Source organism: Fundulus heteroclitus, chromosome 8 (assembly GCF_011125445.2).
Source record: "Fundulus heteroclitus isolate FHET01 chromosome 8, MU-UCD_Fhet_4.1, whole genome shotgun sequence".
NCBI lineage: Eukaryota > Metazoa > Chordata > Actinopteri > Cyprinodontiformes > Fundulidae > Fundulus > Fundulus heteroclitus.
Genome location: NC_046368.1, coordinates 21,067,847 through 21,212,025, shown reverse-complemented (window position 1 = coordinate 21,212,025; position 144,179 = coordinate 21,067,847). Strand labels below are relative to the sequence as shown.

At 39.7% G+C, this 144,179-nt stretch overlaps 3 protein-coding genes across 7 annotated transcripts in view; 1 reads left to right on the top strand and 2 right to left on the bottom strand.

Moving 5' to 3' along the window:
* The window catches only part of thbs4b (thrombospondin 4b), a 21,830-nt gene extending 14,990 nt beyond the window's left edge, over positions 1–6,840 (bottom strand). Inside the window, exons 1-7 of the mRNA XM_012867997.3 lie at positions 6,581–6,840; positions 2,786–2,986; positions 819–1,069; positions 609–711; positions 374–456; positions 233–284; positions 1–151 (exon numbers count right to left, since the gene is read on the bottom strand). The exon at positions 1–151 is cut by the window's left edge and continues 1 nt beyond it. Coding sequence (XP_012723451.1) covers positions 1–151; positions 233–284; positions 374–456; positions 609–711; positions 819–1,069; positions 2,786–2,986; positions 6,581–6,659 — 920 coding nt within the window. The 5' untranslated portion in view covers positions 6,660–6,840. The remainder of the gene's footprint in view (positions 152–232; positions 285–373; positions 457–608; positions 712–818; positions 1,070–2,785; positions 2,987–6,580) is intronic.
* A 22,952-nt stretch (positions 6,841–29,792) lies between these two features.
* On the bottom strand, positions 29,793–41,639 carry zgc:73226 (uncharacterized protein LOC402792 homolog). Its single transcript, XM_012867940.3, has 6 exons — positions 41,429–41,639; positions 34,156–34,306; positions 33,878–33,959; positions 33,214–33,287; positions 32,496–32,642; positions 29,793–30,563 (listed from the first exon to the last, which is right to left on the bottom strand). The coding sequence occupies exons 1-6, from the start codon at positions 41,469–41,471 to the stop codon at positions 30,515–30,517; spliced, it is 546 nt and encodes a 181-aa protein (XP_012723394.1). The 5' UTR covers positions 41,472–41,639; the 3' UTR covers positions 29,793–30,514.
* Positions 41,640–56,163: 14,524 nt separating this feature from the next.
* LOC105930032 (mucin-5AC) lies at positions 56,164–131,304 on the top strand. Of its 5 annotated transcripts, XM_036140340.1 has the most exons (6): positions 56,165–56,677; positions 73,755–77,557; positions 80,647–80,721; positions 128,378–128,434; positions 130,330–130,547; positions 130,584–131,304. In XM_036140340.1, exons 2-5 carry the CDS (start codon positions 74,589–74,591, stop codon positions 130,514–130,516), a joined length of 3,288 nt encoding a protein of 1,095 aa, XP_035996233.1. In that variant the 5' UTR covers positions 56,165–56,677; positions 73,755–74,588; the 3' UTR covers positions 130,517–130,547; positions 130,584–131,304. The 5 variants fall into 5 exon arrangements, with proteins under 5 accessions (XP_021174888.2, XP_035996233.1, XP_012723464.2 ...); XM_021319213.2 differs by having other exon boundaries at positions 56,164–56,677; positions 80,650–80,721; positions 130,330–131,304; XM_012868010.3 differs by having other exon boundaries at positions 56,166–56,677; positions 130,330–131,304.
* The last annotated feature ends 12,875 nt before the right edge of the window (positions 131,305–144,179 follow it).

Sequence of the window (144,179 nt, the reverse complement as noted above, 5' to 3'; positions counted from 1 at the left end):
TCATCAACGTCATCACAGTTAAAGCCGTCTCCAGTGTATCCATCTGGACAGGGCGCACACTCAACACCGTTTGCTGTCTCCATACACATATCATCACGGAAACAGACACCTGGAGCACATCTCGGTTTCACCACCTCTGTTCCACCCAGACCTTGAAATAACATTCAAAACACACTGTTGATGCACAATATATCCGTTGTTGGCGAAGGAAAGTGGCTGGACATGTTCTTACCACAAGCCTGACACTCTGAAATGGTGTTTCGGAGGAAAGATGTTTCTTTGACCTGAAAGAGATCGTCAGATTGGAAGGTCAGTGCTGAGAAGGGAGGGATGGAGAGGACTCAGAGGAACTGCTTGAAGTAAATCACTGAACCTGCTGAATGAGCACGTCCTTCAGCTCATTTATCACCTTTGTTAACTCCAGCATTTGATTGGACAACTGCTTTGTGTTGACCCCTACGAGAAAGAGACACATTTTGCTTAACTGTAACAACAGTGGGGGAGATTCCCCTCCGCTGAATCCCGGATGCTATTTAATAACTAGGAATTTTGTCAAGGGAAGTATTTTGCTCTCTATATGGGCAATTACTCCACAAATAGCTTCTTACCTAACGTTTGAACTGAGTCCCTTTGCTGAAAATGACAATCTTGTAATGATGCAACATTTTCAAACGAGTCCCCGACCACCAGTTTCAGCTCGTCTAAGCTCTCCTGTCAGAGCCGAACAAAAGGGATATGCTCTGTGCTGCTGTCTTTAAACATGTTAGAGACAGAAACGCGGCGCTCATTGTGTCGAGTTATTGTTAGCGACGGGTCACCTGCTCCCTGGCGTGCATCGTCTTCAGCTCCACCATGCCGTACCCGGCCGGCAAACCCTGGAAGGCGGCAGGAAGATCCCGGACGGTCTCTACCAGCCTGCAGTCCAGATGTAGCTCCACCCCGCCTGGCCCCTGCTGCTGCAGCCCCTTCAGGTGGAACAACAGCCGGTGCTGCTGGCCGTCCGCCAGCACCAGGTTGTTGAAGCTAACGGAGCTCATTCTCTTGTCAGTCCGCAAGTAACGCAACACAGCTTTGAGAAGTTGCGACCACGTAAAAGGGGGGAAAAAGAAGCAAGAGAATATATGAGAATATATACTAAAACAGTAAGAGGCCAACATGTTGCTCGATATTTACTATTTTCATCCTCTTTTTTATGCAACAAATTACCAAGCCCAGGTGGCTATAGACGCCTGGGCTAAAATTAAGACATATTAAAGCTTGTTGACTTAAAAACAGTTTTTAGACATTAATGTAGACATAATTTAGGTGAGATTGACAAGCATTAAAAAGCAAGCCAAGTTAAAAGCTGAAAGAAAGAGGCTTGTATTTAGAACCTCTTGATTACTGACACAATGTGATAGCATGATACCACATGAGTGCTACGCTATCTGCGTTTAAGGAACAACTCATCTAAAGAGGTGCTACCACGGTAAATAAGACTAATCCTTCTGTGCCCATATTTGTAAAGGACAAAAACACAGCAAGACAGCGTCAACTTTCGGAGGAATGTTTCAAGTGAAGAAGTAAGTAGCTCATAACTTGATAATGCTATTAGCAAGAGAACATTTTGATCTGCTGGGGGTGCACTCCAACACTGCGCTGCTCTGACGATGGTATTTTAGAGCGGGTAGGGGCAAAACCCTGAGTGGCAGCTGTTCACATGCAGGTCCATGCACGTGTGTGCATGTACACTGAAATATTACCTTTAGTTCTTCACGTCATTATTTTTGAGTTCTTTCTATCTAAAATATTCATATTTTACCTATTGCTCCTTTCAAAAGGACTTTAATGCTTTTTCCATGCATATTTTCTATTATGCCAATATCAAAATAAAAAAAAGTGATATTCATCCATACATATTAAAATAAAGCTGTTTTTAAGTTGCATGTGCTTTGCTTTGTTTACAGGCTTTTTGAGGTCCTTAATATTGTTTTCTGGTTCACGTGGGATATAGAGTATAAATATCCAATATAACTGTTTCACCCTGCCCATTTCTGAAACGACCTCATCCCAAACCCCAGGGGCTCCGTGAGAACAAGCAGATATAATAAGCAGTTTTACTTCATTTAAACATAGATGAAATATCTATGGCAAAATCAGGTTTCTGGATAGATAACGTTGACTCGTGTCTAAATGAGGTTTGCTCTTCAATTTGAACCAAAACTTCCGTGACCTTTTGATTTCACACACTCACATTTTTTAAGCATATTGCTGAAATGACCTGAACTTGATTTTCTTACTGGCCTTTAATTCCAAATGTTAAATATTTCTACAACTTTTGTTACTGTTTTTTTTTTTTTTGTTTTGTTTTGTTAAATGAATTGTTTTCATATTTTTGTTAAATTATGTTGATCAATGGCTGCTTGTGCTGGAGTGGTAAATAAAGAAAGTTTGTGAAGTTTGTGAAGGGGCTCTCCAGAGCCCCTTCACAAACTAAACTAAACACACATAACGGCAAAAACTGTTTGCTTTGCTGAAAAGTTACAACAGAAAAGAGAAAGAAAAATACAGCATGTTGGCCGTTGATGGTGTTTGTCTTGCAATTAGGCCCTATTTATTTGGCTCAGTTTTCAATCAAACAGTGCTCAACTGAGAGTCAGGGTTTACAGTTCTTTCCCACAACATATATCTAAAAAAAAAAAGATTGGGAACTGCTGATGCAGCAGGATTTTATCAATGTAAATTATTCATATGGAGAAATATCGATTGAGGCGGCAACACCAGCTCCTGTTCCATGTCTTCTTACCTCGGTTGAGCTTCCCCATCACTGTAAACTCAAAATACTTGCTGTTGTCCCTCGGGTTGAACAAGGCAAACACAGTGGTCCCAGTCTTGGGCTGCAGCTTGAAGGTGGTTAAGATAAAAGCCTCATTCACCCCTTGTTCAGCCAAACCTCCTTGCAGCAGGTCTGGCAAGCAGTCCGGCGAGGTGAGTAGATCATAGATTGCTGAAAGGGAAAGAGGTGCAAAGCGAGTGAGAGTGGGATATGAATATTTGTGACCTGCAGCCACAATCGGCCGTACTCACTCTCTGAGTTCACAAGAATATTATGAAATTGATCCAGTGTATGTTACTCTTCGAGGTTTCTGTGCAAACTTGGTAGGATCAGAGGAACCATAAAGAGAGAACATGAAGTGGATCAAAGCTACAGAATCAAATATATATATATTTATTCCATTATTTTATGCCAGGTCTTCACAAAATTGACTGGAGTCTAGAAGGCATCTGGGATTTATGCACAGACAGAGAAATAGCAGAACTCGGGAAAACAACTTCTGAGGAAGCACAAAATGGTAGAAAAGTGGGCGCACTCAAGTTCAGGTTTAGAGTTTCCCTTTAATAAAGTAACTTGGGAGCTGTGCAGACCACAGAAGGATGTGCACTGCATCTTTAGTCCACCATCTGCACACATTGCGAATACACAAGTACCATAAAGATGTCAGCAAAGGCATTCACTGTGTGGGGGGGCAAAATTACTCCCAAATGGTTTAAGAGTCTGGCCATTTTTTTTTCTTTTTGCCAAGACTCCCTCTGATGAAAAAGCTCTACTCTTTTTCTTTCACGCATATATTTGTATTCCAAGGTGCGGATATGGAAGCCGGCAGACGGCACCAGGTTATTGAATGTGTGTTTTTTGAAACACACATTGTATTAAATTATCAAAATCTAGTGAAACTGTTGTGTTTATGGTAGAATGAGATTAGGCTAACATAACAAAATAACAAAGAAATATCAACGTATGCTGTAAGCCTTTGGAGTAACTCTATACTATAAACATCTTCACGCATGATACAGAGATTTCTGTTATTCATAAGTCTTCCAGACAGAAGGCTTTGAAGGGTCAGTGTTGTCTTTCACACGATACCCCAGGAAAGTACCTCGTTTCACCCTCCCTGATTAACCTCAAATTTCAAGCTCCATAAAACAACGTCAGTTCAAAGCAACAAAGCAATCCAGAGTCTTGTCCTTCCCTTAGAGACGACACATAAATCAGACACGGTTAGTTTACCATTGGAAAAGCAAATAGAAATACTTTACTGCTTACTTAATTCTTCACATTTGTGCTTTTGTGTTAAATAGCTGTTTACTGTTTTGATTTACTATTTGCTTTTAAAATGATATCAGAGAAACAAATCATCAGCATCGCAATACACATTACATAAACTGTGGGACATCTCATTAGGCACTTACTAGCCTGGCTAATAAAATGGGCTCAAATTTCTTGTGATATAACATGTCTTGGCTCTCTTTTGCACCTTTTGCTTGAAAGCAAAAAGTCAGAGACAGTTACTTAGGATATTTGTGGGTAATGCAATCTCACATCATGCAGCCAACATATTTTAATGCATTAGCAACCCTTTATATTAATATTTTAGCATGGATGGTCTACATCTGCATCCTTCTGGCTGAGGTTACCTTACAAACGAGAACTGAAATGGCTGCTCTCATTACTCGCTCCAAAGGTTTTGAATAGAATATGCATGAAAATTGACAAAATACTAGAACTCTTTTAACTTAGGGCAATAGAGAATAATTAGTTTGTTTCTTTTTTCTCTTATTAATACACACCGTATTCTAGTTGAAATGTGTATTTAATTATTTAATACACATTTTCTTTTTCCATTGAATGCTGTAACCCCAGTAAAACAGACATTTTAAACAAGAAATGATTGAGCTCAGCACTGCTGTTCTAAAGGATAAATACATGCATAGTGAATATTACCTAAGCATGTACCATAGCAAATCTATAGTGCTAACTTTTCAGACTAAAACCTACAGATTTAACTCATTCAGGTAGGTGCTTATATCATGTTAGCAAGAAATCACAAATATCAAAGCAAATACAACATTGACAATAGCTTAACAAACAACAACCAAAGTGGATTTAAAAAAAAAGAAAATCAAAAGAAATTTCAGTTTTATCTCCAGAAATTCTGTTTGCATGTGTTACAAATGTAAATGAAATCTAATTTCAGTTTCTCAAACTAGCTACCTGTTGTACTGTGGACAGGGCCAGTTACAGGGCTAACTTCCTGTGGCAGCTAGCTGTGCTACAGTTCTAACGCTAGCTTGTAAGTGAACAGGAAGTGGAGTTTTTTTTCTAATCTATAGTGATTATACTTTGTACTATAACAGTTGTACAACTTTGTCCATATATTTTTTCAGGGCTCATCAGTCATCATATATTAAGCATGTTGTGTTCTTTGCTGCTGGTTGTGCACAGTTACTGGTTAGTTGACATGCTTTAGATACCCAGACAGAGGGAATTTGTGTTAAGGCTGTTTAATCCTGTTGCCAGCAGGTAAACCCTACTTCCCAATCAAAAAGGTGCACTACAAACCAGCTCAAATCTTTCAAACAACAGTCAGGGGGCATTTTACCTCTCAGTCCTAATTTCTGATTCAGATTCATTATTGTGACTCGCAATTAAAGTATAAACATCAAAGTACTAGCATGACGAAAATTACAGACCAATCCATTGATAACACATAGTAATCTCTGGTAGAGATTCTTTGTGCCTCAAGGGTAAGACTAAATTTCAAAACTCACTAATCTCAGCAATCAGCAGAGCCATCGCCCCAATCATTCTTGTTAAAATCAAACTTGAGTAATAGTTTCAAATTGGTCCCACTCAGTGAGTGAATTCCAGTCAAGCAAACCGCAATTTGCAAGGGAAATGATAGTTGATTAATTTGGACCGGTTGTATACATAAGATCAGGCACCGTGGGATTGCAGGAATTAATGAGTGCTTGAAAGGTGTGCCATCAATCACATGGTGTGATTACTATACAGCTAAAAAACGCAAACATTTCACCATAAGCAGGTCCATAGCCCATTTGTGTTTGACGTTGGTGAAATATGTGTGTTTGATCGTTTGTGTGTGTGCCATAGACGGAGAGTCTGGAGAGTGTGAAGTGCAAAAAAATGATCATCTCTGATTATTCCCATGTGTTCGACCAAGCTGGGAATTCATTTAAATAAACCCAAGCCACAAAGCTGAAACTCCCGAAAGCCGAACTAATCAAACAGTTCCGGCTCGCAGGATCTCAATAGGATGGCTTTAAAACTTTCATCTGCCTCCATTCGTTTTCCACTTCCTGTCAGAAACACAAAGAATTATTCGACTACCTCATCTCCTCAACAGCTGACAGGAATATTTAGCATTTTTCTCACACCTCTGTGAGTGTCACTCAGAACGTCTAATCCTTTATGTTCTCCGGGTGTGCAAATGATATTCGCTTTCACAGTGTCTGCTTCACCATAATGCCATTAAATCTAACAAACGCGGGGTGAAACAGTGAGTGGTGGAGCCATTAAATCTTCTCTGACACGTAAGGGAAAAGGGAGGATTGCATAATAACTGTGAATTTGAAAACTTCCAAATAAATAAAAGATCGTTTTATTTGTTTCTGTCCACTGAAATTCAGATTTATAGCTTTGAAAGCATGCTCTCCAAAGCGATCATTAACCCGAGCTATTTGAGCTGTCATTGACTATACCAATGCAGCACATATAACAAAACCAAATGGTAACACTCACCCAAAGACTGGGCCTCTGCATGGAAGCACAGGTTTAATAGCAGCTGTAGGACCAGAATGACAGATGTCCATAAAGTCATTTCGGTCTGAGATCTGGAGTTTCTTTGTAGATGCTTCTCTGGCACTGGTTCCCTTTTTAAATCAAAAGTAAGCCAAGCTTGACATGTCCGGTCTCTTTCAAACTGTTGACTGTTTTTGTGTGTGTGTGTCTGATTTGTGAATAAGAAAGAGGGGGATCATAGGAGTGTTGCTAAGGGAGGAGCATAGGGGCCCAAACCTGCTTTTAAACCTTCCTAAGACTGCCCCATGCAGAGAAGGAGTGACCAGGGTAAAGTCTTTACATTGGCTCCTAGAGCAGCTGCTGATTCCTGCAGGCTATTTCACAATTCCCCAGATCACTAGCAGCTCCTAATTCACAGGACCACAGGTTACCATGCAGTATTTTTAGGATTCTGGGGTCATGCTTCAGGGGATTTTATGAAAATGTGATTTTTACATTCAGACAGTGTGAAGAACTTGGAAATGATTTCACTTCCCTTCAAGGGGTTTAGATGTTACACCGTCTCCAAATACCCTAAATCTTGTCTCCCGTTGTTGGGCTGTTGCAGGAAATGAGGGCTGCAGAGCTCCTGCCTTAACAAGCCGTGTTAACCAGCTTCAGACAGGTGGCTGGCTCACACGGCAGCCAGGTCGTCAGCATGTCTGGCTCCACATTTGGGAAGGATGATGACACTAAAGTCTTACTATTATGGATTTTGCATCATTTGCATGTCACCTTTAAGTCATACTACCCATAAGCCAGTGGGTTGGTTGCTTCTTTTAAACGTCACACGGAATGCGTCTTTTTTAGAAAATGTTTGAAATCTTCATTCTTTAAAATCTTCTGGGTCACCACATGGTTTCACAAACAAACACAAACACAAGTGTCCATAGCAACAAACAGCAGCAGATGACTCATAGTTTCCATACATCTAGAGGTTGTTCTGCAACTGACTTGACTTTGTTGTACACTGATACGGGCTCCAAAGTTAGATTGATCGGATTCTTTAAAGGAGGGCCCCCACAGACCCCCGTGCATGGTCGGCATCTGCAGCCAAGATCCCAACAAACCACATCAGTTCTGTGGAGAAGCAGGGCTGAGTCACATCACGGTGCGGTGGATGAGGTCAGACAGTGAACAGTGCAGCTGGCGATGAGATAAAACCAGACCTCAAATGTGTCTGACAACATCCCTTGACTATTTTTATTCCTGATACTGATATGACCAAATCCTGAGACTCTTACACACAGTCTGGACTTTTCCTCTTGTATTGTACAGTTGTAATTTACGTTCTGTAATGTCAGCCATTACCAAACCAAGCATATATTTTTAGGGCAATGAGTTTTTTTGGTTCTTTCCAGAGAAGTCTGAAAATTAAATGGTAAATTGGTTGGATTTATATAACACTTTTCTAGTCATACTAATTACTCAAAATGCTTTACACCAGAGATTCACTCATCCAGTCACACTCACCAACTGCATGTAAATGCATTTACTGATAAGCAGGTAATTTGCTGTTAAGTACCTTGTCCAGGGAAATACTTGATACGTGACAGGGGGAAGCAGGATTTAAACCCACAGCCTTCCATTTTCAAGTTGACTACCCACTGCCAGCCCACTTAACAACTCTGTGGTGAAGATCAAGAAGACACACTGTTCAAAAAAATATATTTATGTGCCTAACCCTGGAACATTTTTGAAACACCTGGTATTCAGATTTTATGTTAAATTATTGCAAAAGGATGGAAATATAGAAACAAAAAAACAACTCATTCACTATTACACAGCTTTTATTGCTTCACCATGTTAAAAATAAATTAATAATTTTCTTCTATGCATCTAACTTTTTATGGAGAGTGTGTAAGATATATTGCTCAACATATTTACAAGGTACATCAGGTTTTCGAAGCAAGAACCCACTTTTTAAAGAAATTAGTTCTCAGAGATAAGTTTGTGTTAACAGGAAGCAAGAGCTGGTATTTGTTTTTTTAAACCAATGGGATAGATTTGTCTCTAAATGAATGGCTTTTAAGCAGACTAACTTCCCATTTTAGTTTTCTTTCAAACAAAACATTGTTTTTTTCCAAACAATTCAGTATGCCGAGATGAGTGAATCTCAACTGCCTGGTCAACAAAAAGGTTGACCAAGTTTTGAGTTACTACATTTTAAAGAAGGGAGTGCCCAACCAAACTCAAAGTGATTGAGCAATCCCTACCATTTAGTGGAAGTATGTAAGGCTAAAAAAAATCTGCCAGATGTCACTGTGACTATACTTGGTAGGTTCATCTTTCCCTCCTCCAACCAGGAATTAAAAAACAAGAAAATCAAGCATTGCGTCATGACTGTTTTTGGATATATCTTGAAAGGTATGGATACTTTTTAGACATAATATGATAATAAAGGCCTTACTAAACAGAATTATTACCAAAGATGCAACGCAAAAACTCAAAAGACATATTTGAATGTTTTTTGAAAATATGCTGACCAAACAGTTGATTTGTCAAATAATGGCAAAGGTAGACAATTCAGGCTAATGTAATAAAATGCATAATTTTTCATATAAGCACCTCACTCAAACCATCTAGTTTATTAGGTGCTACTACTTAATGAATATTGTAATGATCCATATTCGGCTTTGTTGCTAAGAAACTTACTGTGTCTTTAAGTTAGGTTGTTTTGGGGTTATACCGGAAGAAATCTGTTGCTTCTGGAGGGAGGAGTGGTTGTTCGGGGGGCTAGAGAGGGTACTCTGAAAGCTTTCCTGTTCTAATCAGCATTGGCAGCAAAACCTAGGTCTGGTGCTTGGGTGTCATAACAGAATGTTACATTGGTGTCAGAGGCTTAAACGACAAACTATTTCTGGACCTATTGCTAGCGACACGACTCCCGATCATGCTGACATACAAATGGTAAATGGCTTGTACAGCGCTTTAACTAGTCTGACAACCCCAAAGCGCTTTCCACTACAGTCATTCATTCAACCATTCACACACCCATTCACACCCTGCCGGTGGTGAGCTATGTTAGCAGCCACAGCTCCCTTGGGGCATAATGACAGAAGCGAGGCTGCCATACATCGGCACCACCGGGCCCTCTGACCACTGGCAGCAGGTAATTCGGGTGAAGTGTCTTGCCCATGGACACAACGACTGAGGCAGTCCAAGCAGGGGATGAAACCAGCAACCTCCGGCCAACTTCCCTAACCTTTGCACCACTCTCACCTGAGACAAAAGTTAAGAAGGAGGAGCAGGAGATGGATGTGTGACCGTGGCTGGCCGCATATGGTGTGAGGGAAGCGGAGCTCTGGTTGTATACAGAGGCTGGCTTCTCCCCAGGTTTGTCTCGGCTGGAGGACCGTTCACGCCATGTTCGCCAGGTCGGCGGGGCAGAGCTGACGTCATGCGATGCGCCGTCACATGATGTAAACAAAGATGGCGCCGCCCATGGACAGCTAGCTAATACAAACATAAAAACACCCATGTTCAGCGGCAAGACGCCATGGGAAGTGTTTATTGCCCAGTTTGAATTGGTAGTTGTTGTAGCTGGCTTGTCTGAGGAACACAACGCACTACAATTGTGCCTGTGTGAGGATGCAGCAGCTTGTCTGCTTTTGCTGAGTGAAAATGAGAGTGGAGACTATACTGTTCCAGTTGAAGCGCTTCAGAGACTGTTTGGGCCATACAACCAGCCTGTGTTACTGAGATCCAAGTTTCACAACAGACGAAGATGAAGAACTGTTGCGTATTCTGGCCCATTGTTACTGCCAGTGGCCTTCGTTTGTTTTCTCTTCTCTCATGTTATTTAAATTCAGGTGCAGTTGCTGCTTCCTCCCAGCTGGCTCCGCTATAGGATTTTGATGCAGACCTTCTCCTGGGTCATTTCTTGTATTTCCTCCTGCATCACTTCCAGTAAAGGTTCTCCTCCCGATTGGATATTCACCTTGATTGCTCCACCAATCTTGGAAGAGACCTCCTTATTTAAAATGGCACTTCCTTACAGACGAGGCAGCTGTGTTTTATGGAGCAGCTTGCCTCGTATTCATGGTGTGTCTCCTTTTTTGTTATGGCCTTTGAGCCAGGTCATGACACCCATGACATTGAGTACCTCTGCAGGTGGGTTTATGACAACAGGCCCTTGCAATGCAGACAGAGCTTGCCCATGATCAGTTCCTGCAGGCCCTCGGTCCCAAAGAGCTCTGTGTACAGTCGCAGCTTGCTTGCCCAACCACACTCAGTGCAGCTCTGGAATTGCCGTTGGAGGGATGCTGACAGGATCTACTGGAGGGAATGAGGATACACTAGTGGTAAGAGCAACATCTGCACCTGCTGAGCAGCTGACAAGGCTGCTCTTCAGTCACCTCCTCCTCTTGCTGGTCCACGCTGCTGGCCTAAAAGCTTCTGGGGACAAGCTGGACACCTCCTCAGACAGTGTCCCAAGTTTACAGCGGCAAAGGAAAATGTCCAAGACCCATGTACTCTAGGCAAGAGTACATGGGCCTCTGACACCACCATCGTCACACCACCCTCATTTTCACCAGGCATGGTCATTGCTGTAGGCTGGACCCAAGTTGGTGACTTTTGCCATGTTCCAGTCATGGTGTACCGGGTGGCCTGCACAGCACTCCTTGACACAGGGTCCAATGCAACACTGGTCCTACCCGACATCATTCCAGCGGGAACTGTTGTGCAAAGAACTGATAAGCAGCTTAACACAGTGACTGGTGACCTGGCCCCCATTAAAGGGAGGGGGATGTTTCAGTATAAGGTTGGGGACCTTACTATGCCTTTTCTTGCCTACGTAGCTGATGTTCAGGATGCCTTCGTCCTTGGGCTGGACTTCTTACAAGCCGTTGGTGGTGTGCTGGACCTCTGAATAGGCTGTCTATAACTCCTAGAAGGGTGAAGTGTGCAGCTTAAACACCCACCTCTAGAACCATTCCAATGCGGATGCTCTATCCCGCCGTCCATGTGCTGCAAATGGCTGCCGTTATTGTGAGAGGCGAGAGGAGAAGGAGAGGGAACTCACAGCAACAGATAATGCCACATGGCTCCCCCGCAGTGCATTCCAAGCAGTGGACGCGACAGGATGGAGGGCCCAGCAGGAACAAGGCCTGCTACCACTACTACAACGGCTTGAGAACGAACAGCGACCTAACTGGGATGCAACCTAACTGGGTGCTGTCATTGTCAGAGTGCACTCAGGGATTATTCGCTCTATGATAGATATGAAGTGCTCAAGAAACACCATGGAAACATATTTAACAGGGATGAGAAGAAAAATGAAGAGAGACAGGGATAATGAGACAAATGACAGTCCCCCGAAACATAAGATGAGGAAATATAACAAAGCGTATGTACCGCTTGAATTCACTGTGCCTACGGTGGAAAACGAAAATATGCCGAATATAGCCAACAATCATCCCGCTATGTGAATACTACTTCAGTAAACCAGCGAGCATCATATAAGGTGGCGAACCAAATTTCTCTGTGCAAACAAAAACTACATTAGCAGAGAAGTTCATGCTGACTACATCATAAGACATGGTTGCTGTCTTGCTGGATGACACAAGTGGCACAAAAATAAAAACTATCCCTTGGTCCAATGAAACAGTCGGCCAACATTTAAATGACCTTGCTAACGGTTTTCAGGAATAGCTTGTTGAGAAACTCAACTCTTACGATTCGATAAAGCGACTGACGGCAACATTTATTGCTTATGTATGTTGTGATATGACAAACTCACTGGACACACTGAATATGGTGCAGACATGGTTACCCCGATTATTCCGCAAGAAGGAAGTTTGGCTGGACACGACACCGGTCCCCAGATCAAGCTCTTGAATATCACGAGCCAAACAGGAAATGTCAGGCAATACACAGCAGAAAGTTCTGGTAAATTTCAGAATAAAATCAACCCACCAACTTACGCTAACTTGACTAGTGTAAACAAATCGGCAACACAGAGATACGACAAAAAAGATGAAATAGGTTATTGATGCGCATGGATGACAGGTTTTGTCCTAAAAATGGAAAACCATAGCTGTTTTTGAATAATTTATTAAGGATAGCAATCCAAAGGACCATGCAAACTTCTGTTCTCGCGAGCGCCGTCTCCGCAGCTGTGAGTGCAGCGGGCTGCTGTTTCCTTAGGAGCAGTGTGAGTGGGGGGTTTGCAGAGAAGCCACACTGGATCAGGACCGTAAAATGCACCATGTTCAGTGGTAGCTCAGGGTGAGTCTTCTAGTGCTCATTATGCTGTGTTTCAGTGTCACAAGGTTTTGTCTGTCTTACCTGATGAGTTTATATAACAGCAGCCCAACAGCACATCAGAAGGCTCTGATCCAACACCTCATTTAATCATCTGTTTTTATCAAGATATCACCCCAGCCTAAACATGGGACTAACCCCTAACTTAAAATGGTGCCATTACACAGCCTGAATTTTTTATATTTGTGTTTTTCTACACCTAAGGCAATGGATTCTGGAAATGACCCACATCTTGTACCATATTTAGTCTGTAAACTCTTGAGCCAAATTGACATTTCATGGTGGATGAAATGCTTGAATTTCTTTGAATTGTCTAACACAGCATAGAGGGCATGAATATAAATGAACCTTCAAATGTTTTCGGCTCAAACTCAAAATTTATTCTAAGAGAAGTCTCATTTTATTGAAACGGGACAGTCTTGTACGATTTGCTGCTTATGTCCCATGTCTTTTTGGGTATTTGTAGGAGCTGAATTTAATGTTACCTGCTCAGTAGGATTTGATGTACCATTCCCCAGAAAATAACAGGAAATCGATTAAACCATTGCTGTAGTTTTTAAAATTCCTTTCACCTTACTGAATCACCTAACCATAATGCTCTGCAAAATCACTCAGAAGCTTTTCAGTCGTGGACACAGTAATATAAACCTTCACGTCTTAGAAAACCATGGCTATTAGGGTGAAGGATTAATGGTACAATACATTTTCTCGGAATAACTCCAGTGCAGAGAAAGAACATAAAATCTCTAAAACAACAGTATGGTTTCAGCATCTTAAGACGTTATGGGGTATTATGCAAGGCTACTCGATAAAAGCCCCCGCAAACCCCACTGTCTGACTTCTCCATGTCTAAACTATGAGTTCAGCTTCAGATGATTTCAGAAGTCACAGCTGCTCTTTCAGTCATTCACAGCAGCTGCTTGAGATTACTTATTCGTTTCACCTCGTTGAGTGTTTCCCTCACTCCTAGACACCTCTGAGTGTAGAAAGACACAGCTGTAAATCACCTCCATTGATACTGGACATTAAGTCAATCACGCAACTCATTAAACATATCTCTGTTTTTCTCAGGAACACCCCTGTGTAACTTTTTGCCCCTGTTCTATTGTTTTCTTTTACATTTTCTTTCATTTTTCTTTTCCAGAGAATCCACTCCACAGCTACTAATTGGATATCACCCGAGGAACTCATCAAAAAGTGGGTCTTATATATCCGTCAGACTTTTCCTCATCTGCCTCCAATAGACTTCATACAAAGATTCTGACATGTGATGTGATGAACTGCTTCTAAATTTGATGCAGATGTCCATGTTTTCTGTGGGCCTTGGTTTTGTTAGTTCTGGTGGTGTGATTGTGTGGACTTTTTTGAAGACCATAATAACCTGTTGCACGGAAAATAAAAGTTGTAAATATTAACTTGCTTGAAAATTGAGAACAATTGGAGATTACATTCATGTGGCTTGATGGAACAATAACAACTACAGATATTTTTAAAGGTACACACACCTTAAATCTAATACGAGACCATCATAAATCATTTCACAACTTGTCCCATCTGGTGTACTTCTTATAGAATTTAAAGGAAAACAAACAAATCTGTCTGGAGGGAAATAAAAAAGATAACCTAGTTAGATAAGTGTGCACACTTATGTAAACTAACACTAAACTAAACTAACACACTGTAGCAAATGTTTTTTATTTAATCTCAGCATTCAGCCTTCTTCAGTGCACATTTATCTTTAATTGTTGTAAATATGTTAAGCTTGAAATAACGCCCAGCTTTCCTTTTTTCTGTTATTTGCTCATTTACACACTTTACCTTGGCACTCAGAGAGGTTATAAATAATAAAATAATCTCACTATCCAAAACAAAAACTAAACAGTAAGTCAGATGGAGCTGCAGCAATTTCCAACAAGTATCGCCGTGTTTTACAAGTGACATTGTTTTTTTATGGCTATCTAAACTTTGTGCCACAATTCAAAATCTATCTTTGGTACAAAACAGCAACACTGAGCGTCACCAAAATATATAACCATACCCACAGTGGAAGATGTTGGTGGCACCATTTGCAAAAACTTTTCCTTGGATAAAACCTTTTTCAAATCCAAGTTTCAAGACATGGAATTGAAGTTGGATTTATTTTCCTTTCCTGGATGGATCAAATAGTAAATGGACTGAACTAAACAGTTGTTTAGTGAATAAATGTTCTATTGTTGTGAACTAGCTTGACATTTACAATGTAAAAAAGTTGCCATATTTGCTGTGTTGGTTACACAGTTGAAACCAGAAGGTGACATTTACTCATTACCCTTTTTTCTCATGGCCACACATTAAATTAGACATAACTTTTGCGGTTTTAGGTTGGCCTGGAGTATAGCACTTTTCCAGTCACACTGACTGGAAGCACTTCACACTATATCCACATTCACCCAGTCGTACTCACTAACGCACACACATACACACACACACAGATACACAGATCAGCAGTTATGTGCTTACGTGACAGAGGGGAAGCAGGAATTGAACCCACAATGTACTAATTGCAAGATGACTACTCAACCCATTGAGCCACAGTCACCCCACAGCTGCAAATATTAGTCAGTTTTTTTGGATTCTTTTTTTGTATGGGCAAGACCAGAAAGAAAATTACAAAAAAATGTATGCAATAGCCTAAGGAGTGCTCTGGACAAGAGACATCCACACAATTTGACCGACTTTTAGAACTTTTAAAAAGGTGAATTGAGCAAATGATTCCTTGGAAATGTGAATAATCCCCAACCAAAGAAGAGTTACTGGTGAAAGAAAAATTAAACTTCCTTAGACAACGTATTACAAAATTATGTGCTCAGTCATGCAACTAGTTTTTTTTTTTTTTAGCTTTGTCATACTTCCCCCTAACAGATATATTTGTTTATTTCAGTTAAATTGTACAGCATATTTTTGACACTGGAGGTTCAACAAATTTGGAAAACCTAGAAGATTTAGCTTAAGAGCAATTGTGATAGCTACTAAGAGCAAGTCAGTAAGAAAAGAAAATGACAGAAATGTTTATCTTAGTGAGGAGGTGTGGTTGACCCCCTTGCTAGGTGTGATGTTGTCTTGTAAGAGCTGTGATTGGCTCATGGTACAAGAAGGAAAACCAAACAAATGTGCACCTAGTAATCAAAGGAGATAATTTAACCTATTAGACTTGATTATGAAAGCTGTGACATGATGATGAAACTTACCAAAATTAAATAATTATCTCACACCATCAAATTTGTTTGAATACCATATTCACATCCTCAACCTAATTTTGACTTATTTTGATGTATACTTGTCATACTGGTCATTTCACTACTTCATTTGTTTGATATTGTTGTGCACTCACCTGTCAGCATCTTATCATGATTGCCCGCTTGTATGAAGTAGTTGTATTTGGCAAAACAACTGACATAAGATGGATAAAAAAGGTGAAAATAACTGAGAGGAACAGCGCCTCTGTCCAGCTCTGGAAGGAGAACAGAGGAGTATTGAAAGGTAAATTGAACCCTGGATCACTAGGCAAATAGGCCAGCTCAAGTCTCCGCTAGGTGCGGAGCCCATCCCCCCACGTCCTGCCCTCCTCCACTTCGTTGGCGGGCGCCTTGGCCCCCTGGCGCATTGGTTGGCTTCGGGTTTGGGGCGGGTTCCCGGGCGTGCGCCGGCCCACTCCCGGCGGCCTCTTCGCGGGGCCTGGCCCCCCGGGGGGCGCCCGGGGCCCCCGTCGCGGGGGCGGGGCGCCCCTGGGGCCTCTGGCCCTCAGGGCCCATGGCCGGGACCACTTCAGCGGGGCTGGCTGCCGGCGGAGCCCACGGGCTCGTCTCCGCGGCTGTTGAGGGCGTCGGCATTGCGGTGGCTGGGGGATTTCCTCGGGGTTGTCTCTGCTCCTTCCTTGGGGGGGGGGTTGCAGATATCCTGTGTCGGCCCCTCCTGGGCGACCTGCTTTAGGGACCCCTTTGGGAGTCCGGGGTTACGGGTCCCCTGACGCCTGCCTCTGTGCTCGGGGAAGGTGGGTCTTCGGTTCTCCACAATCACTATCAAGCTATTTCTGGATAATCTTCACCTAAACTAGTGCACTTTCACATCTCCCACAGGTGCTGGGTCCCAGGTATTAAGTGTTCACTTATATACAGTAATCTTATAATTTATTTATTTATTTATTTATGTTCTTTCACTTTCTTTTTTTCAAATATCACATTACACATGTCAGCTTACATAATAATATATATGATTTAGCAATGGCATCTAGGTGTTATTCGAGTGTATCTGTTGCTTTATGTCTGTTGGTTGTGCTGTTCTTTTTGTGTCTCTTTCCAGGTGATGGAGCAGACAAAGAAGGTTTTATCATTCTCTCCCTTTTATCTCCTCTTTCTTTCACCTCTACTCTTTTTTTTCTTTTCTTTCACTTTTTGTTCTTCCTTTACTCTCCCATTGTCATGTCCATATAATTTGAAATTCTCCTTGCAGGAATCATAATAAAGCTATTTACAAGCATAAATCAAGTGGAGCACTATGGCGAAAGCCGTTTGCTCCACTTGTAAAAGCAAAATCTGTCGAGCTCTATCTGGCATTGAGACATCAATTCCTTTTGCCATATTGCTAGACAGGACACTGGGAAAAAAAATAAAAAAAAATAAAAATAAAAAAAAAAATAGGCCAGCTTTGAAGCACACTGCTGCAGATCAATGCACCTTTTTCTTTGCGCGTCTTGGTGAAAAATCTTGAGCAGCAGCCTGGAAAGTGAAAACTGCCCCATGCAGCAATCAACAGACATAGAGGAGATGGCATCACACAAACAAACTTCATATCACCATTTAGGCTACATCATGTACAATACTTTCTCACCTCTTATACATCTTCCCTCGAGTGTTTATTATTGTACTTTATATTGTCTAGAGAGTGTATTTATGTAGCCTTTACATTTTTCTGTGACTTTATTTGATTATTATTGTTTATTGTTATGAGCAGTTCTGTGAATAATATAAAAAGTCATTTGTACTATAGTCTTTGTACATTTCTTTGATTTTTATTCATGATTATTCCATATTTTTCCTATTATGAATTTTTACTTAATAAAATCACGTCACTAGAGCCGTGCATTTAACCCATCTGTCCGCTGAAATTAATTAATTTCCCTCTATGGGGATGATAAAGTTGATCTTATCTACATATTAATAATTGTATAATTGGTAAAATAGTTCATGTGGTCATTCCCTCCTCTGTTCAGGAGGTGGATCAGCCAATCAGCTCTCTCTGTTTCCACCATCTTCCCCACTTAAGACTCTCTTACGCTCACTATTTTTTTTTTTTTTCAATTTAGGAGCTTTCTTAAGTCCTGAGATGCTTTGTGAATAAATTGTACCTTACCAAGATAAAATTCTAAAAAGATTTTTCATGAAATGACGTCACTAAGAGCTACTTTTAGTCTTAGGAATCTTTGTGAAAAGGGGCCATGAAATTTTAGCAGCAGTGTGGTTGTTTTTTAGAACCCCTCTATGTGGAAATAACTGAGAAAATATAAGAGGGAACTTCAGGTTCCTTTTGTTACTCCTACAACATAGGTCAGTCATAGTTAAAGTGAGTGTGGATGTCAAATTTCAGGGAAGAAACAGCAAGCGGTCGTCACAGTCTCTTCTCAGCCTATTTAAGCAGTGGAAGCAGAAGCCAAATTTCATCTCACTCAGTTCAATTTTCCCTATTTTTGTATTTTTTATATATAAAAGTTGCTTCAAAGCAAAACATTAAGTGGAACAATTTTTAGGAAGTGAGGAAAAAGAACACACCTACGCCGTCCTGAGCCACTTGTTTACACAAGCTCAGACAGCAGTGCATTATGCCTCACTGAGTCTTATTCCATGTGTTGTTATTAGTCCCCCAGTCTCCTGGCACACCGAGGCCGACCTTGTCTGAGCTACAAAGGTCCGCAGTGCAGTGGGAAACTGGAACGAGGGAAGGGGAACACACTGGGTCATTTGTTCAGACACAGTGCCGTTCACGTTCATGCCCAAGCACCTTCACCCTGCATGACTGACTGCTGGGAGGAGAAGAGAGCTGTATACCCAAAGCCGCATGTGGAAGCAATTATTGTCCCTTCCTAGTGTATAATTACGTGCAGTAGATACAAGATGAAAAGCACATGTTTAAAAAAAAAAGCCCCTAAAATATTTTTTTACACTAAGAAACTTTTTTTCTATTCATTCAATTCGACTGACGTGCTAGGTCAAAATTTATGATGCTAATGTGTTTTCAAAGGAGTCTGAAAAATGCTGGATGTTTAGGTAATTTTGTATGTCTTTAATATCAATTGTTTAGTGAATCAATGTTCTGTTGTTGTAAACTAGAAAGACATTTACAATGGAAACAAATTGCCATATTTGCTTACCTATGTTTGCTGGGTTGATTACACAGAAACCAGAAGTTGACATTCACTCATTACCCTTTTTTTTTTCTCAAGGACAGACATTAAATTAGACAAAACTTTTGCTGTTTTAGGTTGGCCTGGATTATAATCCCAGAATAATCAGACATTTATTTTATTACTCTTTCAAAATCAGCGGTTTAAACACACCAGGGTTGCTATGGATTTAGATAATTTGAGAAAGGGCATATAGTGATGCAATGACTTTTTGAGGCACACTAATTCTTCTTGCAACATCAGGGTTAAAATCCACGAAATCAGGCACAATATCTGAAAGAGGATTGTGGTGGCTGGTAAGAAAGTGTCAATATTCACAGTGAAACAAGTCTTGTCCAGACACATGCCAAAAGCCCATATAGAGGAGTAAAAAGTTCTATGAGTAACAAAAAAGCCAGGTTACAGTTTGTAAATTTGCAAACTAGCATGGACCACACATCCGAGAAAAACCTGGAGTTTTTCAGGAATGTGTTGCTATCAGGCAACTCGTAATTGTTCTGTCATGTCAACTAGTACTGGCGATGTTACATGCAGTTTGGAGACGTGGAGAAACAAATGCAATTCTAAGTACGTTATAGGAATATCCAGGAAGACGGCAACATCAGAAACAAATGATCAGCCGTGTAAATATTCGGCATCTCAGAACTTATTCAGCAAATGTGTTTCCATCGTCTGTTTTGTTCATTAATCCTTTGTTATAAAAGACAAAATAACCTCAAGTGAGCGTAAACACTTTTTTTGCTAAATTGAGGAAGTTATTATGACCTTTGCAGTTTCCATCAGCCTTTTTTAATGCAATACTTCAAAAGGCGCATACAAACATTGATGGAAACATACGGGTCCATTTGGAAGAAAGAGGGGGAAGCTTGCAAGTTTGAAAACAACTTCTCCACTGTGAAGTAAAACTGCATTAAAAATTGCGTTTTCTAACACAAAATGAATGTATCACGTCTTTCTTCCTCAGCCAAACCGGCGCGTTGCAGTTTTTTCGGGTGCGCCCCCTGCTGTCGGGAAGTCTAAACAACAACAACAACTCTTAATGCATCACGTGAATTTTGGCAGAATTTTACTGCAGAGGGTGTGGAATTGTTTCGTAGTCGAGCAGAGGCTGTTTTGTGCGAGCAAAGACTGTTTTGTGCGAGCAGAGACTGTTTTGTACTCGGGGAAATCTTATAAATTATATTTTGAGTGCAACATTTGGGGACAATTTGCAAAACAAGTTTTTTTTGGGTGAAACATATTTTTTTTGTGTGTACAAAACAAGTTATATTTGTGTGCAACACATTTTTTTGTGTACAACGTTTTGGCATGAAACTAACTCCATAGAATGGGGCAAATTTCCAGCAAACTATTGTAAGAAGCTTGTGGATGGATACACAACCTGTTTGAAGGCAATACTATACAAATACACTGCTGAAATGAATATTATGCTGGATATTCATCCTGATATCAAATGGATTATGTGTTAGGAAGAAATTTATCAACCCACAGAGGGGTTTATCCAAAGTCACAGAGAAAGTAACGCATAAAAACAGATTGAGCAGGCTAGTCCAATTTGCTGAAATGTCATTGCAGCAACTCAGACTAGTACTTAGTTAGTATGGCCCCCACGTGCTTGTACGCATGCTTATCAATGTCGGGGAATGCTCCTTTTGAGATGACGGGTGGTGTCCTGAGTCAAGTCTTCCCATATCATGAACAGGGCTTCACTGAGCTCCTGCACAGTCTGAGGTGCAGCCTGATGGTGTCGGATGGACCTAAACATGATTTCCCAGAGTTGTTCTATTGAATTTAGGTCAGGGGAGCAATTCAAGTGTTCTCTGGCAAATGCCAGAGGTCCAAGAGGCCAAACTGTGAGCACAGAACCTACTAGAGGATGTCAGAGCCTAAGGCAACCCTCATGAAGTCTGTTTTTACTGGTTTGGTATGAGAGTTCCACACCAGTGGCCCACTGAAGGTCACTTTAAAGAAAGCTGGCAGTACTCATCATCTTCTTCCCTGCACAAAGGAGCAAATACCGGCCCTGCTAATGAGTTAAGGACCTCCGGTGGCCCTGTCCAGCTCTTCTAGAGTAACTGCCTGTCTCCTTGGGTCTCCTCCATGCTCTTGGGACTGTGCTGGGAGACACAGGAAAGCTTCTAGCAATCGCATGTTTTGATAGGTTGGTGGAGTTGGACCGCCTGTGCAACCTCAGTGAGGTCCAGGTATTGCTTCATGCTACCTGTAGTGACACTGATCCTAGTTATATGCAAAAGTACTTGAAAGCAGTTAAAAATGTCTGTGGCCTCCATCAGCAAAACCATTCCTGTTTCAGGGAAATCTTGTTGTTGCCCTTTTGTTGTATCTATCGTTAATTTCATTAATACCAAAATGGCCAACACTGATAAACGACCTCCTCTACTGCTGAACTGACCAGATCAATGTTCCACAAGTTCATATCATACTCTGATTAAAAAGTGCAGGGTACAATTGAATTGTATGCTCCTATTGTATTACTTACTACATGCTGGTACTAAAGTATTTATTCAAGCAAATGGAAATAATTTTGATTATTCCAACTAACCTTAAACAGGAAATATTTAGTCTGATTTGATGTCAGACATCAGAAAAAAAAGGCAATGTGTGTTTCTATACAGTGCATCTGGTTTGAACTCTATGTTTTCTGTTATATGTCTAATTTTTGAGTGGGAAGGTGTTGGCCTATTATTCAGAATTATATCCACCATGCTACATAAAAAGTCTTTTAGAAAAGGGAAATAGCTCACCGGCACATGTGGTAAAGTAGAGTTTTTCGAGACAGCGAATCAAAAAAGTGACGATGTTTTAATGTTAAGGCGCAGACGGAGGGCCAGCTCAACTATATTCTTTTGTTACATCCAAATTCTTTGAAACTGAACTCGTGATTTCCCGTCTAGCAGTATGAAAGTGGGAAGATAATGTGTTTCCCAGAGAGACAGATGTGGAGTCCAGGAAATGAACAGATTTCTTTCAAGTCCTGTTGGAGCTTTGGCTACTTTCAAGAACAGGATTAGAATTTTCTTTCATAACTGCAAATGCTCAAACTTGTTTTATTACCTCTTTTCACATGCATCCCAAAGCCTATTCTCACACACGGTTGGAACATCACAGATGACGTTAAAGGCAGCTCTCTGTAGTAATTGTCCCCTCTTTCAGGTAGGATATTAGAGGGGTCGACAGATTTTTTATACACACACTCCCTGCGGGGAAGATGTCACAAAAGATCACAGCAACAGGGGATAAAACTTCAAGAACATGATGATTTACACTGGTCTGATTCACCTGTGGCTGCCTGTTTGTCTTTAGCTGAAGATAAATGGTTCAAGAGTAATGAAAGTGGGAAGGACTTTTATATGTCAACACACACACACACACACATTTATATGTATATATATATATATATATATATATATATATATATATATATATATATATATATATATATATATATATATGTATATATATATATATATATATATATATATATATATATATATATATATATATATATATATATAAAATAGCCAGTATATACAATTAATTTGTCTGTTAGTAATATTAGCAACCAATGGCTGGATTTAAAAAAAAAATAAGTTTAGGAAAAGGTTTATATACACAGTTTGATATTCAATTTCTGTATTAATGTATAAGGACAGAGATTCATAAATTGTGGTTACTGAGCTCTGCATCACGCCTAAAAAAGAAACACATTTTACCACACCAAGTGCTTGAGAGACAATTAATATGCTTTTCTTGGTTAATGTGTCTCCATGTGTTAATCACTATACATTGGATGTTTAGGAAAATCTGCACACATGAGGTGTATAAATACAGAGGCAGCACTGTTGGCAAGCACTGCAACACATTGTTGCCTTTGCAATGTATTTCTGTTTCCAAGGACCCAGACTATAATCTACTTTTGACCACCCTTGAAGTCTGGATCTAAACAGCATTACTAATAAAACTTTAGTAAACAGGAGTGACAAACATTCAGCTTTTGAACATTTCATTGACTTGGCCTCACTCTTTTACGTTGTGTGGTTCCAGTTCTTCAGGTTTGGCTTTCTAACAAATAAGAGACATTAATATGTATTTATTGCATGACTTGCATGCATTAAATAAATATTGAAAACATCCTGATAACAATTTTCTTCATCCTCAACACCACACCTCACCCAATCCCCACACCACTTACAGTTTTTATTGGTTGCTTTGACCTGTTTGAAGAAACTGGCAACCTCTCAGTTTTCAGCATCACCATCTCTGCAGAGCAAAAGACTCCTCTTGCAAATGAGTTAACCCATTTTCATTGGTTTGACTCATTTTCCCCACCCTTTTGCAAAACAGCTAACACAGATGTCATTCATGCAGTCCAAACTCCATTGCTTTAGCTGTGGTAGTAAAACAGAAACCATATGTTCCAAGCTCTTAGAAACTTCTTGATCAGAATGAAATCACTGAAGCACCTGATTGACACTTCTTTACACAATTTTTCAATTTGCAGTCAGTTTGCAGGCTTTACGTGAAAGGTGCCATGTTGTGTGTTGTTCTTTGCAAGCATGAATGGTCAACGTAAGGCAGATGAGAGTCAGAGTAAGAGGTAGATGGGTCAGGGGAAGAAGATTATGAGGAAGAGGAATCCATGTGCGATGTGGCAGTGTAGCTGGAAGGGCTGAAGTTACAGATGAAATTTCGGCAACTATGATTGATCATGTGGTAAAACCTTTTCTCAATAGAAACACGGTTGCATCCACTGTAAGAGTTTTTCGACGGGACAGCAGGTATTGCTGCTATACAGTATACACATCTCTATCTATTCCTATAGAGGAATTCTTCAGTGCATGGAGCTGGAAGGTATATGATCACTGCCCCTATGAGCAGATGCTCTTGCTCAATGCAATGACTGCTGCTGCACAAGATGTAGATGTAGAGGCATGTCAAGGATGGATCAGGCATGCAAGAAGATTTTTCCCTAGGTGGAAGGGAAAATATTGAATGTGACGTAGATGAGGCCATGTGGCCTATTCATCAGGACAGAATGGACTAGAAGGAACAAACAGCCCTAGTATTTTCTGTTGGAATCTTTCATTTTTTGGAATATTTCATTTGTTTATCTGGAAAAAAAGAATGAAGAATCAATAAAATTTGCATCACAACATATTTGCTTCTGGATCAATTTTTTGCAAAAAGGCAAATTTCTGGAAGTAAATTGAAATTTATCCTGTAAGTGACTGCGATTGATCACTGCACTTTATCCTGTACTGTAATTCACTGCAAGGTATCCTGTAGAGTTACTGCAATATTTCTGAGCTGTGTGAAAACGAAATTTCGTTCTGTATGCACTCTGTGTATACAAAATGACAATAAAGAAAGTCTAAGTCTAAGTCTAAGTCTAAAAAATTTGATTACAAATGACACTGCCATGTAAGCTGCGTACAGTCTTTGGCTACAACAAACCAGCAATGCTGCACTGATTAACATTGAGTGTGGTATTTTGTGTTTTGTTGCCCCATGTGTAACGAATGATTGGAAGGGCTCAAACATGTGTGTGCAAGTTGTGTTGTTTGAGGGCAAAATGTGCTTTTGGATCATATGTTAAATGTTTTGGCAGAGTTGGAGCCTTTTGCAAACAAAATGTGTCATTTCGACCATTGGTGCCACTGTTTAGGCCTCTGCGTTAACTGTTTTGAAAAATGTGGGTTTTGAGTTGACTGCTGCGTCAAAGCAACCAATAAAAACTGTAAAGGAGCTCTGATTACGTTTTCTTGAACATAGAAAGTTCTCCTGGTCCAGTGCCTCTGGGTTTTTTGTGTCTGCTCTATTTTCTCCAATCAGCAGTCTGTCGTCACGGATGGCTACTCAGCCTGAGCTTTTTCTGCTGGAGGTTACTTCATTGAATTTGAATTGGACTGCAGTGCATTACAACTAAAACCAAATTAGAATGTATGTAATGTAAATCTGTCTTTGTGGTTTGGTGATCCCATTTTTTTTCTCCGTATTTGCATTAGATCTGTGTGTTGTATGAAATGCCTTGAGATGACAGAACTGAATCAGCTGAACTGAATACCTCAGTCATTAGCACTTAGTAAGATTAGCCCTATGCCAATGCCAACACTGAGTGCCAATCCAATGCTACATTTAGGGTAATAAAGTAAGTACCATGTAGATGGTTAAAAGCTCAGCAGCTTTTAAGGTTTGTAAAATAGTGCAATACATTTGACCAGTGTTATATGGTCAACATTGATATTGTGATTGCATCCTAGTAAGCTTAAAGCAGCACAGAGTAATTTTTAGCCACTAGGGGCGCCATACCTGTTACTTCCAGGTTTAGTGCCCCTGAAGGCCACTGGCAATACTGCCCTGTAGCAAAATTAAACAGTCTCCCTCTGTGTTTTGGAATCTGATAGCAGAACACTTTGGACCAGCAGATGGAGAAGTCATCAAGTATATTCGCCCCTCTAGATAAAATCCAACATCAAAGAACCAACAATATGTCTGATTGGGTAAGCGTTATATCTGTTTTGTTTTGTTACGTTTTGTTTTCTACTTTAAGGCAGTCTGAGATCAGACTGCCTTAAAGTAGAAAGAGTCCCTTCAGCGACTGATCTGACCCGCTCAAGTTACATAGGCATATTTTTTAGAAGGTCAGCCTGCTCTGAGCGTTTATACGCGCCAAATCTCCCAAATAGACTCTGGTCTTATTTCTTTCTACTGAGGCCTTCCTCTTCTGATAAACATGAATGCTGTCCGCTTCATGCGACTCTCAGCCATGTCGAAAGTATACGGTGAGAGCAAGGGAGCTACAATGAATGGATAACCGCTAAGCTAACTGCTAATCTAGTGGCTAATCTAACCAGATACATAAACACTAGAAGTGTGCATGCATGAAACTATGAAGGAATAGTGACAGTGGCGTTACGTGAGCACGTCAGAATGATTGGCATATGGGAAAACCAATATATAAGGCAATTCCCCCGGAACATGAGGGACAGAGTAGAATAAAAGCAGAAACAAAACTCTGTCAAATCCATGCCCTTCGGACCAAACGGCATGGATTGGTTAGAGTTTTTACAGGCGTGCAGCTCCCACAGAAAACAATTTTTTATCCTCCTTTTTGTGAATACATAATGTATTGACTACTTTCAGGATGGAAGGACCATTTTACCTAGTACAATAAAAAGTGTTTCTGAACAGGATTACATAATATAGCATTAAGCACTGAATAACCTTCCACTCACTATTTTCTTTTCTCAACAGCAACAGGTGTTCTGTCCCAACATTATTTTCTACTTTTCAAATACAGGGTTAAGAAAACTACTATAACGTTCTGATGAGTTACTTGCAACATTCACAGCATTTTTAATTTGACGCTAATGTCCGGACACATACAGCTACAGCATTCCTCAACATCATAAAATGTAATGACTAGCATTTCAATTGCTCTCCGAGTTACTCTAACCATATGGACAGGGGTCTGTACACAATGAGCAGAGGAGGTCCCGCAATACAACACAGGTCTCTCTCTCTCACCGTGAACATTATTTTAAAGGGTGAAAACACTGACTGTAAAGGAAAACCAAGATTTTTTTTAATCCACAAAGATACCCCCCTAGAAAACATACATTTTGCTATCTATGCATATATAAATAAAATGTTTGTGAAAAATTGGCCTAATTGCTAATGGGCTAAAACCTCTGGGATAGCTAAAACTAAACCACTGCTACACCAGAGACTGGGATGGGTTTTCTGAGGGTCTCCCAATACTGATAATCTAAAAAGGCCTTCTTCAGGAATTTGATTTGCTGTACTTGGAATTGCCTGCTAATGTTAATGAAAAATACACCTACCACACATTTTTTAGGTGCACCAGGATGGACCCACCTTTGTCAATTGTCTTACATTTCTGTACCTTTGATTCTAAATGGTAACAGAAACATTGCTCAGAGATCATGGTTAAATTATCTCAAACTGGTTGGTTCAGCATAAGTTCACTGTACAGCAATGGCCTCCTCTGTCACCAGCCACATCCAGTTCTTGTTACTGCCAGACTTGAAGTTTTTTTTAAAAAAATCACATAAATAGAAAATGTCTGACCACAATAAGTAGGTTAAAATACCTCAAAAAGTAACACATAATGCCGATTCTAAAGCCAATCAAGAATATATGAGAAACAGTTTTGACATCTATTGGTCCGGTAAGGTTACAGAGCCATTTATAATGCTTTGGAGCTTTTCCAACCACACTGACAGCTCTTATTGACAAATTGAGACAGTGGTGAATGTTCTCAGGAATGGCCGGTCTATGAAAAATGACTCTGAGAAAGCCTCAATGACTCCTTCAAGAGGTCACAAAATAATCAAGAACAACATCTAAAGCACCTGTGGCCTCACTAGTCCTGGTTAACCTTAAGGTTAATATTCATAAAATAAAAAGAGAGAAACTTGGCAAAAGTACCTTTAATGGGAAACGTACTAAAGCCAAAACCACCACAAAGAACATTCAAAGGGCCGTTTCACATTTGCCAAAAAGACATCTTCATGATCTCCGAGACTTTTTAGGAAATATGCTGTTGACTGTTTTGACAGTGGAATGTATTAAAAAGTGTGCATCCTGTTACATCTGCGGTAAAACTAACAGAGCATTTCAGAAAAACAACAACAAAAATCATCTGTACAGACAGATCCGTACAGATTTTTTTTCCTAACCTACTGGGCGTCTAGAGGGTTCCTCTACAGACCACCTGTAAGTACATTATTTATTGATTATTTATTGATCGGTGTGTTTTCTGGGACAAATCTATATGGGCATGAACCTGGCCAGAAATTGCATACTATTCATATTGCAGTTCAGAGTTTTTTTTTTTTATTTATTTATTCCCCCAAAGGGGATGTGTTTTACTTTGCCTACGTGTCTCTCTTCTTGTCTGTCTTATGGATTTCCCATCAGGAAAGGGATCTACCTTGGTCGGAGCTACGCAGACACAGTCGCAGAGAACCACAAGCCAGTCTGCCCAGTCCCATTCACTTCAACCAGATCTAACCGCTACAGCACGATTTTCTGTCTGACCTGACAGTTTGGTGTGTCTCTGCCTTGATGGTCTCATGATCTTATGTTCGCATGCATTTGGGTTATGTAGAAGGACAATGATCCAAAGAAAATCAGCAAGTTAGTGGTACTTTGGAGTGACCTATCCAATTGAGATCCCATATCATGAGCTTAAAACAGGCTGTTCATGCCCAAAGAGCTTCCATTGTGGCCGAGTCAGAACCATTTTGCAAATGAGAATGCACCATAGTGATGTAAAAAAAAAAAAACCTTATTGCCCCTGGTTTTAAAAGCTTGAAGGCAAGGTGGCACAACCAGAACCAAGTTGGTTAGGAAAGCTTTCCACCTTTAATGCATGAATTCATCATTTAAAAACAGCTTTTTTCATTCACTCATCTTATATTTGCCTTATATTGAATTTAGTTTGGTGATAGGCAACACGGAAATGTGACCAAAAAAGGAATACAAAAATAACGTGTAAGGGGGCAAACTTCTTTTTACAGCACCGACTTGCCACAGAATCTTGTTGCATTGCTTTGGAAAGTTCCATGTGGTCGTTTGAATGGAAACCAGGTGCTCTGTGCTTGTTTTTGTTTGGTCTTATTGCTGCGTCGTCAGCTTAGCGTGTCAACAAGCAGCTTAACAAGCTCAACGGGAGGCCTCACATCAAACGCTTCGCTAATGGCTGATAAACTCATTGGGTTTGGTCAAGCCGGACACAAAATGCACACATTTACAACCGAGATGGCACCCAGCAAAAAAAAAAAACCTTGGTGTGCTTCTCAGCTTAAATGTTTTCATTAGGTTGTTCTAAAGCATCAGGTTTCCTGTTTATGGGAAGATAATAAATATCAAATCTGCAATGGGTTAGAGCAGCAGCTTGTTTTTAAAAAAGATGAGGTTATGTGTGTGGTTAAGAACGACAAACGCAGATGGGAATGAGGCATGCTGGTATGATGTCATAGCATTTTTACTCTACTTTTGTTAGACAAGACTAAGAGTCCACAGGGTGGTGGAGCGGTCAACAGCACACGGGGAACATACACACTGAAGGATTTATCAGAATATAAACCCGGATCATTTGCCGTGATTTACCTCCCATGGAAACGGATAGAAAGCTGCAACAGATGCTGCGGTTCATTTACAGGTTGTTAACAGCACAGTTGCTTGTAAAATCCTTCATTCCTGTCGTCCAGGACTGCATGCAAATAATCTCCAGACAACCGAACTCAGAAACTAAAAATACGCGTTGTACCGCCGCCAGGGCTTACTTCAGCAAATCTTTGTGCTTCGCCGGCTAAAAAAATGCGTCGCCTTCCATGAGTTCGTTAAACGAGGCGAACATGTGTGCACCAAACGCCGCCATGCCGAGGGATGGAGAAAGACAGAAAGGAGACCAGAGTTGCATTAAGGTTTGAAGGAGTGACGTTTAATGGGATCGTAACTGTCTTTGTCAGAGGTCAAAAAATATTTAATTGCTTTCTGGAACAAAAAGCACAATCAGAACCATTTCTACATTCACCCAGCCAGCTAAAAGTCTCTACATTAGATTCAACAGTAGGGCAGCCAAAAAAAAAAAAAAAAAAAAAAAAAAAAAAAAAACCAAGAACCCCTTTTAAGCAGCTCAGGCATACAGCGGGCCATTACTTTTGACAAATGACAGACATCTTGCTTTATCAAAGATTGGGAGAATAGCTAGCACGTATTATCTACCTCATTTCATCAGAACACTCTGTTCCCATCGAACCATTTTCATCTCCCCTTATCAAAAGGATGCATTGTTCCCCTGCTCTTTCCTCTTGTATCTCGGCGATCCCTTTCTTCTGATTATGCCTTACTTGGTTGAGATCAGTGTTACTCTGCTGGAGAGTAATAGTGACCACAGTCTGACTCATTGGCCAGCATCCTTCCGCTCCTTGGGCCCTACCACATGTACATATAAACAAATAAATGCTGATAGAAAAAAGAGAGTGCTGCTGGGTAGACGGAGGTACATAGAGGCAGGTCTTATGTTTGCCCCCACGACGAAGGAACGAGGCAAATTAGTGCGGGAGAAAGGGCGGACTGTGACCTTATTGATCAGACTGTAAGTGAACAGACCGAACAGGAACACGAGCCTACAGCCAACGTCACAGTGTGCTAGCCGAGGAAGTGGCCAGTCGTTTTCCAATGTAGATGCTGAAAAGAGAGAGAGAGAAAAAAACAGCTTGTAATGATTCATCTAAACTAAATGTTTCCTCAAAGTTTGGTGGTGTTTACCACAAGAGGGAACCTTGAGGTAATATACTGGAAATAGGGAAAAAGGAAATGTTCCACCAAATTTAGCAAAGAGTGCTCTTGCACCAAGTGCCATGCTGAGATGCTTTTTACATTTACATGTTTTATTATAGCTTCTTGTTAGCCCTGTCACCCTAAAACCATGGAGTCTCAAAGTTCGAATGCACCTCTTACTTTTTCTCCACCCACAAATATTTGTGAAAAACAGAAACCACATTCAAATTTGCTAAAAAAAGCAACACATAGAAAATAAAGGAATGGATAAACTTTTTTAGGTACAGTCAAAATTGTAACAAGACCAATTACCCTTCGTTGCATAGAAAATATGATTAAATCAAATGAAAGAAAAATATCCAAAGCTGTTGCCTTGTAAGTTAACGATCTGCATTTTCTAAAATACCATCATGTCTACAATATTCAGCTCTGGGAATTAAATATCCCTCTTCTAACATTTAAAACAATGGTAAGAAAATAAATAATTTAGTTTTAATTAAACTTTTCCAAGTGGTTGTCCCTTTTTACACATAAGATATGTTAAATTACTGGGTTACCACTCTAGCATCAAGCAAATATTTCAGATTTTTTGATTTGTGTTTCATTGGAGCTGCTATCAGTTGTCATTATCTTACTGTCTAATGCCTGGTTCACAGGGCGAGATTTTAAAATCGTCAGCCGATTTTCAAAACCGGCGAGACCCTACACGTGATGATAAAAAACTGCAAATGGAACAGGTCAGACTGGTCTTAACATCTCATGGACCAGACTAGATCACTCTTAACACACATGGCAGGAATATCTCATAAGCTTATCTTAAAAGCCACGCCGATAATCAGACTGACGGAAGAGGCAGATTGGAGCAAAAACACGGCTAACTATCCTGTCATGTAAATCTGGTATAGCCAGAGTTTGTCAACACTTGTTATGCCCTCACTCAGTTCACTCAGGAGTTCGAGAGAAGGGAAACACTTAAAACATCCAGGACGGTGGGCCCTAAGCATCAGGATTGAGAAATAGAGTCAAGATAAATACTAGTTAGATTTTTGCCAGTTCCAAAGCTGATTTCTGTCATCCTAACACAAAATCAACCTAATGTATGTCATGACAAAATTATTTTATAAGCCTTTATTTTACACAACTGCTTTAGGCAGTTTTTCACGTAGGCTGTAGTTATTTACATTGCGTACTAAGTTAGCATTACGTACAGGCCCTTTCCCATTTTAAATAAGTGCAATAAGGAGATGTGTTATATTTTGAGGTTAATACCCAAAAGTAATACTGACCCACAGCATCGTAAAAACACGCTGAACCAGAGTAACTATTTGATAGAACACTATGAAGGATTAAAGCCAATATAACCACATTTACACGAACCACCGCAAAATATTCAGTTTTGATTGGAGGCGTCTGAAGATGACATATATGAGCTTTGAATCTGTAACCACTCTGACCAGGTGTTAGCCCGACTCTCCATTGACTCCCTGTTTCTCTGAACTGAGGTTGTTAAGATTGATTTCTGCAACTACTTTTATTAGGCAATGCTAATTTCTGGTCATCTCTGAGGTCGGACCTGCTGATAAAGATTTTTTCCAATTCTGATTTCCTTGTGTAACCACTCATTCAAATGTGTTCATTTCGTTTTTATTCAACAACTAAATAAAAAAAAAAAAAAAAAAAAAAAAACATCCAACAGAGGTACATTTTTGAAATCAGACGGAAAATGAAGGACTACAAGATCCTTGAGGCATTTATTCATTTGTCCGTCTTACGCGGAAGTCTTTTGCACACCTCAAAACATAAAATGACAGAAGGTGGGTTCTTGTTAATATGTCTCACCCGACTCCAAGTGTGAGCAGATGCGAAGCCAGCAAGGAGGGAACAAGAATGAGGAGAACATCGGAGGAGAAAATTCCTCTTTTCATCACCTCTGTCTTCCTAACGCTGAGGGAGCTTGGCTGTTTTGGGTGCTGAAACACAAACTCTCTGCAGAAAGAAAAGCGAGGAGTCAGAGATAAAAGATGCACAAGGATGAAAGACCCGAAAAAGGAAAAACAGAGATAATGAGAGCACGAGAGGACTGCGTAGAGGAACGATACAGGCGATCTGAGAGCAGTCAGAACTGCTAACTGTCAAATAAGCTTATTATAGTGGAGGAGATTTAGTGTCAAGTGTGGCAGAATAAATAAAAATGAAGTGGGTTCAAGTTCCTCAAAGGCACAATTCATAAATAAAGACAAAAACATGTTTCGCTGTTGAAGTTAACCTAAACAAACACACAAAACAAAGTGAATTTCAAATAGCTTGTTGGGATTTGTAAGTGAAACAGACCTGCATATTCACCTAAAGACAAAACATCTAGTAATATTTATGCTTCCCTGTATCTTCATTTAATTATGTAAGAATCGTTTTTCAGAGCGAGGGAGGCCATGGTCAGTGTTTGTATAATGTTCGTGAATACGCTTTAGTGAAAACCTTTGAAGCCAAAGCATTCGCCCGTTGCCCGAGGTTGCTGCTGTTAATTTAGCAATCAGAATCATTTAGGAACAGGTCTTACTTTGGTGGCATATTTTCAGGTCTGCTGGACCAATCCCACACCCAGTCTGTGTCTGCCCGCCGCTCAGCTTCCTCCTGCACGACCCAAAGGGAGTCAAATCACAGTCAGACATGATATCAGCGATATAAAAGCAAGTATAATGCCTGACCAGGCATCCATTATCAGAAGTGAATGGGCGACGCGGAGCCGTGAACCACGAAGACATTAAATCAATTATGAATACTCTAATGTTTCTTTTTTCACCTTTAAAATTGTACACAAGAAGTGGCTGAGAGAACTATTAAATATCTCTCGTTGTGACGCGTTGCCAAGGTAGCTTGTCTTGCCGTTACCAGCTAATTTAGAACAAGGCTATTTGACCGACATTTTTTGTAGGTGTCCTATAACACCTTTTTCACAGACGCCCTGCAGCCAATCAGAATCAAGTATTCAACCATACCATGGATGTTGTTAATACATAAACCAGGGTGAACAAAAATACCAACTATAGAACGTCTCAAACAGCATTCCACGCAAAAAAAAGACATGCTGTTAAATAGCAAATGACACAAACATATTTAAAGCAATATTTGTGTACTGTTAGTCTTGGGACTCTTGAACACAGGTTGCTCTTTTTGTTTGTCAAACAGCTCTGTCACGGGGCAACGGTTTGATAAATGAGTACCTGTATGGGGACGCAGTCACTGTCTTGCTCGCTGCCGGGTCTTGGGGAACCAGTGGACCGTGGCGTTATCACCTGTGGAGGACTGCAAACAACAAACAGACTGTTACATTGAGCCAATGAAAGGAGTGTGAAATGTCAGTGTTGCAGAAAATTATAAAGACGCTAAACCCTTGGAAATAACAGTTCCTCTCAACGAAGAGTATTGCCGAAGTTAAACCTTCTGTTTAGTAGCTTCTCAAAACAAACAACCGAAAAACAAAGTCCATCAGCATCATCACCTGTCTCTACTCCTCTCACACTCCAGCTGTGCCTCAAGGAGGATTCTCTCTAGCTCCCCCTGCAGGGAGGAGGAGATGTTGTCCTGAGGTCCTGTCAGACTTTCCCTTCGGCTCACAGCTGCAATCAGCTCCTCCAGCTCAACCCAGGAACCTGAAGAGGGAACAGCAAACATCAGCAAACATGAAGGGGCTATATTTATTCTGCTGAAGTATAAATCTCTAATTAATACCAAAAAGGATTCTGTTTGCTAAGTTTTATTTTAATACAACTTTTTTCTCTATGGGGGGAAATATCTATACACTATATTTTCAATTCAAGAGCAGGAATCCTTATTTCCTGTCTCAAATGTTGTACTGTTCACTTTCAACATTCTGTTGTCCTCATGGTTTAGGGCAGGGGTCACCAACATGGTGCCCATGGGCACCAGGTAGCCCCTAGGACCATATGTGGTGCCCTCAAGCCTGTTCAGAAAATAGCACAATCCTCCAGTGAGCTGCATAATAATAAAAACAAATATTGAACTTTATTGATCTCACAATGGAGAAATTCACTTCTGCATCTTAACCCATCCCCTTGTGGAGCAGTGGGCTGCCACTGTGCAGCTCCCAGGGAGCAATCAGGGGTTAAGGGTCTTGCTCAGGGGCCCAGAGTGCCGGCACTGGGGATCGAACCAGGTACTTGCATCCTTCTCTGAGTGCAACCACTTGGCCACGAACCCATGTAAAACGTTATTTTATTCAGTTTCTCTTCCTTTTTAATCATGGTTGTATTTCCATAGAATTAAAAACATGTTTGTATTACATAAAGTTACGGTGAGCTCTAATTCTTCTATTTCCAAGGTCAGTAGAGGTAGCCCTTAGTATGACGCAGTACCAATGGAGTAGCTCTCAGTTTCAAAAAGGTTGGTGATCCCTGGTTTAGGGGAACTTACAGTGCCCTCTACTGGCAGGTGCAAGAAAATCTTCCACCCAGCAGAGGCTTCTGCTTCTTAAAGTAAAACTATCCATATATGTAAGCTTTTAAACAAATGTACTCGACATGTTGGAAAAAAAAGTTCAGTCAAATCGTATATGTGCAACTTGTAGCCTTCAACAGTATAAAGCATGGCTATGTGTCCAGTCAGTTTGCGACCATCTGGGGTTAAACCTGTTCTAAAACGAGCAAACAGCGAAGGAGGCAGTGATCTCCTTCTATTGGCCGCCACTGTTACTAGGCAGAGTTACCACTTTGGTCCCAGAGAGAGCAAACAGAAGAATCTGGGTGCAGAGAGAACAGATCTGAGTGGGCAGGTTTCATGTGCACAGGGAAGAAGTTTGGGCAGGAGGTGAAGGACGCAAACAGGAGGAGATGACATTTGTGCATTCAACTGGAACGCAGACATAACACAGAGAGAAGAGTTCAGAGGCCAAGCTTTATAACATTTGTGACTGAAAATAAATACCCCTGCTATCAGTAAAAACATACATTCAAAAGTAATGAGAAAAACGTCTGAGTTAATTGCCCCCCTTCACCAATTTGTAGCCCGATTCTATATTAATGTAGTTTCTTCACATCCTACTTTTATTTCATACCCGCAGCAAAGCATTTTGTTACCATACACCATATCATACACTGTATATCAGTTTATTTCGTATTTGTGAGGAAATACTAGGATAAATATCCATAAAAATGCTCAAATCGCTTGTATAATGTAATTCAGTTTAATACTATTTTAGGGTTTCATATTATACATTATTTCCATTGATCATGATTCTAATTGCAGATTGGGCAAATTATTTCTTATAAGGCATTAGAAATTATGAACCCTGGTCAAATCAAATTATCTTTAGGTGACCTTGTACGAATAGATAGATAGTATTTATTAGAGTCACATGATCAGATTTCCTTACAGTAAGGCATAAACAGGAGGAGTGAATCAGAATCAGATATACTTTAATAATCTCAGAGGGAAATTACTGAATGCTGCTTATTAAGACGATGCAATCAACTGGGTTCCCTTAGATAGGAAATGTTTTGACCAATCTGTATAATTTGACCCAATCTGTATAATCTGATTGAATTTGACTTTGGAAGGAGCCTTGAGATGACATGTTTCATGAACTGGCGCTATATAAATAAAATTTAATTGAAAACTACATGTATCATTTGTTTTCAGAGTCGGTACAAAACATCCACACGGTTGGTAGGAAACCCGCGAACAGTTGGTAAGAAATGTCCCTTTGCAGGCGTCTCCTTTTTCTATCCAAAAAAATGTGAACACTATGCATCCAAAACTGCAAAAGTTCAAAATGGAACCCATTTCAGACAAAAAAAAAGGCTTCTCCATGTGAACTTGTATTGATTCCATCTTCATAAATGTCTTGTTGTTTTGAAACATTCAGGTTCCTTTTACTCGGATGCTTTCTTGCCTGTGTAACATGCCTTTTTAATGAATTACTTATGCCGGTCCTGTTGCACAAGATCAACCCTTTCGTTAAATTAATTAATCGATTAAAACCAAATTAGATTCAAAGCTGTAATATTCATGTCAAGCATATTAATGGAGAGAAAGGTCATGTGGATGAAGTGGTTTCCTTTCAAATGCCTCAGCGTTGAGTGGATGCTGAATAAACATGTGCGTGATGTGCACTGACGTGTGGTGACTCACAGATGTCTCGAATGCCCTGGTGTGACCTTATAAGACCCACAAGACCGTGCTGAATGGGCTCCTGCTGGGCGAGACGGATGCATTCAACACATTTGTGCAAAAAAAAAAAAAAAAAAAAAAAACGAGCTAAAGGGAGAAACATAGAAATCTTGCGTCTTTCTGTCAATGAGCTCTGAAGATGGCCACAGCAGAATGTATGAATGAATGGACACAGAGGTTTACTGAGTGCCGGGGCAGGAAGGATTTGGACACGCACACTGGTGTGTGTGGCGCGCACACGCCCACAGCTAAACAGTGGGGCACGGCTAACTCAGGCTGACAGCATGCTGGCTTACATAAGATCTTATTTCTGTTTCAGATTAGCTATTCACCCTTTCTTGCCCTCCCTATTGTTTCTCTCCTGCAACTGTGTTTCTCTCTCTCACACACACAGACAACATTTTCAAAATAGCTCACCTAAACCTCCTACAGAAGTATACATCTTCTTTACTCGGCTCACTCTAATCTTCACTTTACCCAAGTTTACAAGTCTGTGTGACTACAGAAACGACAGCGGAGGGGGCAAAAAGCACAAGTGGATGCTGTGCTGTAGGAAGGGGTAGGAGGGCAGAGGGAACTGTGCCATTGCCCTAGTTGTTTTGCTACAGAGAGGTTGGTATGACATAACTGTGCCGCTGCCTGACTTATCTGTAGCCATTCTGGATCCGTTTCTATGCAGTCCCATACAGAGTCATCGGTGCAGCTGCCAAATCAGCTTTATGTAATGTGAAGAAGAGCTGGATGCTGAAAGATTCATTGACTTGCAAACAGATTCGCGATTGGTTTCCTGCATAGTACAAGCTTGTTTAGAAAATATGGACATATACACAGTGTGAGATGAAACCTTAAAGGTGTTTCAGAAGAGAAAGACAGTTTCTCGATACTCATGGTTTGTTCATAAAAAAATAACTTTGTGTGTGCCATAAAAGGTAAAGGACAAAAAGTCTAGTTTCTTCATTTTCTTAAATTAAATTATTGAAACACTATTAACTCAAAATAAGGTAAGATCAATTCTATCACATTTGCCACATTTTATTCATTAACGCACGCTAAAGCCTAAGTGCTACTTTCTTTTCCCTAAGAAATCACCAAGCCGATACCAGTAAATCTTAGTGGAGCGATGGAGCATAAAGCTCCAGTCAAGATTATGTCATCTCAACCCCATCTGCTTTAATGATTTAATAATTCCTCATCAGATAATTTGAATTTGTAGAAGCAGGCTGGGACTTTGGATTGATCTGTTTTAATATTCTAAATATTATAATTGAGTAATTAAAATTGCAGTGCAGGGTCAATCCTACAGTCAGAGGGTATTTTAAATATTCAGATATGCACCAATCAGAGCTTTGTGGCCAGTTTCAGATCTCTGGTTTTAGTAGAGCTTTGATCTGCTGACACCAATCTAAGCCAATTCTGATTCCCCCGTAAGAACTGTAATGTCTAAACATATAAGTTCATATGTTTTTCAAGCCTTCTTGCCCTGGGAGGTTAATAATTATTGATATCACGGCCAGACATGGATGAAATTGGAGAGAGAAGTCATTGTAAAACAGTATTTTACTTGTGTTTTAAAACAAATGCAAGGATTTTGCTAAATTGTAATAATAATATTACATAAATAATTCTTCAAAATGGCTTCAGCATCTTATATTAGTGATTAGTTTGGTTATCATTACAAAAACACCTGTCGTTTTGGGTTTTTCAAACAGAATGCAGATGCTTACCTTAACACTGAGGCTGCCAGTATTTCTGCCAATTCAATGGCAGGCAGAGGTTGAAAACTTAAAAGTTTAAAACGGAAACACTTTGATTGCACACGCTCGGCCTTGTTATCTGCTAAACGCATTGCTCTCTCTCTCTCTCACAACCAGCAAAAATCCAAAACACGTCTGGACATGTCGCTGAAAACAAAACTTTTGTGTCTCCTCTCTGTTAATTTGAACATCTTGCTGATCCTGAAAATATTTACTTTTGAGTTGGAATAGCATCCACAGCAAAGAATTTAGTTTTTACCCTAACCATTGCCATATTTTTTGGTTCTCTGACTGGTTAAACAAGAAACTAGAATTTGTAAAAGGCATCATAAAGCCAACCTGGCAAGCCAGATTCATACTGTGTAGCACTCCCTGTTCTGCACATTATGACTCTGGATATGCTCCCATATAATCCGTTAAGATAAGGGAGAGACATTTAGCAAAACTTTCCGAGCTGATTGGGCAAAAAGACACCTAGTGCCCACCTACCAAAGGATTGTTTTAGCCTATCCAGGTATCAAATGAATATGTCGTAAGCAGCAGGCGCCACGAGAAACCACAATAAGTGACACCGGTCAAGGCACGCTTATTTGGATAGTGATGGTCTAGACAATTGTGGATTATGACAAAACATGTGATATCATCCTCCTGCGCTGCCATGCTCGGCTGTGGGCTCGGGGGCTCTTGTTTTTGTCACAGCTGGTATGTCTTAAACCATAATACTGCCACGTGATTGGCCCGACACGGTTTGGTTCTGGCCCAAACGGTTAAGACGGGAGCAGGACCAGATGGATTCCCGTGTGTTTGTGAACGCACAAATACCACGAGTATTCAGCTTTGCAGGCCAGATTATCATATAGTACTAACAATTATTCAGTAAAAATGTATATCTATCGATAGTCATGTGGTATGATAGAAAAAAAAGGGTAAATGAAAAGTACAATAGAAGAACAGTTTTCCTTCATTTTTCTATCTAGCCTATCATGTAGGTTAATATTACCGTCATTAATTCCCCCCAACCAATCACAAACGCAGAGCCAGGAACAGCCAGTCACAAAGCTCTGCCCCTTCAAAGAGTTCAGAGAGCACAGGATCTTTTTTTTTTTTTTTTTAATAACAGTTTTGGTAAAACGTTGGTTGACTAAAGGTTTGAGTTTGAATTCAGTGTTTGTGTGTTCTGTATCTAAAAATAATGTCATTAAGCAACAGCATAAAATGGCTGGGGCTGCACTTAAAATATATGTTTAGAATGATATTGATAATTATCGATATCGATCAATATGACTTCTATTTTTTATATATATCGTCCAGCCCTAGTACTAACAGCAGCAATGTTTTATGCCAGAAGCAGCTGGTGTATTGTAAATCATGAAAGTCCACCTATGGAGGTAGAAGGAGCAAAAGTGGAATAACTTTTCAAACTATTAATTTGATTCCAGATTTTTGTTTTTTGCAGGATTCCATTTCCCCTGTATTTTTTTTAAATTTGACAGTCTACTGTCTTAAAATTTTAATCTGATTTTCTCCACTTTATTCATTAAATGCATCAAACTAAGAGTTCCCTCTTTTTTTCAGTCTATAAATATATCAACCAACATGTACTGTGGTGATTTTATTTTTCAATTCGCAATTTCTTATATTTCTATGGGATTCAAAAACGACCTTTATCGCAGAAGAAAAAAATCTGAATTGGTTGGTCAGCGCTCAAAAAACTCGTTGTCGACCAGTAAAAGTTGGATCGGTGCATTTTAAGTTTTTGGTTTATTGGTTTGTTTTTTATTTATTTATGGTCACTCTCCCTCACCGATTGGTTAGATTTGGCTATTAAATTTGTCCAATAAAATAAATTCAAATACTTACATTTATCCATAAAAGATATCTTGTTCAGAAAAGATAATTTGTTTCAAATACGATTTTTCAGAGAGCTAACACTGTGATATAAATTCTGTTAAATCATTACCAGCACTTAATTGTCTGATTGTAAAGAATGCTTTAAACATGAGGTAAAATGTTTTGACTTACTTATAAGTAACAGTTAGTTAGGCCATCTATCTATCTATCTATATCTATCTATCTATCTATCTATCTATCTATCTATCTATCTATCTATCTATCTCTCTATCTATCTATCTATCTATCTATCTCTCTATCTCTCTATCTATCTATCTATATATATATATATATATATATATATATATATATATATATATATATATATATATATATATATATATATATTAATGTCACAAGGTACAACTTAAGAAAGTGCATTGGGGCTGTGTGTGTGTCATAATTTACAGTACTGAAATAATCATGTCCAGTCCTGGATGAACAAACAAACCTGTTTTCCAAAACATGCTCTCACTGTTTGACCCCTCCTTCCACTGATCCACATGTTTTACCCAACATCCTCGGTGCCAAGCAATGTGCAGCCTGCATAGAGGAGCTATAAGTGTCAGAAAATCTTCACAGCCTAATTGGCTTACAGAGATGCAAGAAGGTGAGTCAGGGAATCCGTTTACACAATGGACGAGGCAGTGGTAACAACAATGACAGTAAAAGTGGCAGTGCCTCATTCTGACTGTCTGCCATGTGTCCACTGACAATTACCAAGTCTAAATTATTTTGATCAGACCTACATATGTTCTTACTAGACGAATGTTCTATTTAAGCCCCTGAAATAATAATGAAAAAGACAAAAACAAAACCAAAGCCGCACAACAATAGCAGAAAAAAAAAAGACCCGCCTTAATGCTGTGAAATAAAAACGTGTGTGTGTGTTAGGAGACAGCTGGAGCAGCACGGCCTGGTCCATGCCTCAGCATCACTTACCGTAAAGTCCGTCCTCTGGTGTCTCCGTGTCGGAGTGAGACATTCTTGCTGCTTAGAGGTTGGGAAAGAGAGAGCTCGGAGAGACAGAGCGGAGAGGACAAACAGGTGAAAACGAGTGCCTGTCCTGTACAAGTCTCCTTCAGTCACTCCTGTTTGTACAAACGTTTTGTGGACACCGGACACTAACGCTGCGCTAATCCGCTCCCCTCCCCTCCCCTCCCTGTGCCGACTCTCTCCTCCGCTTCCCCCGCCTCCACCTGCTGCTTCCACGTGTCACAAGGACAGAGGTAAACAAAGCAACCCGTAATCTCAGCAGATACAAAACAACCTCACCGACAGTAAGGTTAATGTGTCCGTGTCTCCCTCATCATTAGGGAAAAAGGATCAAAATGACATTAGACAGTTTAATATGTTTAGATTATTTTTGAAGCCTCAAAAAAAAAAAAAAAAAAAAAAAAAAAAAACGTAAGCTACATTTTTTTGGTTTGTTTGAATAAACACAGACTAAACATTTACAACACAATAGATTTGGAAAGCGACCAACCCGCCTCAGAAACAGATGGAGGATGCGATCATTTTAAATAGGAGATTAATGACAAAAACACTGCTGGTCTGAATTATCATTAAAACCTTTTAATAAATCATTTACTTCAAATGCTGAAACTGAACCAAAAAAAGCTATTTTATTCAAAAGCATATCCTTTGAAGTTGGGTGATATTTTATGTAATGGCCCAACACAAACAACTCTGAGAAGCTAATCCTCCCTTGCTGAAGTCAAGGGAGGCAGCATGGTGTTGCCACCACCATGTCTTATTGTGGGCAGGGAGTGTTCAGGATGATGTTAAAGTTGTGTGATAAACACAACTTTATAATTTACTTTCTTTCAACAACCTTTCTCTTTGCTACTCTTCCATAAAGGCCGATGTAAAGCTAGATGTCGAGAGGCCTTCTTGGCTGAGCTGCAGCTCTCTGCATAGACCAGTTCATTGTTTTTGTTTTGATCCGGGTTTGGTAGGCAAAAGGCGAACACACTGGCGGACGAAAACAAAGGATACGAGGATTTCTCGACATATTTTTCTTCTTTAGATAACATATCACAAGATCGTTATAAGAGTAAGTTAATGGTTGATGGTATCTGATTGCCAGGTAATCGGATAAAACAAAAGCCTGAAGGTACGGAGCGAGTCTGTGAAATGCTGGCCAAGTGTTCTGTACGGCGACTTATACAGCTGCCTTATCAACACACCAGGCCAGTACACACAAGAGAGCATGAAAGCCATGAAATCACTTGACGGCTACAATTATTTCACATCGTAGCTTGGATCAGTTAACCGTGCCGAGCTTGGTTCTTACAACCATTTACACATCACGCTTCGCCTCCTATTGACGATCTACAGTACTACTGCTCTCTAGGCTTGAAGGAGGAAATCAAGCAAATAAAAATGGCGGCGCCCGTAACATTCAGGAAGTTATGTTTCGTTATAATTGTGATATTTAGTTGTTTGCAGAGAGTCAGGCGAAATAGGCAGCATTAGGTAAATTTACTTGACTGAGTCGGCTTTTGGGACGTGGATAAGACAAACGATAGTCTAATCAGGGCTTACAAACGCAGGAAACAAAGATAGACGTTGAGGTTCATCACACTGCTAAGCAGAATCAGCACTGGAAATCGTGTGTCACGGTAGGGAAGCTAGTGTTTTTATGAATGTCTGAAATTTCTAACTATGAGGAGATGACGCGGTCTGCTCATGTGCTTTTTGTTATCAGAGAACTGAGCCACTGAAAAACCAGACTGAGCCCACCTATCGAACTGGTACACTAGATTTAGTGCGGTTCGGTTATGTCTGGCACGGTGCAGTTCTGTGGCGTTCCATTTACACTCGATAGTTATTGTCAGTTACCGAGCTCGGACCATTCTCGGCATGGTTTGAAAAGGGTAGCGTAAATGGGGCTTTAGGGACCTTCAGGAGGTTCTGGGCTGAGGATTAAAGAGAACGGCAAGAAGAGTAAGAAACCAACATTTCATTGAGGTATTAATTACTGAAATGAGAGAATAATCCCCTCCTTGCCCAGCCTGTCAGTTTAGGTGGATAGCCCTCTCTTTGTATATGAGTGTCATGTTTGGGGTTTGTATCAGACCCAAGTGAAAAGATCAACTCCAGCAAAAAGTTAAAGAGTTCTTTAATAATAAAGAAATAAGAAGAACTTAAAGCAGAATCGCAGGAAGAGGTGTAATGGCCGAAAGCAGTAATGGATGATGACAACCAAATAACTTGTATACAGAAGAAAGGTTGGAGAAGGACATTGGATACAAGTAAAGCAGGCGGATGTGGAAACAGCTGTGGAGCAAAACGAAACAAGTAGACAGAGGGAAGGTGAATGATTAACTCAAACAATTCGCAGCAGTGGCTGTTCTACATGGAATTACTCCTGAGGGGGCGAGACCCCCTCCGAACGCATCCTGTCAGCATCTGTGCAGTGTACATGGCTGCAGCATCTTCTCACAGCAAGCGGGATGCTGGCAGCTGCAAGGGACGCCGATTCTGCAATTTATTACACTGTGATATGATAGATCAGCGGTTCCCAAACTTTTTTAGCCATGCACCCACTTCTGTGTCCCAACCGGGTTGACGCATTCCCAATCCCCCACATCTTCAAAAAAAGAAAGAAAATGCAACAAGCTTTTTTATAGCCATATTAAAAGTGGCATGTTAAATCATGCTTAAATGACCAGAAAGCATAAAAAAATTACAAAAACACAACTATCATAACAAAGGTTATGGAAATAAATATGAAAACACAATTTGAATTAAATTGCAGTAAAGTTACACACAACATCCACAACAGGATCCCTAGGATTTACAAGCGCATCGGTGGCTGAGCCTGAAGCCAGAGAAACAAAGAGACGCTCAGATCGGTCAAACCTCCACAGACAACCTGAAACGTCTCTGAAGCAGAGGCCATACATGTGGATTCACGGACTAAACTCTGATAATCCACCTGTGTGTGTTCTCACTTTATTTATTTCATGTACCAGCTTCTAAGTCTGAGTTTGACTCACAATTTACGCTGCAAAATAGAAACACGAAGAAGTTTAATTTGATTTATGTCCGATGACGATAGAGAGAGAGAGAGAGATACACAGAGAGAGAACACTTTGGTAGAGCAGCACAGAATAACAATAACAGAGCGCTCCATAAAGCTGTTATTAATCAGAGAAATAAAAAGTTTTTCCTGATTGTTTTATAGTGGTTACATTTAGCAGGAAAACACACCCATGGCAACGCATCTCAGCTCCCCTCACCCGCCACCACTTGGTCGCTGGTTTCCCTGTTCCTGTCTGAATACGCGCTAAAACTGCATCTTTACAATGAACTGCACCCATCTGAATCACATTGAAAAGTATTACAGCTCTGTGTGTGAACATAGTCAAGAAATCGCGTCTACTACCGATTTTTCCACCAGCAGCAGCAGAGGTGGCAGCAGTGGTGTGGCCATTACATGCGCATCAGTGTTTGTAGCTGGTTCTCTCACAGCAACATGGCAGCACTGTTTGTAGGTGCTGCGCTATTGATACAGATACAGAGACCGTGTCACTGTAGAAACGGGCTGATTTTATTTCACTTGGCTGAAATCACAAGTAGCAACTGAAGAAGATGACAGGGAAAGCAGGTTGGGATCCAGATAAGTCCTGCACTAAGGTTCAAGTGGCTGGGCAGATCTGAGATTCTGGAAGGTACAGTAAGTACATTCACAGGAGTCAACCGAAGAAGGAATGAGGTAAGCATCTTAAAGCCCCTAGAGCAGGTTTCACAAATGAAGGCTTGAATATACCGCATAGGCCAGTCATCAGGTTACGAACGGTCAGCTAACGGCTCCTTAAAGCCACTGTATCCTAAACAGATGATTAGAAACAGGCGGGAGTGCTTGCAGTCTGCTTGGTCACACTCACTGGTAAAACCTGCAGCTCAACAGAAAACACCTACCAACCCATCCACGCACGCACGCATGCACACATGTACGCACACATGAATAGACCCTCTGGAACCATGACAGCTCCCCTGTAGTGGATGCGAAAAAGCTATTTGGAAAGTACTTTCTCTGAATATATTTATTTATTTATTTCACAATTGTTTTGCCTAAAATTCACATAGGGGGAAAACCCTGATTGAGGAGTTAATGGTGTTTTTTCTAGGGTGACTGTTACTCAGTGGGAAAAGTACTTGTTTTACAACTGGAATGTTGTGGGCGACGTGCTTTGCTACATGTCAGTGTTCTCCTGGGCAAAGCACTTAGCCTCAAGTTGCACACATAAGGTTCTATTCAAGTCCTATTCAAGGTTTGTGAATAGGACTTCACTGTAAAGTGCTTTGAGTGGTCAGTATGACTGGGATAGCACTATATGCATTTAGTTAACATTTTGGTTTGTCAACCATGCGGAGATAGACATAGAGGATATTACTTGATGATATTGCTTTAATTTTTTCCATAGCGCCTCAAAAGATCCCTTCTGTAGGTATTATAAAGATGGTCAAAAGTGTTTTAAAGTTTAGCAACAGCATTTCTTACAATGCAAGAAGCACAGTGTACAAAGCCTTAAAATATGTTATTATGTTGAGCTTATGATACCATGAAATATATTGTATGTCGATGAGCTTTGGATTATTATTATTATTATTTTGCCTTTTTCATTAATCTCCTCAATTCACATCTAGGGGAAATAATTTTATCTTCCCTTGTTTGTCACAGTCCCAGTGATTTTTAACCTTTTCATCATCACTCTCACATCAGATAATGGCAAATTTAGACCATTAATGGCCATTCCTTTGTCACCCTTTTCTGACTTACGCAGATCAACACACGACAGCCTTCCTTTTAGCCCTTCAACATATTTGTTGTTTAATTGGAGTCTCTAGGAGTGCATAGAACGTAAATGAAGGCTCTCCAGATATGGTCAGGTATCTTTATATTCTGTTTGGGTCAAATCTTTTAAGCAATTCAGTTTGTCTATTTCTTATTACATTTTTAAATGTTGTTTTATTAAACAACTAAGTCACAGTATTTGCTGCAGAGCAGCTAAACAAAGTCATGGACCGGTCATAGTTGTTGAGCACTCTGCGACATAGAGGGGGCCAGGGTGTGAAGTGCCCCCTTTAGGATTTAAAGCAGCTCTGTGTAACTTTTAGCAACTAGGGGCGCTAGACCTGTAGCTTCCAGTTTTAGTGCCCCTTAAGGCACCTGGCAACACTGCACTGTTACAAAATTAAACAGTCCCCTTCCGTGTTTTGGAATCTGATAGCAGACCACTTTGGACCAGCAGATTGAGAAGTCATGGAGTTACTTGTAAAGACAAGTAACACCCCTCTAGATCTACTCCTTCATCAGAGAACCAAAAATATGTGTGAACAGGTAAGTGTCATATCTGTTTTGTGGTTACCACAGTCTGAGCTCAGACTGCCGTAGCCTATTATAGGTCATGTGACCTAGATCTCTAGGTCGCATGACCCATTCAGCAACAGATGCAACCCTTTCAAGTTACATTGGCATGTTTTTGAGAAGGGCGGCCTGCACGGAGCATTGATACACGCCAAGTGCTGTATATTGACCTGAGAAATGATTGAGTATATCTGAAATTAAGCTAATACTTGGGTTAAAACTTACCCAGTGCTGCTTTAAAGAGAAAGCACCACGAGTGCAAAGCATTGCTGTTTATACATGTGGCAGTACCAGTGTGATCCAAATGGGCAACTTGAATTTAAGACTACTAATTTAATAAATATAAGGTTGCAATAATTCTACTTAAAAAGTTACCTTTAAGGCACACAGGCCCGCTACAGATGAAGGTTGAGACAATCTCACCCGATTCAATAATTTTATTTATTGCACAATTGTTTTCATTCTAATCGAGAAAATATACTAATTTAAAACCACTCACACATTAAGATAACAGTTATGGCTTAACTCAGAGATGGCAGTGCAAATCAGGGTAGTGACCTACTAAAGAAACACAGCAAACAAACAATAATAATAATAATAAAATCGTGCACGAAACCAGAAAGAGTACCACCACCAACACCACGAGCTGGCCGTTCCTGTCAAAATAAAGGAGACATTCAAATTACATACATTATTTCATAATTATACAGTTCAGTCCATGACAACTCAAGCAGCAACAGTTCCAATTAAGAATCCGTCCTGGGACGAACCGCCACGCCACAGCAGACGCCGCCCAGAGCGGCACCAGAAGAATCAGTACGAGCTGGTCACAAACCAGCCTGAATCAGCCACACTGGACGAGGGACAGGAGCCAGCTTTACGCTGACCAGGATGGTGGGCACGAAGCCGACAACCAGAGCGACGGGTAGGCAGCCGACGACGGTTAACCAAGGTAACAGACGGACCGCCAGCCAGGAACAACAGAAAAGGCAAACAACCGTCCAAGGACAAACAGCAGCGTCTATCAAACATACATGTCAAAAATAGAATCTGGAAGCATACAAAGAATAAGCTTTTCACTTACCAGTGAGCTCTATGTAGTGCCTCAGGCAGGGAGGAGTTTGTACAGACCACCTGGGTACACAGGCAAAGCTGAGCTAAAGCTAGGCTAACAGACATTAAGGGTGTGAGAAGCTTCTTACCACAAGAAGGATCGATCAGCCCTTTATATAAGCCCTTTATATACAGACAGCACCACAACCAATTAAATGCAGGCACTTGTGTGGTGCTTTCAGAGCCCACAGGGCATACTGCCACATTCAGACTACAACTGAATGACTTAAATGTGAAAAGGATTTGAAAGCATGATATGTCCCCTTTAAAATTTCGGCAAGCCCCCCCTTTCCGGAGAATAAATGCATTTAAATTAAAGGTTGAATTATCCAAACGGTTTTCAGCGTGAGCTTACCAGTCCATTATCTATACTGAGTTTTCCTTTCAGGGTTGATGGAAAACAGGTTCCTATCTCCAAAGTTCATGAGGGGTGGGGTACACCCTGGACAGATCGCCAGTCCATCGCACTGACACACATCCATTTATACAAAATGGTAAATGGACTGAACTTATATAGCGCTTTTCCAGTCATGCTGACCACTCAAAGCACTGTACACCTGAGCCACATTCACCTAATCAGACTCATTAACACACACAGATCAGTAGGCAACTTGGGGTTAAGTGCCTTGCCCAGGGGCACATCAACATGTGACAAGGGGAAGCTGGAATCAAACCCACAACCTTCCAATTACAAGACAACTACTCAACCCACCAAGCCACAGTCATCCAAACATAGTTACAACAATTTAGAGAGACCAATTAACCTAGCAGTGATGTTTTTTGGACAGCAGGAGGAAGCTGGCATACCTGGTAAAAGCCTACATATGCAGGGTGAGAACATGCAATCTGTGTACAGAAGAGCCCCAGGCTGGGACTTGAATCCAGGACCTTCAATTTGAAAGGTAACATTGCTACCAAAGGTGCTACATATGTTTTGAAGAAATGCTTTCCATTTTTGCAAAAAAAAAAAAAAACAACAAACAAAAAAAAACAAAAAACAAACAAACCTGGCCCTGACTGAAAAAGTAATGGTTCTTGAAATCAACAGCTGGCGTCATGGTTTTGTGATAACTGCCAAGAAGTGTTTTTGGATTGCCGTGGAGAATTTGTAACCTGTTTTCTGCAAAATTGTTTTAATTCATTAGTATTAGTTTACTGCAGCAAACCAACAATATTTACTTTTGACTTGGAATCATCAATGTTTTTGTGAAATGTCAGACAGACCTTTCTGCTCCTTGTGTTCAGCAGTGGTTTTGGTCTTGAAACTCTGCCAGATGTCACAAAGAGCTGCCATGGATGCCATTTCTGCCCAATTTCTTTCTTACTGTTAAACTATGAACACTGACATTATCCACTGGTTGTTTTGTGACCCCACACTGGTTTATAGGGCCACAAAGCCTTAGAAATTACTTTCTAATTTCTCATATTTGGGGATGATGCATTGCTTTTAGAGGTGTTTTAGTGCACTTTGAGTTGACAGACAGGCTCTGTTTAAGTATTTTCTTTACTTTATAGGTCTGGCTAGGTGTGGCTAGAAAAACTGAATCAACGAAAAACATTGTTAATCTGGTGAAATAATTTTTTAAGAATTTGAAAACCTTTTATTGTATTTACTGAGGTTATATTTGTCTGACATTAAAATGGTTTGATGAACTGAAAAAGGTGACACAATTGGCAAATACCTTCTCATGACAAAACTCTATGAAAATATATAAAATCTCAGGCAAGCAGTAAAAGATGAGGAAACCCTTTCATGTTTTCCTTAAAAACATCAAATAGAATAGACCAAAGCAGATTGGCAACTTCATGGCTGCTGCATCCACACTTTATCAGCATCATGTACCTGAAACTTGTAAGACCTGCACACTTAATTTGAATTTGCTTTAGTGCATTAGATCAACAGTGTCTTTAAGATTTTTTTTTCTGCTTTTTGTCGTTATACGATAATGCCCGTGGCCATATCCTAATCTGTTTCTGTGGCATTTCTTTAAGAAGCTCACCATCCGTGACATCAGCAGGACACAGTGCTGAATTTTGCTCATGTAGCCCTGAGCAAAAGGAGACATAAAACAGAGGCACTCTGTCTACACACACACACACACACACACACACACACACACACACACACACACACACACACACACACACACACACACACACACACACACACACACACACACCACTCTCTGCAGAAGCAGGGCTCATTATCATCAACATGTTTACCCCTTTATTCTTAACTTGCCAATAATTAACAGTTCAATAAACAAACAACCCTCTAGATTTAAACATGTTGCCTGCATCCAATTGAAAAAAATATATTTTGTTCATCTCCTGAATCATTTAGAAAGTGTTTCGTAATGCAACGTTGCCCATCACTTTGTGAACAACATCACCACCTGGTGGAAATAGCCATTAAAAAGCATCACAGTCTGAGGCAATTTCACCCACCAGCACTATAACCAGATCTGTCACATGCTGTGCATATCTAAATTAATCAAAGTGCAGCCGATTTAAACCCTTTAAACTATTTGGTAACTCACTTTAAAAAGAGTTATTGTGGGGGCACACAAGAAAAGCAAGCATTAAGATTTGCCCGATGTATTATTGCCCTTCACTGCAGATAGCAGCAGCCAGATATCTTTCTATTTTCACAGTAAATCCTCTTGCCCATTTATTATGTTGCCAAGCAGCTTTTCTTTTCTGACCTTCAGCCTTTTTTTTTGGAGACAAGAGGACAGGCACGGAAAGTCATTATTCAGCTTGGAAACAAAGCAAGGAAAGTTCCCTCATCTATCAAAAGGAGCCCAGAATCTATGACAATGTCCAGGGCATGGCTCAGATCAAAGAGGGAGATGCCACCTCTACTCAGGTCCTGCAAATGACTGCATGGCCTCGTTCATCCATCATGCTTGAAACTGAGACATCAAAACAATGAAACCTTTTTTGGGTAATGGCTACAGAGAGATCTCACTGTTGAACGGTGCACTCGTCCCATACGACATTATATTAGGCGATGTTTGGGCACATGAGCCGAATGTAGATTACAGGATCTGCTTGAATATAGAGGTTTTGTTCATTGCAAGAAATATGTAAAGGCTAACTAATGAGATGCAAGGCAAATTTATTTACATGGCACATTTCAGTAAGAAGATAATTCAAAGTGCTGTACATGAAAAATACAAAAACAAATAAAAACAGTAAAGAAAATCATTACAGAGACAAAGGAAAAACATTACAGAGGAAAGCACATTGCATTGGAATAGTAGCAGCAGGTCAGATACAGTATAAGACACGTTGGACTACAAACTTCAACATTAACATTTAAAAGGCAACTCTAAACAAATAGGTTTTTTAACCTTGATTTAAAGGAAGGGTTTTAGTACTTTTAAAGTCTTCTGGGAGTTTGTTTGAGATCAGTGGAGCATAAAAACTAAATGCTGCTTCTCCATGTTTGGTTCTGGTTCTGGTGACCTTAGTGGTCTGGATGGATGATACACTGATAACAAGTCTGTGATGTATTTAGGTGCTAAGCCATTCAGGGATTTATAGGCTAACAGAACTATTTTAAAGTCTATTCTCTGAGATACAGGGAGCCAGTGTAAGGACTTTAGAACTGGGATGATGTTCTCTACTTTCTTGGTCTTAGTGAGGACGCGGGCAGCAGCGTTCTGGATCAGCTGCAGCTGTCTGATCCACTTTTTAGGCAGACCTGTGAAAACACCATTTTACTTATCAATTAGACTAAAAATAAATGCATGGAGTAGTTTTTCCAGATCCTGCAGAAACATTAGTCCTTTAACCCTTGAAATGTTCTTGAGGTGATAGAAGGCCAACTTTGTAATTGTGTTTAGATGCTTTTGGAGTTTCAGGCCAGAGTCCATCCCTACTCCCAGATTTCAGGCTTGATCGGTGGTTACCAGCTGAAGTTGTGCACTAACTTTTGATCGCTCGTCTATTGGTCCAAAATTATTACTTCAGTTTTGTTTTTATTCAACTGAAGAAAATTTTGGCACATCCATGCATTGATTTCTTCTAAGCATTAACTTAGCACTTGAATGGGTTCTTAGTCACCTGGTGACATGGTGATGTAGAGCCGTGTGTCATCTGTATAATTATGATACCTTGTTTTTTATGATCTGAGCTACAGGGAGCAGGTAGATATTGTATAGGAGGGGGCCCTTGGGGAACCCCACATGTTCTCTTTTATGATGGTCTGCTTAGAAAAACAGCATATTTAAAGAAATAATTCAGAGTTTTTTTCATAACTACCAGAAATGCTTTTGATGCATGTAGCACAGAAGACTGTACTCTCACCATTCCTTTTCATTCTGTACAACTCAGACATTCAATGAGTCACAGCCCAGTTATCAGAGGTGAACAAGAGACTGAGTACAGAGAACTAGTCGACCATTTTGTTGCATAGTGTGGAAAAATATATATAATTTTGAATGTGAGCAAGACAAATGTGGACTTAAGGAGAAGCAGAAATATTTAAAGCACTACCTACTTAAATGGGTGAAGAAGTGGAGATGATGGAGAAGTATAAATACCTCGGCATTCATCTAGACAGAGTGGACCAGAGGCACAACAGAGTTGTTTCACGGAAGAGACAAAGCAGACGGTACTTTGTGTAGAAGCCTAGGTTCTTCAGGGTTTGCAGTAAGATGTTGCAGCTCTTCCATAATTCTGTTTTGGAGAATACTGTCTTCTAACATCATGTGTTTTAGTAGTAGCATGGGAGCCAGTGACTTAAAAAGATGAACGGGATGATAAAAAAAAAGGCTGGCTCAGTTCTTGGGACTGCTCAGGTACTCTTCAAAACTCATTGCAAAGTAAAAGGTACCCTCACAGCATAACAATTCAATAACACGTGCTTAATTAGGGGCTTTGGGTAGCCTTCCTGCCCACATGTAACCTCTTCTAATAACTTTGTAGAAGCATAGAGAATAAAACACCAAATTTTACTTCTGAATTAATAAAGTATTACTCAACTGAAAGTTGTATTTTGTTTGAAGTTATGTTAAAACATTATCTTTATTTAGTATACATGGAGATTAGTTGGTGTGGAAGCGAGTGGCTAGTCTGAGATCTACCAAAACCAAAGGGGCCTTCTACCATCTCAAAACTACTTCAGCCTCAAATACGTCACACAAAATGCTATTTTAAAGCCTCAGCTCCTTAAACGGCTGCCAAGTTTGCATTGAGTTGTTATTTGCACATGAGCCGCATCGGTTCATGGCCCCTCTCAGACTAGCCGTTAGCTTAAGCCTCCGGGACCAGCTAATGGAATTACACTGTCTGAAGGAACAAGGAGGGTTAGCTTCTGCAGATAAGATAACAATTTCTTGTAGCCTGCAACTCATCCACCAGGTTTACAGAGTAAATGTACACATATATATTTTTTAATTATATTTATCTGTTTCTAAATTCCTCTGTTCATCTTGGCTGTCTTTCAGTTGGCCTCTGCGGTGTTTTGAACAAATACATTAAACATTTTTAAATATATTGCTTTGATTTATTTCCAGTGTACTGTATTGGACCGATTAACGGTACAAAGATGGGAAGGCTGTAAACGATAACATCTTTACATGTTCAGTTCCGATTACCTTCTTAGATAGCTGCTGCATCTGTGGCAGAAAGCAGTTTTTAGGTCACTAAAAATGGCCTGACCCTCACACAACTTCACTAGAATACCCAGTGGAGCAGCTGAGGCGGCAGAGAGCTTCTAATGTCCAAGCATAATGGACAATCTACTGAAAACCCGCCCCAAAACCGCGCCAGCAGACACGCTTTGTTGTCTGTAAACTCAAGGTCCTCTCTGTAGCCAGCAGGCTTCTCCGCCTGTTTAGACGACTCACGGAGTCTGTCCTCTTCTAATTATCCGTCGCTGCTCCATCTGCCGCTTCACCGTGCCGACAGTCTCCAGCAGCCACAGTTACTTCTTACATCAGTAGCCTTTCAGTGCTCTCGCAGACATCAAAGTTGCTGTAGTCGTGCAAAACGAAACACCCTATTCAGCTAATGACCCTGAACACCCTCATTTGGACAATGTGTCACTATGCGTCAGTGGAGCTGAAGGTGAAAATCACGGTCTCCTCTCAGTTACACTGCTCCTAAAGCGTACAATGTTCTGCTTTAATTTAGAAGTTAGACCTATGTATTCACGCGTTTCGCTCTTTAGTTTTATGTGTGGAATTCATCTCATCCATGTTTATGATATTGTTCTAGGTGTAGTAAAAGTCCAAGGTGGTAATGATATTGGTAAGGGCTTATTTTACTGATGAGGTTCAATTGCAATGTTACAGTTAAATATTCCAACAACAATGTCTGTTGCAACAAACCCAATTTTCCTTGGTCACACAGCTCCACCATCAAACCATTAAAGTTCATGTGTATGACCTAAAATGATTTAAAAAAAAAAATTGGGATGCATAATGCAAATGCATTGCAATTGAAATCCACTTTTTGTCTGGTAACAACCCCCAATTTCAGTGTATTTTATTAGGATTTGATGTTATAGAACAAAGTAGCACATAAGCTTTGTGGCACACCAGCTTTGCACTACTTTAATCTTAAATGTTTGCTTGTTATTTGCAAAGTAGATCAAGCTAAATCAGATCAGATAGAGAGCATCTGTAAGCCTCGAGCTCCAAGTCTTGCCACAGAAGTTTGATTTAGGTCTGGACTTTAACTGGGCTATTCTGAAATGAACATACTTTGATGTAAATCATGAGATTGTTCCAGCTGGAAGTTGAACTACTGCCTCAGTACCGAGTATTTTGCAACCGCTAACAGGCTTTCTTCCAAGTTTCATTTGTATTTAGCTCTGTCCGTCCTCCCTTCAGCTCTGACCACCATATTAAAGTTTGTGGTTGTAACGTGGCAAAATTTGAAAGAAAAACTGTATTGGACTCCAAGTACTTTATTATGGTGTTGCTGTTGCACACATAATTATTGCTAAGGTGACATGTTTTTTATGTATATGAGCAGCAAATAACAAATTATTAATGAAGAAGTTAAGTTAACATTAAGTTCATGTTGAAACATGTTCTTGTTAGATGTGCACATATTCAGAGTTTTAAACTGCAGAGTTGCAATACACAAACCTCATTAAAAGCCTGTGCACAGTGCACTAGGTTGTGCAAAAAATATATTCAAATCTGTCGTCATGTATTAGTGAACATTACTGCATACCCTATTATGAGTCAGTGGTGCACTGGATAGCCTGTCCATTGAGCTCTTACTCTAAATTCAGTTTGGGGGAGGTGTGCTCCTTCGATGAAATTATATTTGAAATCCTTTCATTTCCCATTATTTGGCTCTGAAAGTGTAGAGAGCTATAACTACATGAACCACTTTAATGCAAATCTGATGGAGAGCAAGGTGATAGTGGAGAATGAGTGATCAGGGCTGCTAGAAATGGGATGAGATGTCTCAGCCCTCCAGGCATGTAGGTGTAGACTATTTTATTCTTCAATCTCCGAGTGGTTTCTGCTACTTACTGTACAGCCCGGGGTGACAACAGTCATTACAGTGATGAGGGGGTCAATGCACAACGGCCAGAACAATGGAAGAAATCAGTTTTCCCTCGTGCTCGCAGCCTTGAATGAAAGCGCAACCAAGCAAAAACCTGTGATTAATTTAATACATACTGGTGATTTGCCCTTTAATTTGCATGCACAACACTCATGCATGTTAATCAAGAGCGGCCTGAAAACAGTAGAGCGGCTTAACCTTTGGTGGCTGTACAGCGGCGGCTCTTCTTTGGAGAGCCATTGTCCATGTGTCTCCATTATCCTGCTGGTCACGGTTCTCCGGCCCTACCCCCCCGCTCATACGGGAGATATCTGTGGAATAATTCTACCTGTCTGTTTCCATCTCCTTCTCCTTCCTTCTCCACCTCCCTCCTCCAAACCTGACCTTTTGGCATCCCCCACCAGCTGACCTTGGTGTCCTTTCAGCTCTTTCTTTCTCCTTTTCTCACACCAGTAGCTACTCTCCATCGCAATCTCCTCCAACCACCCCATGCCCCCTTCATTTCCTACCCCCGCTGATTGCCCCGACCCCTCTCTCCGTGTGTCCCCTCGGTTACGCCCCCTGGATCACTCGCCTCTCCTCCTGCTGTCTCCTTCTGTGCTCTCTGCAGCTGTACATACTCTGCTTTTTAATTAGACCGACTCGGCATAGCTCCACCTCTCTCTGCCTACCCTCTACTCTCCATCCAGCCCCCTTGCTTCGCCTCTCACTCCCTCCCCCCCCCTTCTTTTTTTTTTCTGCTTACAAGGATACGCGGGAATCGCATGGCGATGAGGAGAGGAGGTCATGATGGAGAGATGCGGAGAGAAAGAAGCGGGGGAGAGAAGGAAGGGAGAACTGAGAGGAGCATCTGAGAGTGTAACTGCCTGTTTGCTCACTCTTGTCTTCTTGCTCCCCCTCCTGTCCTTTCACTTCCACTCACAGCACAAACACTCAGACAACTAGGTAGGCACAGCACAGCGCAGAGCAGAGCTGTGAGGGATGGAGAGCAAGGTTCCCACGTGAAGAAAAAAAAAAAGAGAGGCATGAATCCACGGGAGAAGAGGAGGTCGAGATAGAAGAAGACACAACCGGAGAGGAGAAGAGGAGAGTTGAGGTGGACAGCAGGTGGACTCCAGAGAAGGAAGCAACGTGAAGCTCCCCAAAGCAGCGTTGACAGAGAGGTGAGGATGAAAAAGCAAACACGAGGGATAGAAGAGTGGGGAGGAAGCACAACGTGAAGGAATAACAGAAGAGGAGCGAGCGGTTGTGTGTGTGTGTGTGTGTGTGTGTGTGTGTGTGAGTGCGGGGGGAAGAGTCAACACAGAGGGCAACAGGAAGAGGGATGTGGTAGATGTGGTATGTGTGACTCAGTTCCGTGTCCTGATGGCAGATAGTACGGCAATCTACCCAGCAGCCTCCTCTCGGCATCACCATAGCGATGGCAAAGTGAGAAGAAGGAAAGACGAGGACAGATTTCCAAAACAACTCAAGCGCCTCTCGTTATTTAGTATCATTACACTTATTGTTTGCCTCTCCTTGCGCTCTGCCGAATTCTTCCGAGGAGAGGGAAGCAGAGTGCAGTGCATTCTCACATGTGTGCGTACACGTGCAAGCTTGGATTTTGTTTATGTGTTTGGCAGCGGAGTCTGTGTGCACTTATTTCGACTGACAATGGAGGTGTGTTCCTGGACTCGCTGTGCACCTCGGCTTTTGTGTGCGCGTGTGAGAGAGACAGGGGGAGAGTGATATACTGGGGGGGGGGGTAGAGAGAGAGAGAGAGAGAGAGAGAGAGAGAGAGAGATAGAGAGAGAGAACTCGGGGAAATGGATTGTGCGTATTTGGGTACAGGGATTTGCTTTACTGCAGGTGTGGGAGTTATTTTCTGAGTGTGTGCTGGTGTATGAGAAGATTTAAACAACCAGGAGCTCAGATTGTTGTAGCGCTTGATGTAGCTTTGCAGATTCTAGCAGTGTCCCTTCTCTGCACATTTGTCATGACTCAGGCCGTGTGTGTGTGTGTGTGTGTGTGTGTGTGTGTCTGCGGTGTAAGTTTCTGAAGGAGGAGGTATTGACAGAGGGAATTCCTTTTGTATAGACCTGTGTGTGTGTTCCTTAGAAAGTCCTGTGTATTTCTGCGTAGCAAAAAAAGTCGCCTAGTCACAAATTATATGTCTTTGCGTGTACAGGCAGACGATTTCACACGCACGCACGCACACACGTACGCGCGCATAAAGGAAGTTGAAGAGGTTTTATTCAAACAGTCTTTTAAAATTTTGAAATTCTGGAATAGCTTTAAAAATATGTGATTTTCTCGCTATGTAAATATGTATTCCCACAGATTTGTTTTTTATGATCTATTTTCAAGAAAATTGCTTAAAAATGTCGACATCTTTGCAGACTGGGCATATGGTATGTAAATAACATACCTAGTCACCAAATTATGCTCTATGACTGACGTTTCAGTCAAGAGTATCATTCTTTAACTGTTATGTGAAAACACCCACGCGTATGACCATTAGGGACGGGCAATGTAGACTTAAAAATGTACCGCAATATTTTTTGGACCATTTCTAGCAATAATCGATCGAAGAGACAAAAGGATTTAACAATACCTGTGCCTTTTGTGCTCTAAATGTTTCCCTGCATACAGTCAAAGCCTTATATACAAAAGGACTACTCTAAAAGAAAACCTACCATTAAATGAGCTGCTTCAGTTCACCAGTCACATGAATTAGTGCTGTTATACGTCTAAACAGAACGCAAAGTGACTGATCCGTCACAGCATGCTGTCACTTTGCTGGCTCGGCAAATGTCATTGGAGTTTATCGTTGTTACAATTAATTGCAATTTATTTCACACATTCCCCAATGTTGTTATTGATACCATAATTGCCCGATGCCTACAACTCACAATGAGTTGATCTGCCTCAAGACAGTTCTCTCCAACCCCAAAACGTTGGACCTTTCTGCATTAACATAGAAAGACATTGAATGTCAGGGCTTTTAGCCCTCTTGATCAACCCCAAACACCTCCTCAACATGTCTTCATGTAGACTTCTTTTCACCTTTAATTTTTCAACTGCATATTCACACAAATCAGGCAGAATGCAATGTTGTCTTTTCTCCCCCCCCCCACCCCATACAACAAAACCCACAGAATGCTGCCCTCAAGAGCTCTAGAAACATGTTAATAACCCATTCATTTAAATGAGGTAGTATGTGGCAAAAGGGATTTATTTAAAACATGTAAGACAGTGGGCTCTAAGGATTAGGAATAGGTAAAGATACTTTAGATATAGAACCAGGTAACCTTTAATGATCAGGTTTAATTTTTTGCCCTACTCCATTCTGCGAGTCTGCTGTTTTTTTTTTTTAAAAACAGGACAAGAAAACCCCAAGTTGCTCCTAATGATAGAATCCTGCATGGCAGTTATGTGCTTTCATTCATTTTCTCTAACTTCTTAATCCTGTTTTGGGTCTGTGGCCCTGAATCCAGCCTTCAACGTGCAGGTGGCAGGATACGCCTCGGGCAGGTCTGCAGTAAATCATGCGGCCAACATAGAGAAACACAGGACAAACACGTATTCTTGTGCTGAGTCACACTGCTTTGAGTCATTTTGAGTGGCCAATGAACTTAATTTGGATATTTTAAGACTAAGGGGGTTCCTGAATAAAATCCCACACAAGAGAGAACTCCCGTCAGAAAGGGCCAAATCAAGATTTGTATCCAGGAACTATTGGCAGCTATTTTTTATTGGGAACACGCCATGAAGTAATGTGGATGTGTTGGTTTCCAGGCATGCCAGATCCAACTTCCCCTCAAACATGTTTGTAAAGTCATTTGTCGACTTTTAATTGCCTCTGGTCACATGCCGGTATGTTTCTCTGCTGCCCTGCAATTTACTAACAACCTGTCCATAGTGTAGCCTTCCTCTCATCCCGTGAATGCAAGGGACAGGCACCAGCAACCCTGCAAGGATGGATCAGGTATAGAAAATAGACGATAGGATAGAAAAAACATGTCAGAGGACTCCTTTTTACTTTCTTTTCCAAAAACAATATTTCCTGCAATCATGATTTTGTTTTAAAGGGCACATGTGGCTCAGTGAGAAGTGACAACTCCTTTTTCAATCAAAGGGTTGTGAGTTGAATTCCAGCTTCCCTTAATCAGATGCTTTGGAACGATGCTGAACCCCACGCTGACTGCTGATTCTGCATATTAGTAGATGTGACGTGTAGTCTTGAAACACCATGGGTAGTTATTATTTCTAGAAAGCTATTATATATGCCATTCTTTTTCTGTTTTATGTTCTGTTCATTTTCAGTATTTGGAGGCTACATATGGTCAACCACCATTCAATAAATGGCTACATGTGTAGTTTCTGTTAATGCTCTCTTTTATACCATGGAAATATCTCAAAATGATCCAGTTAAGTTCAATATGCTTCTAAAAGTAAAAATGACAAGAAAGGCCATTTTTAGGCACTTTACAAGACAAACAGGTCCAATTCACATTTACTTAAATCAAAATGTATAATCAAATGAATGCATCTCATACCAATAAAAAACGTAGACGGCTTCAGCGTTATTTACATACAGTCAAATTAAGTTGATAATTTATTGGTATTTGTTAAAAGGTTATGCAAGCAGACCCAGCCACTTTAATCAAGTATTTGACTTTGCAGCAATTCCTCGTCCTGAACAAGCATGTGGCGACAGTTGAAGTGACTCTTCTAACAGGAAGAGCCCTGCAGTAAAACCAGCCACGGTTTGAGTGAACATCTGCCATCATCAACTTATGACCTACTCCAAAAAAAAAAAAAAAAAAAAAAAAAGGGGGAAAACATGGCATTTAGAAAAGTATTGAATTTCAAAATGGATAATGTGATGAAAGGCCATATATTTCTACTCTGACACCACATTTTAGGGATCAGCTATCTCTATAGTAAGCACAAATTATAAACACATATGTCGGGAATTATTCTCAGTCTTTATTCTTTATCCGTATTTACCAGTCTCCTGCTTCTGTTGTCCACTTCCTCCACACTTAGAGAGCCTTTCTGTCTGCTGGCCAGCTGTTTTTATAAAGCGGACATTGAATTGGCTTCAGACGTAATGCACTATTATGTACTCTTTGATTTGTAAAGAAGCAACATTGCTTCTCAACAATCCACCGTAGAATATAAGTGCATATTGGTCTGAATCCTGTTTTGTCTTGTTGCTGACAATGCAGAGATAAGAAGATTAAACTACAGTAAAACCTTTTGCAACGAGTAAAAATACGACGAAGGCAGACTCTAGATCATAAATAACCTAATAATCAATGAAAACAAAACACTTAGGCTAAATAATGAATGCGATGATACAAATTATTTTAGCTTTAAATTATTGTTACATCCAAACATTCTCAAATTTGCACACAGTATGCTTGTTCTAATTCACTGGCTTACAAATAGGAATTTCAAATGAGGCAGAGGATTTTGGTCAGAAGAGGACAGATGGAACAAATTATTATTGGCAAATGCATTCTGGAAGGAAATCTGGAACTGTTTCGATTACAATATCTTCCTTATTAAAAGCTGAGCCAATGACTTTGCAAACTCATATTTATGGTAATGTAAATTATAATTAATGGTAGTAGAAGAAGCTAATTTTTTGCCGAGCGTTTTCAATTTGTGATTGAAAGTATGTTTTAGATATTTAGCAAACATTGGAGACATATTTAACAGTTAAAATACAAAGAAACAGCCACAAAATGATATGTTTTAAGTCAATACAAGCAGTATGTGCTTTAGTAAACCACTTTATGATGGTTAAGACATGTTGTAAATGAAAAAAAAAAACTTTTGACCTAAATGCTAGAAAAGGCAGTGCCTGCTGTAAGTCAGGCCTACTTCTATCTTTTCTATGATTAGTACAATTCATTATAAATCATTGATATATTTTGCAAGAACACCAAAACTGCATCCCTTTTGCAAGCCCTGTCCTGAAATAATGAAGGTGTATAAAAGAAAAAAAAAATCAAACTAGCATGTCTGGTTTCATCAGTCCAATCTACAGCTCATTGTATTTGGGTTTGTCTTGTCTGTTTGCTCCGTGAGGTCAAGCTGTTACAAGACACTGGTGTATGACATAGGAGTGTAAAAAATTGTACTGTGCTGAAGTTGTGAGGGTGTTAAAGTTGATTTTCACATGTTGAGGAGCTGCATCACATGTACAAGGGTTCTGTGTCAAACATCTAAAATAACACAAAAAAAGAAAATCCTGAAGGAAGACTGTCTCCTGCTGAATGAGAAGGAATATGATTACCCCAGCTCATGATAACATTCCTTCTTCAGTAACAAAAGAGGGCGCAGCATCAGATATAAGCTGTTTTAAATGTATAACCGCATGGTTCAGGTTTTATTACTCCTAAGGGGCATTGCATTACTGTGGCATACAAAGATATACAACTTTAAGAAAACAACGCTTCAGCTTTACCTGTCTGCAAATCTGTTACTGTAATGTGTTACCATGGTGTGTTATGTAATTTGACCTTCAGTTAAACCCCAGTCAAAGGAGTTTTTGCGTATGTTGAACAAACCTTGGGCCTGAGCATTGCAACCCATAGGGACTACATGTGGTGCGCACAGTGGTGAAAAATGCTAAAAGATGTATGGAAAGCAATCAACGAACAATAATATATCTTAATCTCATGTTAATGTATTGTATGTAGGTACTGTCTGCACTAAAAAAAATTAACTTTACAAAGTCAAATCTATTGAATCATGCAGACAGATTGGTAAAAGGTTTTCTAAGGAAACCCAGCAGATTGCATCGAGTCACTGACTTGCAGCATTCACGTCTTCTGGATGAGCATGTAGCCACAGTGGACAGTCGCTTGCATTGTCTCATTAATTTTGCAGCAATCCCTCATACTGACCATGCATGTAGCAACAGTGGAAAGGAAAACTCTCTTATAACAGGAGTAAACGTCCATCAGAAGTTTAAACTTAGTTCGAACACTCAAAGAAGAAAGAAAGTTAATAAGAAAGAGCACACACATAAAAACAACACAGAATCAAGGATCTAGGGGTACTTTCTATGTGAGATAAAAGGAAAAGCTCAATGGCAGTACTAACTCCATTACTGGCTTCATCTAGAAAGGAAACACAGCAAAGCGGATAACCTCAGAGCCAGTTTTCAAGTCTAGAGGATAAAAGAGCACATACTGTCAGTTACCTTGTCTTAAAAGTAGACAGGGTGTTTGCCTCAAAGATTAAAACTGGGAGTTGGTTTCACAGGAGAGGAGCCTGAGAGCTAAATGCCTCTCATTTTACTTTAGAAACTCAAGGAATGAATGTAAAATGGAGCTTGAATACTGAGGGCTTTATATGTGGGAGGAAGAATTTTAAATTCTACTCTTGATTTTACGGAACCAATAAAAGGAAGCTAAAAGAGTAAAGATATGATCTCTTTCTTTTAAAAGCCCCACTAAGTATAATTTTCACTTTAATATATCCTCTTTTAAATCCCTGTGACGGTAATCTAAGTGTTTATGAGGATTGGGGGGTTCTGACATCACCCCGCAGTGTCTCTGGCCGAAAACGAACACTTGCAACTTTCTGTGATCCGACCCAGAGGAGGCTCTGTTCTCGTTCTCGCGGTAAGACGAACAGCTTTATGGCAGCCCACGTAAAGCCATTGGCATCAAGGTCAGTGTTACAGAGTCTGCTTGTTATAAGCTACGTCTGGCTTGTTTTTTTAAGTCTCTTGTAAATTTTGTGAGTCGCAGGTTGTAGTTTATTGGGCTTGTTTTGGACCACAAGGTCTCTTATTTGGGCAACAAATAACTATGAAAAAGAGCTATAAATAGCTTCGCTCCCGCTGCGCTACAGACAGCATGCTAGTGACTTCTCTCTCGCTGGGCTCAATCTGAGCAGATATCTCTCTCTTCGTGTCTCTTGCTGCTGTGTGGAGGGCACGCGGAGGGGAGCGGGTTTACAGTGGTGCTATTTTAAAAAGGTCCTGTAGGGGGAGTGCCACTGAAAAATTACTTAGTATGGCTTTAATTATTCCTCAGAACTCTTGCTGCAACATTTTGGATAAACTGAAGACTTCTTACTGCATTGCATGAGAGTAAAGACCATTGGCCCAGCCTTGAAGAAATAAAAATGCAAAAACGTATTTTTCAGCGTCAATCCTGAACAGGATATTTCCAGATTTGGCAATATTACTGACGTGAAAGAAGGAAGTTCTAGAAACCTGTTTAATATGGGATTCAAATGACATTCCAGGTTACAAACACAACATCAAAGATTTTCACTCGCTTACCAGAGAACAATTATATAAGTAAACTCGGTAACACTGACCTTCATATTGTCAATGAATTGTCCAAAGCGTTGGGGTACTCCACAAGTAACCCAGGTGTTTGAAAAGATTTGTTATTTACATGAACACGAGAATCTATCAAATACAGCACTGAGATCTAACATGACAAGTGTAGATGCGCAACAGAGAATGGGTATTTTCACATGCTTATGTATTAAAATAACACAGACATTTCCCAGTAAAGAGGGTTGAGGTCAAAATCGAGAGTCTGAAACAACACAGAGGTCCACTGAATGCAACGAAAACAATAGGTGATGTAATTAAAAAGTTATCAGCCTCTTAATAAAATTCATCAGTCTCATATCTATTCGTGATAGATGTGAATCTGGAAACTGAAAATCTAATCATGACATATACAGCGCCCATTATGTTTGTAGCGGGTGCATGGAGACAAAACAAATCGAAGCTTGTTGAAGTGATTTAAACGGAGAACGTAGCCAAATCTGTAAACAAGGTGGTAAAGCTTGTATTTTGATTCCAATCAGGCCTTTTCTTGATTCTGTGTGTTTTTAATCTGTCTCCGATCCTTCTTTAAGACAAAATGATGTGCTTGCAGAAGTTACGCCATGATGTCATTAATTTACAAAATGTGTATCTGTGGAATTTTATTCGTTATTTTAAACCCTTATGCTTAACTTTCCAGGCAGAGGCCTTTCCAAAACACTAGACCACGGGTCTTCAATTCTGGTCCTTAAGACTCACTGTCCTGCATGTTTTAGGTGTTTCCCTGCCATCGCACACCTGACCTAAATAAATGGGTGATTAACAGACCTCTGCAGCCCTTGATGGCTCATGGGGAGGTCATGCAATCGTTTGATTATGGTGTGGTGGAGCAGAAATACATCTAAAACATACAGGACAGTGGGACCTGAGGACCGGGGTTAAACACCCCTGCACTAGACAATGTCTTCCTAGCTTGTTTTAGCTCAATCAAATTTCATGATTAAGGTATAAAATATTGTCAGGTAGTGATAGGTGTGCACAAGTGGTGTGTACATTTCTGAAGGTTCTTAAGGCTTTATTACATTACATTTTCCCCCTCAGATTTAGAAAGATGCAAAACATGTTTGGGGAAACAAAATAGAAACAGATCACTCATCTGTGTTAAAAAAGTTACAAGTTACATCTGGTTGCACCATTAGCCAAAACCTCCGTCACACAATTGTGTAACTGTTTTGTGACAATTATTCCAGCATCACCTTACCACACACCTGTTAGTGTATTATTCGCAATGTGATCTCTTGGTAAGCCAGGGTGGCAATTTTTGGGATAATGTAAAACATTCTATGGCATGGGCAGACATATAAAACATAAATGTGCACTACTACCAGACTCACAAATGTTATGCTAATATTATAAAATAGGTCTGATGATGGGATTGATTATCGCTGATAATTGCGTTGATTACGCTACTACTGTGCTACGGTTCTGTAATGACGAAACCAGTAGAAGTGAAGACAGTTTTATCCAGGGAGAATAAAAAAGATGGTACTGTTTTCCGATTAATTTAGCAAATAACTGTTTGATCAAAATGAGACGCTGAAAAAAGTTACTATCTCAGTGTTCTGCAGCAGCCCACTCTAAGTCTTACCGCCTTCATTCCTGCATTCATGCGATACAGGAAACGGGGGGGAGGACATCATAAACCACACTTCATCTATGTGACAGGAATGGGTGCACCACAGAATGTATTCCTTTTTTTTAAACAAACTTTAAATGTGTTTTAAAAATCCAACATATAGCACAGCATAAGAACCCGTATCTATAAAACCTAGACTTGTCTCAAGGACAGATTGTCTTTGTAAAAAGGACGGGCGATTTACTGCTAAAGGAGATGGCATTAGTCTGCCTGATGCCATTTAAGATTAGTGTGCTTTCTGGTCAAACCTGAACACTATGGCTAAAAGAATAAAAATCACAAAATTACCTAGCAAATATTTATCAATAACAATCACACGACTCCCCACAACCATTAACTATCTACTGCTTTAGCCCTTGTTTTGTGAGAGGCAGAAACAGATTATTAATCTACATAGATGTTGACGAGACATCCTAAAGCTAGGGTCGGCGATTTTTCTGTACAACTGGAGAATGCAAAATGAGATATACAGGATTTATAGGTCCTTCCTTTCAGTAAAAACCTGCCAGAAAAGACAACTAGGTCAGACTGATACAAAAAGTCACATTAGGCTGCACTACCACAGTAACAGCTTAGAATGGCAAAACACCCTGGAAAAACAATAGACTAGATAGCTTAATGCTCAGTCATGATCCTAAGTGTTTTGAGCAATAAGTCTATATCTATTTTACAAAATTGTTGCTGCGGACATTTTTTGTACAAAGCTTTCATTTCAGCTCATAAATTGTGCCTCTCAATGGTTTTAAAAGGCCAAATGGAGATCATTTAGACAAACAGGCTATTACAACAGTGTGGGGAAAAAAAAAAATCACAATGGCCATACTCACTGGGTTCCAATGCAGCATGTTGAATAAGGACATTTTCTTTGCATGATTTGATTTGCTGCTTGTGATGTTAAGATTGATTAGATCAGTGAAATGCATCAACACCATAGAGTATTTCCAGCTTTCACTATTAGCAAAAGTAATCATACTGCATAAACGTGTTTCACATTTTGTCACATTATTGCCACAAATTGCAGATTAGATTTATCGCGCCAGACCAACAAAAAGTAGTGCAAACTTGTGAAGTGGGAGAAAAAGGGTACAATTTTTAATATTCACGACAAATAATAATGTAAAATACGTATTTGTATTGAGCCTACTCACACCTTTTTCATAGATTCTCAGTTGAATTCAGAAGCCATGGCATCCTAGCTCTGGCTGTGTGTTTAGTGTCGTTGTGCTGCTGAAGGGTGAACCTATTTCCTAATCTCAAATCTTTGGCAGCCACCAATAGGTTTTCTTCCAAGATTGCCCTGTAGTCACTTCTGCCCATCTTCTTATCAGGGCTGACCCGCTTCCCCAACCCTGCTGAAAAACATATCCCAACATCATGATGCTGCCATCCACATGTATTTCTATGTGCAAAAAAATTAGCACTACCCACCACACACGTTATATACTGTAGGCTTGCGGCAAACTACAAATGGGACTTCTTATGTCGTGCTTTTACCATTGCCTTGTTACAGTGGATTTTATTTAGGGAAAAGCAGAGTAAGGGGCTTTAAATACTAATGTACGGCATAATAAAAAAAAATCTGAGAAGGTGTTATTCACCTAAGTATCAAAGAAATGGTTTATTATAACTTTAGGTCAAAGTGGTGTACTCTCTTATTTCGAAACAGCATTCGGTTATCAGTATAATCTTTGGGAATGTTTGATTCAGGACTGCTTACATATGCTCGCGCTTGTGTTTACAAAGATATCTTTGCAGCCACAAAGTCCTAGATGTGCGTTTTTTAATGCGCTCGCTGCTTGTATTGTATCAAATAAAATGAAACACCCCCCCCTACGTGAAACTTTGCTGCGCTCTGCTGAACACAATGCTTACCTGACAAAATAGGCATCTAATGGTAACTCCCAGGGAGCCGTTCCTGAATTGTTGATCTCTTTTGACAAGAACGCAGGAGAACCGTAACGGCTGGTGCGGGCTGCGTCTACTGTGCGAGCCATAAGAGCGTTGTTAATTCCTGTGACAGAGTGGAGGTATAAACCAGGAGCCTCTTTGTGTTCACAGGGCCAATGACTGATCATATAGCTTTTCTTAGTTCCTCTCCAGTAAACCCTTAAATGCCCTGACGCGCTGATGCTCCCGATTTACCACTTCACTGAACCCTAACCATGACATTTCCTCTGCTGCCAGGGGTTGTTCCCTCCTGCTTTGCGGCCTGTCAACCCAACACTCCCCACGCCTCCACCTCCCTTCCCTCCTCCACCCATGCTTTTTGCCTCCACTACATCTCCCTCTTACTTATTCAGAATCCCAGTTCTCTCAGTTCACTGTGTCTCATAGCATCTCTAAATATAACTAAGCACGTCTATCTCTTCTCCTTCCTCTTCCTGCCTCCTCCTCATCTCAGTCCTGTCTGACAAATTTAAGCATGCCTAGACAATCTGATCTGACGTGACTTTACATAACAATTCAATCCACATAACCCCCTACCTCCCTGGCACAGGGGGAGTCAGAGGTGTGTTATTGTCATGGACGCAATTCTCACCATCCCTGCAGGACTCAGGCTAAGAATATTATTACTAGATCTGCACATCTAGTGTATTCCTTCATGAATCCATGGGATCTGAGCTTCTCAGAGTAACCGCGGCTCAGAATAGAAGGGTTGGATGCGATGCTGGCATTATTGTCACACATACACCAACCACACATGAGGGGATAGATGCCTGTACTTAGAGTAAAGCCTTCTCACAGACGTAAGCAGGAAGCAAGAAGGCTAGAATAAATCTTAAATAATAACCACAGAGAGTTATGACCCCTGTTGGCGTTATGCCGTTGCACACGTTCATCCTCTCGCCTGGTGATTTATTTCTTGTCTGCCAATAAAAGCTTAACATGGAAATGTCACATGTGGGGAAATGGCTGGCCTCAGCCCCTGGAGTGAGCCAATGCAGCATTAAGAGGGTATGGATTCATTAAACTGTCGGCATAAATTTTGACCCAAGGCTAGTTTGCAGGCAGAGAGGGAAGAACTGGGATGTGTGACAAAACAAGGATGTGGGAGATATTTTTGAACGGCGTCGTAAAAGGTGGAGGTAGAGAGGAAGATACAAATGATGGGTGAAAATGAGAAAAATAGGCGCAGTGGCAAGAAAGATAGAAGAAAGACTCAGGGTGACACGCCATAGAATGAGAGAGGCTAATGCTCTTTTGGTGCTAGGATGAAACCTGGAAAGGCTGTCAGTGCAAAGATTAAAAGTAGAGAGCTTTCCACACAATATGTGTAGAGACCCTGATTACCCAATTTGGAAAGGGCATTAACAATAAGAAATCAGTAGAAGTAAAAACAGTTTTATCCAGGGAGGGCGAAAACTACTATCAAGTCCAACTTAATGATATGGTTCAAAAACGGCATACATTATCTTGTAAATATATTTACATCACTTGAATTTTTACACAAGTCACGTTACAACCGCACACCTCAATATATTTTTAGGGAATTTGGGTAACAGACTAAGACAAAGTAATGCTTAACGGTAAAGTGGAAAACTATATAGGGAATTAAAATTGTTATAGAAAATACAACTGAGAAATGTGGGGAATGTTTTTAACCTCCTTTGTTCGCATACCCTTTAATACAATTCAACTCAGTCAGTAATTGTTTTAGCTCACCTAAGCAGTAGAAAGAGGGTTAAATGAGCAGATAATAGCCATAATGGAATAAAGGTTTGCAGAATCTTAAAGTTGGGTTGGGTCATAAAACAATATCAGAGGATTTCACTATTTCTCACAGTCCTGTTTAGTCTATCATCCGAAAATGGAAAGACTGAGATATAACTACAAACTACTAACATGTTCACCTAGCCTAACATGCTTGGCAGGGAGAGCATGAATCACAGAAACAGCCAAGAAACCTATGGTAACTTTGGAGGAGCTGCAGAGATCCAGAGCTCATGTGGGGTACATTTGTCTTCTGAACATTATTAGATGATGTGCTCTCCACAAAGCTGCCGATTTTGAAAGCGTGAATGAAACCAAAAGTAGAAAAAAAACATAATAAGTCCAATTTAATGTTAACCACAAGTTATGTGGGGCATTTAACAAACAAATTGGAAGACGGTGTCCTGGGGCCTCGTGTACAAAGCGTGTATATGTGGGAAGGTGGCTGTTTTATGCACATGTTTTGGTTGTTGCATGGTTGTTGTGTATTTTTGTGCATGCTTATTAGAGGAGACAACAGTTCCCACTCCCTCCCTCTGGCCAGTGACTAATTACACAGGTGTCTCCCATCATGAGTGATGGAGAGAGAGAGAGAGACGGAGCGCACCATGAAGGAGCGGCCGGCGCCAGGCCAGCAAGATGTGATTGGGAGCAACCAGCGAAGGTATCACCGGGGAAGCTCCATCCATCGGCACTGCCACGAGAACGAGCAGCGATGAGGACGAGGCAGATCCAGACTGGGTGGAAACAGAAGTAAACCCCAGGACTGGGAGCAGTGAGGCAATAGTGGGGCCATTGTGAGGTGCACCTGAGCCGGGACCTGTCGCTCATGTTCCTACGCACACTGACCGGATGGAGACGGACCCATCCAAGCCAGGGACGGAGAGGCTCGGGGGAGACACTCGTCCCACCGGCTCAGTCTTCTGATCGATGGCTCGGGGGTGGACTGCAGAAAGACGCCAGACGAGAGCAGCTGATGCTCTCCACCCTCTGACTGCCGAGGCTGCTGGATGCTTTAGTTTTGGTGCTGGACCTTTTAGCCCTTTAAACGTGCGTTTGCAGTTTTAGTAAAGGTTTTAGGCATCATTTACTGTACAATTTTTAGGGTTTGTTTTTATTATTTTTATTGTAATAAAGTTTTAATAAACTTTTAATCTTGTTAGTTTTAAATACACTGCTCACCCCTGCGATATCGAACCTGTTTCTTATTCCTAGTTTAACTGGGTGACGTTGTTGGGTTCATTAATTTTCTGTTTAATTAAAATTACATTAAAGCCAATCGGCCGTCACACGTACACACATAAAACGCACAACTCGGCATGTACAAAAATGAATGTTGCATGAAAGTGTGCGGCAATCCGTGAAAACTTTTGACCTGCCATGAAAATGTGCAGCAGCACTGCAAACGTCTTCATTTGACAATAGCAAACCACAAAGTACTAAAACTCACCCAAATCCAATGAAATATAATCCATTAAGTTTTATTCAACTTAAGGAGCATACGATAATGTAACACACCAAATTATGTTCCAAATGACGGAAACAACCTCAATCCGAAGTAAACTGTAAAATCCCCCTGTTTTTGACACATGTAGCTGTAAATGTGTGTCAGACTGTGCGCTGATACGTATGAAATGCAGATAAATCATCTAAAGGACACTTCCATTCTCAATGAAAAAGACAACGGGGTCGGATCACCTCGTTTCCTGAGGTAGAGACATCACACATGTCCATAAATAGCTGCGTAAGGTTGCCTGTAATTGTGGTACGGTGGCAGCGTTGGCACTGCTGGAGGATACTGACAATGGAAGAATGTGCAGGGAGCGTGTTTCAAAGATCGCACTGATCTTCTGGCACATGATGATGAGTAGCTTATCATATTCAACTGGCCCCAGCATTATAGAAGGAAACCAAGAGGAACCGTGTGTTGCCAGAGCTGTTTCAACTCTGCTGCAGTCTTTGCAACCTGAGCCTTTCAGAGTGAGCTGACTGACAGGCCGGGTATTTCACAGTCATCCCTGAGCCGTCCCAAGCCAGACTCATGGCCCGGCCTCGTCCATGTTGCTCAGATACACAAAAGTCCCCTGGACTGTGGCTCTCATTTGCAGCAAGAAGCACATTTTCAAATATAATCTAGAGCTATGACTGCACTCATATTGCTATAATCCTGCTAAACTCGAGATTCCGGTATATATTTTCATAATAATTAAAGTTATTCTAATTATAATAGTTGTGTTGGGAACAAAATAAGAGCAGTTTCCTTGCAAAAGGGCTGACTTGGTAATTTATTAATGTAACATCCTGACTTGTTTTAAAGATGTGAGTGAGGACTGAATTCCTCATCAAAGTATGGGATGCATAGTAATAGTGTTACAATGATTTGGTATGCATTACAATGATCGGGTTTAAGCTATAATTGAGCTCACTGCAGCCGCTTGACAGCGCAGTTTGAATTTGATAGACATAGTAGAACAAAATGGGTACAATCAGACAAACCTTTCATTTTCAGCCAGCTTCTTCAATTAGTCGGTAATGTCACAGAAGAAGCTGTTGGTTTGCTGTAATTCACTACAAATATCCGTCGAGGTGTCTCTGTGACCGCCTGACAGCACTGTTGCCATGGTTAGTTGGACAAGTGGCGGGTGACTTCTGGTTATATGAATTTGCCTATGTATTTAGGGGCGAGTACAACCAGCACATTACAACTCACACATCCAGATTTATCAAAGTAACGTGTGTGGTGACATGTCTACGCATGGTTTTGTAAAAACTAATTCTTTTGTTTCAGGATTTTTCCCTAATGCCAACTTGTTGTATGAGAGCTACACACTCTTTCGTACATGAGGTCCCCTGGTCAGATGAAACCTGAACACTATACATTACTCACAACAACAACATGGTGGTGGCAGCATCATGTTGTGGGAAGGCCTTTCTTCAGCAGGAACAGGGAAGCTGTCCTTATCAAGCAGGACAACAGCTCTAAAGCTAAAGTCAGGGCTAATATTCTTGATTTAGAATGGCTAAGACAAAGTCGCTGCAACCCTTAAAATTGCTTTTCACAGATGTCCTTCTTCCCTTAAGCAATTTTGGAAAGACAAATCTGTGAACATTGCCGCCTGCAGTTGTAATGGAAGTGAAAGTTGGTTCTACTAAATATTGACTGAGGCTGGTTGAATACAAATATATGGAATACATTTCAGACAGCATTTTTCAGAATATGCAGAAACTCATGTAGTCTTTTTTCACACAGTAATGCACTGCACTGACATAAACTCCCAATAAAATGCACTCACGTTTGTGGTTTTAAGGTAATAAACCTGAAATGAATAGTTTTGGAAGGCACATTATTAAGCTAAAGATAAACTTTCGTAGCAAAATAATTTTTTTTGATTATTCACCAATGACAATATGTATCATTTCCCAGAGTGATGTGGTCTTGCTTATTTAGTTCATCTTTACACAAAGAAGCGAAATGAAAGTAAAATGAAAAGGAATCCTGCTTTATGTTTCATATTCTACTATGGTTGTGTTTTCCTTAAGTCTCTGTCTGTATGACTGTAATCATAATTAATCCTAATAACCATGTTTTTAAAGAGGTTGACGGAAGGGTGCGGCCGTGACAAAGATCCTCCTTCTCAGAGCCACAAAAAGAGGGAGAGAAAGCAAGAAAAAAACAGCGGACATAAATAAATGTGGCAGGGCCTCGGGTATCACACTCCCTAAATAACCTGGGAGCTGTGAAGGAGTCACTAATTACCCCTCCCACAGGAGATAAGAGTACGGACAGTCACACTCACACCCAGAATTAGCGAGCGGGCTTGTCAGTGTCAGGGGCTATCACAAGGAGATAACAAGGAACAAATCCATAGATCCTGTAAGGCAGACGACAGCATCACGCCTGACTGCTTGCAGTACAGACAAGCAGTTGAAGTGATATATATATGTATCAAAAACAGGCTGCAGAATCAGAATGACGAGAACATACTACTAACCACAGCATGGCAGACAGACTGTCACAAAGTGACCAGATGAATCAGAGAGGATGTCACTATGGCAGATCATCAAGAACTAATAACAGGACCACAAACTGTTAAAACATAGAGGAAAAAGAAAATCTGTAAGACACACTCACACAGGGAATATGATAACAGTCACTCTGTGTTCCTATGAGCTGAAAAAATAAACACTTTATCTTGCTCCTGCTATAGCAACGTTACTTTTAACAATTGCTAATGATACAGAGAAAATCAAATAGACATAAAACATAAGTATCCCCTTCAGCCAGTATGAATAGGCCTTAATTACAATCCTGTTTCACTTGTTTTGGGTGTTTATTTCTTCGTTGCTTTTTTTCTTCCACCTCCAGCCCTTCAGTCATTTCTCCTAACTAATGTATTCTTCTTCCTACTATGCCCTCATTCATTTCAAAATAGCTGCTGACCTTATATCACCCGATTTATCCTAAAGAACTTTGTTTCAACAGATATGTGCTCATAAACATCTACAATCTCTTGTTTTCTTTTTGTGTACTTCTCTGTAGGAGCTAACACCATCTTCAGCCATGAGAGAATGACGCATTGGCAGGAGACCTGACAGAAGAAACACAGAAAGTGACATTAATGAAACAGACAGAGTGGAATCTAACTGAATAAGTTCCAAAAGGCACCTTGTTATGGTAAGACCATACCAAGACCATCCCATGCATGGGCCACTGGATCTCCTGAGGGATCAGGGGACAAAGCTTGGGGACAAGAAGGGACTGCCAAGTAGACAAACCCAAGGATGAACAGGCTGTATTCCCTGACTCTCTGCCCATTGGCATTGCAAGCCTTGCTGGCCTGTTTGTGACACTTGCATGAGAAACTTGGAAGAAATGGGAATAAAGACAAGGGTGCACAAATTCAAAGGACATACAAAAACATGGACATGTTTAAGAAAACTGGATGCTGCTTTTCTCTAATTTATCTATTTGTTTATCTATTTTCGTACAAGTAGAGATTCACAGTTGCTATAGACGTTAGCATTAGTTATAGTGATCTGACACACCATTTCTACTGTCTATGATGCTGCTTTCGCTTGACCTGTGGCTATAGTAGTCCTTTTTATTGAGGACAATCTTTTTCTGTCAAAAAATGTGAATAATAAGCTGAGCAATTACTATACCAATGGACTAAACTTTGCAGAACTACGCTGAACTTTGGTTTGTTTTATGAGGAAAATGGGACTCATTAATGAATCATATAGATCTCACATGAATTTAACACTATAAAAAGATAGTAATGAAAACTAATTTTTCTTGTTGCCACAGAAACAAAAAGGCCTTTAAAATGGCACACTGCCTGTGAATGTTGGGGAACAAAGAGAGGCCAGAGAAATGGTGAGCAAGGAGCCTGATCACTTGCTCACGGGCCAAAGTAATGGCAAGAGCACCTTGGCGGACAAGCTGCCAGGGACAATGACTGTGCGCTCTGTTCTGCTCAATCGAGACTCACCGGATATTGAAAGTCGACTCAAGCGACGTCGCAACCGCACTCATCAGGTTCGCTTTAAAGACCTTGAGGATGGCAGTAGCAGTAGTGGCAACAGTGCAACAGGAGAAAATAACAGCCGTCAACGGCCTGCCAAAGACCGCGACAGCCCACATCCTCTTCGCAAACACAACAGCATGTCCTCCCAGCCATGGATAGACAGACAACACACTGAAGGCCTACTTGGTCAAACCTCTGTGGTGGGGGCTGTGCGTGGGGATATGGCCAGTACTATAGAAAAGGTGGCTGCTTTTTTAGCACGGGCCCCACCTCATCCATTGACACCTGGTCCCACACGCAGATGTTGGGCACCACCACAGTCTAACTCTTTAACTTTACCAATGACACGGAGACCCAGTACAAGCACCAGCACAGCCATTCAGACTTCACCCTGCCTCAAAAAACCTCAGTCTCTTTCATCCTCCCATGCACGTAGCCACAGCATTGGGGATTCAGTTGGTGTGGATGGAGATGATGAGCATGACTCTCAAGATGAGTACCTTAGCCACAATCAGGTGCTGCCTGGGTCCAAAGATCAGAGCAGACCCCTGAGCTCTGGGGATAAAACTGTGGTAGAACGAAGATCTAAAGTATTAAGGACAGAAATTAAGTCAAGTGTTATGGTAAAAACATCAAGACACAGCTGTCCACCATCGACTTTTCACAACAGCGATCTATGCCACTGTTCTTCTATATCTTGCCGAGATGGTCCCAAGCGTCAGGGAAGTAGCACTCCTTCAGTGGTAAGGAGGAGAAAGCGCCTAAGCCGGACTACAAGTGATCCTGGAAAGGAAGTGCACTTCTGCACTACTCCCACACAGACTGAAAGCCCCCCTCAATCTCCACCTCCTTCAAATACCAAACTCTGTACCACTGAAGTTCAAACTGAGAGTCCATCATCACCTACAAATTTGAAGTATTGCATCACCCAAAGTCAAGCTGAACAGAAACATCAGTCTCCAAATTTGAGTGACGAACACTGCTCAACACAAATTCAAACTACTAAGTCTTGTCCAACCCTACCTCAGAATGTTGAGCAGTGCACCCCTCAAAAACACACAAACTCTCCATGTCCCTCTTCCCCAAATCATAAACCTTGCACTACACGATTGCCAACTTGTAGCTCCATTGCCTCTTCACCTCTAGTTGCATCACCTAGCTCACATTCTGATACCCCAATATCTGCTCCCTCAGCCCAAAGCCCTCCCAACACCAAAATTTCTAGTGTGCCTTACTGTACTTCTCCTCCAATGCCTGCAAATGCACTAGTACAACCCCCTGAACAATGCTCTAAGGCAGCTTCTACATCTCCCACCAAGCCAGCAAGTGTCCCTCCTCCTCCACCGAACATCCTACCTATTCCGTCCACCACTACTTCTACACCTACTACTTCCCAAAGCCCTATTCCTTATTATACTGTTTTGTCTCCACCAACACCACCCAGCAAAGCTGTTTGTTCTAGTCCTTCCTTTGCTGTCCCGCAGGCCTCCTCACATAACTGCCCCTCCCCAATACCAAGTCTATTGTCATCATTTTCGTCAACCTGCTCCACCCCTACCCCAACTGTAAGCACCACTTTAACATCCTGTGAACCTACCAAACAGCCCACTGCTGTCCCAAATGTAAGACATCAACAGCCATCACCAGGTCCAACAAATAATGTACCTCCCACAAACCTAACGCCCTGTACAATTGTGACTCAGACTGCCCTGTCTTGCACTTCAATATCATATTACACCAGCACACATCCAGGTGCTCCCCACGCACCTCACATTAATCAAACATCTCCTTCTTACACCACTGTTATTCAAACTGTATCTCACTGTAACATACCATATCAAACAGTGCAAAATAACACCCCTGCCAGCACAGGCATATCCCTATATTCATCCCCTGTCCCCAGACTTGAATCTTGCACTTCTCCACCTCCAATTGTGAAAGCCTATGTGTCCACTCTACAAAATGCTCAAGCGTGTGGGACTCCAACTAAAGCTGTTCCTTTGTACTCTTCAACATTTCGAGCTGCACCACCATACACCCCTCCTTCTCAAGCCCCATATAATGCTCAGGATAAAAGGGGCATTCGACTTCCACCTCCTCCACCACCACCTCCTCCCTACACACCACGGAAAAAGGGAAGTGAGCCAGTACTTGCCACATCTCAAACACCCATGCTCAGGACAGAGAGCAAGGCCAGTGAAAAAGGTGTGGAAATGGAGGAGAAAAAGGAGGATACAAAGGATATAAAATGTAAAGACTCGCCCAAGCTCTGTGGGAGAGCCAGTTCTCTGAAGCACAGAGCTCAAACTCCGCCAGTTGCTGTGATGAAGGGAGAGAGGCGCTCCTCTACCTCCTCCCCTGCCAAGGCCGGTTTTAAGCCCAGCTGTCTTAGCTCAGCCCAGGCTCAGCTTGGGGTGCTACACAAAATGCTCTGCTCAGGAGCCAGCGTCAGGCCCAACACACCAAACAGCCAACGCTCTCTGCCTCCTAACCACCAGGGCTGCTCTGGTGTCGGGAGGGGTTGCTCTTCCTCTGGGGAACAGCCTGCAACTGGACCACTGAGTCCCACACAAGCTGACACTTTAAGACAGGTTCAAGAAATTCTAGGAGGATTGATGTCTGGGGCCAGGTGCAAACTGGACCCATCACGGGTGACAGAAAAGCTCCTGAGTCCCAATGGACCACTGCATGATATTCGGAGCCTGCAGAACCAGCTTCACAGTCTGGAAGGCGTCCTGGAGACAAGCCAGAACACCATTAAGGTCCTGCTGGATGTCATTCAAGACCTTGAGAAAAAGGAAGCAGAGAGAGATGGGTGAGTAGGACACTGGGCTACTGAAGAGTTACTGGAAAGGGCAGCACACATTGGTGGTATAAGAGGAGTGTCAAAAATATGCTTAAATTATTATTATATAAAACAACCCACAACGGTAGCTTCTAGCTAACAGGCAACTCTCAATGCGTTGTGCCCTACAATTTTTTTCAGAGCTCTAGCGTTAAAGGCAAAGATTGACACCCCTTATTTGAACAGATGCACTGTTGTACTCCCAATATGTGTTCCCCTTTAAACAATCCTATGCCAAAACAACTTCTAATGCCTGTGCTATCAATGTTCCTGATTGGGACCGGACAATTCTGGGCCTGGAAGCATGAGACCGTACTTTGGGACCAACATGTTGAGAGGTCTCAGACATTCGGGGCTAGGGCCTACACATTCCTCCAGCATATCCTGAACAATCCACAGAAAATTTTAGCAATAGCTTGAAACATACAGTGACCCAGGGTTACATTAAGGCGTTACAAAGGAACTTTTTCAGTTTTTAAAACAACAGAAAAGCCCTGGGATCAGAAGAGGAGTGATCCAGTATTTAAAGCTGTACATACATCATGGCGGAAACCCTCAGGACCAAAAGTGGTGTACAAAAGGCCATCCGCAGAATGTGTTTTATCACACAGAAAAGATAGTTGCTAAACAAGAAATGGTAGGATGGTTGAAATTCTAAATGTCAGATTCTGGTGTGCTTATTGTTTTACACAAAAACAGTTAATTTCTCTCCAGAATTCAATTTTCACAAAATCAAATGATAAATAGAAGTAATGTGTCCATAGCTTTACAATAAAACACAATCTATTTTTCCAACAAAAAATTCTGTTGGTGCAGAACTATGGTTTGCTGAAGGCAATCTATTCTTAACCAAAAGCAAAATAGCCACAGACCGGCCTGCTACATGTGAGGTGAATTTTACATTTAGATGGTTTGTTGGGATGCAGTTCTCCTATTGATTGTATGTTGTAGCCATCGCAAATAGAAGGCTATGTGGCTAAAACACAATCTAGAGTCAGAAGAAAAGGGAAATACACTAAACTGGTTAAAACATGGAGGAAAAAATACCACACTGAATACTGGGATGGATGTGTAGCTATTTTTATGATTTACCATATCAGCCATCCAAGATTAAACTCTGTATGTCAAAGAATTTATGTCACGTCAGGCTACAGGAAATCTTTAGGGGGCTTGGTTGATCCCATCTGAAGCGACTCTTCGCTCATGCATGTGTGCAACATGCAGGGTTTGATAAAAATCATAAAAAAAAAACATTTAGTTACCATCATGTTGGTGGTTTCAGATGCTCCAAGCCTCTTAGTGTAAACCCTTTACTGTTCCCATCAAGTCTTTAATTAATCTGCTTCCTACGTTGTAAGCGGCTTAGTAATTTCTCCCGCCTTATCGCGCCAAAATAGTACATACATGATGTGGGAGCATTCTTGGACAGGACACAGTACGTAAATGAACCTGTGTTTATGGGTCCATAGAAAGACTTGAGAGAAGCAGATATTTACATACGCCACATAAAAATCCACAAAAACTTTATTTTCTCATCGTCTGACCTTTCCTGTTTTGAGTCAGTTGGGATTTTCTAAATTATTTCTATTTGCTGAATGCTGCAACCCTTAGAAATTTTAACTTTCTTTAAAATGTTTACATACTAAGATTAATATGCCTTTAACAATTATGGAAAGCCCAGATGAGGAAGCAGTGGCTTTGTATCCTTTTAATAGTTTAACTTGTTATTTGAGCTAACTAAAGACACACCGGTTGATGCATTGAAAGGCAACACTTCAATCATTCTGCTTTCTTGTGTGAAATCCTGAGAAAATTATAAGATCAGAATAAGAATTTTTGACCTCCACAAGACTTATCCATTCTTGGGTACAATTTCCAAATGCCTGAAGATTTTTATGTTTATCTGTTCAAATGACTTTCCAAAACTATAAAACATAGTGGGGATACCAAGGCATCATTCTGTTTGGGAGTGAGATTGGTCCGGGGGGCTTAAACAGAAAACTATCACTTCAAAAGCAACAACAAAGAGCAACCAAACAGAAATTACAGTTTAGAAATGCACACAGGGGCAAAGACCTTAACTTTTTCAAGACTTGTAATTTGGTCTGATGAAACTAAAAGTGAAGTGTTTGGCCATGATGACCATTTTTACAAAGGGGGTAGATTGCAAGCCTCAGAACACCATCTGACGTACAGTGGTGGCAACATTATGATGTATGGGTGTTTTGATGCAAGAGAGCCTGGTTAAGTTGGCAAAACAGATAGCAACACAAGTAAATAATGTTTTGTAGAAATACTGAAACAACACCCAAAGACAGCAGTTAGGATGTTAAAGCTTAGACACGTGTGTCTTCTAAATAGACAATGATCCTAAGCATGTCGAAAGAATCCCAAAATGCCTTAAGCAGAAGTAGCTCAATGTCTGGAGAGGTCACCAAAAGGCCCTGATCTCAGTGTAAAAGAAAATTGTTGGGGAATGCTGAAAATGTGTGCATGAGAAAAGCAGCCTGCAAACTCGCTTCGGTTACACCGGTCCTTTCAGGGGGAAGGCTTCAGAATTCCTGCAAACTAATGTAATTTCAAGCAGTGAAAAATACAAAGGTTTTCTTACAGTGTATGTAAATATCTGGTTTCATCTGTGTTTACACAGAATATTCCACAATATTATGTCAGCTTGAATGCAAGGACTGTACTTTCCAGGCTTGTGAACATGCGACTGACAGGCCCTCCGTCTCATTGTGCCCGTTCCAGTATTAGAGCTCCACCATTGCTTGTATGCATGCAAGCTTGACTTTCACCTCATAGGCATTATTTTATGCACTGAGCGACACAGTGATTCATGGTTTACGTAACAGAGTGAGCTCGTTGAAGGGGGTATAGTTCATTAAAAAATGATCAAGGGTGATTTCAGGAGGAAGGTTGGTGTACCCTCAGTGATGTTTGTGCCAGACATTCTACTCAGTGGAGTAACTTGATCTCTCGGAGGGGTTACACAAACGGACACGCAGCAACACATGCCCCTTATATCCCTGATATGTCATTTCTGTGGTTTTCAACAGAAGACATTCCTACAGAACGGGGCAGGACATTGAGAACTGTGGGACCTGCAGGGACTGCGCCTGCATCATCTACAGGTATGTATGTCTGAGCATGTGTGAATTTCTTCATAATCACTGCCTTTTTTTTTTTTCTTTCTTTCTTGTGAGCACTAAGAGCACAGAGGTTCTCTCAGTGCACATTTATGTGTGCATCACGCTGTCATTTTGAATCACATCAGATCTAGAGGTTCCGTTTTATGGGTTGGCAGGATGGTCGATCTGCACCGTGTGACAGCACAGCTGGGTGCTGCTCTTTAAAGAACGGCCGCTCATTGCTAAAACATTGTTGCATCTGGGATACATTACACCATATAACTGACATCTTCATGCCCTCAAACTCAATGAGCTGAACAACAGCAAATACGTACCCCCCCCCCATTTCATTTCTCTTCTTACACACGCATCCACTTAAACGCACACATCCTAACAGAGTTGTATAAATCATTCTGTCCTGAGATTTAAATGAAATCAATCTTTAAGCAGCACTTTGCAGAAGGCCGAAGGAAGGCAAATGGAAAACCGTGCATAGCTGTGAAACTGAAAACTCTTCACTGTGAATAGCTAAAAAGGGAAAAAAAGAGGATATGACGGAATAAATACAGATTTAAACAGGAGAGATGGTAAACCCCTTGATATAAGTGCATCTCAGTAATTGCAATGTTGTAGTAAGATTAATTTATTTTGGTAATTCAAATCAGAAATGTAAACTCTTTTACTATACACATTATACAGAGAGCGATCAGGACCTGTCCTCTGTGGGCAGGACTCTGCACCTGCACACACTTCAGAAAGTAGCAATGCCCCCGTCAATGTTCATGTTGTTACTGAGCTTGATTGTGTCTGTCCTAAACCAAGCAGAAAATCTATGGAGTGTTGTCAAGAGAAAGATGAGGGACCAGACAAGCTAAAGGTCACTATTAAAGCAACCCCGACATCCTTATTACCTGAGCAGAGCCACAGCCAATCACCTTAATGCGACAGTGCACTGATGCGTCAATTCATGCAAAAAGAGATAGAGAAGAAATAAATGCTTTCAAAAACCCTCTATGAGTTATGGATCTATATGATAAAAGAATTTGACTTTTTAAAATTTAATAACAGAAATTAATAACTTTTCACAATATTCTATAATTCATTGAGATGCGACTGTAAAGCACTGCTCTGATTATTAAAACTTTTATATAAACAGCTTAGAGGTGTTAGTTATGTCATAAATCTGAAAAGCATAACATAATTAACAAGCCAATGTTCATCATCAGTCTTTGCAATGGTGCACTGCTGCTGAGAAGAAGAAAAAAAATAGACGTGTACACACCTTAGACTCCGTGCTCAAATACTCACTCATTTATTATTCATTATTTTTGCACTGCTAATAGGGCTTTCCCCATAGCTACAAGATATCTTCAACCCCAGCCCCATTACAAACAAACGCTATTGTTGCTGAAGTTTGGTCACAGTACACCGCATAAATGATTCAGTGAAAACACTATATTAATCTGTTTATGCCTGGTAATTTATTTATGCTGTGTTTGCAAATCTCCTCAAATAAGATATGAGAAAAAGAATAAAAAGAGTGGCAGAGGACAAGAAAAAAAAGGCAGCATAGAATAAAAGTGCTAAAAAAAAGGGAGAATTTTTTTTATAAAAGACCAAAAGGATCTGAGAGAAAAGATCTGAAGTTTTGAAAGGGAATAAAAGAGAAAAAAAGCAGAGGGAGAAAAGCCCCATAAGGGAAATTATTTATTGAGAAATTGAATACAGCTTCACATTGATGTGTCAGAATATTACTCTTTAGGAAGGCTAGCATGTGAGCTTTTTTCCACTCTGTTTTACTGTACCCACTTGTACTTTTTTTCCTTCTCCCCCACGAGGCAAAGTACACATCCAGGCAAAGTGCAAAGTCAACTTTTTTTTTCCAACAGTTTTGTGGTCCATACCAGAATTATCTCTCAATCATGTGCCAACACCTTTCACTCATGTGTGAGAGACAGATTTTCCTGTTTTGAGGAAAAAAAAGGAAATTCTTTTCTCCCTCGAGCTGCGAGTTCAGCCCAGTAAAAAAAAAGATACAGAATCAGACAGCTGGAGAAAAAGAAATGTGGAGATATCGTGTAGCCTGGTGGGGGTGAGTGATGGTAAGGCCTGAAAATCTGACAAGGCAGATTCTATCATTTAAAAGGCTCTTTGAAATCTAACTTCTTGAAGAAATAGCACCTAGTTAAGAAATTATTTGCAGCAAATCTCCCGTGCCTGCAGAAATAGCAATATTGTTTGAACATTTAAATGTTTTGTCATGATACATGCATAAAACATAATCTCAGTTTTTTTGGGGATTGTCATGTTGAAAAGAAAATGCTAAACGGTATTCATAAGTTTTACACATAAAGATAATCCAGAGGGAGACACTTTTACCAATATAGCTTTGAAAAATGGCCTTGGTTCAATTGGACTGCATGGAGAGTGTTTGTGAACATGAATTTTTAACTATTACCAGAGATTCTGAATTGAATTTAGGTCTGGTCGCCGGGGAACTGTAACACATGAATATGCACTGATCTAAACTATACAACTCTAGCTTTTCTCAACCAACAAGTCAATGTTTTCTTCCAGGATTGCCGTGTATTTAGATCAGTCCATCTTCCTGACCCTGCTGAAGAACAACATCCCCACACTATGTTGCTGTCACCGCCATGTTTTATTGTGGGGGTGGTATGCTCAAGTCAAAGCATCTCCACAAAGCCCCATTTTCCATGTTTACAGGTTATCCTACGTGGCTTGTGGAAAATGTAAACATCACTTCTTATGGTAGTTATTCAGCAATGGTGTACCTCTAGTCATTCTTTCAATATATGCCAAATTTGTGGAAAACACCACCATAGATTGTACTACTGGCTCAAAGCTTCTGATACGTTGGATTTTTCTCCCAGATGAAGAAACTAAAAAGTCATTAACTCCGTTTAGTGCAGTTATTTTCTAACACAGACAGTACTCATAAACCTGTGCTTCTGTGTCTCTTTATCTTCTCAAATGCCCATTTGATTTGCAGATGGCTCCTCACACTGAGCCAAATTCTGCTGGAGTTTATTTCTTGTTAAAGTGCAGTTGTTCCTTTCCACTCCCATGGGTTGGGGTAAAGTATTGCTGCAAAATCAATGATTCAATGCAACTGGTTGGGGTTCCCTAATAAACTTTTTGCCATCTGGTGTTCTAATCTGAATTTAATTCAGTCTTGTTGGATCAAACTGAAAAGTATTGAACCTATTTATATGTGTACGGCTATATTTATTTGGTTACATGATTTGATCTGAATGCTTTATTAAGTGCATTGCAATGACATTTGTTTTAAATTGGTAATATGTAAATCAATTTCATTGAACTAAATTAAAAATATAACGGTCCTATTCTTTCACTTGAGCTGTGGATCTCTGCAGCACCTCCAGATTTACCATGGTCTTCTTGTCTGAATAAGGCTCTTCTTGTCACAACAGTTAGCTTCGGTGGATGATCATGTCTATGGCAAAATTCTTGGAAAGATATGTACTTTATAGGAACAGTATTTAGTCAAATCAGTTTAATTTTTGTGAGCACAAATATTCAGTATTTTGTTTGACATTTTGTTTGTTTGTTTGAGGAACTGTTATAGTTGAGTAGTTATAGTTAACTGTTGAGTTAACTATGATAATATATATATATATATATATATATATATATATATATATATATATATATATATATATATATATATATACTTTCGATTGTTAAAATTATCAAACCGCATGGGATTAATTCCCATACTGTAACAATTGCCAGCAGTAATAATAAAACTCTACTGATTGGGCTAGTTAACAGTAGTGGTAACTGACACACAGTCTTTTGTTAAACTGTGTAATTGTCTTCTGCTCTAGAACCTTTGAGAGTTTTTCCCACTGATTGGTTTCATTTTCTGACGGGGTTTGAATTAAAATTGGCTGCTCTACTGCAAATGTTGTCCCCAACGGCCTTTCTATAAGGGCTGCAAGTCACAACATGCTTCATCTCATCTAATTAAAATCTTTTTCTGTATGTTTGCCTTCTTTCAAATAAATGTACTTATTTTCCAGCTTTGTTTTGCAACAAATCTTGTATTCCTATGTACTCCTAAGTGATTTTAAAAACTTTCTTACAATGTGAGTTTCCTAATGTTGGGTTGATAAACGTCTTCAGATTCAATCGTTTGGCGTTCATGCAAGAAGCATCAAAGGATTGCAAGGGGTTTTATGAAATAAGCAAGACCTTAATTGTTCCTTTTCTGTGTCTTTAATTGGCAAAAGAGGTGAAGCCTTTTGATTTCAATTTGCAACTTTCTTCTCAGAAGTACAGCGTATTTTTCGGACCATAAGGGGCACCGAATTCTTCCCAAGTGTGTAATCTCATTCCGCCCCTCAGTTAGGGTGACTAGATGTCCCCGATTTCCAAGGACAGCCCCGGTTTTGGATGAAATGTCCCCGGCAAAAGCTGTCCCCAGCAAATGTCCCCGATTTCAGTGTCAACAAGAGGTATTTACATGGTCTTGCTGCTGTCCCAACGTAGTTCAGCCAAAACAAACCAACCCCAGGCAGAGATTCCGTGCTTTACAAAATCAGAGACGTCCCCAGTTTTCATTAGAGAAATCAAATCTGGTCACCTTAAGGAGGAAATACACTGGCTGTGTAACGTTAGACGCATGGCTTACGGGCGTGTTTTTAAAAGCGTAGATTTACACCAGACACTTGAAAGTATGCTCCACAGCTGCGTGATTCTGCGGAGATAAGACCTTTTGTCATGGGTAAGTAATTAAAGAAAGACAAATTACCAGTAATATATGGATAAAGTATTAAATTAGGCTTTGATCACCTAAAAGTCCGTGTCTTGACCACATCTGATTAGAAATTGCATATTTTAGTTTGTTAGTTTGTCACAACTACATCATCCATGGCACTTTATTTTCGACTACTGTTATTTTGGGATACTTCCGGAAGTGAACTTTGACACAGGATGTTGTTTTCCTGTTTATTCCCTGCCAAACAGGAGCATATACATGTCTGAAATTAGAAAATCAATCTAATTTAGGCGTCGCGTAGCGTAAATACATGTGTATTATGCTTCTAATATGCATTTGACTGATTAAAATGAAAAGCTAACCTAAGCGCAGGACGCGCGTATGCTGCTTTGGTGCGCTTAAGCACCACAACATGTCTGATGTGTTTCCTCATTAACACAGCTCTCTCCTGAGAGAGAGAGCTATCCGTCTCTGTCGGGAGGAGGCGCACCGGATTATAAGGCGCAACATTTAAGGATTTTAAGAGTGCCTTATAGTCCGAAAAATACAGTAATTAAATTACACACAATAGACCTTCAACATGTTGGTCCAGTTTCACCACACTCATTCCGACTTCAGCAGACATGTAATTTAAGACTTCAATTAAATGTTCTTTTTATAGCAACAATTCACAACACGTCATCTCAAGGCACTTCACAAAGTCTTTACAAAGTTTGGTCAAGCAGCATTCACTCCTCATGAAAGAGCCTATAGCCACAGTGGACAGTCATCTGCATTGTCATTGGCTTTGCAGCAATCCCTCATACTGAGCATGCATGAAGCAACAGTGGAGAGAAAGACTCCCTATAACCAGGGAGGAAAATCTCCAGCAGAACCAGGCTCAGTGTGAACGGTCATCTGCCTCGACTGACTGTGGGTTAGAGAAGACAGAGCATAGACACTAAAGCACAAAAGCACAGAAGCACACATCGATCCAGGATTCCTTTCTATGTTATATGGTAATGACAGGTGATCTGCCATTACTGTCACAGTTAACAGAACGCCAGACCAGGTGTAACTAGTATGAAGAGAAAAATGACAGAGAACAAAAAGTGAAAAGTTGTAAAAAACAACAAACAATGCACATTGGAGAACAGTAGGAGAACTCAGCAGAGCGAGAAAAATACACCCTGATGTCCTCCAGTAGCCTAAGCCTATAGCAGCATAACTATAGAGGCAGTACAGGATAACATAAGCCACTATAACTGTAAGCTTTGTCAAAAAGGAAAGTTTTCAGTCTAATCTTAAAAGTAGACGGGGTGTCTGCCTCACGGACCAAAACTGGGAGTTGGTTCCACAGGAGAGGAGCCTGATAGCTAAAGGATCTGCCTCCCATTCTACTTTTAGAGACTCTAGGAACCACCAGCAGACCTGCAGTCTGAAAGCGAAGTGCTCTGTTAGGAACATACGGGGTAATCAGAGCTCTGATATATGATGGAGCTTGATTATTAAGGACTTTATACGTTAGAAGAAGAATTTTAAATTCTATTCTTGATTAAACAGTAAGCCAATGAAGGGAAGCTAAAATTTTAAATTTAAACGCTCTGATCCCTCTTGTTGATTTTCATCAGAACTCTTGCTGCAGCATTTTGGATCAGCTGAATGCTTCGAACTGCATTTTGTCGAACTTCCTGACAGTAAAGAATTACAATAGTCCAGCCGTGAAGTAACAAATGCATGGACTAGTTTTTCAGCATCACTCCTGGACAGAATATTTCTAATTTTGGCGATATTCCCGGGGGGAAAAAAGGAAAGCCTAGAAACCTGTCTAATATGGGATTTAAATGGCATGTCTTTGTAAAAACTAACACCAAGTTTTTTTTTTTTTTACTTTATTACCAGGGGCCAAATAATGCCATCCAGATTAGGTGAATGATTAAAGAATACATTTTTTAAGGACTCCGGTTCAGGGTTCACAATTTATGTTATGTCATAATTTAAAAGCAAAAGATTTAAGGCCACCCAGGTTTTGAATTCATCAAGATATAGCTGTAGTCAAAATCACCAGGATTTATGGATAAGTATAGCTGAGTGTCATCGGCATAACAGTGGGAATTAATCCCATGCGGTTTGATGATTTTACCAATCGAAAGTATATATATATATTAGGGCTGGGCAAGTTAACGCGTTAATTCCGCGTTAATTCATTAGACTATTAACGGCGATATTTATTTTATCGCGCATTAACGCATGTTGCTCACATGCTTTCAGTGTCAGTCAGCAGGCGCGCTGACTGCAGCGCGCTGTGACACGGCAGCACTCTCCCGCTCCCCCTCCCCTCTCGTACATGGCTCAGCGGCACCAGCCAATCAGCACGCAGGCTCAGCCAGGCCCGCCCACTCAGCTCTCACACAAACTTAACAAAGAAACAGCTGAGAGAGACCGCAGCAGCGAAAAAACATGAACAGAGGAAGTAGCATCGTTTGGCTTTATTTTAATACCGTAAATGAAATCAAGCTGTATGTTTTGTAAAAAGCCGGTTCATTTCAGTGGAAACACAACAAATTTATCTAAGCACGTGAAAAAACATGAAAACGTCGAGCCCCAGAAACAGAGAGAGGAGACGAAACTTCTGTCATTGCCCCGACAGACCCACAGACGTCTCTGACTGAGGCGTTTCAGTCCTCCAGGGAACATCCAGGTAGATCAGTGGATGGATGGATGGATGGATGGATGGATGGATGGATGGATGGATGGATGTTACTGGAGCCCACACATAACATGTAATTAAGACCTTGAAAGAACCCAGTACATATATTAAAAAGTGTTATTTAAGATAAGATAACATTAGCTAATCCTTTTTTTATCCCACGACGGGGAAATTTATAGGATTAAAGCAACAGGCAGGTGCACACAACACAGACAAAATTACATAAGGATTGAAATATATAAGAGGTGGATTAGCGAAAAAACACTGAACATAACATTATTATTATTATTATTATTATTATTATTATTATTATTATTATTATTATTATTATTATTATTATTATTATTATTATTATTATTATTATTTAATTGTAATAATAAAATAAAAACCACAAAACCCAAAAGGTCAACAGTTTCATGATACATCAAGCTTAGGGACTGGCTAATATACAGCAGGTCAAAAAAGACCATATTTTGGCTGCAGTGCTTGCTGTTCTCTTATGAAGAAAAGATCAACTAGTGCACTAAATTCAATAGATGGGTTGAAAATATCCAGTATAAAATACGTGCTACAAATGTTACAACACTTTTGTTCATATGGCAGCAGAACATTAAAATAAAAGTGTTCTTTACACTACTTTTGAATTCATTCTTGGAGTTTGTAAATACAATGCGATTAATCGCGATTAAATATTTTAATCGTTGCCCAGCCCTAATATATATATATATATATATATATATATATATATATATATATATGCAAATAAATAAATAAATAAATAAACAAACAACTGAACCCTGTGGTATTCTACGAGTGACCCTAGAGTTTTCACTTAATCCCTACAATATATTCAAGTCTTTCGAGGATAATATTGTGATCAACTGTGTCAAACGCAGCAACGACATCTAACAGGAAAAGCACTGACTCCGTCCTCATATGGCAGCAGCTGCTGATCATGGTGATGACGCTCAGGTGTGATGGTCACAGCACAGCAGCAGGTGTGACAAACTCGTGGCATAAAATTGTTGGCCAGATCTTAAAACAAAAATTTAAACAATGAAAATATTACTTTGGATTACATTTTTCAACTAATTTAAATCTTTTAATTTATCTATGCTGAATCAAATCAATTTTAATAGAATTCTCATTCTCAATAAACAAATACAAAAATGTTAGATTTACAGTCGTTCTTAAAATTCAAGCATTTATGGAAGGTCCTTGATAGTTTGGTGGCCCTGAGTAGCGGCTTAGTTCACTTATGCCGCTGGCTGCCTTTTGAATATTAGACTTATACTTCACACAAAGATTTCGAAAATATTTTTATGTAATGACTGACTTTTACCTTCCAGTCTTCTGTTTTACTTGCATTGTAAACTTGTTAGCTGTGTGAAAAATAGATTCTAAAAGTTGATATGAATATTGCTTACATATTCTTCCTGCTGCCTTACTGGCTGTGCTTCAACTCTAAACCCTCCTCTCTGTAGATCAAACTTTCTTGTAAAAAAGGTAATAAACACAGAAAATGTGAAGGTGTCAGCAACAAATTATTAGATTTTCCTTCCAGTTTCCTCGTTATTCTCAATAGGGAGCTCTGGATTTTTATAAATCACAGTGTAGATTTTATCAGGAGCCCAAGTTCTGTCACGTACTGTGTTACTAGTAGTAATTGCAGAAGTGGCAATTTCAGCAAGCAAGACAAAGTTCTTTTATTTAAATTGTAAAGTATTACTGCAAAGCAGTAGTGTATAAGAGAAAATGGCATAGAGTTCAAGCCCCTGTGTTTCATTATCACATTATTCCCTTGTGATAATGAAAATGTTTTTGATAAATGTATGGAAACTTTCACTTATGGGAAAACAAAGTACACCCTTACTTCTAAAGGACTGAGGAAAAGTGCAGCTGTGTACTAATTCAGTGCTAAAGTGGATGATATCAGCAAACTCCTTAGAGATGCAATTAATGCTGCCTATTCATTTCAGTAAGGTTAAAAGGCCAATTCAATACAACAGTGAGAAAGATTTTTCACAACTGGGGAAAAAATGTAAAACATTTTTAGTAGTGGTGACAGGTAGCATATTGGGTGCTCTATAGAGGCTATCTGTTCTCTTCGCCTTCATCCAGGATTTACATCCTGACCTTGGAACTGCATGTCTTCCTTCCTATTTTCTCTGTGCATTTCCTGCAAAGGGGTCATATGATGTAAAATCCAATTTTTTAGCCCTTAAATACATTTTGTTGTGTACTTGGAGATAATATGAAAATATTTGGTTGTTGGGTGCAATTACCCACACAAATCATCACCACGTCCCCCAGCATACTACAAAAATGGCCGTACGGGTTGATTGAAACGCTCTGCAACCTAGGTGGGGGTGGGGTGTCATGTGCCTCCTTTGCATTTAAAGCGACCGCACCAAAACAAATTGTTCTTAGACACACTTCAGAACAGGGGTAAAAGAGGGGCTGTCGGGAAAACTTATGAGGAATTCAAACCAAAGCATTGCTATTTCACTTTATATAGCCCATGACTGAATGATTTAAATGAAAAAAATTAAGAAATTAAAAACATGACGTGTTCCCTTTAAAGCTACCAAGGCCACAAAATGATAAAAACACATATTTTCAGTCTTTTTAGGTATGTACAGCCCCCAAAAGTTACCCAAAGGTTTGACTCTGCATGGATCAGAAAGAAATGTAAGGAAACCCAAGAACTCCCTCTCAGAATATATAGGTCTCAGTTTAAAATCTTGATCATAATGATAATAACCTTGTTATTAGAAAAAGATTAAATAAGCATGCCATGTTTAGGAGGGTTGCAAGGCAAAAGCCTTCTCTCTAAAAAGAAAATTGGAGCAAACTGCACCTGAAATCTTGAATGTGCTCCAAGATTTCTGGAACAATGCTTAGTCATCATGTACTGAGAGATGGTTGGTGAGAATCAAATAAAGTATATCAGAAAAAACAACAACAACAGTCTAGCATCATAGTGGAGGTGAGATGTTTGGGCTTGCTTTGCAGTCAAGCATTCTAGAGCAAAACATGAAGACATTTGCATTACAGCTCAACTCTGTTTCGAACCAGATTATAAACATAATAAAGATCCCAAAGCAGAAGCACATCGACAGCAGAAGAGCTGTAAAGGAAAACCCACTACAAGGCTGTACTGTGATCATAAGAGAGGTGTGCAGAAACAAAAGTCAGGAAACCTCAATGAATTCACACAATGTTGTAAAGAAGCGTGGTCCAACATTCCCTTACATTGATATGAGGGAATGTCTGATAAATTCAGACAGAAAACGTCTACTTTGTGTTACGATTACCAAATATATTTTTACAATGTACCAGATATAATTCATTGTATAAACGTTTCACTTTCTCAGACGTAATAATGCATTTTTTTTCGCAGAATGCTACATTTTACTTAGATAAAATGCAAAGACTGAATATTAAGTGCCATCGTTTGTTTGCACACAGAGCTTTGTTCTCTAGTTACTCGGGACATCGTTCTGAGCAAAGTTTATATAAAAATGCAAATGACACTTTTAGCATCCAAATGCAGTTAACAACAAGACCGTAACAATTTGAACATTTTGTACCTAACCAGGACTTATAAATAAGTGTTTTTTTTTGCATCAAGTACTGATATAAAAAGAAGGAATAATACATGACGTGTCTAATGTTACTCCACCAGCACCAGTAGCAAATTAGCTGCATATTAATATGTGAATCACATCTTGTGTCCATGCAGGGGTGTAAAGTAGTGAGGGGAATTATGATTTGTACTCCCTGGCATATTTTATTTTTTTCACTTACAGCAAATGTAGCGTATGGAACAAAGTGGGGAGGTCTAACGAGGAGCTGTTGTGTTTAATCCCCGTGGAGTGTGCAGAGACAGGAGCCTAATCAGATCTGTACTCTGCCGCTTTATCTCTGCAACTGCTCTGTCTATAGCTCGATCACGCATTTCGCTGGAGGAGTTCGATGGGTCGCCACTCTGAGATGGATTAATGGCTCTCTTGACCATACGGTTTCAGCTAAACTTTAAGTCCACTAAGAGTTTTCTCCCCTCTTCAAATACAATCCATCATCGTCTTCAGTGAGCAGCAGATAATTGAGAAAAAAAAAGGCTGCTGAGGAAGCATTCTTCTCTCATTCCTGCTTGCTGACTGTTACCTCATTCCCCACTAATGCTGTTTTCTCTTTATTCCTTTCATTTTTTTCCTCTTCACATCAGTGATACCTAAATGTACAGCGCGCCAGGTGCAACGATGCAGTCAAGGTGGATGTTGCTCTTAGAGTCTCTAAAACATTTAGAATGAACACTATAGATAGATCCAGTTGGGGAGGTTTAATCTAAAACTTTGGGGCCATACTTACAGTTCTTCAATGACAAATCATGAGTGTTTCATAGCTCTTATTCTTAGTGAAATGTAACATTTTAGACCATTAGCTAAGGTAGTAACACTTTGTTAATTGGATATTAGATCAGAAATTGGACTGAATCTCAGTGTTCCCACCCTTTTGTTTCTTTTCCATTCTTAAATCATCTTGAGTCTCCCACTCTGTCCTTTTGTAACTCTAGAACTCTGAAATATTCATCCACATTAAAAATGAATTGCTGTCGCTTTAAAAGATTTTAAAAAGTAATAATAGTGTTGAAGATGAACCAGAGACATGTCTTTCTAGGCTCTGCATGGATGATAGATGACTCTTTGACATGTTTTTTTCTTCTTTTCTTGTTTTAAATAAATTGCAATTAGGAAGCAGGACTCTGTTTTTCAGCTGTTGCTGCATACATGCTGATGTATGAAGGATTGCTGCAATGTCAGCGACCCAATGGAAGCGACTGTCCACTGTTGCCACATGCTCATCCAGAAGCAGTGGACAGTGACTCAATGCAATCTGCTTGGTTTTCTTAGACAGAACACTTTTTAACCAATTTGAACAGTAAACTGATCTTGACTGCATTGTTAACCAATTTGGAACATACTGTATCTAATCAACCTGCAATTTGTTTGATTGGAATATATTGACTTTTTTTGTAAAGTGCCTTGAGACGACATGTGTTGTGAGTTGTTGTGCTATAGATAAACTGATTGAAATAAAAACAAATTTTGATGCAATTAAAGCTGCCAGCATTTTAGGTTTTTCACATTTAGACTTGGATAATGTCCTCTTAATCTTGTTTTAGAAAATAGCTGGGGGGAGATGTCCCTGAATAGAAATTTTAAGATTTAAGAATAGAAGTTTTAAGCATTCATAGACTATTAGATAGATTGTTACGGTAAAAAAAAAAAAAAAAAAAAACTTAGTGTAAAAGGTACATAGTGATGTTATATGCCTATACCAAAAAGACCAAAATGCGGTTGATTGTGATAAAATGAGGCTATGTACTGCAAGCATTGGTCCAGATAGTGTTTTGATAGTCCTTTTTGAGTCTAAATTGAACCCCAGCATCGGGCTCAATGAGCTGACATAAATTGACATGACGCCTTCTACCGGCAGTACCACGTAACTGTTAGAAAGCCAGAAAAAAAAGAACATCAGATGACCATTGACGCAGCTACTAAATATATAACAGATAAGATGTGGTCCCTAGGTAATACTAATCTCATCAGAATAGGGCTTAAAAGCATTGCTAACACCAGTAGCACTATTAGCAAGGACATGTACTCACGTGTCTATGAACTTCGCAGCCACATCACAATGCTTCCTGAGCTTTTGCTAAAGCTTTAAGGCCTCCACATACTTTTGTGGACATGAGCCCGCAGACATTTGCGTGGATTCCGCGCAGACAGGTATGGGCAGAGCTTACTTTTCTACATCCACATACGCCCCGCCAGTGTCACACTATAAACTGTTTGGCAGCAAGAAGTCTTCACATCGAACTGCTTTATATATGACACCGAGCTTGATACACTGAGCTACAGGACGTGCGGTATCACATTCCCTCTCTGTGCACACTGACAGATGGGTGCCTGCTGAAAAAGAAATGGTTCAAACATTTTACCATCCCTTTCCTGCTTTTCCCCACTGGCAGAAAGTGTGGGAATGGCATACCGCGCACGTGACGTCACCGACTCAAGAGCAACGCCCCTTTTGCCGCTTAGGTAGGGCATACAGGTAGAGAACACCCGTAGCAACCAGCTATTACACGCACAACAGAACCAGCGATATGACCGACTTTACAGCCGTTAAACTTTCCCAAGACGATGTTCCAGGCGCACGGATTACTGGTCGCACTGTCGAAGAACACACCAACGTTCAGCTCAAACGATGGCTTGAGTGTCGAGGGTTTAAAAAGACTGGAAAACGGGCCGAGTTGATCGAACGGTAAGCTTTGTTTTTTTTTTCCTGCGCGGCGGTCATGGCGTCATCGGCCGTTTTTTTGTTTGTAATCACCGTCCAGGGATCGGAATATGTTTAATGTTTGTCTTATTTGAAATGTTTTTGAGTAAGCTATCCTGGTAGCAGGGTATCAAGTTAGCGCCTGCTACCATGATAGCCTATATGCTATCATGGTAGCAGGCGCTTCATTATTAACATGTCGGCCACCAAAATACTCTTACCTGTTCACTACTTGATGTCGCTGGAATTGGGTCAGGATGTTCTTCGGTTGGGCCCTTTCCTCCGACAAAATGCTTGCTACATATGTAGGCCGACCGCCCCGGTCCCAGCGCACACATTTCTCCTTGGCAGTCTTGAAGAAAACATAATTCATATGCGGCCGATCAGCGTACCTCGAGTCGCTGTTGCACGTTCCATAGCAACAATGTTTAAAAACCATGGTTTTAGATTTGGAAAAAGCAGTCGTTTACAGAGTAAAACCAAGGGTAACGCACGTCTCTTTTACAGCGACACAGCGGCGGACTATGCAAGCTTGTCCTACTGCGTACCACGTGATGTGACGTCATTGTGACGTTACATTTCTAAAAATAGCTCGCTCGCGGTACGCCATTGTAGGAGTTTGTCACAAGAAGTTTAGGCAACATGTGCTCTTGACTTTGAAGGATAAAAGGTCAAAAAAAAAGATAAAAGATAAAAGGCACATTACTCTCGAGTATGTGGAAGAATGAGGCAGGCCAAGCAATAGATTTACATGATAGCCCTACGCACAGGTGCGACACAGGAGCAATGTGATGCAGAGCGATGCTAAGCGAGGCCACAGAGGCAATTATATCGACTCAAAACACGTGATTTTGGTGATTAAAGTGAAGCCAGAGCACACAACACCTGCAATGGATGCAAAGCGACAAATTTTGGAGTTGAAAAAGCTAAAGTTTTGTGTCTTGTCGCGCCACAACAACCAATCAAGAACAAGGGTGTGGTTGTGATGCGGGTTTAAGGAGTGCAGCGGAGAAAAAGCTGTTTTCATTCAACATGGAAGACAAGCTGATAGTGGCATTTTGCGGTCAGCCAGTTGTATGACTCAGCCAATCATTACTTGTATTAAAACTTGTATTACAGCTTGGAGTGGTGATAACACGAGTAAAAACACAAAAGCAAACAAAATAAACCAAAGCGCCTTAGCCGCTGCAGATTCCTGCACCGCCATCTTGTTTTAAAACTATAAAACAAAGTTTATGTGCTATGATATTGAAAGAGAACTTTCCCTGCAAAAGTTTAGAAGAATATTTGGCTGTTTTGTGCCACACTGAGACTGTGATGCAGTGATGTCTTCCTTTGTGGCACAGAGGGGAGCTGCAGTGCAGTTTTAGTGAAAAAATCAGCATGAATTCCTCATCTACTTTTAGGAGTCTGATGGGGATTGAGCTACAATATGTATTCATAGCGGCAGAAATACATGTTTTAAAAGTTTCTGAGGATGAAAGGGAATTAGATTTGTGGTGTTCCTGATGAGAGACTGGCTTAATATCATTGAGATGAAATTACTGAACAGTTCTAGTGTTGTTTTTTTTATCAATGAAGCCTATTAAAAGGACAATATATCAAATTGTTCTACATCATGGAGCTGATACCCAGATCTGGCTGTGGGATGGCGGGATGCAGGATTCCAACTTCAATGGATCTTTACCAAAAACACCCAAAACAACAAAAACGCCCTTTTTATGATCACACAAACTTTTAGGAAAGTATTCCCTCGACTCATGAGACAAAAACATAATCTTTTGGAAGGCGTGCGTCCCGTTACATCAGGAGTAAAACTAACACAGGTGTTTTCTAGAAAAACATCACAGGTGCAGGAAAACATGATGGTGTTAGTTTGATGTTCTGAGGCTGATTTACCCTATTAGACAATGTTGTAGAGGAATGTCTGACCGTTATTTTGTGACCCTAAAGTCAAGGGTGTACGGGTTGTGCAGCAAGAAAATGATCCAAAACACACCAGCAAATCCACCTCAGAACATGTGAAAAAAGAAGGCTTTGGAGTTGTCTAGTCCAAATCCAGACGTAAATCCATTTGAGCCGCTATGGCATGACCTAAAACAAGCTGTTCATGCTAAAAAAAAAAAAAAACGTAAAGAAAAATCCCTTCTATGTGACTGAATTTTTAACAATTCGGCAGAGTTACATCCACACCGACGTGAAAAGACAGATACCAGTTATCACTAAAGCTTGATGGCAGTTGTTGCTGCCAAGAGTTGCTCAGGTTTAGCATGCAATTACCTTACACATAGAACCAAGTTAGTCGGATAACCATTTCCCTTAATAATGCATTACATCATCATTTCAAAACTCCCTTGTGCAATTACTCGTATCTTTGTCTGAATTAATTTGTGACAAAAAACACGAAAAATCAATGAGGGAACTAATTCTTTCTTTTTTACTTAATCAATGCAGCCAATACACAAATCTTACATAAGTCACACATCCAACAAACCTAGGCCTTCTGGCAGTGGGTTGGGTGCAGAATGGGATTCTTTCTTGAACTTTCCATGCCCCATGCCTGTGGAGGACTTACCTCAGTCCTACCTGTCTTGTTGGAGCCAAAACATGTTTGTTTTTTTAAGATTTTTTAAGTGATTATGTACCGATAGAAGGAAATCCTTGCTGACAGATAAAATAAGTTTAGATTAAGTAGACCTGAGATAAAAAAAAGGTGTCTGTGCTTTATCATATAAAAATTAAAAAACTAATGTAATTGTAATTGTATTGCCTTATGATTTGACACCATCATTACCATATAGTGGACGTGATAGGATTTTAATATAATTTAACCAGTTGCCCAGAGTCTGAATTTAATCTTCTCTGAATTCCCAAGTGCATTTTGTAGTTCAAGTAGGTTAAATTACAACAAGCTCAACCCTTTCAGGCTTATTTTAAGCATATCTTGTGCTTTTATTACACCCTTTCAGTAAGGTTTTGTTCAATTTTGTAGTTTTTTTTTTTTTACTTATTTGAGGCACATAATGGCCTTCAACTCAGGGTTAAGGGGCATTCATCAAATATAGTAAATCTGTAAATGGTTCAGTCAACACATTTTTGTGGTTTGTGCAAAGCAGATATTTTCATCCTTGACCAGTAAAACATTTCCCGACAGCATGTAATCTTTTATGGTTCTTATCAAGTGCATGTGGAAAGAGAACAGAATTTTAAATTGTGCAGATTCTTGTAGAAATAATGCATGAAGTCTTTGTTCCCACTCAAACCAAAAGGGCACGTGGCATATGCAGCCTATTCAAACTACTGCCACCCTGTTACAACATTCCTCTGTCTACATCCAAAGAGTGCTACCTCTCCGCTTGGATTTAAGTTTCCTTTACCGGCTTTGAATCCCCTTTTTACCCGTGGCCCGTGAGGGCACAGCAGTCCAATTCAAGCATTCTCCACATGGTTCTAAGGGTGTCCCTTAGACACTGACAGCTTCTTGTTGTCCTGGTTTTTATCCAGAGGAATATGCAATTTTACAGACATCAGAGAGAGGCGGTTTTTCCATTAGATTGGTTGTGTCACTTCCTTTGCTCTCCCGCCTCTTCTCCCTTTTTTTTTCCACTGCTGTGAATAGAAATACATTTCACGCCTAAATGGGGATGAGGAGAAATGGTGCAAACTAGCAGCTTTAGGCTGCGTGTAGGAGCAGCAGGAAAAGAGGGGTGAAAGTGGAGTTGAGTGGGAAAGTTTGCCTTGGCAGCTGCTCGCGGCTTTGGGTTCCCCTCTACACCTAATGTGTTTCTGTGCTGTTTACTCTCGACAACTAATATTCAAATGAGCGGAAAACGTTCAAAATAAATTGGGCCTCGGCGTGAGCACTTTTATCCCAACACTCTCAATTTTATTCATCCATAATTTGTACGAAAATTATAGACTGAACTTCTCATGTTCCACAGTGAGGATATTTCTTAAGCCAGTATCTAGCCTCCAGTCTTTCATTAAACATTGACAATCCACTGGCATTATCATAAGAGAAGAAAAAGAACCCAGCTGAAGAGAATATCAAGTGAGCTCTTACACACTGTTCTTGAAAACAAAAGAGAAAATGTCCATCTGTATGTGAGGAGAAAATGCATGAGATAGGCAGAGCATAATATAATGTTATACTTTTATATTATTTTAGTAATAAAAGTATATGTATTAGTTGTATTTATGCTGTGAGTGCTCTGACTAAAGTCACATTCCTTGATTGTGCACATAATCGTGGCTAAATAAAGATTATTCTGTTTCTGGCACGTTTACAGGGACAGAGCTTATGTGTTTCTGAAAGAGAGGAAGAGATCTAACAAAAGGGCTTTTAGAACATGGCAGCTTTGTTTCTGCTTTCAGTGACTGACATCACAAGCAGTTTTCAGTTGTTCCTTTTACTAAGAACTGAGGGTCCCCTGCTTTTGGGAACACACTTGTTCCCACTTGCTTGGAAATCAATGCTCTGTCAAAAAGCAAACAAAAAACAAACAAATGAAGAAACAAACAAAAACCACGTGAACGTCAGGCCTCTTGCACAGATATCCCAATATGCTGTACAACGCAGTTAAATATAGCTTACAACTAAAGGGAAGCACGCACACACCCAAATTGTGCATACGCTGGTTGCTGGGAGATCCTGAGATGTTGTGAGCTTTCCAGGCTGTAGCCCAATTCAAATGCAAAATTCAGTTGTTACCTTGTCAAGGTGTAGCCCTAGCTTAACCTAATCTGGCAGATACAGCCGAACTCATCCTCGTCCACATGAAGATGGGTTCGGCTGTATCTGCCAAACCTTTTAGGCATATAGGAGGTCCCGTCCAGACGAAGCGGCTGCAAAACTGACAATATTTGAAACCGCCTCCGAGGGTGGGAATGTTGTATAGCTCCTTAGCGCCGGTAAGGGACACTGCAAGGTTCCTATGCTAAAGGAACTATGATAGAAAGCATACAGGCTCCTTTTACTACCTCCTTCCTCACTGACTGCACTATTAGGACAGCACATGTCATTTTGCTTAGGCTGAACAGTCCTTACCAATTGGACGTTTTGGATGATGCCTTTGTGATGAGGAGGGAAATGGGAATATTGCAAGCCATGGTTCATAGAGTTCAACGTCTAAATGTTGATCTGTTAATTTATTATTTATTTTAAATAGAATGTTGCACATGCACTGAATTTAACTTGTTTATATTTTTGTCATTTTTTGATGTTGCATTTGTAAAAAAATTATATGGGTGGTGTATTTTAGTGCTGTTTGAAACTGCTGCTGTCACCTTGGCCAGGACAACCCTGTAATTGTGATTGTAAATCTCAATAAGCCTGGTTAAATACTGTAAAATTAGCATTTTTCTCTTCACAAACTCGACTTAAAATACATTGCTATTTCTACTCAGTGGCATGATAATATATTGACCAAATGATAAAAACTTAAATCCAGGAATAGAAGGGAATGTGGATCACATCAAAATGTCTGCCAATTCATGGAAGTGTGTGCGTGTGTGTGTGTGTGTGCGTGTGTGTGTGTGTGTGTGTGTGTGTGTGTTTAGTTCTTTTATTTTGGTGTCAGGAGGACAGAAAGCTTCAACTGAACCTTAATTTAAACGCCACACTGGTTTATGCATATTGTGTCCATCTGCACAGAAAAAAAGTTCCCTTTAAGTTTTCATGAGTTCACGTAAAACTCCTATAAAAAAAGTGATATTTGTTAAACTTAGTTTCAGGCGTGGCTTTGTCAGATTTGCAAAAGAATTTTAGATACATTGTCGGATAAAATTAGCTGCATAGTTCCTCTTTTGCTTTCTGCAGTTGAAACCACTAGAACAATGAAATGATTAAAGCCTGAGTGAATGTTTTATTAATTGCTGAAGAACTTTGTCCTAATTGTGGTGAGACAGAAATCCCCAGCATTTGCTGAAACAGTTAATGATGGTAAACAGTGTCAGGAAATAAAAGGTGATTTTTTTTTTTTTTTTTTAGGAGAAAGTCAAGATATGTTCAGAATGTTATTGCGCTGGATTTCTTTACAAAGTAGTTAAACAAAATGCATTACTATCATAAAAACATTCAGACATTCTGAAAATGTGCAGAAGTGTGGATATATTATGTTTTGTTGTGTCTGCGTGTTTTCTGTAATCTGTGTGCATCCTGAGCCGGTGTTTGTCTCATCAAAATTTTCACTTTGCTAACACAGTAACGATAAAGGTTCTTGATTCTCGAGTCTTGTTGTGACATTGGTATTTTTTTTTTTTTTTTCCATAGATTGACTTTCAAACAACAATAAGGAACAATCATGACTTTGTGGTGCAAAGTCATGAAATAGTTGCTTCTCTTCCACGTAATCTGTTGTTTTTGTCACTGTACTCAGCTGTTTTATGTATATTGCATATTGATACAGTATGTTCCATTTACACATACATAAATACAAATAAAAAATCTGGGCAAATAAAAGGATAGACACAGGAAGTAACTCTACTCTCCAGTCCTCGAGAGCCGGCGTTCTGCAACTTTTAGATGCGTCTCTGCTTCAACACACCCTGACTCCAATATCAGCTCAATAGTAGAGCTCTGCAGAGCTTGACTGCATCCTAGTGAGGCAGTTTAGCCATTTGATTCAAGTGTGTTAGGCAAGGGACACATCTAAATGATGCAGGACACCGGCCCTTGAGGATTTGAGTTTGAGACCACTGATTTAAGGTGAATGCATCACTGATTTTTGTCATGGGAAAAACAGTAGCTGCTAATTTTCAGATCTGCTTTGAATATCTGTAGGATTGCTCCTTGGCGCTAGTCCAACACTTTTAATCATTCTTTTCAGCACTTCTGTATTATGTCTCCAAAAGCGTTCACTAAAACATAACCACACGTTTTATTCAATAGTTCAGAAAAGCCCCCGAAGCCATTGCCATTAGTATGCTTTGCAACACTGAGGCATTTTTGTGAAGGTCTGTTTGTCCTTACTGATCACACCACTCTGTGCAATTCTTTTGTGATTAGAAACCTTTTAATGGGCCATCAGGTAATATTAAACCAGCTGATATAGGTTTCTCACACAGCAGCTGAGATGCTTTCTAAATAGTAAAACAATTCAGCTGGTTTCTTGGCTTTCTATGCCTGTTTGCACAACTTTTTCCTGATGTGGTCAGCATTTAGTCCCTGTGTCATTCCAGGTTTTTTTTTTAATTCCAACCTAATTTGTAAAGAAATGTTTGCGTGTGTTCCCCGTATTAGAAGACTAATTAGGTTGTTGTTGACATCTGGGGTGAATTTTATTTCAGTGGTCCCATTGGAAATATTTTAACTGAAAGAAATGAAGGGTTCAATATAAATTTTCCCGCTGAGCAACAACAGCTGCATTTCAAGATCATTTGCATACTTAGATGGTTAGTTATATTATTCATTTATAAATTACGCAGGGTCTTCATTTTGCAGCCCTGATGTACAATCACCAACACACTGTCTGTGCCAGACTGCTTTAACAGATGTTACATTTCTAAAACCTCACCTGTAAACAAAGTAACATTTGACTCTAAGACATATATTATGTACTATAAGATAAAAATAAAAAAAATCGATCTGGATTTTTTTCAGAACTAAAGTTTGATTCTAAACAAGCCAAATAATTTTAAACCTTTACTCAGTATAACATCATGATTATTATATAACAGTATTTACTACAGGGGAAATAAGAATTGAACAATTCAATGCATTTCTAAGTAAATGCATTTTTAATGGGTCCTTTGACATTAAAATCCCATCATAAGTAGGTAAAAAAACATATCCATATTTGCAAACAAATCAAGTCAAATGACCTGAAATCTCTCAATATTTATAAAGCAACACTTGTCCCTAATAGTGCAAATTATTATCAGCCGCATATAGTCCTCATTAATGGCCTATAAAAAAGGTTTCTCATAACCAGGCTATTACACAAGAAGCATCTTATAGTGGATAAAACTATATTCCTCTCTTAAGACCTTGGCAAACAAATTGATTCAAATCATGGGTGATAGTGGTTACAGGAGTATTTGTGAACTCCTGTAGGTTCCTGTGGGTATACCATTTAGACCTTAAATGCAAGTGGAAAGAAAGCAAATTCATCACACACTGATGCCAACCAGGCACTTCTCATAAGATTTCCCACTCAGGAGTCAAAAGAATAATCAAAATGTTTGTCCAAGAGCCAAGGAGCACTTGCATAGAGCTTTAGAAAAACCTGAAATAATTTGGAAAAAAATAGAAAGTGACACAGTCAACCATCATTGCATCTATGCCCGTTCACTGCACAGTAGAGAAACATGATTCTCGTTGGGAAATGTGTCCTGCTGACAGGATGTACCAGCGCAATAGGCCTTCTTGAGTCAGTTGGTTGCAAATCTGTCAGAAATCTGGCCATCATCTTTAAAACTCATTTCAAATCTGTTAAGCAGGTCACTGCTTTAGTTCAGTCTAGCTTTTATCATTTGAGGCTGAAGAACAAAATTAAACTCCTCGGCATGCTCTTGTACGTGTCATTCATGCTTTTATTACCACCAGACTGCAGTACTACAACTCTATAGTGGGATACGCCAGACCCTTCTATGTCATCTTTAGCTTATTCAAAATGATGCTGTGCACTTGCTATCTGGGAAAAGACGACGAGAGCACCTCATCCCTATTTTATATTCGGTGCACAGGCTGCCTATTTCTTTTAAAATAAGATTTAAGATTTTACTTTTTTTTAAAAAATCTTTAAAATAATGTGGCAACGTCTTACCTCACTGAGCCCGTCCATAAACACAGTCCTCATAGGAGGACTCAGCTGGTGACTAAAGGAGGCTGAGCTTTTTCAGTTGCAGCTAATAAAGTGCGGGACAGTCTCCCACTATTTATAAGGTCCACCAAAACCTTTCAAATCTTCTTTAAAAACTTTTTCATTGGCTCTTAACTCCAGGGAGCTTGAGCATTAGCATCGTTTTATTCATCCTAATTGTGTTGCTTATTGTTTTTAACATTTTGTCGTCTTATTTTACCTCTGGAGCACTTTGGTCAATCTATTGTGTGTAACAGTGCTATATAAGCTAGGATGGATGGTTGGTTGGTTGGTTGGTTGGTTAATGAATGGAGAATTGTAAGGATGTTCTTTACATCCACGTGAGGGTGAAACAAGGCAACATTTTCTGTATGAGAATCCTTCTCATACAGAAAATGTTTAGAAGAAGTCAGCATGGGAAATCTATGTTCATTTCCGAGAAAGAAAACTAAATTGCTAGAATAACCCAATCAATCGGCCAACTTGAATACAAATGAAAATGCACGGAGTGCACAGAGAATTATATTGCATAGAAGAGGCCTGCAGGCCCTTCAAGATTTCAGGACAGTCTGTGTAGAAGAATGGGCCAAAAATAACACCCGAGTATTATATGAGGCAAACCCCTTCATACAAGAAATGTTTTGAAGTTGGCATTACAACACAGCAAAGGTTTTTCCACTTGATTATAAAATTGATTTCAGTAAGGCTGTTCAGTGCTTATTCCCCAGTTTGTTCTACTCCATTCACTCCATATAATTTACGGACCTATATGTTTTAATTTGTTTGTTCATGTGGAATAGTTGGGTTGGTACCAATATTTGGTATGCAATTCATTTCAAAAATCAGATGGCAGAAATATTTTCAAGTTCAATGAGCATTTCCCCCACTGTAGCTCAACATTTTAACAAGTTATCATCCGAAGGTTTTGAACTAAAAATGCCATTTTCTAATTACCAAGTTACCTGTCCCAGAATATTACACTACTATTACAACATTACATAAGCATACTTTTTCTTCCTCTTTCTTTTCCCTTATGTTGTCTTTGGTGTTTGTTCTTTGGTGGCATGCATTTCAATCTGACTACCTTACCTAGACATCCAAAGCAACTGAAAGAAAATAAAGCTTAGATTAATTGCATCTTATTGCATTTTAGATAATTAATCTATGAAAAGTTATCCCACGATTTTAGTCTCATAGCTGAGCTGTAAAATGCTAACAAAATTGTGTGCTAGATGTTCAATCCATTCTTAAAAGACTACACGTGTTACAATTCAGTAGATCTGCTGAAACATGGAGTCAAGTTCCCTCAGTTATTTGTCTGTCTTACATAATTTAGGCTCCCTAAAGCCTGGCTGTTCACAGTCTTTTCTATATATGCTTTCTAATCAAGGTTATCCTTAACTGACAAAGAGATGTTTTTTTTTTTGCTTTATCCAACATATATCACCAAGAAGGATGGAGGTAAATACAAATTGATGACAAGACAAACAAAAATAATTGCCATTGTGTTTTCACTTCACCTGGATGTAAAATGTCCATGCCTCTCTAAAAAAAAAAGAAGATTTGTCAGGTTCGTGACTCCATCAGAGCTTTCCGACCTGTGCCGATTTAAGTGTTGCAGCTTCCGTGCGTGTGTGTGCGCGCGTGCAAATGTGTCTGTGCACGCACGTTTGCTCGCCGCTTCCCCAAGTGGATGAAGCTGATAATGGAGAAGTGGTGTGTGAGAAATACGTAAAGGGCAGGGCACGCAATTCTTCTGGAGTAATCCATCTTTACCACAGGGCTGAGCCGTGGAGCAACAGGCATCTCGCAGGGGAAGGGGAGAAAGTACACCGTAGGCATCGCTCTCATTCATATGAAAATACATAGAGGAAAGACACTGCCAGCAGGCGCATTAGATTTTCACAGCAAGAAAATAAGAAAGAAGAATTGAAGAGGATTATTTGGGCAGAACACTTTTTTTTTCTTGCGTTAGTGACAGTAAGGAAGAAAACAGAGAGAAAGCCGTCTGTAACGATATCCGTTCACACGCTTAAAAACACTGTTGTTGTTTTTTTTCCCTCTGATGCTTTAGTGGAGACCAGAAAACCATAAAATTGTTGTATGTCCTTACAAATATGTATCCATCAACCCTCGAGTTTGTTTATGGTGAGGCAATGACAAATATAGTGCTGGGTGAGAAACAGAAAAAAAAAAAAAGAGGGAGACACACCAAGGAACGAGGGAGAGTGAAAACCCTTGTTCATGCTGTTTGGCAATAATCACTGAGCCGAACTCGTGCCAGCAGTGAGAGCCAGATGGTTCCCATCACCGTTGTGCTTTGTCTTCGAAACAGGGAGGGGAGAGGAAGATCAAGAGTGGCATGTGGAACAGGAAAGCAGTGCCTAATGTGGATGATGTGTCATATAAATACTAATCACACTCGAATCACATCCACGGCTAAATTAGATCCCTGAAGCTCATTCACCATCAGCCACTTTCAATCTCCTCCTTCTTGGCGCTGAGCCTCTGTCATTATCAACGGTGATCAATAAATGAGATATTAAATGCTGAACACTAACCTGAGATTTTTCCCCCACTTGCTAATAGCCTCTGCCTTACTCTGTGATAGAAGCCCAATAACTAAGGGCTCCTGAGTTTATTAACAAATAACAGATCAGATTGAGATTGGTAATGCATTGCAGGCCAGTTAATTGACACTTTTGAATTGCTCGCAAGTAAGAAACCAATACAGAGTTAGCATTTAGAAAGGATCAACTTTTTAAATGTCCTGTCACATCTGTGAAGTATTTATGTCACTTTTCATGCACCCTAATTGCATATATAGTGTGTGTGTATTAAGATGAATGGTATAAAATTCAGGCCACTACTGCGTCAGAGTAGGGTATATTTGTTGGGATGTAGGAATGTCCATACTTAATGATCGGGAGATGAAAGTCGAATTCCCTATACATGGTCGTGTAAATGTTAGTCAAATTTATCAAAAAGTGTCCTAGAGTATGTGGAAGCCTTAGGACTGCATGGACGTCATCAAGGTTTACTCATTCAGAGTTACAACACCATTTCTGAGTTGTGATTTTGTTTAGTATTTTTCTTGGCTGGATGTAAAAGCAAAGCTTATTTTTTCTGATAACGGATTCGTTCATTACAAAGGCAAAATAAATATTTGTCATTGTACAGAAATAACCAAGGATAACTTAGAATACAACAGTGGTTTGGTCCTAATTTTAGTTTATCTAGAGTCAGTTTATTTTAGGCTTCAGCCACAATGATGTAATTTCTCTGATTTTCTGTTGAGCGCAGAAACATTGATGATGTATAAAACATAATAAAGGAGGAGTAACCTCGCTAATTGCGGAATAAGGCGGTTGTGCTGACCAAGTCAGGATAGGGTGTCTTTGAAGACAGAGGCCTAGGAGCACAGTCATTAGCTGCTGCACAAGACTGTTGTGCTTTTGTTTTTAACAAGCTCCACAGCAACATTTAACTGGACTTGGTGAGGCAGATGGCTAAAATACTTTGTGCTAGATGCAGAGCGGTGCATTTGTGAATGTTAGAGTCAAAGTTATTAAGTCAAAACTCAAAGCAGACATGTAACTATCAGTGATTATCGCCACAAATTCACCAGAATACTAAGTGGACACAACCAAAACTGAACAAACACGGGTGAAAAGAAATTCCTGAGTTCTTTGGCAAATGCCCCTGATACTTCAAGAGATAGGGCACAAGGCGCTGCTTGTATAAAAGGATCATCTTTTTATGGCATTACACTGCAAAAACAGACTAAACTAAACTAAAAATAAGTTAAAATTTTCTTGAAATGAGTGTATTTGTACTTTATTTGAGTGGGTAAATAAGATAATCTGTCAATGGAATAAGACTTTTGGCACTTAAAATAGGAAGAACTCATCTCCATCAACTTATTTCAAGTGAATTATATCTAATTATCTTATTTTAGGGGTAAAATTACTATTTCCATTGGCAGAAAATCTTATTTACCTGCTCAAATAAAGGACAAATACACTAATTTCAAGAGAATTTTACTTATTTTTAGTTTAGTTTAGTCTGTTTTTGCAGTGTATGATGTCTTAACTTTCTTCAGTGATTTGCTAGATGCTTAAATAAATCTCATGTCATTTCTTTTTACTGTCTGATGTATATATACATTTGCTCCTTACTCACATATATCATCGCCTCATCAGAACCCACTCTCTCTGGCATTTTTATGGTTTTGTTTTGTTGTGTTTTCTGCTGCATAAGATGCACGTTTTGGCCTGTTTATACCCAGGTTTTCATAACACTGACTGACACATCAGTAATTGGTATTATATCACATGCGACAGACTCTCTCCTCATAAATCTAACTGACCAAAGCCCTTTAACGGCGTCTCGTCTAGAAAAGCTGGAAGAGGTGAAACAAAAACACACATACTCATTCATAGACAGTAGTGATGAAAACCCCCGGTAGGTTAGTCTGTGCCCATGAATGGTCCTGGAAGGAAATGGGGATGATTGATGCTATCTTGTAGTTGTTTTTTTTTTCAGGTGGCAAACTGCCATCATGCCGTCACACCTCTCTCTGTCACATCTCCTCAACAGCCACTCATCCATCCAAAGCCTTCCGCTCCAGCAGCTGTCACTCAATACCTGACTGTGTGCAACCAGCACCTTTTGCCTTTTTAATTCACTTCAGCTGACTTGCCGCTCTTTTGCCTTGACATTGTAATATTTAGAGGAATAGTGGATCAATTTTGCAATAAACAAGAAGCGTGTGTAGTTCTTTTGTTTTGCGCGCTTGCTGAGCTCTGGGTGAATATCGATCGTGGGCGGTTGCCGAGGGAAAGTCCTGGCTTAAATGTTGGGACAGACTGGGTAAGCACACCTCGACACGTATGCTACACTAAATTTGGCTTGCAACAGCCCCGGGGGAGGGCCCAAAAGTAAATGTTGCACCAATTTTCTCTTTAAAAGCGATCAGCTCAACAAAAAAAAAAAACACACTTTTCGTTTCATTTAAAACAGTCCTGGAAAAGAAGTATGGTAGTTTGCAGGTTTAAATGGAACACAGAAGAATAGAAAGGACTTGTTCTGGGATCCTTTTCCCCCAAAAGCAGGGCTGATTAACCATCCCGGTTCAAAGTTTCCTGCTCAGCAGTCCAGAAACAGTGCTGTGTCTGCAAACTGCAAAAGATTTACTGTTAAAGCCCTCCTCCTCAAAGTATTCACTAATAAATCACACATGGAAGTCAGTGCTTTACATTTGAAGCAGCTTTTGAAAACCAATAAATTAACATTTTATGTTGTGTTAAAAGGTCACTTTAATACTCAAATCTTCCTTTGTTCTTACCCTTACTAATTAAAGAGCTAAATGGTAAATGGACTGAATTTATATTGTTGCTTTCAACTCATACCGACCACTCAAAGAGCTGGAGACTAGTTCTTCATTTGCTCTCACAAACGTGGACACACTCATACACCAGTAGGAAGATCAGTAGGCAACTTTAGGATAAGTGCCTTGCTCATTGACGTGTGACTGGAGTCAATTGGAATCAAACCCACAACTTTTCAAATTACAAGACAGTCACTCTTCCCATCAAGCCACAGTATCCCTTAATATAAGGGGGGGGGGGGGAATCCTCACTAGCAAACCTGGAGACTAGTGGCACTTACATTCCATAAGTAAGACTTCAGACTGGACTTAAACTCATGCTCTAAAGCCTAAGTCTCATTAGCAGTCTTTGTCTGATGCTCCAGGATTGGAAGCAAGCTAGTATGTAAGCAGACCATGGCTTTGACAGGTTCTGTGCAACATGAACATACAGGTAGAGCTAAGAAAATATGAGGTGAAAAATTCAGTATTCATACACATTTCAGAAAGTCAAACTCATATATTAAATAGATTTAGTACATATAGAGTGCAGTATTCACAGGAAACCACCATCTTCATAATGCTTGTCAGCTGAAGGAAAATATTCTAAAATGTCCTTGTAATCCACTGTGTTGACTGTGGACCTTAGAAAACACTAGCAGATGACATGGCACCCTAAATCATCACTGACTGTGAAAACTTCACACTGCACAACAAGCAGCATGGAATCTGTGTCTTTCCACTCTTCCTCCAGACTCTGGGACCTTGGTTACAAAATTAAATGTGAGTATTACCTTAATCTAAAATGGACTTTGGACCATTTAGGAGCAGTCCAGGTTTTCTCCTTAGCCAAAGTAAGACACTTCTAAAGCTTTCCCTAGTTAAGAAAGTGCTGGACACAAGGAAGGCAACATTTTAGTCTATGGGTAGGATTTGGATGTAATCATTCTGTCTGATCCAGCCTGAAAAGACCCTGTTTTGCAGTCTCCATGATGTCACGCCATGCTCCTGCTCTCTGTGCTGCACAGTTAATCAAGGTCTGAGCAGTTACACCTGCGGCGGCTCCAAATTATGTTGAGTTGTGGCACCTGGGAGGAGCGCTATATATTCTAGGGTCTCCCACTGTGTATAACTGCCTCTTTTTGGATTTTCATTAACTGAGCAACAGAGATAACAACAAATAAAGGCCTGAGATATCTATCTATCTATCTATCTATCTATCTATCTATCTATCTATCTATCTATCTATCTATCTATCTATCTATCTATCTATCTATCTATCTATCTATCTATCTATCTATCTATCTATCTATCTAGCATCTGATCTTATCTAGGTCTGTCTGTCTGTCTGTCTGTCTGTCTGTCTGTCTCTTCTGTCTGTCTGTCTGTCTGTCTGTCTGTCTTCGTCTGTCGTCTGTCTGTCTCTGTCTGTCTTGTCTGTCTGTCTGTCTGTCTGTCTGTCTGTCTGTCTGTCTGTCTGTCTGTCTGTCTGTCTGGAGAGAGAGAGATGTGGATGCCTAATATTGATATTGTTTCTGTTGATACACTTTATTTAATGCCGCACCCTGGAACACGTTTACTGGTTAGAATTCAAAACACAGCTTTCACGATGCAGACTTAGAGGATATGTAAGATTATGAACCAAACCAGGTTTAATCTTGCAAATCCTGAGACTCAGAGCGAAGAAAGGAAATCTATCCAAACCCTAGTATATAATGCACTGTGTAGTAAAGGAGTGGGCAATATAACCACATGGATAAACATGCATTAACTAAGACATTACAATGATGCAATGAAAAATGGATGAGTGAAAATGCTTTAAAACATAAGAATGTTCTGTAGAAACATCAGCTTTGGCAAAGCTGATACCATCAAAAATGAATATATAAAAAAAAATAAAAAAATAAAAATGAATATATTGAGATCACTGTATTTGAAGAAGAAAATTGTATTTTGTATCAAACAACCAATTCATTTTTTGTTCTTCGTTGTTTCGAGGTTGCATCTTTGTCAAACATTGACAGTTAATAGATCAAATGAACGTATTATCTGAGTTCCTAATTCCTAGTTCTTTTGAGACTCTAAAAAGAATGTCGTTTGCAAAGTGGGTTTTTGCAAATGTATGTGTTTATCTATCTATGGGCTTGGAATACAAGAGCTACATCAAACTAAAGATATTTAAGATTTATGCATCTTCTACTCTCCATTTCCCCAGGTGCACCTTATGTGTTTACTTTGATTTTCATCTCAAGTCTGCATTTAGAAAGAGTAGCTTCTTTAGAGACCAAGTCTATAAGTATAATGACATAACCAAAGTCCCTTTCAAAGTAACCTAAATTTATCTGAGTAAATCGAAGATCGAAAGGTTTTGAAAAAAAAACACATATACAAGAGGGGATTTCTTTCCTCTACAAGGCTAGCTATGTCTACCCGCATTTACTATAATGTGGGCTTTACTTTTTGTCAGATTTCCTTTAATGGCTTAAAACTATTTTATCCATATTTGTACAATTTAGTACTTTACACAATATGCAATATTGAGTTCACGAGAAAGAAAATTATGCAATATCTTGACAACATCGCTGGGTAAACTAAAAAAATTTGCCTATTGTTTACATTAATAACCCAAAGGTTGCAAAGATCTCAAACTTTTGAAATAAGTTCATACTATTGTAACAATGCCTGAAAGGCTGTATTTGTAGGACAGTTATGCACAGAAAGGCAAAGAAGGCTGACCAAATTTGAAGGCTTCTCCAAATCTTGCTGTCAGATTTATCCTTCTTTTCCTTCGCTTTGAAGGATCGAGCCTACGAGAACGAGCCTATAAACATCATTCATTGCGGTTCAAGTCGGATTGTTCAAAAGGAAGCAGCAATGGCCGAGGAAGCTATCAAAAATGAAGATTAAAGTTTGCTATATTATACTTTTTGTGTCACAAAATAAACTTTTACGTTGGTTTTAAGCAAGAACGTAGCTGTGTAAATGTCGTACTTGAGGTTTACACAGGAACTCACTGCGCTAGCTGTCAGCTGACCTGGTGGTCGATGCTTGCTATACCTGGAGCTTTGATTTTTGACTCCCCCTGGCTTCACCACTTTGTGGACGTTAATCAGATACAATTCAGTCAGATGATATCTAATGTTAACATTTTTCTTTCATTGTTTCATTTTTTACTTAGCACATCGTTGTGGCTGATATGAAGGTTAAGCTTCATAGAGGGATAGTTTTATTTAACTGTAACGCCTTACTGGAGAGCTGTAATTGGCAATTTGCTCATCTTTAACACATGCCTAAGACAATGGAACTCCTGGAGCTGCTTATGGGTTAGCTAAAAAAAAACCAAATACAAATAAATGGAAAAACAGATCAGACTGCATCTTTATGTGCTTCATGCTGACACAGTTGCTAGCTGACAACAGTAACATAAGGGCAGGAACAGCAGGCTGAGGCTAGACCGTCCAGTTTCACAGCCACGTCAAAGGACCTAGCCTATGTACCATCTACACAGGCTAGGTGCTTCGAAGGATGCATTACCTCAGAATTTGGACAAATCTCTTATGTTGTTTTCACAAAGTTGGCAAGCACCGTAGGCTGGCTGGCCTGGTTGGTTTGGTACTATTTTAGGTGCCCAATAGAAAATAACAAAATTGTGACAGAGGAAAAAAAAATTAAAAATTGATTTGTAAGAACAGAATACATTGGTTAAACACTCTAAAATTGACATTTCCTTCATAAATTTATATCTGTGTTACTCTAAAGTATAATTTCACAGTATTTAATAAAGCTAGTCTGCAATTTATCCTTTTTTTTAATTCTCAAATACAAAGAATATATACTAAACAACCTGAACCGAATAAGGCTGTTTTCTGTCTGTCTTTGTAACTTAGCAGAATTAGGAAACATATTCTATACTTAATTTACCCTATTGATAAAATAAGAATTCAAATTATCTAAAAAATAATAATATTCATAATCTTTATTTGTCATTGCAACATACAGTCTCATGAAGTTTGTCCTCTGCATTCCACCTATCCAGCAGGGAGAAGTGGGCTGCCAGGAGAGCATTCAGGGGTTAAGGGTCTAACTCATGGATCCAGTGTGACAATCTGTGGGATTTGAACCTGGAACCTTTCAGCCTCTCCAGGACACAAGCTCTCTTCTCTCTGACCACTAGTCCACCACTCCTCTAGTATATGTGAAAAAAACATCAGAAGCTTCTTCTCAATGCTAATGTACCAGCATTTAGCAGCCAGCCCAAAAAGCAGTTTTAAATTAGATGACCATCAACACTACAGGGAAGCTCAAGAGCTGCCACCTTTCACGCTCCAATATAAGAATCTGACTCATTGACACAGGGTCACCTTCATGTCTGGAGCCTATAATTAAAGCTTACACTTTCGTTTTGTCATTTAAACACGGCTGCACAATAGATTGCAAACATGTTGTGATCAGAATATCAGTTTGTGCAATTTTCATCTTGCAAGGGATTGCTCGGGGTCCAACAATTGTAGGATGAAATATTGCAAGTGTTGTCATGAACTTTCATTTTACATGCTAAGGTGATAATTAGCAAGAAGGAGATAACTCAGGGCAGCAGATGCTCACACATAACAATGCCCAAAAATGCTTAAGGTCAGTCACACACTGGAGGAATATTTAGCAATACCATCACCATTGCAAATTTTTCCAGTATTTTGCAGCCCTAATTTTAGTATCATGAGTTCTTTTTACTCCGGTAATAACTACACACAGCGATCATTATACAATCTACAATGAGAAATCTTCAGGGCATAGCGAGTGCTTTAATTGAAGAGAGTAACGGTAAGCAAAACCGAGTATTTGAAAAGCGTTACGACAGCATGGAGCTGTGCTTCCATAGGTCCCCGTCTCTGTTTCCGCTAGAACGCCACATTAGATAATCAGATGCACACAACAGCCCCTGACGAAGGCACTTAGATGATAGCAGCATGTGTGCTCAGCCACCTCCCAAAGTAAACAAGTAATGAGAGGGAATTCACAGCAAACAGGCCTCTTTTTTTTTTTTAATCCTTCACAACAGACTCTGGCTGCTCATACTGCAAGGCTTCCCTCTGGCTGCTTGTTTGGAGTAAGCGATCTTGTCTCATTTCTACACTTTGTACAGCCCCCTTCCTCTGGTGTCATGCGAGCTCTCCAGAGGACACAAAGCACTGAGCACTGGAACACGGGGAGCAGGTCAAGCCTTAAGCCTGTACAGGTACTCTGAATGGGCTGTAAGCTGCTATAGCCCACATCTCCTTTTGCTTCCTCAATCCTTAGCTTCTGTTATCGTAGGATTCATGTCCTAGCCTTTGTATTTACAAAGCAGAGGTGTTTCTTTTGATCTCGAACCTTTCAAGTTCTTCGTCTCGTTTCTTAGACAAACAGCGGTTTGCGTCATTTACTCATACGCACGAGAAGGAATACGATAAAATTAACCTCGGCTCCTGTCTCGCAGGGGATGTCTGCGTGGCAGGTTTTTGAAAAAATAAAGTAAATTGCCGGGGAAAGAGCCAGAGGTCACTAATCATGTTGCATTAGGAAAATCTATGTGGATAATTGTCATGAAAAAAGTATGAGGCATTTGTTATGACTCACACAGTTGAAAGTAAACGTGTGTTAGAGCTGAAACACAGCGAGAGACACTAATACTCCGGTAGAGAAAGTTCATCCACAACAGATTTTTCTTCGTTTGTTCCGGGCTGATGCCAATAATTTCAGTTTCACTATAAAGCCAAATGTCCTGACCTCAAAACCTTCAAGTTTTATTGAAACATTGATTGTTTTCATAGATTTTCCTGTCTAAAGGGTGATCTATTGAAATTGTGCCTAACTGCTGATGATCCATGTTGATTCTTTATAGTAATAATCGTGTTCACGTGGCCTTTTCTTTCCTGCAGTGCCTCACAGACTTCCAGCCGAGCCGTTCTCAGTCTATCGTAGATATCCATCTTTGTTTCTTCTTGCCGGAGTCCACTATCATGTTTGCGAAGTCTTCCATCTTCAGATGTTTAATTAGATTTCTTTCTGAGCCCTTTGAGCCTGATGAATTATGGCTGATTTCTGGGTTCCTCCTCAGCATGAAAACTCATCTGATAACTCTGTGGGTACACAGGGATTGATAGTGTTTAAAAAAAAAAAAAAAACTTTGTTAAGCTGTGTGTCATATTTGAGATGCTGCTTTAATTATGTCATGATCTTTAGATGAGATGTAATTCCTCAGGATCACAACTTAATTAGCCAAAATTTAGTTTCATGAACCTGTACTCGTTATATACTGATTCAGTCCGTTCGTCTTACACATCCATCCATCCATCCATCCATCCATCCATCCATTTTCAGTCATGGTCCAGTAGACAATAAACAAGCAGCACTATATCCTTAACCGATTGCCAGCCCGTCACTGTAATTTATATTGAACATGTAAATCCAAATCAGCGCGATCATTTTAATACAAATGTCATTTGCCACGATAAGCCACACATAATAACTTCCAATTTCAAATGTGTAACATGCAGTGCCATTATTCCTTTGACATGGTGTTTGCAGTGACATCTGCAAAGCAAAACGTAGGTGTTATCTGGCTAGTCTGTATCTGCCAGTATTTCATTGGCTGGTCCAAATGTTCCGGAGGAAACTTTAAATGGGTTTGCACTTGCTTCTTTTTTCTGCTGTGGAGACTTGTGTAGTAAGCATGCACACATAGTGGCTAAGTGCCTTTCTTATTTACTTTGAAACAACTGTACCTGCTAATTTACAGCTGTTTCTCAAGATTTCTACGAAATGTCCATGGATTTTAGAGAACCTTCTGATTATTATTTTGAGAGGTCCTCCTGGTCTTGTGTGACGAACTGTGAAATTATTTACATATTGTTTGTCATTTCACTGTACTGAACATTCTCAAGTCAGTGGAGATGTGTGTGTGTATATGTATATGTTATATGAGTGTGTGTATATATATATATATATATATATATATATATATATATATATTTATTTATATTATATATATATATATATATATATATATATATATATATATATATATATATATATATATATATATATATATATATATATATAACTTTTTTTTTTACTGGAAAAGGGAAGGAATTAATCCCACTATGTTTTCAGGAGCTCTCCTTTTTTGTATGCAGCTGCGTATTTCAATCTTGGTGTGTCACTGCTTCAAACAAGACTGTGATGGATGTGCAAAGGCACGATTTAATCACTGCACTGTACGTTGTCTTTATCAAAACTTCCTTTGGTGGACCTTACTTTCCTCTTTTACAAGTGGAATCGTATCCTCTATTTGAGGATACAGTTCACGTTAGACTCTCACCTCACATTTGACGTTTGTACTCTAAACCCTGATGTTTTGGCTGGAATTCATGGCTGCTGCATGTGAGGGACTGCGTTGTAGATTTGTTTGTCCAGAGATTCACTCCTGTCTTCAGCAAATTTACCATCAGGTTGTGCTTACAGCCTCATTCTGTTGAGATGTAGACTTGTCCTCATTTGAATGAATCGAATAACCCAAGTACATTTCTAAGTCTGGAAAGCTGGGTCAGTAGATATACAGGGACTGATATAAGGGTAGAAAAGCAGTATAGCGATGTGTCCACCTGGAGAACCAGGGCTGACTGACCATATGTCAGGAAGTATTTTTTTCTTGCTGCCTGCCAGGAAGCAGGTTATCCAATTCAATTCAATTCAATTCAATTTTATCTATATAGCGCCAAATCATGAAACATGTCATCTCAAGGCACTTTACAAAGTCAAGTTCAATCATATTATACAGATTGGGTCAGATTATACAGATTGGTCAAAAATGTCCTATATAAGGAAACCAGTTGATTGCATCAAAGTCCCGACAAGCAGCAGTCACTCCTGGGGAACCGTAGAGCCACAGGGAGAGTCGTCTGCATTGTACATGGCTTTGCTGCAATCCCTCATACTGAGCAAGCATGAAGCGACAGTGGGAAGAAAAACCACCCATTAACGGGAAGGAAAAACCTCCGGCAGAACCGGGCTCAGTATGAACGGTCATCTGCCTCGACCGACTGGGGTTAAAGAAGACAGAACAGAGACACAACAAGACAGACAAACAAGCACAGAAGCACACATTGATCTAGTAATCTGTTCTACATTAGATGGTAGTAGCGGGTGAGCCGTCTTCTCTGGATGATGTCACAGTTAACAGAACGCCAGACCAGGTGTACCTACTATGAAGATAAAAGAGAGAGAGCAAAAAGTTAAAAGCTGAAATGACGACAGTCATTTCAATGTAATACAATGCAAAACTGGAGAACAGTAGACTGAAGAACAGTAGAAATCAGTAGAGTGAGAAAATTAGACCCTGATGTCCTCCAGCAGCCTAGGCCTATCACAGCACAACTATAGAGATAGCTCAGGGTATGAGCCACTCTAACTATAAGCTTTGTCAAAAAGGAAAGTTTTAACATTAGTCTTAAAAATAGATAGGGTGTCTGCCTCACGGACCAAAACTGGGAGTTGGTTCCACAGGAGAGGAGCCTGATAGCTAAAGGATCTGCCTCCCATTCTACTTTTAGAGACTCTAGGAACCAGCAGCAGACCTGCAGTCTGAGAGCGAAGACTCCACAGACACAAGAAAGTCGGCTGGGTGAGTTTGAGCAAAATAGCTATTGGACCACGGTCTTTCTGCATGGAGTTTTCATGCTCTGAAAGTACCAATACATTTCTAGTCTATTTATTTCTATTCTAAAACACTTGTATATCTACAGATGCGTGCCTAATAACTGTTTGTGATTCTAGGGAAATGATTGTGCAGGGTTTAAATAAAAAATAAATAAATGAATGAGCACACAACATCTGGATGGATATATCAACTATAATCAATACTAGAGATTTATAGAGAGTTCAACCTTGGAACTTTGTTCGTTTTTTAAGTGCACGAGGTAGTTTAGATTAGCAAATAAATGAACATTAATGATAGAGAAAGGGCATCAGTTTGACAGAATCCTTACCTTTATGGTGAAGCTTTACATCAGTAGAATACATTTTCTCATTTTATCCAAATGCATTATTGAAGTCGGTACCATCTGATATGAAATTAAAAGCAGTGGGAGGGGGCTTAGCATCTTGGTCAAGGAGACTCCAACATTGGCCCATAACCATTTTCTGAACTCTTATCGTTCCAACTTTCTTTTCTACGGCTCCTTTTTTTAATGCAAAAGTTTGAGGAGGGGACAAATAGTTTGTGTGTTAGGATGCATGCGGGGTCCCAAGTTTCGGAAAGCAAAAACCTGTCGTGATCTACGGTCACGGATCCAAACAGAGACTGAAAGCTCTCCTGACGAGATGCAAAGCTCTTTTTTTTCGCCCCCCAAGGATGTTCAGCCTATATGGTGGGAGAGAAAATTGGAAAGATATTTCATGTTGATTGCCTCTGCCCTACTATGTTTCAGCTGAAACTCTCTCCTCATAGAATGAGAGATGGAGGAGAAATGATGATCTCCTGCTGGTGCAGCTGAATGAATGTTTTATAGATGGAAGTATAAAAAAGAGATGAGGCTCTGCCCGGTTACTGTGTCTAAAATACAGCTTTAAAATATCATTTTCATCTCGGCAAATAGTAGCCCATATCCAGTCTGACTTTACCTAACATCCTAATTTACACAAAGTGCAGCACGGTGCAGGTATCCTATATTTTCTACTGGCCTGACCGACTGCAGCAACAACCCAACAAAAGTAACAGCTTTGCTGATACAAATTCAACGTAAAGCTGTTCATCTCAAATAGTGAAGTTAACTCTCTTGTTTGTTCACTGTTAATTGAAATGACAGTAAGTAAACAACATTGGATTCAATGGTGTGGCGGTAACAAATCTGCAGAATCAAACCCCTGTTGAGATGTGCTGCTGTAATGCTCCTCGGCAAGGTCACTGGCTCACAAACCGAGGGACTGCAACCAGAGAGAGATTTGTGCTTTAAATCTCCAAGGATAGAACAATAAGGACAATGTATGAACACTCAGTAGGAAAAGGTAATACACATTAAATTGAACAGCAAGAAACATCAGTTAATGATAGTTGACTTTAGACTTACTTTGATCGATTTTTTTTATTTTTTTTATATACTCAAACGCAGATTTGTTTCACAGGACAGGACCTCTAGAGTTGTTCATTTTCACATTGTGGAATTGAATGTAAGCCTAAAAATACTCCAAGAAATATGTTTGGGTTTTAAATGGGTCTCAGTCGGCCATGCAGGATATCTAGTTTGGATTCCAGCTGCACAGATCTTGGTAATATGGTCGGGTGGCTATATTTTGATTTGCAAAGAAGAGGATAGATGGTCCAGTCTTGAAACACTTTAACGATAATTTGATTAGTTAAAGAGGACCTATAATTTTAACATATTTAAAGTATGCCTTCTCTGTGTGGTTAGAGAGAATAGTTAAACAACACATTTCAGATAGGGTTTCATAAGTCAAAAAGTACAAAAGTGTAATTAAAATCACTGGAATTAAAACGTTAACTTTTTAGAAAATTAACTTAAAACAATGATAGCTTACTTTTTGAGGCTCGCTTAACAACTAAATGTGCAAAAATCTGAAATGATATTCTGAGTAAACAGAATTTTCTATGTACTAATAGAAATAAAAAGCAGCAGTCTCACAAACACTTTTTTAACAAACATGAAGATGTACTCCAGGCTTCAGTTTTCTTCATCCTCCTTGTGTGTCCATCCATATTTTGCTGTAGAGCTGACTTTGGTGTTTTTCGTTCTTGCAGTCATTTAGTGTTTTATAATGCCTTGATGTACATAAACATTTTGTAGATTTGTTGAGGTCACTCTGCTCAGTTGCAAAGTCGCAAACTTTTTTGTTTTTTTGAGGACTCTATTAGAAAACTAAACAGGATTTTTTTTACTGATGTTGCAAATTTGCCTTTACTAGACAGTCACCTTTTTGTGCTTTTTGTTTTTATATGCAGCATATTAAGCAATGAATACATCAATAAACAACTTTACGGCCCCTTTGTCACACACAGAAACCCAAAAGCAAGCTCTGGACAGGGTCCACTCTCAGCCATTTGTCCTAACCAGGATGGTTTCAGGATAATTTCTTTTGTGGTTCTTTGGTAATGCTACACTTGCGCTTTGATAATTTACAAGTTGTGAAAATGGAGCTCAGGAAAGTGATTGAAGCATAATACAAAGAGTGAACTCTGTCCAACCCAAATCAATTAGCTGAATTTCGTACTACAGTTTTTCACTTTATTGAATGTAAAACAATATAAATTACCACAACTGTTGTGTTACTATGGCCCTTTGATGCCTTGTAATTAAAACATTAACACAGAATGGGTGCTTCTTGGTCATTGTATGCTCATTTTGATCAATCCTGGAAGATACCAGGGAAACAAGTAATTGTAATACCTTTGCTGAATGTTGGAATGATGATCTTGATGATGTTTAACTCATGTGTTCCTGGCTATTTTTTTATTCCCCCAATTTCCCCACCATTTTCTTCATCTCTAACACTAAATTTAAGCATTTGGCCCTGGCATTATATATCGTTGTAAACCAACCAATTGGCCAAACCTATTATTGGCATACCGAATGTGTATTCATGGCACTGGAAATACAATATCCTACCAAATATTATATCCAAGCAGTCCTTTACGAGTGTGACATTGCAAACATTAATATTGCAGTGATAATTGCAATTTTGATGGAAGGAAAATGTGTTTGTCGAACCTTTTTCCAACAGGACATCACTTCGAGTTATTTTGGTTTGATCAGGGGCAATAATATTGTATGTTTTAGTCAACTGCGGCTCAAACATGGATGAGAAACATAATTTGGAGAAATTAGGGTGGAGTATAACATCTTAAAGAAATAATATACCATTATAGTTGATTGAGATTTGAGCATTTCTTAAATTATTTACCAAAATGAATCAGTATATTAAAAAAAATGCATTTATATGGTGCAGAGGAGTACAGATTCTGTTCTTACAGTGACACAGAAATTGTGCAGGCTGTTGCATATATATATATATATATATATATATATATATATATATATATATATATATATATATATATATATATATATATATATATATATATATATATATTCCAATATTGCTGTAAATAATTTTTTTGAAGGGCTGAAAAGGAATTTGTGTGAATTGTTGTGAACCATTTACTGCATGTGGCAAAATGGCAACCAAACTGGTGTTACCTTTTTTTCCTGTGAATGCATTAACTAGTTTTTTGGTTTTGTAAGATTTGAGATGAAATGTTTTATCATTTTTGTTTTTGTAAAGGTAAACCAGTATAGCCAAGAACAGCCTGAAGTGCTGCCAAGAAAGGTGTACTTCAAGTGCTCAGACAATTACAGTTATTCTATTTTGTTCAAGCTGTCTCTGTGCTTCAGGGAATTTAATTTGAAACAAACCAATACACAACATTTCTAGGAACTGTTTGTAATCTAAAGAGGTTTACAGAAAAAAAATATTGAGAAATTGTTTGCCAAACTGACAGCTTGGTTGGAGGTGTGCACATCCACATGAATTGCCGAATAGCAGAGGAGCTGATAGACGAAGGAGCAAGGGCAGGAGAACGATCAGATTATTATTGGCTTTGTGAAGAAAGAAATGCCACCACACAGGAAGCCACGAATGTTCCAGGATGTGGGTGAATACTTCCTTGTTAATAATCAAGTAAGGATCTTGTGACCAAAAAAGTGAGGTAAAAAAAAGCAACTCTGAAAGTTTAAGTTATTTCATGTTTATTAAACAACCCTAGGTCTGTTAGGTATTGTCCTGTGAATATCAGCTCAAACAGCTGATATCAGGACAAAAGTTGAAAGGGTGATTTGAGCACTGGCGTTCTTTTAACAAACTCTGCACACATATAGAATAAATGAGTGACAACTTCTCTTCAAGTTCAATAATTTATTAAGAGAAATATATGAACATCGAGAGAACATCACTATAGAATGATGTTTATCTGAATTGACACTAGATTTCCCCTCTACTAGGCTAGTGAAACTCAGCTAAAACTATTGAGCAAGATAAAAGAAGCTAAGGAACTATGTACACACAAAAGAAACAAAAGGACAAATAAAATAGCTGAAAACCATCATCTGAATGATTCAGTCAATCCTGGTTCACTGCAGGTCTAAGTTAGAGAACCAAAGTTCATGTGGAATGAGATTGAATTAGCTTAGCCAATTTAGAACAACCTTTGGTCTGTGTTTAACCCATTCACAATGCCAATCTGAGTTATATAAAACATTATTTGAAGAAATAACATTTAAAATATTTGCTAAATAGAAATCAATAACCTTTAGGACACTTGATCTCTATTAATGTAACTATTTCTCCAGGAAATAATTAAGATTTGAATTGGTAACCTAGTAAAATAGAGGGCGCTGTAAGCAGCCGATCGACCAGAAATGGCATATTGGGGCACTTCCTGTTGCCATTGTTTACATTAGCTGAAGTTTACCTTAAAGTTACACGAAACAAAATTAAATTTACATTAATGCTCCTTAATAGTGTAATAACACAGGGTGGGGAACTCTGCACTCTTCCCAGGTCAGCTTTCTCCTGCACAGCTTTAAAAGATCACAGCTGCTTTGATTTTGATGTTGGTTTCACGGAAAACAGACTTTACTTAGCTTGGTTGGCCCTGCATGGGGGAGTTTCTCCTCTCCACGTTACGAATCCTGTCTAACCATGACTGAGATATATAAACTGTCCGACTGTCCAAAAGCCTGGGAAAGAACTGTCAGCTTACCTGCCTCTGGAAAAAACCCTGTCCAATTGGGAGGTTTTTGTGCAGAGATGTTCCCGTCAGCGGAGCTGAGAGACAGGTTGTGGAACTTGCACACCTGCAGATTTTCTGCCACTATGAAGAAAGGTGAAACAGTTCGGGACCAAGGAAGGCATTCTTTTCAGTCCTATTGTGGCGGGTCTGGAGCTAAAACCAAAAGGGATTTCTTTTCTTTCCCTGATTGAAGTTGAAAATAGAAATGAGAAAATGAGAAATATACAGAAACTCCTGATTCTTTACACATATCAGGACACTCTACAACAATCTGCGTGTTTTAATCATAATATTTGCACATATGGACCTTTGATATCAATTTTACCAACACTGGAAAAAATCAAGTAATTAAACAGTGAAAGCTGAAAACCTTTTAGAAATCTCTGTAAATTGTAGTAAAATGCAATCTCTGACAAGCAATAAATCAGGAAAGTCCCACATTTGTTCCAATTTAAAATTGCTAAAATTGCATATAAGCATATTACATTAGGTTCAGATGGTGATAACTTATCCTTAATCACTACAGTTTTGAAGGATTTAGTTTGGTTTGCTACTGGCAGCTGAAGTTAGAGCGAACATCATGAGGAGACTAAAAGAGCTTTCGGAGGCCTCCAGAAAGAAGATTTTAGTACCTTATGGATTTGGTAATAAATTTAAAGAGGTCTCAGAAGAATTTGAAATCTGCTACTCTGTTGTATGAAAAAGAGTCCACAAGTGGAGGGCATTCAAAACAACTTACATTATGCCCGGCTTTAGCCATCGAAGCAAGTTCATCCTAAAAATTAAAAATAAATAAAATGACAGATTCACAAACTTGGTAAACTGGAAATCTGTGAACTTGTTTAGCAGTTCCGCAAAAAATACTTGTTCAATTGATCATAATTGGCTTGAAAAATAACCAAAAAGATTACAAAGATATATATGGAACTTCTGGATAGACTACATAACATTTTTCTACACTCTTAGAGACTCAAGGTACACAACAAAAGGCATTAAAGGGCTTAAAAATCGGATTTTGTATGATATGTCGCCTTTAAGGCTAGCGTATCACTTCCCAGTGAGAATTTAGACAAGGACGTCTGGATTAATGTTCTTCCCAGAGATACATATAACATTGAATTGTTTAGACACACAAGCAGAGGTTATTTTTGGCATAGACAAAATACACCAATGGGCTGAAAGTGTCGCAACTTGGGAATGCTTTGTTCTAGAGGGACCTGGCCAGCTCCCCTTAAAAAAAACAACAACACCACGTGCAAAAGTGAAACCCAAAGCAGAACTGGTAACTCTAACATAAAAATTACCCAAAACGTGCCACTAAATCCAATAAAGGTTGTCAGTTAGGAACTGCAATGTGTTTGGCTGATTCAAACCCCAAGTCTTTATCTCATTGAATTGTTATGAGGCGACCTTAAATGGGCTGTACATGCAAGAAACAACTCAAAAATCTGACCGCGGAAAGTGAGACGTGGAGTAAAATTTACTCAGACCAACGTCCGAGACTGGTAGATGTCAACAAAAAGCACCTCATTCAAGTTATTTCCTCCAAAGATAACACTGTCCATTGTGGGTAGGATATCCTACATTGTTCCTCAGTTTGAATATATGTTGATATATTTTGCTTAATCAAAGCAAAACAATGTTGGTGATTCCGTATCTGTGATGGACTGGTGAGCTGTTTAGGGTGCACCCCGCCTCAATGACTGCTGAAGATAGGCACTGAAGGGGTTAAAAATAAAGTAATCCATGGTAATATAATCATCTAAATAACATTCATCATACCTTTGGGGTTTTACAGCCTTAGGCACATTTAACAAAAATGTATTTCTACTAAAAAAGAGATGGCTTTGGAGCTGTCCTAAACATGATATTTAATGTTCTGTCTTTTTTTTCTCTCCTTTGCTCTGAATCCTTGCATAATGTTCCTATTGTAGCTAGTCTGAGTCTTTACAAAGAAAAAGCAGAAGCCTTCTATAACAGTGTTGAGTATTTACCAAACACTGTTTATAAAATGACCTTAAACATTCAGGAGCTACAAATTAGTAATATATTGTTGGAATTTTCTCTTTACAGAAGCGTCTTTTATTAAAATGATTGAATGCGTTCGAAAGAACAGCCATCCTATGATGTTAAAAAGAGAAATCCCAGTTAATAAACCAATCAGCCTCATGATCTTTTGAAGAAAAAAAAAATCAATCTCAAAAATAAATTTACATTTCATACATTAGGACATCCAATAAAGTGTCAAATACTTTAAACAAATGTTCACGTTTTGGAGCACAGTCTTGTTAAGACTCTGAAAGCGAAGGTTTTTATAGGTAAGGACTAAAAATGTACCTTGTTTTATTCACAGATGTCAAATCTTACTTTTGGACGCCCGTTAAGTGCCTGTTGCTGATGTTTGGATCATCTGTGACAGCATCTAAAGCACCAGGTTTCATGATTTGCACATTGAACTTGCCCGCAGGCAGGACCTGACTTTGTGCAAAGCCAGGAGCTAAAAATCACAGAGATGTGAGCAGCGCACTAAAGAGCAGCAGCGGGGAGACCAATGTAAGGTTCACAGCTTCCTGCCTGCCTGAACTCTGTGAGTAGATAGTTAGGGCTGAGGGTGGGAAGTCCCCCCCGTGGAGCCCCTTTTGCCTTGATCACACATTACCGTGGTCCGAGGCTATTCATTTTCACAAAGAGAACACAGCAGAGGCAGGGGGACAAGTCATGCAGGAGATCTTCAGGGAGCCGGCGTGTGTAGTGGCACAAATAAAGCGGCGGTGAGGATGAGAGAATGGTATATTTTATTTATCCGCTTCATTTCATTGCAGCACAACCCAGCAGACAACTTTCATGACTTTTCCCACAGACTAGTCCCTCATTTTATACAGCTATGGAGGTTTTTTTTTTTCTTTCCCACTGCAAAGCAGTCGCAGCGTCCAGACAGGAGTTTAGCTGAAGCGTTTTGTTTTGTTTTTTTCTGCCGTAAATATTGCGAAGCAAAGAAATCCTCTCCACTGCTCTTTGAACCCACGCACTTTCCCACTGTTTACTTTGTCCACGTCCACTCCACTCATACTGTGCCGCCATCTGAAGTTTTGAGGTTTCATTAGGTTTGTTGTGCATTGGAATAGCAGTGGGCATCCATAGTGAAGTGGTAAAGTGAGTGTGTGAGTGGGAGTTGTGGAGTGAGATGGATATGAATGCGAGGGTCCTCACTGCTCTTGCTTAAAAAAAACTCCCGATCCTGCTGCTGCTGCTGCTGCTGAGCTCAGTCCTTGTTGCTTCCTCTGCAACATTTCTCTCCTTGTATCATTACCGAGGGAGTCCTCTTTATTTCCAGCATCTGTGCTGTGATGAGAAACAGCAGCTAACTAGGGCACTGCATAATAAGCAAAAATAGCAGCGAGAAAAGTGAATAAAAAAGGAAACGAGGGAAGAGAATCAGTTAATGGGGGGGGGGGGGGGGGGATGCTTACTGAACACGTAACTGCTGACAAAACTAAGTCAGCAAGCAAATATTGTCCGTCTCTCTGTATTGCAGGTGCATTCGTTTATTATTGCTTACCTTTACTGATGGCATCCAATGCAGCACATCAGAGCTCACCTTTCATTTTGTCTGTGAAGCCCCTAAGCTACGGCGCCACGTGACTGTCAGTGCACCTTGCTGACTTATTCTCCCGGTGTCTGTGCCGACTGCAACCCTAGAATCTCTGCTGTTGCAGCTATTTGATGATACTCAGCATCTCTGCGCTTGATTCACTTTTTCAAAGGCGTTATTATAGTCTGCTAGAAGGTGGAAGATGTGGGATTCATCTAGGGTTTTTCACTGGTGCGTTTCCTTTTTTTTCTCCTTCTCTGTGTTAAGATAAAAGTTATAATCTTGATTTTAACTCAGTAAAAACATGTGACACTAACTGGTGCATTAAATAACCTCTCATTGTTTGCCACGACCCATCTTGACCTAAGAGAAATGATGCAACTCTGTTTTTAAAGGATCGCCACATTTGTAAGAAGGTAAATGATCAAAAAAATATTATAGGAAAAACAATTTGAGGGCTTTAGCGTTTAAAAAAAATGCAATGAAAAGATCAAAAAATGAACTTAAAGAATGATTTGAAGAGCTCTAGATTTCAAAGTGGTTGCTGTGCTAATGCAGTGGATCTCTACCTATTCAGGTTAAACAGATTATACTTATTCCCCTTTTTGTTTTGCCAAAATATGTAAACAACATTTTGTCTTTTATTTTTGTCACTGTACTTTTTTTTTCGAAAAAATAAATATTCAAGCACTTTGCCAAAGCAATGAAATAAATGTAAACCGTTCTAGTAATCCTTACTATAAGTATGGAGTAAAACCAAATGTGTAATCTTTTAGAGACCAAACAGTTAATTTAAACAAAGGGACCTGACATTTTATTCTGCACTTATGATACCAATGCAAATGCAAACACTGTGTCCATTATAAAGGAAACAATCCTTCTAACAAAAGTTCAGTGCAAAAATATATTTCCTTCATTAGTGAACATGAAAAGAAATGTGTGAGATTTTCTCTAGGCCACACGCACGCTTTAAATGGGGGCATATCAAAAGCAGCACACATGCTTCTCAGACATGACTCCATGCAAATCCCTCATCGGAATCAGATTCCTGATCAAGTTGAAGTTTTCTAATATAAGAGCTCTCTATTGTGCAGAGTGACTTTGCTCCACTCAAAATTATTCATGCAATTATTTTTTTCCCCCTAGAAGAGGTGCATTTAAAGGGCTTTACAAAACATGATTTAGAAATCAAAATCTGTTTAAGTTTTTCAAGTTATTACCCTCATAATATGTGTTCAATGCAGAAATGATCAGCCTTATTCAGCTAGAAATTAAGACTGCTGAGAGCCTACTACACTTAATTTTAACCTGGATTACATAAAAGCCAAGATTCTGAAAACTTGATGCCAGAAAAAGCCTTCAAGCAGCAACCTGAGTCATCCATCTGTAATTGAAGATTTTTGTGATTAATAAATGCAACTTGTACAAAAAAGGTACTGGGATTAGACTGGTGGAGCAAACTAGCTTTATTTATTTTTAGGCCAACATGGTTTAAAGCATGGTTAAATTAGTGGCAGTTTAGACTAATAATACATTAACCAGCTAACGAGTCAGTTTTACTTCAGTGTGGAGTATTTTGTTTGTGTTTTATTTGTGAAAAATTATCTAACTGAACTGAGGAAACTGAAAAAAAAAATACATTTTGAGATTAAATTAAACAAATTGGAAGACTAGAGCATTGGGGCAGTAATTATGAAACTTTTAACCAATGGTTCTTTGTTGATCCCAAAGCTTTTTTTCTCTCTCTACTTCAGGGTTTTTTAGAAGCTATTAATGCTCTTCTTTGAGAAGATGTTTGGTTATGGGCTATGTTCTTTTTACTGTTGTTTTCAGTCCAGTGTGACTTGGAAAACATTAATACACCCCAACTGCTGCTCTCGTACCCTAAACGAACATCCACTCCTGACTTCAAAGCAGTTTGTAGTTGCATCCTCCTAACCCTTGCTAAGGACAGGACTCATCACCCAATCGTAAAGAGCAAACCAGTTTCTTTAAAATAATCAGCATGTCTTGTGTATTTTGCAAGCAGGGCAGGGGGTGGGAAGAATCAGGATTAGGTTAGAGTTTAAGATTAGACATAATGTTCTCCAAACCTAACCAAGTTGCAACGGACTGCAAAACTAAATAGGTTCCCAACTAAACGTTAGGGTTCAATGGAAAACACTTCCAAATCTCCTGGTTAACAGTCATAAGTTTATCTTCTAGAAATAAAATTTTGTTTGTCAGTTAAAGTGGCAACCTCTATTTTTTCTACAGGTCAACAGACAGGTCCTCGCATTGCCAGACCTTTGCCCCTCTCCATGCATCTTGGAAGTAGGTGAAGTTGTGCCAGAAACCTTTGGATGCCACAACACTGTCTTTTGATATGCCATCATTTTTTGTGTCTGTCAAGAAAAAAAAAAAAGAAGCAAACTTGCATTCATGGTCATGAATAAATTATATGAATTCCATCATGGTTTCATGACCTTTTGTTGGGTTGTTTTAGAGAGGTGCATGAAAAGAGCTTAAAATTTCGACACTGCAAAATCACACATAAAGAAGAGCTTGTTCCTTTGAATAAGCACAACATGATTTGTCATTACACATCTGAGCTACACTCTAGATAACATTGCCAAGCAAAAACACTCACACTGACTCAATGAATATTTCTAAATTTGAAGAGATTTTGTTGATATTCATAAGTTAGAAAATGAATACAAGGAAACAGCTACAGACTGAAACTTACCCATATTTACAATTAGAACAGCAACTGAATTGTTTATAAGAACAGAAACTTTGACTAACTCAGCTGGAGGGGGACCCACATTTTCAAGCCAACACACAGTGAGGAGGTTAGCAAAGTAAGGCGCAAAATCTCTCTAAAGCTCAATATATATTAGACAAATGTATAATAATTCTGGCATCTCTGTGTCATGGAGTCTCCATAAAAAAGGGCAATAAAAAACTTTTTTCTTGTTAGAATAAGTTAAGAAGGCTAAAACAAATTTTAAAGTTCTGCATTAGAGAACTGCTACAAACAGTAGGACTGCGGGGTCATCAACGTTTGGCTTTTCAACAACAAATACATCCTATGTTGTCAGAAATAATTAACATTTCTATATAATTCTCACAAAAAATATGAAATCTTTAAAGATACTTATTTGCATCAAACAATCAATGCAAACCTAGCTGTATTCATCTCCCCGAGCAGGTGCACAACTTCACACAGCGGCACTGCAGACACAGACGCTCAGCCCCTCTCCTCCCTTGCAAAGGTTCACCTCACCAGTCATGGCTACAAATCAAAACAGGAAGCTACTGCAGAAAGTTTAAAACCCCGGTAGTGTGGAGAGGGGTGAGTGCGCCCTGGGAAGAGCCTTTGCTATCCTCTTTAGTTGAGGAAAAAGTGTTGTTCTTTGGTCACTAATTCTGGATTAGATTGCTAGATTTATAATCTTAGTATTGTTCTTACTTAGTAGTATCAAAAAGAGGTAGTTGAAAGCAGGGTTACCAATAAGTGTGGCAACGGTTGTTTTAAAATCCAATAATGAAAAATGGGTTTAATTTAATTAAAACAAGATGAACTTTTCTGATATAATAATTCTCAGTTGCGCATCATAACTCATCCCCACTCAGATTTACCTATGTGTTGTTTTTCAAGCAGAGGGACATATCAAAGCTGTATACGAAACAGAAATAACTCTTTGAAAAAAAAACATAAACAAGGTCATTAAACTAGATATGTTAAAAATTGCCACCAAACTTTACATTTAGAATGATTAAAAATTATTAAAAGTATGGCGCGCAACAAACCATTGCTGTATTTGCGCCTGCGACAAGGTAAGTTGTTGTAACAGAGATATATTTTCAGACAAATAGGAAGCTTAAACAATCGCATGAAAACCAAAAGAATTTAGGCAAACTAAAGGATAGCAGCACGAGCCAAGAGAAAGACTCAGAGAGTCATCTGCATTTTCACGGTTGAGTTTTCTAAAAATGTCACACAAAGCCACAATTTAAGGTTTTTCATTGTCAACCTCCTTTTAAGTATTCAATGAAACACCTGTTTAATAAAACACGATTCTAAGCTTTAATCAACCCCTTGAAAGAACTTTACAGAAGTTGATGTGTCAGTTTGTGTGGTTTCATGTCATGTGACCAACAAGAACAATTCTGTTAATGTGAGCTTGAACACAAACGGCCAACGTTGTTTTTCTTCCTCTTTTCAGTGTCGAGCACGACTTCCGTCTGCAAGAAGGGCAGGTGGTACGAACGTGGAAGGTGGGCGACCCTCCAGAGGGCTCCCCACAGACTCCCCCGCAGGCCACAACACCTCACCAACAAGACTCCCCGCAACTAGTGCGCCCCCCTGCCACCACCAAGAAGAACCGAAAGAAATGCTTCTGGTTCCTTTGAGTATCAGGGGATGGAACAAAAGACATTTTTATTACTGTAATGCACTGCACATGCTTCTTTAATAATAAAAAAGGGATATTTGACTCGAGTGGGAAATAAAAAAAGAAAATCTAAAAAAAAAAAAAAAAATTGCAGGATTAAAATGCGAACAAATCACTACGGGAGAGAAGCGGTGACACAAGCCAGGTTTTAACCTGCTTCTGTTAAACGTGATGGGGAACGATTTAACTAGACTGCACATGTTGTTTCTGTTGTTTTTAATGCCTCTTCAGCACTTACAAATTTGATCCAGGTGCAGGACAGAAAGAAATGCTGAAGTCAAGCAAATGCAAAAGTTTAGTCTGCCATAATACTCATAGTCAGGAAGCTATTAGGAGACATAAAGAGACTATATACTGTCCAAGTATGGGGAAAAGGGGCAATACAGCAGATAAGATAGACCATATTTATTAAAGGTTAAATTAATTGAATATATGAAGAATGAGAAAAAGACAGAGAATAATCTTCTTTTATGGACTAATGAGGGTCAGAACACCAGCTTTTATATCAAGTGACATTTAAAAAAAATGTATTATGACCCAATTTAAAACTTTTATTATACTGTAACTGATTAAACTATTACATGTGACTACATGTACATGCAGTGCACACACAAAAAATCCCACATATTTACAGAGAAAGTATATGTGAATTGATAAAATGGTAAATTGAGTTCTGTACACATCAGAGCTGCTTGGATGCTTTGTTTCAGATATGGATTAATGCTCTATAAAAGTATTTTACCACAACTGCTTGGTGGGTGTGTTGTCATTCCATCCATCCATTATCTGTACCCACCTACCTTTTTTTGTGTCCTGTCTGGCAATGTAGCAATAAGAATTATGGTCTTAATGCAAAGAGAGCCCAACAGATTTCACTTTCACAAGCAGAGCCTTACTGCTTTCACCATGGTGCTCTGCTTGATTTATAAATGCAAGATGCTTTATTAGATTTTATGCTGGGACTATTTTATGTTCAATGGACACAGAAATGAGAAGGTAGAAAAGGAAAATAATTAAGAGAAACAGATGAGACAAAATGCTAAAAGGGTGAAAGAAAAAGAGGAGAGAAAAGGGAGAGAGCAAGATAACATCCTCTGAGTCTGCTTCTACACCTGCAAAGAGAGATATAAAAAGAACAGTATAACAAACAGATAAAGTATTACAGGTACAAACAACGAACGTCTTGATACCATCACTGAAGATTATACGGTATTATTTAATACAAAATGTAAGTGGCAGCTAAATCTAATAATAGGTGTTTTCTGTATAGAAGTGAATCTGTAAGTACCTGAATCCAAGCACCTGTAGGTGGGAGAGTGCCCTTGTGTATGTAAGGTTTATCCATAGGAAACATGCTCAGTAGTGGTTGTGAGGAGCCCCAGGGCACTGAGGCAGATGCCAGGGGAAACAGAATCCCGTATGCCCAAAGGGACCCCAAGAGCAAAAGGGACCAAGAGGGACCAACACAAGGATAGCTGCCTTCCTCATGCCACGGAGGAGCAGAGAGGAGCCCCAGGAACTCCCAAACAACAGCCACAATGACGAAGCCCCTGGTAGTCGCGGTGACAAGCAGCAGGCTGCCAGCTACGCCGGAGCAGATCCACACAGAGCCACGGGGGCCCAGGCCCCACGAAGCAGCCGCCAGGGGCGAGCCAGCACCCACCCAAGCACCCAGGGGAGGGGTGCAGGACAGGAGGGATGGGCTCCACACTTAGTAGAGACCTGAGGTTTCCCAGGGGGCAGTCCAAAACCAATCTGACAAAAAGACAAACAGAAAACCACGTACAATGTCACATTCACACATTCCCACCCTAGTGTCCCCAAATGCAACACTCCTTCCCATAAAAAAAGGGATGCAGTACACACACTCACACTCATCCTATACTCCCAGGTCCAGGCACCAGAACCCCTGAAGAGTATCCAGCCCCCAAACCCGGGAAGTGAACCCACCTATCTACGCATGGTGGGGGTGGTATTACCTATCTCTAGCTGCCCCGAGCCAAGAGGTAGGGTACACCCAAAACAGCTCGCCATTCCATTACAAGGGAACATAGAGAGACCGCTTCACTTTAACATTCATGTGTTCTAGACAGCACGAGGAAGCCAGAGTACGCAGAGAGAACCCAAACATGCACAGCGGGAACTAACAAACTCTATGCAGAACCCATGACCCTCATGCTGCAAGGCCACAGTGCTACCAGCTGAGTCACTGTTCAGTCCACTGTGTCATCAATGAAAAAAAAACTTCTAACAATTTAAAATAGAAGGGACACAAACTTAAGAAAACAGTGGCTACTTTAAAATGTATATATATATATATATATATATATATATATATATATATATATATATATATAAAGTAACAACCTGGTAACATTGGAATTAACTCGAACAAGTACTACAGAGTCTAATACTATATAACATTCACTGAGTGTACATAAATCACGGAAAAGGCCTCAGGGTGTCACATTTTATGATCAACTTGTCCCATAAAATCTTTAGTTTAGGTATACTGCAGTTTAAAGGCCAACTGGTGCTGTACGGTATTTCTCTTTTTGTGGCTTTTCCTTTGCTACTTTAAGACATTCCCATCATTTAGCTTATTTACTCATGAAGATGATTATATCAAATGCAATGTATTATTATTGTGTCAATTCACAACAAATGCAAAAAACAAAAACAAAAAAAAAACACATGCAGGTAACAAAAACTCATGCTTGTATTCTCATTTCTAAATTTACACTGGACAACGGTCTTGGAACAATAACATTTTTTGATTGTTAATAAGTTATTCTAATCAAAATGTGTTTCTGCGATTGATGCAACTGATTTTGACCCAAGATGAATGCCATTGCATGTTTGCCAAGAAAGAGGTGTTGTAATTTCTGAATTGATGAAACACATAGACCAGTAGACTCCAGTCATACATACTGTAGGTAAACAGGGTAAATATACTTTATAATCAATAGGTGGGTGAAAATAAACAATTTTACTTAAAAAAGTAATTTCAAAAACAAAGGTCCAGGGAGGAATCCAAAATAATACACGAAAAGAGGACCACAAAGAAACGGGCTGGTGGAAATAACAGGATGCTCTGACCAAGAGCTGACTAACAGAGATATTTTAAGCTGGAGTTGATTACAACAACCAGGCGGTTGATTAGAAACTGGGTGCAGCTGGGAGGGAAGGCAAGTAACTGAAGTAGAACTGAGGAAATGGGGAAAATGGCTGATAGAATATGAAAGGAACCATGTAGTAGAAGATCAATACATATAGAATAAACCAAAACACAACACCAAAGTCCCAAAATCAATGACAGGAACAAGGACAAACGTCTCATGAACACAGGCAGATGACTTTCTGACAATAAGTATAAGCATGTGATAAAAACAATAGGTTCTAGGAGGAAACATCACATTGTCTTATGTTACCCCAAAATAAATTCAAAATAAAAACCCTGTGAACTATAATATGCTATGATTTTAGTTTTAGTCACACTATCTATCTATCTATCTATCTATCTATCTATCTATCTATCTATCTATCTATCTATCTATCTATCTATCTATCTATCTATCTATCTATCTATCTATCTATCTATCTATCTATCTATCTATCTATCTATCTATCTATCTATCTATCTATCTATCTATCTATCTATCTATCTAAGATGCCCTCATACTGTTTCCTACCTTTCAATGTGTTTTTAAAATCATATTTGTTTTAAAAATGCTTCCGAAGTGCTTCTGTTCTGCACAGTGCGCGTTTACTGGAACCGGTGGAATTACATTTACAGTGTTCTGTGTCTCAACACATGGGGCAGTATGCATGAAACAGCTGCCTGATTCATTTGGTAAATAGTTATTTAATTATCTATTCACACACTGATCAGTTGATTTAGCAGCATTAATAAAAATCTAACGTAGAGGTAACATCTTCGAAAAGTAATGTGGGTTAATGACACAGCCGGACACTGTGAATTCCTCAGAAACTTCAAAGACATGAACTTGACGTTCCTTTATTTCCTCATGTTTATATCCACATCAGTTTTCAGATTAGAAATTACATAATGGTGGCTTTATTTAACTCTCTTACACATTAGGTAAATCAAGCTAAGGGGGAGACTGTTACATCACAGCAAACCACAAGTACCCCAAGCTAATTAAAATTAATTAAAGTATTTCTGACTCTGATTCTAACATAGTTAAAGGACCTGTATCATGCAAAAACCACTTTTTTGAGCTTTTACCAATATTATGATGCTCTAGGGCAACAAGGGGAGAGGTGCCATCACAGTGAAGGCAAGGAGCTCCAGGTTTCTTCCAGGTTGGACAAAAGGTACCAGAAAATAACAATTATTTCATAATAAATTAACATATTGTAGTGCCAAAGGCAATATTTGATCATAAAAGCACAATGTAGATCCTTTAAACACTGTGTATCCCAAGACGCACAAGTTACTCAAAATCTGAGAGCATTAAAGGCAACTGACAAACATTAATGACATGAAAAGACGCTTTGTTCCACAAAATATGCTTCATTTCCTTATGTTTACAACAATGTAATTTTTCAATATGCTAATGTAGCTAACACTCATAGCTAAGTGTATATTACTTCCATGTTTCAGATTAGACTCACAGAACAAGGAATCAACCATGAAAAAGACTCTGGAGGTATAACAAAAGGGTTCCTGTGATTTTACACGTTCACTTACTCGCTAAATACTACCTCTGTTATTAATTTCCAGTAACCATATTTTTTTTATTACTGGTTTGAGATACTGATAATAACACAACTTGTCTTCAGATTTGATTTGGATACACACGTGAAAAAAAGCGACATATTGTGAGTTGAAGCCAAATATGGCGTTTTGTTTTATTACAGCTAAATGCTGTTCTTATATTGGCAAAAAGCTTATATCATTGTTTCCTAAAACACTTGGTTTCTTTGGGAGACATTAGTCATCCATCATCTCTCCTCTTTAGTCTTTACTTAAGTATACCCCATTGAAATATAAACGTGTTTCATCACAATTCATCATTTTAAGCCTAATCATAATTTCCAGGAAGATTTCCTGGCAGAATTTAAGCAAAAGAGGCTTTTCATTCCTCAGATAGCAGCTCAGACAGCCCACTTTTATGGACACTCCAGGGCAAATCTCAAGAAATTAAGCCTCAGCTGTTTGATGGCAGTGAGAAGCCCCAAATATTGCTACTTAGTAATTCATGACACACATAAGCTGCTTCTCGGAGGCTCTGAGGTGGTATGAAATCCTAATTTAATTTGAAACTTTGCAAAGTGCTCGCTTTCGGTTTGTTTGCCTGCTTGCGTTGCTGTCACTTTTTTCTCTCTGACTTAAACAAAAAAGATAAAGAGGAAAGTATTTTGTTTTGGTTGGGGAAAGTTATTGGGGAGGAAACTTGTTTCAGGCATTCATCTAAGGCAGCAGTTTGTGATTCCTGGATTTATAAGTTTCTTGTTTGTCATTTTGCTGGGCTTACAAGACGTGAGTGCACATCCGTGCGCCAACGCGCGTGTATACACACCCATGCATCAGCCTAAGCTTGTTTCAAGAGGCTCGGTTCACCGACTTAACTCCAACCTGCTGTGCTGCACTGAGGTGTGGAGGTTGAAAAGCTTTTGCTGCATGGACCACAGCTTCAAAATAAGCAACACAATAGTGCAAACACACACACACAGACACACAACTGCGGAGAATCTCAGCTAACATATTGTTCCCAGACCAACACAATGCATTATCTCCCCCGCAGTTGTTCCTCTCTCCATCGCAACCAGACACACGCTGCCGTCCTTGGTAGCTCTGTGTGTGCCATGCAATGCTGTGAGGAGTGTAGAGATGTCAGTCATTAATCTGCAACAGCACAGCCTGTAATCCTGATGACGGAGCTGGGTTACAGAGAGCAGAAAGGATATGAGCCTAGCATGGAGTAGGGAACAAAGGAGCCAGAGAAGGCTGGCTTAGAATCAACAAAGAGGAAGAAAACCTGTGTGTGTGTGTGTGTGTGTGTGTGTGTGTGTGTGTGTGTGTTTGGTGTGAGACAGGTAACTACTTTGTCAGCAGTGCTGCAAAAGGTATAGAAAGGCTTTACACAGAACGGAAGTCTGACTGCCGGAGCATGACTCAGATGGATCAGATCAAATGGATCTGGTCCTGACTGGTCATTACGAGGTACCTGAAACAATAGAAAAACACAAAAGAATAAACAGAAGGCCGGAGCAAAAAGCTTATATTTTGTGCTCTTGAAAAAAAAAAAAAAAAGAAAAACATCAAGGGTCAAAGTTGGCTCACGCAATTCGCTGCAACATCAGTCAAAGAGTGGCCAAAAAATGTAGGGGGAAAAAAAAAAACACAAAAAAAAAAAACAACCATGTCTCGCGGCATCAACAAGCATGCATAATGGTGGTGTAAAAACAGCTACTACTGGCCCTGCATGCTGAGAAGACGCCGCAAAGCTAATACTGCATGAGTCATTGATCTTAGGCTGCTACAGAGGTATTATGTTTCACTTTACCACATTACGACCGAAGAGGTTGTTGCACAGTCAATCAGACGTAAAAGGCAGAGCTTCTGCAGCGTGTCCTCCAGTCCAGCGGCAAAACAATATTATTTGAATGGTAATTCAAATACTGAAGAAACATAAACCCTTTCCTGAATGACTCAGTAATGCTGTTGTGTAGTCAATAAGAACGTAATAACAGGTGCAAAAGAACGATTGTTCCCAAACTGTGGTAAAGATACAAGTGTTAGCTCTTTGGTTACATTTACAATGTTGGTTCTCTGATAAAATCTTCTATATGTATACTGTATATAATAGCCAAAAAGATGAAATGAGTGTTTCTGTGCTCCAAACAAAACCTACTCAAAGCGGGGCAAGAATATTAGACAACACTAAGTATGAAAATTATGTGGACAACAAGGAACCATAAACAAGTGATAATGGATTCTTATTTACTTTTAATTTGTGGCACACAGATCTGGAAATCACATCAAAGCCTATTCTCCATTCTCCAGCTCATACTTCCTGGGCCAAAAAGGATATAACTTTATGAATTGAACGAGTTCATACATATTTGCACTCTTAATTTTCTATTGTATTACTTTGTGTTTGGGTTCTGTTTTGAGTTGTGATTGTCGTTTTAGTGGATAACCTGGTTGCTTTGGTGCACTTTTTTTTATACTTCATGTTTTCTTTTCACTCCTGTTTCTGAGTCTCATTGTCACCCTCAAGTTTGTTTGTGTCATCGGTTTACATGATCATGCTTTGTTTACTCACTGTATCCCATTGTTTCCCTAAGATCATCTTCTTCAGTCATTTTCCCCAGTCATTCTCTCTCAGTTGCCCATGTTCATGTTCTCTTCCAGCTGCAGTGCCAAGTATTTAGACTCTACTATACATTTTTCTCACATATATCTTTCAAGTTTTCACACTTTCGTGTTCATCCTCTGCTTTACAAACATTGTTTTCTTTGGATCGTGAAACTGATAAAATATGATCTTGCCCTTCTCTCTGCATTTGGCTCATGCACAATCATTTTTAAGAACATATGTAGTTCCTCTCATGGGTTTCCGGTCTGCCATGTAGCATCTATTCAGTGGGATGTGCAAGGGGATCTCAAAAGGTGCTTAGTAGGCATCCTGATGAGATGTCTGGACCACCTCAGCCCACTTCTTTCAATGCAGACCAACTCAACTCTTAGCACCCCTCAAGCTCCTTCTGTCATGTCTAAGGGCGAGTCCAGCCACCCATCAAAGAAACCACTTTTTATTGTCTTGTATTTAGGATCTACTTCTTTCTCTATCTTCCCATGGGCATGAGGGATGGTCAGAATATAGAATGACCGATAAACAAGGAGCTATCCTTTTCTGCTAACATCAAAAATTAAAGTTAATTTTACTTACAGCACATGCTAACTAACAGAAGATGTAAAGTAGTGTCAGACTGTCAGAAGTGCAAAAAACAACAACATCAAAAAGCTGTTTATTAGCTATTACTATTTTTTTTAACATGCAGCAAATTGGATTTTGTTGTTGGAGCTGGTCAAGAACTTTTGCATTTTCCATATGGTCAACTTTGGATGAGCTCCATTAACTTTTTCCCAACTGCAACTTGGAAGTTTAGACTTGTCAAAGTAAAATCTGAATCCACTTTTAAGCTGGATTCCTCCAGCCAAACACAGCATGTCAACAGATTTTGAAAAAAACAGAAATAACTCAAACACTTGAAACCCTGTACTATTTTAAAATGCTATTTAGTAAAGTCAAACTTTGACACCTTAGTATTTACTGGACTAGAATTTTGACTGTTTGACAATAACTGTATCACAGAGCCTTTTCTTCTATGCCAGTCCAGACAGTACCCTCATTGTTCATTAATAAAGAAAAAAATTTAAAATAATATGGACCAAGGTATCTGGAATAAGAATCCACACAAAGCTGGAGGACACATCCACCAGCTCTGCACATTACTTTTCAAAAGGCATTACTCACACACACACACACACACACACACACACACACACACACACACACACACACACACACACACACACACACACACACACACACATACATACAGACAGACATCGCTGTGAAATGATAAATAATGAATTAAAGCATACCAATTTCAAAATGACCTGCCAAATATCTGAGCCAACTGCAATGGCTGCAGATTGCTTTAATAAAAAATAAGCTAGCTTTTTCCCCTGCCCCCCTGTCACTGACGCAAAAAAGAGCAATCAAATGTAAGTACTGCACGCACCAATCCCGCAGAGCTGCAACACAAGCAGTGCAAAGACACAAAAACACATACTCATGTCAGGTTTGTCAGTATCAGAGAAAAACATTTCACTTAGGTGGTAGTTTTTGAAGTTATTTGCTCTTTAAGTTCATCTGGCCTTTATAGAACTTTAGAGCAGGGATAAAGACCAATTATTTAAATAAAGAACTGGCAGATGTATGAGCAGAGCAAGGATTCTCAAATTTGGGGCTTAAAACATCCAATGACAGAGTTGGGATTTTAGAACTGTGTTCTCTGTTGTTATCTTTTAATAACTTTAGTTTTATACTTGAGATGTTATATCCTTGATGCTGTGTGCAGGCTTACGTGTGTGTGTGCACGCGCCTGTGTGTGTATGTGTGTGTGTATGTAACTGGCAGGTGCGTCTGCACACCTGCAGCTCATTAGGGCCAATTAGCAGGACCATAAAGAGCTATCCCCCAGTCTATAGTCTTCTCTCCACATCACAACATTCTCTCTTCTCGCTCTCTGAAGCCCTCTGATGAACGTACCTCTGGAACTTCTTGAAAGACTCTCTCAACCATTCCTCTGGTCTCGCCTCCCTGGACCCGCTGAATGGACTTCTCCAAATACCTTCCTTCGCTAACCTGCCTGTCCACCCTCCAAAAATGTATCACTTCACCGTCTCGCTCGTCTCGTCTCTCTCCTGGAGTAAGAAAACAATCATCATCAAAAGCTCCACGCACCACGACCTGTCAACTTCAACTGCTGTGGATTTACTCACCTCTTCTCCTGAATTCTCGCCATCACCAACAACATGTCCACTCCAAACTCAACAAAGAACATTCCCTTTTCTTGCTTTATTAACAAATTATTTAAACCATCTTCAGTTGTCTGTAGTTGTTGCTTTCACAAGGGTCTCATTAACAAACACCATGACATAAGATTGTTGTCTATTTAACTAATATAGCCTGTGTTATATGTAACCATGCAAAATCAGGTATAGATGATGGATGGATGTTGAGTTACCAGCTCCCTTTCGGCAAAAAAAAAAAAAAAAAAAGGAATTTTCATGAGTGTCCAATTGTAAGTTTGACCTGATGCCAAAAGCACATAACATAGGGTCCCTTAACGTAATTTTACAAATATGATAAAGGATAGCACTACCTTTCAGCAAGTAGGTCCTGGGTTCAATACCCAGTCTGGTGTCTTTCTGCATGGGGTTTGCATGTTCTTTCTGGTTAGTACTGCTTTCTTCCACGGTGCAAAAACATGACTGTTAGGTGAATTGGTCTCTCTAAATTGGATTTTTCCCTTCAATTTTCACATGCCAAAGTTTAAGCCAGCTTCCAACGAGACCTGCTTCATTGATCTCAAGCCTATTAAACAAGGAGTTTAGTATTCCTGATGTTTTTTTAGGGACAGCCTGGCGAGTTCAGCTCTGAAGGGATCTAGAACCACTGATCAGGACTTGAATAGTGATGTATATGCTGAACCCTATTGTATACAAACACATGGAATGTCCTGCTCTGGTTATGTACAGTACGTCACCCAAAACAACCTTACTAACATTTTAAAACTTCACTGCATGTAGTTTTTACAGAGAATGAAGTCTGTCATTTCCACTGCCACCAGCAGCCCATGCATGGTATAGTGGTCTCTAATCATTGGTCTTAGTCTGGCTTTTCTAAAGACCAAACCCACACTACAAGTCACATCTCTGCTTATAGCTCCTATGTATGCCACCACCCCAATTATTTTAGCTGATACATCAGAGTAGACAGATAATGTCTTTTGCACAACTTTGCATAGAAAATTGCTGGTATACATGCGAAGAATGTGTAGATTGCTGGCAGGTTTGATTGGGACAATCAAACCTGCCACAGCTTAGTTCCTAAAGTAGAATCCTTCCATGTATTGTAACTCGAGCAACAAACCAGATGGGATCAGACAGGCTGTTCTAAATGAATAGGACACCCTGTTGTGTGAAAGGTTTGCCCCTGACAGAAATGCTGAAAGTGAAGGTGTCAGTTGCTGTCCTCTAGCACAACTCCAGACTGCACTGCAGAGGTTCTGTGCCACCACTGAAGTAAAAATCTTTGATCCTTTTTGCATGGTCCTCATGGGGATGGCCTTCGTTATACCTGAACTGTTAGATGCAATCTTGAGAAGGTAAAGATTGGAATCAGCCATGCGTGATTGACTCTGAAATAAGAATCTTTATTGTCATTGTGTAACCATTAATTAAATCTTCATGAGACACCAGCTCACACAGACACAAAACAAGACATAATGGTCAAGTTGAATCTACCAACAATACTTTCCGAGAAGCTAAAAAGTGTTAAAAGAGTCACGTGCTGAAATTTTAATATTCAAGTCAAAAGACAGGTAGCAGTCAGTTTACAGGAGTATGTAAAATAATGTGTAATGGCATGAATCTATTTGAAAAACTTACCCGGAGTTAAAAGTGTGAAAATAGTTTGTAAACATGTAAACAGACTATGAAATGGGCTGGAGGTTTATTTAATTCTCAGCAGTGGTGATAGCCTTCACAGCTTTGGAAAAGAAACCATTTTAAATCCATTAGTTTTTGAGTTAATGTTTACCCCATCTCCCTAACAATCCCCTGTGCTGACCTACCAGCAAAAACACAAACATGGTGCCCATTACTGAACTTTATCACTAGCTGACCCTGGTGACACCACAGTGCAACTCAAAAACAACTCCCTTTTCACTTTAAAGGGGACATATCATCTTTTTAAATCATTCCTTTTCACATTTAAATATTTTAATTGTGGTCTATATAAAGTGGAACTGCAATGATTTGGTCTTAATTCCTGGTTATTCTTGAGACCAACTAGTTTTGGTGCGGTCTCTTTAAAAAGAAAGGAGTCCCTTCACATCCTGTCCCCTACCAGGTCGCAGAGTGTTCCACTCCACCATGTTTGGCCATATTTGCAGTGGGCTGGGGACGGTGTAATTAATTGAGTGGGTTAATAAACCCAACAACCAAACATTTTCACATTTCCACTTGCAGCTTCAGTATCTTTTAGCTTGGACTTCAAAGTCACGGCAAGCAATACAATTTGTGGATTCGCGAAATTGATTGGCCAGAAGTCCATGACATTGTTTAGCAGCTCTGCAGCAAATACTGTGATGTTGTTATTCAAAAAACATAATAGGGAATAGAGAACACTGAACGGATTGAAAAGTATGACCTTGTGGCGCACATTTAAAATAATATTTCACACCAGAATGTATAGACCCTCATTGTGAAGGTTAAAAGAATGGAAATAGTAAGATGTATAAAAGATATGTGCTGTTGGACTTTTCCTCGCATAAATAGTTGTATAGCAGTATAGTAGCTTTGACAGGGAACTCCTTGGCCTTTTTTTTTTTGCAACACACCATTTCCGGTTCATATTGGAGGGCAGAGACTTTACTGCTTTTGTTGCCTCTCACATTTGCTATGGCAAAAGTTTCCGATCTATGGTCGATGCAGCAACAAAGGAATTTGTCTGCTATTTCAGAGTTCACAATAGACATTCAGCATGTGGCTGGCAAGCACAATATGGTGGCTGACTGTCCAGAGTGTGACTTGCTTCCATGCATTTAGGGGTGGATTACTTTGCGATTACGACAGACCAGCTGACAGACCCGTGAGTTCTGGCTTTTAAAACTGTTCAATCAAATTTACGTTTGAAAGAGGTTTAATCTGGCCTTCAAAAGTTGCATGTATATTTCTAAGTGTTTACAATTGAAAACTTGCATGATGCAAATGTTCTGTTCACCAGCATTTCAAGATTGTTCCTGATTTATTCACTTCACATTTGAATATATTGTCAAAAATACGCAGAATAACAAATCAAATTAGTTTCCTATCACAGATGAGAATATATCATTTCTTAATACAAACTTCTCAACTCAGCATCCCCAAACACGCATAATTCCAAACAAGAGCTTATGGGGGGGGGGGGGGGTGAACATTTTGAACAAAGAATAACAAGAGTTCAAATCTATACTGCCTTCAGGGCAGTCAGGGTGCTCACGAACACTTTTGACAATTATTTTCAGGGGAATGTGTCACTGTTCAAGAAGAGCTCTCTGAACATCAAAGTCGGCCTCTCTGAAGACATGTTAGATAACTTCAAAGTCTTGTGACTGCTTTGCCAAGAGGTGCTTTGCCTTTGTTTTGTTCTGCTGGCTTGTTTTGCTCGCCATTGTGGAGAAGATGATAAGGACTGCGACTGCATGTTGCATCATGAAACACTTCAGTGTAATTTCCTATTCAAGGACACAATGGATGTTTGGCACATCTTTTAACAGCAGATACTCTGACAGGTATGTGCCCCCCCCACCCACCCCCACCCACACACACATACACACACACAGAATCCCGATTATGCCTGTCTTGTTTAATCAGTCATTGAAATGTGCTGATGATGAGCGGAATTTTCATTTCTATGACTTTGCATTGTCTTCTAATAAAAAGCTACATTAATACCAACCCATTTGCTTTGTTAAAGTAATTTAAAGTAAAACAGAGAAAATCTAAGAATTTCTCAGAGATTTTGTTTGCTTTAAAATAACTGAGAATCTGCTCAGAAGACTGTGTTTGCACTGTTCTATTTTTTGTCCCTTCACTTATTCATCCCACCCCTTTTGGTCCCAACTTGTCTACAATTTGTACCTACAAACAATTTTTTGCAGCCATGTACTTTACCATTGCAGAACCTTTTATTTCCCATGGTATTAAAAACAATTCTTTTTTTATATATTCTGGGGACTAATTTGACAAATTCAGTAAATAATTTGATTGCGTAGGGGGATAAATAGACATGATTGGCATGTTTTTATTTATTT

What these genes read in the sequence shown, in the direction of transcription:
- zgc:73226 (XM_012867940.3), bottom strand. Translation starts at nt 41,471, where the DNA reads ATGTCTCACTCCGACACGGAGACACCAGAGGACGGACTTTACG. An exon ending in TGTGAGAGGAGTAGAGACAG is followed by an intron (nt 33,960 to 34,155) that starts GTGATGATGCTG and finishes TGTTGTTTGCAG; the next exon opens with TCCTCCACAGGTGATAACGC. An exon ending in CCTGAAAATATGCCACCAAA is followed by an intron (nt 32,643 to 33,213) that starts GTAAGACCTGTT and finishes TTCTTTCTGCAG; the next exon opens with AGAGTTTGTGTTTCAGCACC.
- LOC105930032 (XM_036140340.1), top strand. Translation starts at nt 74,589, where the DNA reads ATGGTGAGCAAGGAGCCTGATCACTTGCTCACGGGCCAAAGTAATGGC. An exon ending in AAGGAAGCAGAGAGAGATGG is followed by an intron (nt 77,558 to 80,646) that starts GTGAGTAGGACA and finishes GGTTTTCAACAG; the next exon opens with AAGACATTCCTACAGAACGG. An exon ending in CCTCTCCATGCATCTTGGAA is followed by an intron (nt 128,435 to 130,329) that starts GTAGGTGAAGTT and finishes TCCTCTTTTCAG; the next exon opens with TGTCGAGCACGACTTCCGTC.